The 143,578-nt window shown below is 46.2% G+C and overlaps 3 protein-coding genes and 1 pseudogene across 6 annotated transcripts; 1 reads left to right on the forward strand and 3 right to left on the reverse strand.

Annotated features, from left to right (window-relative positions):
- Window positions 1-680: 680 nt before the first annotated feature.
- CYS1 (cystin 1) lies at window positions 681-114,805 on the reverse strand. Of its 3 annotated transcripts, XR_005213281.1 has the most exons (4): window positions 114,377-114,792; window positions 82,476-82,528; window positions 75,215-75,603; window positions 48,325-49,067 (listed from the first exon to the last, which is right to left on the reverse strand). XR_005213281.1 is itself a non-coding variant. In XM_037812675.1 (3 exons), the coding sequence occupies exons 1-3, from the start codon at window positions 114,728-114,730 to the stop codon at window positions 75,498-75,500; spliced, it is 513 nt and encodes a 170-aa protein (XP_037668603.1). In that variant the 5' UTR covers window positions 114,731-114,792; the 3' UTR covers window positions 72,970-75,497. The 3 variants fall into 3 exon arrangements, 2 of the variants coding, with proteins under 2 accessions (XP_037668602.1, XP_037668603.1); XM_037812675.1 differs by lacking the exon at window positions 48,325-49,067 and having other exon boundaries at window positions 72,970-75,603; XM_037812674.1 differs by lacking the exons at window positions 48,325-49,067; window positions 75,215-75,603; window positions 82,476-82,528 and adding an exon at window positions 681-1,910 and having other exon boundaries at window positions 114,377-114,805.
- On the forward strand, window positions 25,946-39,207 carry KLF11 (Kruppel like factor 11). 2 transcript variants are annotated; one of them, XM_037812671.1, is made up of 4 exons: window positions 25,946-26,143; window positions 27,556-27,825; window positions 29,097-29,991; window positions 36,545-39,207. In XM_037812671.1, the coding sequence occupies exons 1-4, from the start codon at window positions 26,117-26,119 to the stop codon at window positions 36,820-36,822; spliced, it is 1,470 nt and encodes a 489-aa protein (XP_037668599.1). In that variant the 5' UTR covers window positions 25,946-26,116; the 3' UTR covers window positions 36,823-39,207. The 2 variants fall into 2 exon arrangements, with proteins under 2 accessions (XP_037668599.1, XP_037668601.1); XM_037812673.1 differs by lacking the exon at window positions 25,946-26,143 and adding an exon at window positions 26,632-26,753 and having other exon boundaries at window positions 36,545-39,206.
- On the reverse strand, window positions 44,963-47,767 carry LOC119516355 (glomulin-like). The gene is made up of 2 exons (XM_037812670.1): window positions 45,779-47,767; window positions 44,963-45,577 (listed from the first exon to the last, which is right to left on the reverse strand). The coding sequence occupies exons 1-2, from the start codon at window positions 46,877-46,879 to the stop codon at window positions 45,083-45,085; spliced, it is 1,596 nt and encodes a 531-aa protein (XP_037668598.1). The 5' UTR covers window positions 46,880-47,767; the 3' UTR covers window positions 44,963-45,082.
- A 25,111-nt stretch (window positions 114,806-139,916) lies between the features above and the next one.
- Window positions 139,917-141,970, reverse strand: LOC119516498 (annotated as a pseudogene).
- Window positions 141,971-143,578: the final 1,608 nt, after the last annotated feature.

A 143,578-nucleotide genomic window follows, 5' to 3' on the forward strand; every position in this document is an offset into this window, starting at 1 on the left:
AGACCACATCCTGGAATAGGCCGTCCAGGACATATCTCCCACCATGGCCTCCGTCTCTGGCCCTGCCATTGGTGGGCGCAGCTATCCTGGCCACGTGCCCACGGCAGTTGACCTCTAATTGGCCCCTGCTCCTGCCGTCATTCATTGTAGAGTCAGTAGAGTCCCAGCACCCAATTGGCTAAGCCTGGGGTCAGTGAGAAGGTGGCCTGTTCCGGTTTGCTAAAGCTGCCAGAATGCAATACACCAGAAATGGATGCGCTTTTATAACGGGGATTTATTAGGTTACAAATTTACAGTTCTAAGGCCATAAAAGTGGCCAAACTAAGGCATCAACAAGAGGACACCTTCACTGAAGAAGGTCGATGGCGTCCAGAACACCTCTGTCAGCAGGGAAGGCACATGGCTGGTGTCTGCTGGTCCTTTGCTCCCGGGTTGCATTGCTTTCAGCTTCTGATTCCAGTGACTTTCTCCTTAAGCTTCTGTGAGTTCTCACTTAGCTTCTCTGGGGCAATCTCTGGGATTCATCTCTTAGCTTAGCATCTCCAAACGTCCTTCTGTCTGCATCTCCAAGCATCTGTGTCTGTGTCAGCTCTGAGCTCTCTCTCTCTCCCTGTACTCTCTTAAAGACTCCAGTAAACTAATTGAGACCCCCCTTGAATGGGTGGGGTCACATCTCTATAGAAATAATCTAATCAAAAGATCCCTCCCACAATAAGTGTGCCCCACAAGAGTGGATTAAAAGAACATGGCTTTTCTAGGGTACTAATAGATTCAAACCAGCACATTGCCTCTCTCCAAGCCTTCATAACAGAGGATTTCCTGGAGATCGGGAGGGGTGAGAAGCAGGGAAGCCATAAATGACACGTGTCCTTAACCTGCCCTGAGGCTCTGAAAGGTGGGGGACCTGGGCAGCTAAATAGGGTCTAGAAGTCTAGAGTGGTAGGCTCTGCACTGTGGGAGGCCAGGAGGCTAAGGCTTTGGGGGAAGCCATTGCAGAGGAGGTGACAATTAAGCTGGCCAGTGAAGGCAGGGCAGGAGTTTCCTGAAAGGAGAACAATCCAAGGGCTGGTGGCTGGTTGAGCAGGTCAGCAGGGGTGGGTGAGCCTGGCCTGACTCAGTCAGGGTGGACAAAGCTTTGATATGAGGGTGTGCAGTGGTGACATGAGGTGGGGGGGGGGGGTGGTGACTCAGGCTGGGGAGCAAGATGTAAGAATGTAACTTGAGTCTGTGTCATCTCCCCTGCAAGGGTCTCCTCCCCTGGAAAGGGGGCAGGCACATGTCCGGCCCCTCGGCACCGGGGTCTCCTCCCTGCCTCTCCCAGCTGGCTGCAGGGCACCCTCCTGAATCACTTCCCGGGAGGAATAGCTGCATCACACAGCCAGAAAGTTCTGGGGCCAGGGCTCCGTCCCCCGCTGTGACCCTGAATTTCTCACTCTCCTGCAATGTGTGTCTGGAGCTGAAGTAGAAGGGCAGGTGGAACTCCTGAGGCGTCTTGAGCAGGAGAGAGTTCTAGATCCGCTCTGGGTTAGCGAGTGATGATTCTGGCTGCAGCGGGACAGGGGCTAAGGGACGGCGAGGCAGGAGGCCCCTGAGAAGGCTGCGGCGGGAAAGCAGGCACGAGACGAGATGATGGTGGTGGCGACATGGAAAGGAACTCGAGGAGAGACGTTGAAGTGGACGAATTGACCCAATTGGTGGCTGACCGGCTGTGGGGGGCAGAGGTGCGGGGGTGGGGGCGGGTTCACCAGGACAGACCTCACTGGAGGGAAGGCGGTGTGATTCCAGCTCCATCCCCAACCTGCTGTCCCTCTGTCGTATCCTGGGACCGCCGGGCATCTCCTCTCCTCAACCAGGGGCCTGGGCAGCAGGCTCAGAGCCAGGCGGCCTCCTGGGAAAGCAACTCTGATTTCCTGGAAGAAACAAAACAGCAAACAATGTCTTTGTGCACCTCCGATTGTGCAGCGCTCACACAGCGTGTAACAGGGGCCCCGGGCAGGGGGCTCTCCTTGCTTCCCCGGCAGCTGGTGGGAGCCGAGGGGAGGGAGGGGCCAGGGATGTGAGGGCACAAGGACGCGGTAGCTACGGCACAGTTTCCACTTGGGGGGACTCCCAGCTAGGGGTCTGAGCACAGCAGGGCCACAGAGCATTGCCAAGTGCGTGAGACTCCACCAATGTGCACAGTGGTCTATAAACGCATAAATCGTGTGTGTGTGTATGTGTGCACCACTTCATCCTTTGTCTGTTCCATGCATGTCTATGGAAGAGTCCCAGGCTCGAGGCAATGAATAGGATGCAGCAGGGATGCAGGCGGAGTCTGCTCTCATAGACTTCTTGGGAGGGAAACATGGTTCTCATAGCGAATAGTTCCATGAAAGTATTACAGGGGGTGCAGAGGGAGTAAGAGGGGCAACGATGGGCCCTAAGGGTGAGGGAAGACATCCTGGGAGTCTGAGCGGAAGCTGAAGGATAAGCAGAGGTGTGTGTGCACCCGTACATGCATGAATGCATGTGCAGGGAGTGGCTGGGACGAATACAGAGTTCAGAACAGGCTCTCTGAGCACGGGACATTCTGGAGATCGTTCCGTGTGGCTTGAGTGCAGAGTGCATGGAGATAGATTGGTGAGGTCTGAAACAGAAGCCCCAACTGTAAACTTAAAGAAATCCACTAGGGAATTCTGGTTCCAGCCACAAGACAGAGACAAATATGAGACTTACCGCCCACCATAAACTAACAGAAAATTGGACAAAATATTTAAAACAACTCTTTTTGAGCATTGGATGCTACCACAGGGCTGTGATCCCCGAGAGGAGGAAAACCCAGGTGGGGAGCTCCACATTCACCCTGGTTTTCTGCCTGGAGGTAGCACAGGTACTTTCTAAATCACCGCCAAGGAGGTGGAACCCAGAGAGCCACAGTCTCATGTGAGCAGAGGAAACAGAGACCGGAATTCAGAGCTGCTGAGCTGGTTGGAATTTGTGGTGTCCCAGAGAGGAGAGAGCTGAGAGGAGAAGAGGACCTAGAAGCTTGCAGAGGGGTCCCCATGAGCCTGTGACTAAACACCACCCTGCAGGGCGAGACTGTTGAAGCCCGTCAGAGAACAGTGACTGAGCAGCTGTGAGACGAAGGAAGATTCCGGAGGACATACCAGAGTTCTGACCAGCCAGAGAGAAGAGACCTGGCTGAACACACCAGACATTCAGTTGAGACCTCAGAAAAGCCACACTTTCTTAAAAGTTAGATTTAGTGAGGTATCATTTACATACAGTAAAATTCACCATTTTAGATATTGTGCTGGTTTGAATGTATTATGTCCCCCAAATGCCATTATCTTTGATGTAATCTTGTGTGGGCAGACGTTATCAGTTTTGATTAGATTTCTTGGCATGTTTCTTTGGAGATGCGCCCCACCCAGCTGTGGGTGATGACTCTGTTGGAGATTTCCATGGAGGTGTGGCCCCACCCATTCAGGGTGGGCCTTGATCAGTGGAGCCATATAAATGAGCTGATGGGCAGAGGGAACTCAGTGCAGCTGTGAGTGATGTTTTGAAGAGGAGCTACAGCCAAGAGGGACACTTTGAAGACAGCACAGGAGCTGCAGATGAGAGACAGTTTGAAGACGGCCATTGAAATCAGACTCGTGTTCCGGAGAAGCTGAGAGAGGACAGATACCCCAAGTGCAACTAAGAGTGACATTTTTGAGGAACTGCAGCCTAGAGAGAAATGTCCTGGGAGAAAACCATTTTGAAACCAGAACTTTGGAGCAGACGCCAGCCACGTGCCTTCCCAGCTAACAGAGGTTTTCCGTACACCATTGGCCATCCTCCAGTGAAGGTACCCGATTGCTGATGTGTTACCTTGGACACTTTATGGCCTTAAGACTGTAACTGTGTAACCAAATAAACTCACTTTTATAAAAGCCAGTCCATCTCTGGTGTTTTGCATTCCAGCACCATTAGCAAACCAGAACAGGTATATAGGTCTATGAATTTTGACACATGCACTTCATCATATAATCACCACCACAATTAAGATATTAAATATTTCCATCACACAAAAAAGTTCCCTGTGCCTTATGGTAGTCATTTCCTCCTTCTCCTCATCCAGCCCCTGGTTACCACTGCTTTGATTTCTGTCCCATTTGTTTTGAAAAGTCACACTGTAAATGTAGAACTTCTCTAGCCCTAGAGTAAGGGATGTCTTAGTCCTGCCTAACAAAGCCTTAAAGCAAGCCAATACAGAACAAAACTGATCCACCAATAATTCAACTGTTTGCCAAAACCAACCTAAGTACTATTTAAAGAAAGACAAGAAAATCCAGACTTTCAACAAGGAAGTAGCACAATGTCCAGCATCCAATCAAAAATTAATTGACATGTAATAAAGCAAGAAAATTTGAATCAAAACCAGGAGAAAACTGAGCCCATAAGGAGCCCTGTTGAATTCATGGGGTAAAGAGCGGCTGCTTTTTGTCATTGCATATTTTCCCTTTGATGGATGATATAGTTACCAAGAAAAAAAATTAACATTGAAAAGGGGTTCTCAAAGCAAGAGAGAGAGAGCCATAGGAGCCAACCAGAACCCAAGTGCACTTCAATCTGTCCAATAACTACACAGTGTGGACATCCCTGGGACCACGTACTGAGACAGACATGGGGGCTTCACAGCCACCTCCCCGAGGGGTTCGCTGTGGCTGAAGACAGATGTGAGCACGGCACAGATGGTGGCTGCAGTGAGAGTGGCACAACAAATGCTCACCAGGCCAGAGGTTGGGAGATCACTTCTGGCTGGGGGAATTATAAAAGGCTTCATGGAGGCACTTCCTTTTGAGCTGGGTTTTAAAAGATGGGACTGAAAAAACCATTGTGGTTGGAAAATAAAGAAAATAAAATTGTGAATCACCCATAAAGTCACCCGTTACCCACATGTAATCAATGTTGACGTTTTGGTAAATTTCTCCTTTTTTGAATTCTCTTTTTATTTTGTCATAAGGGGAGCCCAGAAACTGTCTCCTTAACTCTGTTTTGCATTTTTCAGTTAATGTCATTTCAAAAGCATTTTCCAAGAATTCTTTGAAGCATCCATTTTTAATGGCTGTGGAATATTTCAGCGCGTCAATGGCATGGTTCATTTAACCGGTTCTCTGTTGTTGGATATTCAGGTTATTTCAAAGTTCTCATTAGTGCTGGAGTGGACATCTTGTTTCCTCCCTGTTTTTGATTAGTCCCCTAAGTTAGATTCCAAGGAATCGAATGATTAGATGAAAAAATATAAACATTGTGAAGTTCCTGATATAAATTGCCAAAGATTTTTCCAAAAAGTTGTACATATTTACACCCCTATCCTACTTACTCTTTTAGGTTATAATCCATGATCACAAGCTGTCTCCCCATGAATCAGGCCCCACCTCACTTTGTGCCCCTGTGCCAGCCCAGGGCAGGAGTCCAATAACATTGCTTACAACATTTGTGACCATACTTTCACAAACGGGAGATATTATCCAGAGACAGGGGGAAAAACCCCGAGACCAACTCTGCAAATATTCATTACCCTCCTCACTATGTGGGACATGACTCCCAGGAATGAGCCTGGCCCTGGCATCGAGCGATTAAAAATGCCTTCTTGATCAAAAGAGGGAAAAGAAATGTAACAAAATAAGGTGTCAGGGGCTAAGAGATTTCAAATAGAGTCGAGAAGCTGTCCTGGAGGTTATGTCTATGCAAGCTCCAGCTAGATCCCAAATGACCACCTTATGCCAAGCCCTAACCAACAGTATTTCCAAATATCCTGAAGAATATCCATGTTCCTCTATAAAAGCTTCACTCACTAAGTTTATTTTTCAGAAACTTATAGCCTCCAGATTGTTCCTATGCCAGATAAGTCCCAAAACCCAGAGGCAACAGCCTCTTCAAGAACATCAACCAGCTGCATCCTCTTTTGCCATAATGTCGACACCCCTTTTCAATATGAACAAGTTACGGTGGTCACTGCCCAGATATCCCTGAAGACTGAGACAGTGATCAAACGGGAGAGAGGGGTAGCAACAGACAAGAGAGGATTTAACAAAGGATTATGACTACTGAATCATTAGATAGATATTTTTTTAGTCTCTAGTGTATTAGAGCAGCTAGAAGGAAATAACTGAAGTTGTGGAACTGTAACCCATATCATACTTTGAAATTTCCTCTGTAACCACTTGTTAAACCGTACTTTGAAAGTTACCACTTTTATGTATATATGTTATATTTCACAATAAAAAATGTTAAAAAAAAAAAAAAAAAAAGCCCCAAGAGACACTCCAGGAATCAAGACTTGGCGAGTGTAGGTAGAAACTGGGTCTCTGCAACCCTGGCTGCACACCCTGCGTTGGAAATGGGAAGGTTCTTGGAGACTTTGAATTTCTACTTTCTCATCTGAAGGTTGGGGAAACTGAGACCCAGGTGGGGAAGTTGGCTTTCAAAAATCACAGTGTCTGCATCAGCACAACAGCTATTTCCTTGGGGACGGCCCCGGGTGGTATGGTGGTCCAGGAGAGCATACTGGGACCCCAGACCCCAGTGGACGCACACAGCGGGGAACTCCACCAGGCTTGCGTCTGGCCCACAGCCCGTCTGGCTCCCTGGAGTCACCCCAACACCACTTGTTCTGCTGTGATGAAAATGAGAGGCGGTGGAGGCAGGAGCTAGAAGGCAAACACTTTGAGCAAACTGTTAAAAGGAAAGCAGGAAGGAAAATGGTGTTTGACTTGGGGGTGCAGAGTTTGCTTTCCCTCTCCTTGTAAGAATTTCCTTTTCTTAAAATCCAGGGGAGACCCTTAAGACGGCTTTCACCCTTCTCCCCACTTCAGAGACCCAGTGTCACAGAATCACACCCCCAAGGGGCCCCTGGTGAAGGAATCTCTTCTGCAATCTCCCAGACCAGCAGGCAGCCAGCTTCAGCCAGGAGCATGCCCTTGAGAAGCTGTGAGAGCTTGAGCAAGCCTCTTAACCTTTCTGAGCCTCTCAGCTTCTTCATCTGTAAGCTGGGACTGGTAATACCCATTTCACGGGGCTATTGTGAGCTTCCAATAAGATAATGTGGGTAAAGCCCTTGTGCCTTGCCCAGAGCACGTACTTGGTGCATAACTTCATTACAAGACAGATTCAAGGACTTGCATGGGCTGCCAAGTTTATTTTTCAGAGGCCCCAATTCCCCAACAAAGCTGAGATCTGCTTTCCTTACCTCCTGTGGCAGACTGTTACTTTGAGGGCCTCCCAGTATCCAGGCTGTCCTGCCGTCTCCTCCCACACTGATTCCGACAGGCCTTGTGACTTGTTTGACCAATGTCATGTGGTGGAAGAGATGCTGCAAGGCCAGGCCTGGACCTTAAGAGATCTGGCAGCTTCTGCCTTCCCACTCCTGACATGCCCTCTCCTGGAACCTGGCCACCATGCTGTAAGGAAGTCCAGCCTCTCCTCCTAGGGAGAAAGGCCATGGGTGCAGCCACAAGAGTGACTTTGGCCAAGACCACATGAAGCAGAAGAAACATCTGGTCAACCCACAGAACCATGGGAAATGATAAATCACTGTCATTTTAAGCCATTGAGTTTGGTGGTTTGTCACTCAGTAATAGATATCTGAACCCCCACCCCACCCACCTCCTTCCCAGCCTTGTCCTCTAGGGCTCCTACAGTGGCATGCTGGAAAATGTTCAACAAGCAGCTCTCGGGAGGGAAGGGGGGGCCTGATTTGCAGATTTTGCCAATTTCTGTGGTGTAAATGCTCCCATCACAACTGATTTCAAGCTCCTGACACTATGTTACTGAGCGTGGAATTGAGGAGAAATGCACAGAACTACACAGGGAGCTGGTGCAAGCCGGCTCCAGCAGACCACTGGTCTCTATTCTATCCAACATCGGACAGCCCTGCAGAGACTTGAGATCAGTGGCTCCAATAGGTAAGAGAGCTCAAGGCATATAAGGAATGTTTCTGGAAGGCATTCTTTTTCACAGGACACAGTTCTGGGCCCAGCCTTACCCTCAAGGCCTCTGGTGGGATGGAAAGAACTTTGGAGTCACACAGCAAGTTCTGTCTCCTCTCAACCCCTTCTCTATCCTTTTAAGTGGCAGAAGCAGCTGGAGAACTGGAGTTGTCTGTCCCTCACCTCTAGGCATGTGTAGGAACTCAGGCTCTGTGCTAAGCAGACCAAGGCAATGCTGCAACAGAGGAAAGGGGGTTCCTAGCACCCCTCAAACACTTCACCCCTGGGCCTGACCCGGAGACCTTCTCCCGAGTCCCAGGCCTTGGGAGCACAATGACCATTCCGTCTACGTGAGGCCCTGGTCTGTATGTGACCCTGCTCCCCAGCCCCAGACCCCAACACTGCAGCCCCAGGAAACCAGGAGGGCAAGGGCTCAGAGAAGTGAGGACAGAAGCAGGGACATGGCGTGGGGGAGGCTGATGGGGCTTGCAAACCAGTTACTAGAGCTGCAACCTGCTGCTAACCTCTCCCCACCAGGACGTTGGTCACTCTCGGTCACTGCATGTGACAGTAAGGTTGATGTGTGCACCTGGCTAGGCCCAGCCACAGAACCCAGTCACTCAGTGAATCCCTAATCCAGGTGAGACAGTAAAGGAGTGCTGCAGATGTGACTTAAGTCAAGGAAATTATCTTCGACACTCTGGCTAGACCCAATCCCAGTTGAAAGGTCTGAAGAGCAAAACCGAGAGTTCCCTGAGGAAGAAGAAATTCTGTCTGGGGGTTTCCAGAGCCTGCAGCCGGCCCTGCCAATTTCAGACTCGACCAACCAGACCCGCAGTGGCAAATTCCATTAGATTTCAAGGTCTGAGAGCCATGTATGGATCAATGTTTTGTCCTCCAGGCCTGTTGGAGCAGCAGCCCCACCCTTTCCAAGAGCTTGCACGGAAGACGCCATGCTCTCCCTGAATACTGGGGTGAAGTCTCCACCAGCTTCAGCATTGGGATGGCGGCCAGTCTCTCCACAAATGGGGTGGCAGCACTCTCCCTGAACAACAGGATGCAATGCCCATCCCCTCTAAGCGCTGGGGTCAGTGGTCTGCCCTTTCCACACCCATGGGGGGGCTTGCTGTCTTGGCCCTATCTTTGGTCCAGACCTCGGCTTCCATGTTTCTGCCCGTGAAGTCATTCTTCCTTCAATCTGTCCCTTCTCTGTCCCTTTCAGTCCAGGCTGGCAGTGGTTCTGCTCATACAAATTTCACAAAAAGTTTGTCAGATTTGCATGCAGTTTATGGGGTCTAAACCATCAGGCGGAACAACTTTCCACAGCTCCTTTCTGGATAACTGTACTTCCAGTCCCGACTTCCACTGAAATGGCTGGCTGGATCCACATTCAGCCACACCTTCTTTAGCAAAGGGTTGTGTAGTTAAACCCTCACATGGAGTCCGGCTCTCTGGGGGCTCACTTCTTGAAAGCTCAGACATGTCCCCGATAGGGCCGCTTCTGGCCTTTCTCTCAGAGATGCTCTCTGGATAGGTTCAGAATTTTCTAAGCCTTCCATTTCTGTTTTTTTTGTGTGTGTGCTTAACAGTTCAGTTCTCAGCTTATCCCTTTCTTCTCACTTTTCACTATAAAACTGCAAGAAGAAGGCAGGTTGCACAACTGCACTTAGCTTGGAAATCTCTTCAGCTAAATATCCAAGTTCATCACTTACAAGTTCTGCTTTCAATCTAAAATCAGAATGCAATATTGCCAAGTTCTCTTCCACTTTGTAACAAGGATCACCTGTCTTCCAACTTCCAATAACACATTCATCATTTCCTTCTCATTGGAAGTAACTTTAACATCTGTATTTCTACCAGCAGTCTCTCCAAAGTAATCTAGCTCTTTTCTATTCAGCACCTCTCAATTCTCCCGTCTCTATCCATTACCCAATTCCAAAGCTGCTTCTACATTCCGGGTGTTTGTAATAGCAGACTTTTAGGTTACTCAGTAAATGGGCCAGAGTAGCCCACCCAAATGAGGAACATATTGCCTTCAAAATCTGAAGAGGCCAATTAGGTGTGTGTCACTGTTTGGGTTGTAGGAGCGGCCAGATGCAACAGTTTACCCTTCACCTTAAAAGGGATATCTCGACATGCCCCACACCACTGGCTGCCTAGAAATTTCACTGAGATAGAAGGTCCCTGAATTTTTGTTGTATTTACCTCCCACCCTCTAACATGCAAATGTCTTACCGATGAGTCTACAGTATTTGCTACTTCTTGCTCACCTGGTACAATCAGCATGATGTCATCAATATAATGGACCAGTGTGATTCTTGTGGAAGAGAAAGGCAGTCAAGGACCCTGCAAACTAGAATATGGCATACAGCTGGAGAGTTGATATACCTATGAGGTAGGACAGTGAAGCTGTATTGCTGGCCTTGCCAGCTAAAAGCAAACTATTTCTGGTGGTCTTTATTGACAAGTATCAAGAAAAAAGCATTTGCCAGATTGATCAATAGCTGCATACCAGGTACCAGAATATGCCTTGATTTGTTCAAACAGTGATACCAATCTAGAACAGCAACTGCAATCTGAATCACCGCCTGGTTAAATTTACAACAATCCACTGCCATCCTCCAAGATCCACCTGTTAACTGAACAGGCCAAATAGAGTTGAATGGGGATGTGGTAGGAATCATCACCCTGCATCCTTCAAGTCTTTGATGGTGACAATAATCTCTGCAATCCCTCCAACAATGTGACATTGCCTTTGATTTACTATTTTGCTAGGTAGGGGCAGTTCTGGTGGCTTCCACTTGGCCTTTTCTACAGTAACAGCCCTCACTCCACAAGTCAGAGAACCATTGTGGGGATTCTGCCAATTGCTGAGTATGTTTATTCCAATAATGTATTGTGGAAATGGAAAAAGGCCACAGAATGGGTTTGGGAAACCACTGGGCCCATCATGAGACAAAACTGGGCTAAAACTCCATAGATCACCTGACCTCCTTAAGCCCCTGCTCTGACTGGTGGACTGCAGTGACACTTTGGATCTCCTGGAATTAATGTCAGCTCTGGCCAGTGTCTAATAATCCCTGAAATATCTGATCATTTCCTTATCTCCAATGCACAGTTATTCTGGTAAAACACTGTAGGTCTCCTTGGGGAAGGTTGGGAGGAAGATTAACATTTTAAATTTTGGCAGTGTAACAGGGTCCATCCCCAAGGCTACCTGGCCTTCCCCTCATTCAAGGGGCTCTGGATCCGTAAACTGTCTCAAGTCTGGGAATTGATTAAGGGGCTGTGACTCTCTGTTTTTGTAATTCAAGGTAGACGTTTGTCCACTTAACCTAGAATTCTTCTGTTTATACAGCTCAAATAAGAATTTAGTAGACTTCCCATCTATTGTACTTCTAGGTACCCCATGATCTACCAGCCAACACCATAGGTCTCTGCGAGTCAGACTATTCTGATTGCTGCTCTGACTCTGCTGTCCATTATGGTAGCCACATCCCCCTTGCTTTGGTGATTAAGCATGGCCATTTGGCTTCTGCCAACCTGGGATCCAGTCATCCCCATTGTGTTTAAGGATTCAAGTTCAATGACAGCTGTTCCTACAGTAATATCTGACCTACAGAGAAGAGCAACCACAGAGCTCTTCAGGGATGATGGAGCTACTCTTACAAGTTTAGTCCTCACAGTCCTGGTGAAAGGTGTGTCCTATGGACATTCTAGGGGTGTGTGAGCAGGTCTTCCATGATAAATCCACTCTAACATTCCAATCTCTCTATGCCTTTGGATTCCCTCATCTACCTTATACCAGGGCAATTCTGGCATTTTGACATCAGGCAATGCAGACCAACTTTTGATCCATGCTTCAGCCAACCGCCTGAACCAACAGAGCCCTTTCTAACCCCTCAAGCTACAATGTTGAATGCAGAATCTCTGCTTACTGGGCCCATATCAATAACTTCAGCCTGATCAGCTTTACATTCCTTCCACCATCATCCCCATCTTTAATATCCATTCCACACATATTCCCCCAATTTCTGTCTATATAAATTGGAAAAATCATGCAGTTCTTTGGGAGCATAGCACACCTCTTCATGGGTCACACTTTGTACCTCACCTTTTGGGGCCTATTGGGACGTCTAGTTATAGGTCTGGAAGAAAAGAGGGGTGCTGGGGGGTGGGTCTTGAGAGGAATTAGCAGTGTCTTGCAAGCCAACTACCTCAGGGCATTCAATTTTACTTTCATCGATGAAACAAGGTTAATCTCTTCAGACAGAGGTGTGGGGGTTCTTTCCTGAGGGGAGGCAATTACAAGTTTATCAGGTACAAAAAGGTTAATCTCTTCAGGTGGAGGCTGGGTGGCTGATTCCTCAGGGCCGACCACTACAGGTTTATCTGGTGAAGAAGACTCAGCAGAATCTAGGGTTTCACTGTCATCATCATTACCAGCCCATATGTCCCCATTCCAATTTTCAGGATCCCCTTCCTTTCCAACCAGTGCCCTCACTTTAATAGCAGACACCCTGCACAGTTAGGAGTTCAACTTACAGTGTAGTTCAGCCACTTGTACAGTGAGACTCTGGGTCTGGTTTTCAGAAATCTCAACTCTGTGGCTACCAAAAAAATAAGTTTCTTTCAGTGCACACATAGAAACTTTCATGTCTTTCATGCTGTGTTTGTGCTGGAAATTTGAAGCCTTGAGCTCATCCTTAGGATTCTGTTTCTCAAGAACCACTCTTAGTACCCAAACTGTATTAATCAGCCTTCTCTAGGGAAACAGAACTGATAGGATATATATGTAAAATATTATGAGTTTTAGTCTAGGAATTTGCTCAAATGACTGTGGGGATAGTCAAGTTCAAATTCTGTAGGGCAGGATGCAAGCTGGGAACACTGATGAAGATTTTCAATGAATTCCCTATAAGAAGCTGGTTGACTGAAGGAAATTCTGCTTTCTGACTGCTGAAATCATCAGTTCTCCTTTCAAGGCCTTCAGCTGATTGGATGCAACTTCTCTCACTGTTGGAGGCAGTCTCCTTTGTTGATTGTGGATGTCATCAGCCATAGATGCAATCAACTGACTGATGATTTAAATCTACAAAATATCTTCACAGTAACAATCAGGCCATTGCTTGCTCTAACAAACAACTGGACACCATCATCTGGCCAAGTAGACATGTGAACTTAACCATCACAAGGCCTATGGGCAAGATACTAAGTGCGTCACTTAAGAAGAAGAACTGTGAGGCCCTTTCCCCCAGACCCTTGGCTAGGCTTTGGGGCTGACATCTTAGTTGATCTTTGACATAGTGGCATGAGCTTCGGAATGACTCCCCGGCAAGCTCTGTGCACATGCAGAATGACTGATATGCTGGAATGGAGACGTCACACTGGCCGAAGTCACAGCTTGAGGACTTTCTGGTGCACAGCCTATGGCAGAGAGCATGGGCACTTAGGCCAGGGGTCAGGAGAGCCCTCCCTATCATGCTAGAATGGGCTGCCAAGCTGTCTGGTGGCACTGTGGTGTCCTGGCAACAATGGCCCAGGGCTCAGGAGATCCATCTTCTGTCCAGAGTCCAGAGACTGAGGCTCTGGGAGCCCTGTAGACTCTCAGGACTGGCCCTAGGGCCTCAAAGTTCATCCCACCAAGCCAGGAAACTTCTCCTCAACCCCTGATGGATTTCTGCCCAGTCTTTGCTCAGGCACAATTCCTGTCGGGGGCTCACCACCTCATGCAGCAGCCCATGCATTTATTGCCATGCTAATCCATATATTTTTTCAATGTTAAAGAAGAGGGAGAAAAGCATGGATAGTTTAAGAGCTGGCTGCAGAATTCTTCTTAGAGGAGAGAATTGTCTATGTTTATGGGTCACTGTGGTTGTGCAAAGAGAGCCCCCAGGGGCCTGACCACTATAGGGTTGGGTTGGAGGGAGATGGAGAGCATTAACTGAGTAAGGTGGGGGAACTAGGGAGGAGAGGAAAAGGATTGGAGGCCCTGCACATGGTGGAGAGCAACTCCTTGGTGCACAGAAAGTCTTGGGACTTTTTAGAATGGGGAAATTTTATATCACCTCTTAACTCATTTGTTGTATGCATTGAATTGGGGGTGGGTCTTAATTCATGTTACTGGAGGCCCCATAAAGACAGGAAATTCAGATGCAGTGAGAGAAGCCAGAAGGCAGAGAAGTCTCCTTTTTTATCCTGACCTTCAGCCAAGTGTCCACACCCTTAGCCGTAGAGGGATTGGGACACTGTCCAAGAGGATTCCGTGCATAGGAGACGAGATCCAGAAAGGGGACGAAACCAGCATGAGCACATTCTCAGAACCAGGGGTGACCTGGAGGAATGCAGCCCTCCGGGAATCCTTGCTGATACTGGGAAGTTTGTGGGGTTTCCTGCTCTACGGGGGTTGTACATGGATTGAAGCTCTTTCACTTACATCTTACGGAACAGGGCGGCCTCAGCAGGCTGGAGGACATGGGAAGATCCAGGGACAGACCTCTGGGTGGAGAAGGCTGCTGATTGAGCCATATCAGGTTGCTGATTTCTTTGAGAATGGGGGTGTCTGGTCTACCTGGGGCAAAGGACCCCCTCTCCCCAACAAATCCCCCTTCCTGGAAATCCAAGCTCCTCGACATGGTTCAACAGAGTCTTTGCATACAGCGACCTTGTCTTTCCTCCAGCCTCCCCACACCCGCTCTACTCTTGAACCCAGCCCCACTATGGTTCCCCCAAATCTCCATGCTTTCTCTTCCAGCCCCCCTTGGCACATATGTACTCCTCCCTTATTCACACACATGCATGTGTGGGCAATAAGGTACCTGGAAAACTCTAATTCGTCTCTTACAATGCATTATTTTTTAAAACCTTTTTATTTTGTATGAATTTTAGATTTTCAAAAAAGGCGCAAAGATAATACAGAGGGTTTCCACGTACACTCCACCCAGCTACCCCGAATGTTAATATCTTACATAGCCCCAGTATATTTGTCAAAACTAAGAAATTAACATTGCTCTAATACTGTATTAGTTTGCCAGAGCTGCTATGACAAACACCTCACAATGGGTTGGCTTTTAAGCCAACAAGAATTTATTGGCTCATGGTTTTAGAGGTCAGAAGTGCCAAATCGAGGCATCAGCAAGGCCAGGCCTGCTCTCAGGGCCTGTGGTTTTCCAGTGCTGGCTGCCGTCCCTGGAGTCCGTTGGCTGATGTCTCTGCCTTCCAGCACCAGGGACATCCTTGGTCTCCTCCTATGACTTTTCTGTCTTCTGGCTTCTCACACTGCACCAGAATTTCCTCTCTTTATTAAGCCTCCACTAATATAGATTAATACCCATCCCAATTCAATTTGGATCACCTGTAACTATTAACTACATCTATTTACAAATAGGTTCACACCCTCAGGAACACAAAGTAAGATTAAGATTATGTCTTTTGTTAGGGTACATGATTCAACCAACCTCAGATACTGTTAACTAATTCAGATTTCACCAGTTCTTCTACTAAATGTCCTTTTACTCTTCCAGGATCCCTTCCAGAAGAGCACACGGCATTTCATTATCACGTCTCATGAGTTTACTCCCATGTGTGACAGTTTCTCAGTCTTTCCTGTTTTTTTCTTTTGAGGAGAACTGGCCAGATATTTTGTAGAGCATTCCCCAATTTGGGTTTGTCTGATGTTCTCTCACAATTAGACTGGTGTTCTGGTTTGCTAATGCTGCCATTGTGGCAGAAATGGATTCGCTTTTTGTTATGAATTTACAGTCTGAAGGCTATGAAAATGTCCAAATCAAGGCATCAACACAAGTATACCTTCACCAAAGGAAGGTCAATGGCGTCCGGAAAACCTGTGTTAGCTGGGAAGGCACGTGCCTGGCATCTGCTGATCCCGGGTTGTGTTCCAGCTCCTCTCTCAGCTCCTGTGCATTCTTCAAAATGTTGCTCTTGAGACGTTTTGTCCTCTCTTAGCTTCTCTGGAACAAACATCTGGGCTAGCATCTCTAAAGTATCAGCGAAAGTCTGCTTTTAGGGACAGTCTCCAAAATGTCACTCTCAGCTGCTCTGAGGTCCTTCTGTTTGTGAGCTCCTTTATAGGACTTCAGTGATTAAATCATTAAATTAAAACCCTGATGAATGAGTGGGGTCCATATCTCCACGGAAATAATCTAAAGATATTACAAACAGTTGGGTGGGTCACACCCTAATCAAAAATATTAATCAATCTGCCCCCACAAGATTACATCAAAGAATATGACTTTTTCTGGGGGATGGAATACATACAAACCGGCACAGCTGGGGTTATGGGTTTTGGGAAAGAAGAACACAGAAGTGAAGTGCCCATTTCATACCATCCTATCAGGAGGTGCACTATATCCAAATGCTTTTTTTCTGGTGATACTAACCTCCATCGCTTGGTTAAATGATATCTGCCAGGTTTTTCCTTTGCAAAGTTACTGCTTTTTCCTTTCCTTACTCTATTTGTTGGAAGTGAGTCATTAAGTTCAGCCTACACCCAGGGGGAGGAGAATGAAGTTCTACCTGTTGGAGGGGATTATCTATCTCCATCTATCTGTTTATCTATCCTCTATCCATCCATCCATCCACCCATCCATTCATCTATCATCTATTTGTCTGTCTGCTATCTATCTATCCCTATATCATTTGGTATTCCTCAATAAAGGATAATTTCCCCTTCTTCCCCCTTTATTTATTGGCAAGGCATTTTCATGATCTCTTTTTTAAAAAGCTTTATGGGCTCCCCCCTCTCAATTAGCTAAGTGGCTAAGTCAGCTCAACCCTATCCCCCATGCTTTTCTCTCTTGTTGTACTTATTGAGCTGCACCAACATCATCACTTTCCTCACGAACCTCCCTATCACAGGCTAGTTTTTCAGTCATCATTTATTGAGTAGTTGTCCAGTGGCAGACAGCCAGGTTATGTATTTGGATGAGCATTATCTCACTGAATCCCCAACATGTTCCTATAAGTAGATATTCTACTACTGCCATTTCACAGATGAGGAAACCAGGGCTCAGAGAGGTTAAGCCACCTGCCCAAGGTCACACAGGTAACAGTGAACTCTGAGAGGGCAAGAGCAGTGCCACTCCCACCCCTACCCCACTGGCTGCCCAGAGGCTGCAGATAAGTTGGTTTTCACAGAGTCCATGCATAATTTTCTCTGCTTGGAAAAAGCAAAACAGCAAAACCCCAGGCTGTGGTGGTTGCCCCAGGGAGATAAGCAATGACTGATGACTTCAGTCAAACATCCCCTGCTTCCCTGCGTGGGGTCTCCACGGCTCGGGGGCTCCCAAGGCCGGGCAGCAATGCTGAGCAGAGTCAAGTGTATTCTTGCTTTGGGGGCAGGGCTCCTGCCCCTTCGGGTTCCTGCACCTGCTGATGGTCCCACAGCGAGGACCGGCAGGGGCTTCGAGAGGAAATGAGAACCACACCCTGATCGTGAGCTGTGGGCCGCTGCGCCCCTAGCAGCTGCCGGTGCCGGCCAGCCCAGAGGGTGACCCAAGGGGCCCCAGGGGGATCTGTGAGCGACACCGAGTCAGGAAGGTCCCCAAGAAGCAGCTCCAGACCAATTCAGGCACGACACACTTTTCTAAGCTCAGAAATGGTTGGCCAGTTTCTTGGCGAAAAGTGGTCATTCGCTGCACGTCTGCTTCGTGGTGGGAGCACCCTATTCTTTGGAGTTGGAGCTCCCACTTTAGGGTGGACACAGAGAGGGCTGGTGGGAACTATAATGAATGTGAGTGAGCAGAGAGGCCCTCCTGGCGGGTGGGGAGTGGTGCTGGCTTCACGAGGAGGGTGATGGGCTTCCAGGCAGAGGGGCAAGGCTGGACACACATGGCCTTGAGGAGCAGCTCAGCAGCAGGAGGTGCCAAGACAAGGCGTCCCCTGGGGCATCCACCAGGGGGTCCTACCACCTCGCCAAGCTGGGTGAATCTTCCTGGTGCTATCGTGCTCAGCTCTGAGTTGGGAGCAGGCCTGCTGTGGACTGAGCAATTCCTTCGAGTGGTTAAAATCTGGTTTTGTGCTGAGTCGGGAGACTGGCCAGTTTGAGGCTGCCCCTCCCTGGGTTGTGCAGCACATGAGAGAAGTCACGCAGACACCCAGTGACCTGGGCAGGTTCCCGGGGAAGCACCAGGGCTCAGCCTGGCACCAGAGAGTGGCACCGAGGAGCAGACATCCCTGCAGGGGCACACACAGGGTCACCCCCGGTGAGCCGTGTCTCCCTGGCCACTCTGCCGACTCCCTGAGCCTTGGCCCCGGCTGGCCCTGCTGCCTGATCTGGGCTGGTGCCAGTGCCAGGCTGGGTCACCGGGGAAGCCGGCCTGGCGGCACACCCAGCTGCAAACAGTTGGCCAGGCTGACGGTGTTGGCAGCCATGAGGACACCTGGCAGGAGGCCCTCCCAGGCTAGCGGGGAGTTCGAGCTATTGCCCAACGCCACATAGGCCTCCAAGGCTACCGTTTAGGCTTGTTTTCTGGGGCCTCTCATCTGAGGGGTGATGTGGGAAGGGAGACACCCTACTATGCCATGGGAGGCCCCTACCAGGCACTGGGGTGTGGCGGAAGGGGCCCTGGTTAGGAGTCTGGGGACATGGGTTCGAGTCATCTGTCTGCTACACTCACTGAGCGATTTGGGCAAGATGCTTCTGCTCCCTGGGCCTCAGTTTCTCCTTGTTCAAGTTGAGGAATTGGCCTCATCAGTAGGTTCTCACAATGGCGTCCCCAGACCAGCCCCACCGACACCATCTGGGAACTTGCTAGAAATGCAGATTCTCAGGTCTCATCCCAGAGCTCCGAAATCAGAAGCAATCAGTGTTTTGAGACGCCTTCCAGTATGAGAGCCGCCAGACTGGATATTCTCCTAGGTCTCTTCCCAGGCTTATTTTGAGTGACTGAGCATCCATTCTACGCGAGGGTCTTGTGCTGAGATCCGGAGAACGCGGAGATGAATGAGGCGCGCCATCGAAAGCAAAAGGTCGCCTCGTGCTGATCCCTTAGCCCCCAGCTCAGGTGACATCTCCTCCGGGAAGCCCTCCCAGCCTGGCCGTCCCCCACCCCCACGGGCAGGAGTGCTCCATCCAGCTCCTCCATCACACCCTCGGGACAGTAACTTCAGTCTCCCCTGCTCAACAGTGGGCATCTTAAGGGCAGGGATGGTCTTCCTCCTCTACAGTCCCCACTGGTGCTGAACCAATGCCTGCACTGAGGGGGGCTCTCCTTCCCCGTGCCCATCCTCCCAGAGGAGCCTCTGGGGATCACCCACCCACAGTCCCATGCTGGGGTTTTCCTTCTGCAAACATTGTGCCTGATCCATGGACACGATCTGGTTCTCTCGAGAGAGATACGTGAAGATGTACGCACAGAGAAGTTGTGCCCCAGCCCTGAGACACACAGAGAGAGGGCAGAGGACCGCAGCCCCGAGGCAGCAGAACCCCCAACTCAGGAGAAGGTGTGTGCGCTGGGGGCTGGGGGGTGACCAGCAGGGACAGAAAGCTGACCATTCCCTGAGGGCCTGGTGTGAGCTGCCACAGTCTCTACCACCCCAGGCCGACTTACAGGGACACCACATGTGCTCTTGGCTGCCCCTGCCCAGCAGGGAGATTGTCTGACTTGAGTCAGCGAGATCGAATCCTGGTTCCACCGCCAACTAGCTGGTGATGATGGGCAAGTTGCTTTGCCTCTCCATTCCTCAGTTTCTTCATCTGTAAAATGGGGCTGAAAATGGGAGGGTTAAAAGGGATGAAAAGCAAGCACCTAGCACAATACTTGATCCACTTACATATTTAATGGTTTATTGAACTGAACCTCCTTTGCAGACACAGAGATGCCAGATGAGCCACCATCATCAATTTCTCTCCCTTAGCAAAATGGCTCTGTGTGAACTTGCTAGACCTCAATTTCCCCATCTGTAAAATGACGCGGTTGAGCTGGATGACATGTGCCTCACTTACACCTATAAGCCCCTCTGCGTCCCCCTCGCCAGTCCCCCTAGGTGAAGGAGAAAGGAGCACTATGGCCACTCTGGGGTGTTGGGAGCAATGCACTCACTTCCAGGGGCTTAGAGGGTCCATTCCTTAGCAGGCCCGTGAACTGGTGGGTCAGTGATTCACTAATCCATCCATTTAGTCAATAATTTATTAAATCACTTGATCAACCAGGCTGCTGGTTTGCAGCATGCTCTGGGCCTTGCACTGCTTCCAGCTCAGTGAGATCAAACCCAGAGAGAAAGAGAAAGGCAGGAAGAGTGGGCTGAACCGGACCTGAATCAGATCTCAGCAGGCCGCCAAGCACTCCCCTCCCGAAGTCGGGGCTTCCTGGCTCTCAGGCCCAGCCTGCAGGATGGGCGGGGGCTGGGGAGGGCAGCCTCTGGCCCCTGCTTTGTGCCTGGCCAGCTCCAGAGCTGGGCTCTGGCTGAAGGATGAGATACTCAAGAGCTTCTAAGGCCTGCACCGGCCAGTCTGCAACCCAGGGTGGGGGGTGCTGGGTGACTGAGGGTGGGGTGAGGGGTGGGAGAAGGAGGGAGTCCTGTCTGTGGTGGGTTCTCACCTCTCAGCGGTGTGGAGCCTCCGGGGCTAAGCACCTGCCGGGCCTAGGGCAGGTGAAGTGGAGTCCCTGTCAACGGTCCCGAAATCAGCTCCACCAAGTCCAACATGGGAAGGAAACCAGGCCTGGTAGGACCATGGGTTTTCAGAATTGGAAGGGACCCCCGAAAACATCTAGTCCAGAAATGCCCAGATGGGGGGAGTGCATTGACCACGAGACTTCAGAACAAACTCGAGGGGCCAATGATTGGGTTTTACAAGTAAGAATATTAAAGACCATATACTGCCATCATCATTTCAGAGAAGACAGGACATTTTAACAAAGAAAAGTCAGGAAGGATAAAATCTCAGAATAAATAATAGCACTTAAATTGTACTTAACTACATGAAAAACAAATCCATTCTTTGACCTTATTTTTCTCATTCATAATAAAAGAGTGAAAGCTAACTTGATCTTAGTTCAAGATGGATTAGAATCACAGAGCTAACCCAACTCCATCTTGCAGATCAGAAAACTGAGGCTCAAGGAGGAGAAAAGGATCGGCCCACAGATACCCAGCACTTAAACCCCAGAACTAGGACAGAAACCTAATTCTTTGTCCAAGGTCATTCTAATATTCTAACCGGGGTCTCGGGGTGGGGGCAATCAATCATACGACTCCTCCTAGCTGAGGCTTGAGCACATTTCTCTCTCAGTCAGTCCCAAACCTTGCTCATCCCACCCAGTCTTGACCTTCCCACAGATGGCTTGTCCTGCCACGTCCCCGAGAAGGTGGTCACACACAAGCACCACGACCCTCTCGTCTCTTATCTCAGAATTTTCCTGTATCTCTACCCACTTTCTACTCTTTCCTCTCCTTCCCAACTGAAGTTGGTCCACCCTCCTGCCCAAAACTGGCTCCTCTGTTATGTGTCTCCCCCACCCCGAAACACACCCCCAACTCATTCCCAGCCTCATTCCATCCATCACCCCTCCTTCCCTCCCTCTGGAGTCACTACTTTTTCTCCCCTGGCTCCTTCCCTTCAGCATATAAACCTGCTTGAGTTTCTGTACGAGCCTTGAAAATTCTTTCAAAAGTTCACAGAAAAAGAAATCAAAATGGCTTTTAAATAGATGGAAAATTCTCAACTAAACTCCATCAGAGCAATACAAATTATATTACGAGTTCTTGTTTTTTTCCCACCTGGCTTGATAAAGGGAAAATCTGAGTGGGCCCAGCAGGTAGGAGGATGAGGTCTTGCAGACTCCTGTTGGTGGGAAAAATGGGCAAAACAGCGTGTTTGGGAAGGACAATTTGATGATATTCTTGCTAAATTAAAAATTCACATAACCATGTATCTGAATTTTCATAGCAGCTTTATGCAACAACAGGAAAAAGGATAAACACATTGCACCATGTTATTTTACAGCAGTGAGAATAAATGAACTCCAACTACATCCAACACACATTGAGCGAACAAAGCCAGGCACGAAAGAGAACACACCGTAGGATTCTCTTTTCAAAAGTCTCACTAAAAGTGCCAAACCAACCTCTAGCATACAAGTCACAATAAAGTTACTCTAGCCAGGGTGCCTGGAAGGAAGCGAGCGTCCATGCTAATATTCTCTTTCTTGATCTTGACACAAGCATGTTTACCCTGTGAAAATACGTTGAGCTTACGCTTAAGCATTTGTACTTTTCTACATCTCGGCTATACTTCAATAAATTGATCAAAACCCTAAAGAAAAAAACACATACAGACCATTGACCCAGAGACTTCCAATTCTAGGAACTGATCCTGTAGTTATAGTTGCCTGTGGGCCACGTGCTGCGTGGACACGGATGCTTCTGGCAAACCGGAACCACCCTAATGCCCGTTAGTAGCGGCGGCTAAATACATTCTGACACATGCATAGAATGGAATATTATTTAACCACCACAAAGAATGAGGCTGATGTAATGTACCAATACATAATAATCTCCAAGACATGACAAAGTCAACAGCCAGGTTTGGGAGAAGGTGCACGAAACACTGTCGTTGATGTAAACGTGTTTGTGTGTACACAGACTATCTCAGGAAGGATACAGGGAAAGGGTTTGCAATCGGGCCCGGAGGATTGTGCTCTGCTTTAGGCTTTAGAGAGCAGGGATCTGTGTCTGAGTCCAGTCTGTACCTTTCCAGGGGTCTGGGGGGCCTGGCGTGGTGGGCAAGGCTGCCCGTGAAGCTTCTGAGTGAATGAATGACTTGGACTGCCTTTAGTTTACAAACACTCCATAGTCATCTGACTACAGGTAGGGCCAGAATCCAGGGTTTGGCGGCAACCGCGGCCTGTTTGGCCTGTTGGAGAAAGGCTTGGTGAAGACGCTGGTTTGGGGGATGGGCCTTGGAGAACAGACAGAATTTTGCTAGGTAGAAGTGAGGGAGAAGGAAGGAGGGCTCAGCGTATGAAGACCTGCCTCTGTCTGTCTGTCTGAATGGCACAGGGGCCAGATGCGGGGAGGAAAGGAGGTTTGTCCTTGAAGAGCCTTGGGCCAGCCTGCTCTATACATTTCCAGATATTCCTGCTGGCTACGGAGCAGAAACAGGGCCTGGGGTGAGGGCCCTTAGCGTTCCCAACTCCTTAGAGCGCTGCTCCCATCTCATGGGTGTTAGACTCAGGCAGGCCACGTGACTTGGCCAAGTTCTCACTGGCAGAGCTAAGATTTGCATCCAGGGCTGACCCCAAAGCCTATAAAAGTTGATAACAGTGGAGAAAGGTTGGGGTGTTCCATGCACAGGGAACACCACCTGTAAAGCAAAAGAAAGAGTGACTCGGCCTGACATTGGGGACTGGAAAGAACTTCAGCACAGCGTTCTGTATTGGGACAGTGGGGGCAGGAAGGCAGAAGGGGAAGGGAATTAGGAAAATGGTCAGAACTGCTAGAGGAAGGACTGGCTGGGGCTTGATTATGAAGATTCGGATACTCCTGATTAAGGAGTTTGGATTCTGTCCTATAGCTATTTGGATTCCAACTAGGGGTTGGATGAGGCTTTGGTACCATCTCTGCTTCCAGATCATTCTGGCAGGGAGATGAGGGGCAGATGGCAGGTGGTGGGGAAGGAGGCAGGGACACCTGTTGGGAGACAGGTGCAATGATTCAGGTGAGAGGCGACAGTGGTCTGGACCAGGGTAAGGGGTGGGGGTTGGCAAGAGGTTAATGGTCTGAGAGCTCTTTAGGAGGAAAAGGGGCAGGATGTGATTGGTGGATGCCGGTGCACGAAAGTGAGGTGTCAAAGGTGACTTGCAGATTTCCGAGTCAAGGGACAGGCTATACGGTGGTGTCCTTCATTGAGACAAGGAATCCAGACTTGGGAGAAGATGAGGTCAACCGAGTGCATTGAATTAGAGGTGCCTACAGGATGCCCAAGTGTGGATGGCCGGGGGGTTGCATTCATTCAAAATTCAACGAATGGGTATTGGGTGTCTCCAAGGAGCCAGGCACTGGGGATTCACAGTGAATTGAACAGTCTGGGTCCCGTTCTTGGGACATTTCCTTCTGGTGGGGGAAGAAACAGATAACTAAAGAAATGATATCAATGCAGATCATGAAAAGTGCTGTGGAGAAAGTAAAGAAGATGACGAAAGGAAGAGAGAGTAATTGGAGGTCAGCTTTAGATAGGTAGGTTGGAGGAGGCCTCTTTAGAGGAGATGGTAGGTAAGACCAGAAGGACATGTTTGGGGCAAAAGCACAGAGTAGATCAAGTGCAAGGGCCTGGACACAGCAGAAGGTTTGCCATGACAAGCTATGGAGAGGACATCTCGGTTGGCAGGAGGGTGGGGGGCATAGGGCCCGGGTACTGCAGGTGAGGCCTGGGCAGGGAGCAACCAGAGACACGCAAGAGCTCACAAGCCACAGGAGGGGTAAGGATATTCTCCCAAGCACAGTGAGAGCCACCAAAAGGTTGAAAGATCACTCTGGATGATGGGTGGGAATCAGATCACGGGGTGCAAGAGCTGAAGCAGGGAGACCAGTTCGGAGGCTGGTGTTGGAGACCATGTCTGTATCTAAGACAGCCCTTTCCACAACCAGAATATCACAACCTTTTCAGAGACTTTGAGGTCTCCAAGGTTAATTTCTCTTTAACCTTTCTTCCTGTCACTCTCAGCAGATACCTCTGTTAGGCCCACTCAACGTCTCTGCCTAACCAGAGTAGCAGGTCAGCAGCAAGTGGTGGGAAAGAGCCCTGGCCCTCGCCTCTGTTTCCTGATCAGCAAAATGGGGGAAGGCTCTGCCTGTTCACGTGAGTTTGGCCAGGCCAGGCCTCGTTCCTTCAGCCCAGAGCTTCTCTTCGTTAAAGCTCTGTGTGTGGGGCTTCCAGCTACTTCTCTGCCGGTTACACCTGCTGTGAGCTTTTAGGGACAAGCATCCCCCACTGCCACCTCTGCACCTTGTGCTGTCCCAACTCGTATCAGAACTGGATCAATGGGGGCTGAGGGGATGACTAAAGGAATACCACCTTCTGCGCTGGACGCTGGGGGGGGGGGGGGGGGGGGTTTGGGAAGGCGCCTGGACAAACAAATTCAGCCTGTTCTGGTCCTCAAAGAACTTGGAGCTGTGGGATTGGGTAAAACACACGCAGAGACGCCTGTAACTTAAGTTGCCACGACGTCTGGGAAGAACGGATGGGTCTTCTCCAGGCACGCTTCAGAATATTACTGATCTCGGCTTCTCCTCCCCCATGTAATAAGGTGGCCCACTGTGGCCCGGAGACGCCCAGGGAAGGGTCGCAGTGACAGAAGCGGACCTAGAAGCTCGGGCTCTGGGTGCCCGACCCCCTTTTCCCGCCACTCTTCCAGCTCCAGAAGCAGGGGTCAGTGGATGCAGAAATGTAACCCTAGAGCCAGCTTTCAAACCTCCTTCCCGCTCAGGGATGGATGCGCTCCTAAGAGCCGAGGGTGGATTAACGAAAATCAAAAACAAACAGAAACGGGGGTGGGGCATCCAAGCGGGCCGCCTCTCCTGGGCGAACTAGCCCTAGGACGGCACGCAGCTAGCCCTCCAAGGCGCTCGGACCGGCTGCAGGCGGCCCCTTTAAGCGCGCGGGGCCCACACCCCGCCCCGCGCTTCCGGTCCCCTCCCCGGGCGCAGCCCAGCCCCGCCCGGCGCCGGGGACTTCCCCCGGCTCCCGCCGCGGCGCGCCCCTCACCGCCGCCGGGACCTTTCCCCTACTTTCCCGGGCCCCAGGCCCCGCCCCCTGCGCTCCGCCCCCAACACGTGCCGCCTCCCGCCCGGCCCGATCACGCCGCGGCCAGGCCCCGATCACGCGGCGCCCCACGGCGCCCATTGGCCGGCCGCGCACGGGCCGGCCGCGGATTGGCTGGCGGCTGCTCCACGCTGCCCGGCAGGGCGCGGGCGTATTTGGGTTGGCCTCTGCGCCCCGCCCCGCGCGCGCAGCCGCTCGCCCTCGCCCCTCGGCCCGCAGCCCCGCCCCGCCCCGGGCTTGGCGGGCTGCGCCGGGCCAGGTCCTCGCGCGCTGGCGGCGGGAATTGGCCGCCGCCCGTGGGGAGAGGCCGGGGCGCCTCCGCCCTGCGCCAGGTCCCCGCCCCGCGGCTGCTTTGTGCACCGGGACCGCCGGCACCATGCACGCGCCGGGCGCCGCGGGCTCTGTGAGTGAGCAGGAAGGGGGCGGAAGGGGGTCGCCGTCGGGGCCGGGGCTGCGAGCAGGGGCGCGGCGGCCTTTGCGGGGACCCGGGAGCGGGGCGCGCGGGGCGGGGGAGGCGCCGGGGCAGGGGCGTGCTCCCCGCGCGGGCCGCGCAGCTTTGTCTCGCGCTGCCTGACGGCGGCCCTCGGGCGCGCGGGGCTGGGGCCGCCCTGATGTCACCCGGGCCCTCCGGAGGGGGCGGGCGTTGGGCCGGGGGCGCGGCCGGCAGGAGACGCCCCTGCTGGGCGCCCCGCGGTGGGGTGGGGAGCCCGCCCCTCGTCTCGGCCCGGGTTGGGGGGACCCCTCGCGGGGCTGGGGGCTCCGGAACCCGTCCAGTGCGCCGCGGGCGGATGGGAGGCGGGGGCTGGCCCGGGGGCTGTTGTCCCCGCTTCCCTCCCCGGCCCCGGGAGACTTGGCGCGAGTCACGTCCCGCCTGGTGGCGGCCCCACCTTCTGTGACCTCACAGTTCTGGTCGCCGACTTGGAAGGAGCCTGGGGCACAGGGGCGCATGTCACGGCGGCTTCCTTCCCTGTTGGCTCTGGGGGCGATCCTGGGAGGACAGCACGTTCTGATAGGTACATTTGGTGGAAATCGGTTGAAACTTTACTTTTGGATAAGAGCAGTTGGTGCCAGTTGCTGTCCTCCCAAAGAGATGGCTTGACAGACCAAAAAAGCCATGCTTTTCCCGGGTGGCGGGAGATCTTTTTTAAAATTCTTCCTTTGCACCTGCCGGCCTTGTGGCATTAGCAAGTGCTTTGGGTGTTTCTGAGCCAGTGAGAAGACAAGGAAGGCTGGATAATCATGAGCTCTGCTCTCGTGGAGCCCCTAGAGTTCAGTGACCTGGAAATTCTGCTGGTGGCGAGGTCCTGACTCAAGAGGGTCAGGGTGGAGGGCACCACGGTTTCCAGAAATGAGCCTGGGGGTCCCTGTTCTGGTGGCCTGGCCAACTCAGAAGAGCTTTGCTCGGTTCTCACCTGTTGAGAAGACTTCTGAGATGGCGCCCGAGGTCAAGGTATCTCTCCTCACACGTCCTCCCTGTGGTGGGTTTTCATACTAGCCACTTGGGCTTCCACATACGCAATTAAAGTCTCATGAATCGTTTACTGAAGGAAAACATGAACTTAGTTACCTATTTTAGGAATCGGGGTTTTCTCTGGAAATGTCTTCCCAGCCCAGTCCAGTCATCTTACTGCCTCCTTCGGAATACTGGTTTAAAAGCCCGATGTCACAAATGGTCTGTTAGCATCTTTTGCTAGAAACCAGAGCTAGTTACCTGGTGTTGCACCTGCAGCCCCCTGATGTGCGTGTCAGCACGCCCTTCGGGTGTAGCCTGTTTCCCACCTGCACTGAGAGGTTGTTACCTTGTGTTGCCTTTAGGTTGACATCGTGGACATATGTGAATCGATCCTGGAGAGGAAGCGGCACGACAGCGAAAGGTCGACCTGTAGCATCTTGGAGCAGACAGACATCGAAGCAGTGGAGGCTCTCGTGTGCATGAGCTCCTGGGGACAGAGATCCCGGAAAGCTGATCTGTTAAGGATAAGGCCCCTCACGCCTGTCTCTGACTCCGGGGATGTCAGCAGCACCGTGCACGTGGACGCAGCCACACCCGAGCTACCAAAGGACTTCCATTCTTTATCGACCCTGGTAAGAAGAGGTTGGGGCAGAGAAGCCCCTTTTCAAAATGACCAGAGAGCCTTAAGTGTGTCGAAGCCCTCTTGGGTGGAGTCACGGGGATGCTGGCAAGAAAGCGGATACCCCGCCCCTGCGTGTCCTAGGGGACAAAAACTCTTATTCCTCAAAAATGTGGTCTTTTTCTGTTGATGGGTCTTAGCTTATCAGCCACTTGGTTAAAGTATCCACAGGATGAAATCGACAGATTGAAAAGTATAAGAAAGTAGAATAAACACTATCCCTGGGGAGGCTTCAGTGTGGGCTTAGAGTCCCCAGGGATGGCCCTGCCCGGGCAGGCTATGTGGGTGGCCGCTGGAGAAGGATGTGTTTTGGCATCAGACAGCCTGAGGTAGTTGGGTTGAAACATTGGCCTCTCTGCTGCAGACGACTTAGTTGTGTGAGTTGAGTACAGAAGGTCACTGGTTTTCTGTGTTTTGTTTCTCACTTGCTGCAGCTTTGAAATTGCTTGGAGGAGCTGGGAGCTGTAGGTTGCTAACAGAAGTGAAAAGTATAGTCTGTCTATCGTGGACTAGAAATTGCCGTGGAAGAAGAGAGTTTTTTGGACAGACTTAGAGAGGGCTGGGAAGGGAACTGTGGTTGCTGGCGGCATCATAAAAGTAGCAGCCTGACTGCTGGTAGCACCTCCAAGTTACTGGGCATTGAGCTGTCCTGCAGAGAGGCTGACAGTAAGTGGAAATTGTTGGAGGGGACGGGTGGTACGAAGGGAGGCCTAGTTCACAGTTCTGAAAGAAACCACTGATTAAATGATTGCCTTTTAAGGGATGGCTCTGATAGGTTTTACTTATCTGGTAGGCACTGTGTGTTTGTGAAGGGATTACCACTGGTTTTTGTTTGTTTGAGACTCTCAAGTTACTGTGAAAAGCTCTCATTTTGAAGTATAAAGTTTTCTCATTTGAAGTCTTAAGCTTAAATTGTTCGCTGCAGTGGCTCTGTAAGTCCCAGAGACAGCACTGAGGTTTCTTAAACAAGCAAACAGATGTGTTCTCTCAAGTGAGTTGGTTGAATGGGGAAGATGGGTCAGCAAAGTGGGGAGAAGCCTAGAAAGCAGTGTCTGGTGCAACCTTGAAATCCACCGAGAACTCCTGTGAGCAGGCTTACAGCTGGTTCCTCTAGGTGCTTCTTTTTGAAGGTATTTGGGGGTACCATAATCAAAGTTAAGTCCCTCTTAAAATTGAACCAGAACAGCCTTTTCACACAGTCCTTTTTTTTTTTTTTTTTTTAAGTGCATGACTCCTCCTCAGAGCCCCGATCTTGTGGAACCTTCAACAGGAACACCTGTTGCTTCCCAGGTGCCTGATTCCAAAGCACCCTTGGCCCCGGCCGTCCCACCACCCGCTGCCATGGCCACCGAAGCGCTGAGCCGGGAGGCCGAGATGTCCGGAGCCGTGCTGATGAGTGTGATCTGCCACACAGCGGGCCGTCCCCCTGTCCACATTCCCGCAGCCCAGCCTCGCAGCGAGAGAGACGGCGAAGCACAGTTTCTGGGACGCTTTGAAGCTGTTCAGGACACCCCCCTTGCGGACAGTTTATTCGGCACTAACTCGGTGTCCTGGCAGCCTCGCGTGCACGGCTCCGGTGGCCTCATCCCTGCTGAGAAAGGCCAGCAGGCAGGGTGGCCCATGGCAGTGCAGACCTGCTCACCAAAGAATTATGAAAACGACTTGCCAAGGAAAGCTGCTGCTCTGATTTCTGTCCCTGTCCCGAGTCCCCCTCTCCTTTGCCAAATGATCCATGTGACTGGACCAAGTGGCATGGTAACAGCCTTTTTGAAGTCCCCTCCTCCAGCAGCTGCAGGGACGGTCAAACCCATCTTACTCCAGGCAGCCCCCGTGCCCCAGCCTGTGCTCGTGGGCCCGTCTGTGCCTCAGGGAACAGTGATGCTGGTTCTCCCACAGCCAGCCCTCCCGCAGCCTGCCACCTGCGCGCCCAGCGTCATGGCCGTGGGGAGCACCAAGTTACTGCCCCTCGCCCCTGCTCCCGTCTTCATCACCTCCAGCCAAAACTGCACCCCTCAGGTAGACTTTTCCCGAAGGAGGAACTATGTTTGCAACTTCCCAGGCTGCCGGAAAACCTATTTCAAAAGCTCACATCTCAAGGCTCACCTGCGCACGCACACAGGTGAGCACTGGGGGGAAGGAGGGCAGGCAGCGCTTAACACCCGGCGATTAGGAAGCACACCTTGAGCCTCCTTGCGCCGGCAGGGAAGCACGAGAGCCTCTGGAGAGACATGGAAGGTGTGGCTGTTTCACAGAGTTTTTCCTCGTGAAAGGAGCCAGCGGTGGTGGTGTGGTGAGCATGGAGTGGGGAGTCTGCTCTCTGGCAATTTTTGTCTCCATAAATCTCAGTTTTGGATTAGGAAATAGAGTTTAAAAATGGTTTTCTTCCTCTTTGATTCTGAAAAGCCTTCCCGATCACCTAGCAACTTGGGGTTCTTAGCACGGCCATCGGGGACTCTCAGACAGTGCCAGCTGGAAAAGCGTGGACGTCTGGGCTGGGGTCCTGTGGCACCTTGCCCCTCGCTTTTCACAGTGCAGGGCCCAGCTCCTTCCCTCTGCCCTTTAGGAACTGCACATTCACATCCAGTAAAACGCCGGTGGCCGACAGTACCTCGTTATGAGGAAAGGTCTCTCCAAACCATTGCAGAGTTCAAATTGGAGAATATTTTAAAGAAATTGTACTTTTTTTGGGGGGGAACATACAATTTGTGATTCATAAGGCGGAGTCACACAAGAAACTGTAACGATGTAGTGAGCTCTCTGTTGACTTACTAGCTCTGTCCAAGAGAATTTTCTGCTGCAGTGGGAATGCTCCTTCCCTTTGCTGTCCTTCAGAGTGGCCACTAGTCACATGTGACCAAGGACCTGGATTTAAATTTTAATAAAAATAGGTACATGGGGCTGGCAGCGACCACAAGGTTCAGCAGCTGTGTGAGCACTGCCTGGTAGAGAGTCTGCGGTGGTAGATGAGGGCAGGGTTTCTCAGACTGGTGGTGTGGAGCTCCTGTTCTGTGAGTTAGTTTTTAAGTGTCCTGTGACTGAATAACCTGCTTGTTAAAACTCGCCTTTTAGAGATTCAACATAGATAGCATGTTGAGAAGTTAAAGGTTCTGCAGTAAAGAAGTGCTTCTTAAATTCTCTTCACGCAGAACACCATTTGCACCAGAACGTGTGTTAGTGGGCTGTGCGAACAGAGGAGGTGTTGGAATGCTGTGGAAGAGGCTGACTCGGAGGGAGTTACTGTTGGAGTTTATTCCAAAATGCACTTGAGCTGGAGCGGTTTCCAGTTAACACACTGCAGCTTCAGCCACGCAGCCCCTGCTGACAGCGCAGCGCGGTCTGGGATTCAGGCCTTACAAACAAGGACTGGACCAGCTCCCCATACTGCACAGCCATTTGCTTTGGGGGTCGGGCCCCACGCCTGGCACTCTGTGCTTGTAAAAATGTCCTCCTGTATTATAGAGCTTCCTTTCCAGTTCCGCAGTATTTCCACCCTCCCCCCTCTGCTTAAAGCCACTTACTGGAAACCCTTTAAGATCCTTCCCCACTTCAGTTCTGAGAATTGTCTCCTGATGGCTCCTTCCTTCTTCGACCCTCTCCTTTGTCAAATACTGTCTTATCTCGCCTGGTTATAACATCCCTGGGGGCTGAGCTTAGTAGAGGAGGATGTGTCCTCAGAGCCACAGGTAGGTGTTACCACTCTAGAAAAGTGAAATGGGCCCTGGGGGGTTTACCTGCTCTTCTCATCCAAACTCATCACTTGGTAAATGCCCCTTTTCACTGAAAAGTGAGAAGCAGTTAGCTTCAAATCCCATGAAAGTAGAGATGACAGATTCTGAATTCAGTCAGCCTCCTTTGGGAGAAGTACTGGCAGAATGGCATAAAATACAGCAATCAAAACATCCTTTTCATATTTCCCAAAATATGAATTCAATTTAAATAACTTCAATAAATAACTTCAATTTAAATAACTGTAAACGTTAGAAGAATCATCTGCTTTTGTCATCTTGTAAATACTAAATGCTCATTTGAGGAAAACAGGAGTTTTCATAATAGAAACTTTGGATAAGTTTGTCTTGGATGAGATTGTTCCTTTTTTTTCTATCAACCTAAAAGCTTAAGAATTAGAATGATGTAGGTTGAGTGAAGGCTGCATTTTGATTGTGTTGACATCAAGCCTTGCCACTGGAAAGGGCACTTTATAAATCCGTGCTGAAAGGACTGTGTGTCTCTGGCCGACACCTGGCCCCCTGGGCTGCTGCCAGCACTGGGGCTCCTGGAGCAGGTAGGGTGCACTAAGGCTGAAGTGCGGGGTCATGGGGTCCTTGAGCCCCATAAAGTTTCGGGCCCTAGTTCTTGAAATAGTTCATCAAAAACTGTTGCAAGGCTCAATTTCCTTGTTAATTCAGCTCTGAATAAGTAACATTTAGTTGGTATCTCTCAAACCCGCATTCATTCAAAACCATGTATTAGGCACCAGCTGTGCAAAGTGCTGTGCTGGGGGCTTAATGTACAAAAAAAGATAACGCGGACAATCCTAAACCCACAGGAAGGGAGACTACGTGACAGCCCACGACAGTGCTTACAGATCAGGTCCCAGGATTGCAGCAGCGCAGTGGTTGTTTAGAGCCCAGGAAAGCTGTGGGCTTCGGGATCAGAGAAGAAAGCGCCCGCTGGCTGGCCGGGCCCCGAGGGCTCTGCTAAGGAGGGGGCTGCACAGTGCTCGCCAAGGCCAAGGACGCCCTCGGTCGCCTGTGTACTTCCAGGAATGGCCCGGCTGGGGGCTCCGAAACGGAGTGAATGAGTGAAGGGCAAAGACGAGATTCCCAGTCTGTTACTAGCCTTGAAGCCTCTAAGGAGAAGGTGACATTTAGAATTCTTACCCTTCCATTTTGTGATTAACCTCTTTGTTAATGTAATAAGAAAGAGGAAGATGGAATTAATGATCTGAGAAGTCTTCAGGTCCTGGGAGGGATTTTTTGAATGTGTAGCTCATCCTGAGAGGGAAGGAATTAGTCTTTCAAGAATCTTTCCCTCAACTTAAGCTGTAACAGAAGACTTATTTTTATTTAAAAGATCTTACAGAAGATTAGATTATATAAACACATTTTGGGCCTTATATGGTATCTCAGGTGTGGTAGGAATACCTGCATTTTGGAGTATTTCTTGACTTTTGAATAACCTGATACTAGAATAATAGGAAATTTCTTTCTTAGTTCTGGGGAAACAATTTTTTTTTTTTTCCATTTGTGGTATCTTTTTTTTTTATTATTTTAAAATAAATTCAAAGTTATAGGAACAGTTGCAAAAACAATAGTAACCCCATACACAGAATTTCATCATACCCTGACACCCCTCTCCCGATAGCCCAATCCACCAACTTTAACATGCTATCACATCGCTGTTTCTTTCCCTCCCTCCCTCTCTCCCTATCTATCATCCATCATCTATTGCTCTGACTTCTGAACATATGAGAGCTAGCTGCACACATACTTGAACGTACACTATAATTCACATATACACTTCCCATGAACAAGAACATTCTTTTATGCAATCCCATTAAACGCAGCTAAGAAGTACAGGAGATTCAACATTGATACAAAGCTTACATTCTATATTTCCTTTTCCTTATGTCTCAACTGTGTCCTTTTGAGCCTCCTGTCCTCTATCCTCCAGTCCCATCCAAGTTCATCCTTGGCATTCAATTGTCATCTATTTAGGCTGTCTTTTTTTTTTTTTTTTTTTTTTCAGTTGTGGAAACATATATACAGCCTAAATCTTCCCATTCCATCCCCTCCCTAGCCTTCCATTAGTGGCATTAATCACATTTAGAATGTTGTAATGCTCTTTCCCACCATCCATTACTAGAAATTTCCATTCACCTCAAACAGCAACCCTACACTCATTTCTCAACTCCCCATTGCCCCTTCCCCCATTTCTCTTAACCCAAACTTTACTTTTCATCTCTATGGTTATATTCTCTGATAATTTCTTTGTGTTTACTGTGGGGCTTAAAATTAATCTCTTAAATCCATATCAATCTTGTTTTTCTTTGATACCACCTTCACTTCAATAGGACACATAAACTGTGTTCCTATGCTCCTCCATTCCCCCACCTTTATATAGTTGTCTAAAATTACATATTTTACATTGAGTTCAAAGCCACTGATTTGTCATTAGAGTTTGTGTATTTTATATCATGAAGGAAGTAAATAGTGGAGTTACAGTTCAAAAATTATTGACTTCTATTTGTATTCCATTGTGGTTGGAGAATGTGCTTTGAGTACATTCAATTTTTTTTTTTTTTTAATTTCTTGAGGCTTGTTTTATGTCCCAGCTTATGGTTCCTTCTGGAGAAAGATCCGTGATCACTAGGGAAAAATGAGTGTCCTGGTGATTTGGGATGTGAGGTACTTTATATGTCTGTTAAAATTCTCTATATCTCTTTCTCCTTTCTTTGTTTCTCTGTTGGTAGGGCTCCCTTTAGAATCTGAAGTAGGGCAGGTCTTTTATTGGCAAACTCTCTCAGCATTTTTTTGTCTGTGAAAAATTTAAGCTCTCCCTCAAATTTGAAAGAGAGTTTTGCTGGATAAAATATTCTTGGTTGGAAATTTTTCTCTCTCAGAATTTTAAATTTGTCATACCACTGCCTTTTCGCCTCCATGGTGGCCACTGTGTAGTCACAACTTAGTCTTATGTTGTTTCCTTTGTATGTGGTGAATTGCTTTTCTCTTGCTGCTTTCAGAACTTGCTCCTTCTCTTCAGTATTTGACAGTCTGATCAGAATATGTTCCGGAGTGGGTTTATTTGGATTTATTCTATTTGGAGTTCGCTGGGCATTTATGCTTTGTGTATTTATGTTGTGTAGAAGGTTGGGGAAGTTTACCCCAACAATTTCTTTGAATACTCTTTCTAGACCTTTACCCTTCTCTTCCCCTTCTGGGACACCAATGAGGCTTACGTTTGGACATTTTATTTTATCTATCGTATCCCTGAGATCCATTTTGATTTTTTTGATTTTTTTCTCCATTCTTTCTTTTGTTCTTTCATTTTCTGTTTTGTGGACTTCTAGGACACTGAGACGTTGTTCACCTTCCTCTAGTCTTGTATTGTGAATATCCAGAGTGTTTTTAATTTTGCCAGCAGTTTCTTTTATTTCCATAAGATCTTCTATTTTTTTAATTTACTCTTGCAATGTCTTCTTTATGCTCTTCTAGGGTCTTCTCTATGTCGCTTATATCCTGGGCCTTGGTCTTCTTGATGTCCTTTAAATCCTTTGCCATGCTTTCGTTCCTCAATTGTAGTTCTTTAATTAATTGTGCGAGGTACTGTGTCTCTTCCGATATATTGATTTGTGTGTTTGGAGTTGGATTCTCCATGTTGTCTGGTTTTATCATATGCATTAAGATTTTCTGTTGTTTTTGGCCTCTTGGCATTTTCTTTGCTTGATAGGGTTCTTTGAAGTTGTAAAAAAAAAAATACCTATCCAATTTTTCAGAAACACAGTTTGGTGGCGTACACTTTAACTAACCAGCAGATGGCGTCTGTGAGTCACCTATACCCCTCAAGTCAGTTCTCCACCTTGTCCCCACAGTGTATGGGGAAATGATTCTTGTGGGGTTCAGTTGGAGACCTCAGTTTGGGTGTGTTGCTGGAGCCGTCCACCCTGAATGTGGGGCGTGTGTACAGGTGGCCAGGGAGGAAGGGCAGCTTTAATATTCAAATCCCCCAGGTTCCCGGAGAGTCAAGGCCGCTGCAAGAGTCTAAGCCTTCATTTCAGTCCAGCCCCAGACCCTCTCTCTTGCTGACCCACAAACCACCGGACTTGGCGCAGCGTCCCTGGGTTTTCCGAGTGGGCCCCCTTTCTCAGCTGTGATCCTCCAGGAGCTCTGCTGAGAGAATGCCGTGCTACGTCACCAGTGCGTGCCGTCCCTCAAGGGAAGCCCCAGGCCGCCAGGCCATGCAGGGGCGCTCTCAGCCTGATGCAAAGATGGCCAAATGGGGGATCTCTACCCCCCCCCTCCTCGCACAGTTCCTCCTTCCCAGCTACGGGACAACTGGCGGGGCTCTGGGCTGTGGGCACGGCCCCGGGCAGGAGTTGATCCAGCCCTCCGGGGCCAGCTGTGAGCCGCAGTGTTTCTTTCTGCTTCAGGCTCTCCCCTCCGTTCCCCCGGCCCCAAGGGTATCTGCAGCGGGCTATCTTCCGGGCCAGACACTGAGAGGCTGGCCCAGCCCTCTCTGGCTGTGTTTTACTGTGTGGTTCCCACTATCACAGCTGTAGCCGCTCCTGGGTTTTTCCCTTTTTTTTTTTTTTTTAAAGAGCCAGCCAGTCTCCAAATGCCAAACCCTGGCTTCCCCAGAGCGCTGCATGGCTGCGGGTCTTCCAGCCAGCTTACTCACTCGTTTCAGAATGCCGACTCCCGGTTTCACCAAGTATACGGCCTCTGTGGAACTGGGAGACCTCGTCCAGCTGGCGCATCGCTGAAACCGGTATTCTGGGTCACTTTATGGTTTTTATCTAGTGTTTTTCACGGAGGCGTTTTTTTTCGCCCTGTCTCACCTAGCCGCCATCTTAGTTTCTCTCGGAAACAGAATTTTAAAGCTACATGAATTAACCTGTCCGATGGGTGTTGAGCGTTTATTTTTCCTTTACTATGTATTTTCTCACCTCTCAGGGGAGAAGCCCTTCAGCTGCAGCTGGGACGGCTGTGATAAGAAATTTGCTCGTTCAGACGAACTCTCTCGACACCGCAGAACCCACACGGGGGAGAAGAAGTTCGTGTGCCCAGCGTGTGAGCGGCGCTTCATGCGCAGCGACCACCTGACAAAGCACGCACGGCGCCACATTGCCGCCAGGAAGCCCCCAGGCTGGCAGGCCGAGGCCGGCGCGCTGGACGGGGTCGCCGCGGTGGAGAGACCCGGGAGCCCGCGGGCAGTGCCGGCCTCCGCCTGAGAGCACAGCCCGGGCGTCCCCGCGGGGACCTGTGAGAAGCCTGTGCTCAGAAATGGAAACAACACAGGAGATAGCTGATGGCTTCCTCTCCAAATACTCGGGGGTTGAGGGTAAGCAGGGAGCTGGCTCTGATGAAAGTGTGTTAGCTTTTCCTTTTGGTTGGGACCCTGCTCAATATCTTTTGTAATTTCAGAATTTTCTTTAAGGAAATGGAAAGAAAAATGGATAAGCTAAGTCACCAGCATCCAAACAAACATATTGGCAATAAAGTTTACAAAATCTGGGGTTTTGCAACCTTTCTATTTGTGTTTTGTAGAAATGAGACAGGGTACTAATTTTTATACCATTTTCTAAAAAATATTTATATCGTTGGTGCTCAGATCACCAATTTCTAGATAGATTTTACAACCTGCTTTTCAGTGTTTAATAACAAAGATTATTTATAATGACCCTACTTTATTAGACTTGGTGCAGTTTCCAGCCAAAAAATAAATCACAGGTTTATAATCTGGCCTTTTAGATCGAAGAATATTTTAGAATCAGAACTGGTTAAATAAGGGCCTCTTAAAGAAAAGGGAAAAGTAAGCTTTGAAGTTAGCTTCTTTGTACCAGTTTCAAGGGAAATTCCAAGCAACCATTCCTTCCAGGCTATAGCCCAGGAAACTAAGGTTTTGATTAATTGGGATCAGTCACCTGTGTTCAGGGGGTGACTTGTGAAGGATTTACCCCAGAAGACAACCTAAAGTACTCAGTAGATGCCTGGGAAGTAGGGGGCTGCTGTAGGATTTGAGTGTCTGTGTTTAGCATTTGTCTTTTGGTTTGTATCTAAAACACCAAAAGGATAATACAAACATTCTAGCAACCGGCTGCTTTGTAAATTGTAAATTAACTTCTTTTAATGTGGCCTTATCCAGGGTATATTGTGGGTAGAATTTCTTAGAGTAAAAGGGATTGTCCTTATTGGTTGAATGAACTTTTCACCAAAGTACAGCTCACCTGAAGTAAAGTGCATGTGCAGATTGTCCCGCCTCAGTGCTCTAATTTCTTTATTTATTGAATATTAAAAGCTATAGGAAATGCAGGTTAGGCTAAATGGCAGCAATAGTACTCAGCTGCCCTCTCATTCGTTTTGTTAAGAGGAGACTGTTTTGCCCAAACAGAAAATTACTTGGAATGGGGTAAGAGTGAGAAGTTTTTTGCATTCTGTCTAGAAAATAGATGGTGGCACCATGTTTAAGCTGTGTGAGTCCACGTCCCAGATACAGAAGAGACTTTCCTCCTGCATCCTGTAAGCCACCCAAGTTGTTTTTTTCTGGTAAACATTGTTGGAAATTTAGGCAACAGAATAAATATAAGGAACATATGGAATGTTGCACTACTTTGTGGGCCTGGAAATTCTGCTTTATTGTGCAGTGTGTATTTAGATTTTGTCTTTACCTTTTAGTTATTGACATTTATCTTTAAAATGATGGTAAGGTGTGAAATATTGAATAATTAAAATGTAATTAAGTTTTTGTTCAGGTCTTTTTCATCTTTGCTACAACCCCTCACCGGGTCATTCATCGTGTGCTCCTCGATAGGTTGAGCTTTGTTATCAAATGCTATTTGACGTCTGTATGTAAGTGCTATCTGTATTTTTATGAGAGTTTCACATTTTTGGATGCTTTGATTATTTTTACATTTCCTGAGACACAATTGCAAGAGAACCATAATTAAATGTATATAATATCTCATGGTTTTCTCTATGAACCCAATTCCTTTCTCCCGCTTATATATTAAATCAGCATAAACATTTTTGACGCTATGCCATAAATGGTATCAAATTGGGATTTTTTTTTTTAATTATGATCTACAAAATAATTTTGGTCCTATGCATGCTCTGGTGGGTAATACAGAGCCTTTGAGTATTTGGTTGATTCTCACATTGAATTTCATTCTCAGAGCAGTGTTGGCTCTAAAGAATAGATGTTTTAAAAATGGTTTTAATTTGCACTTCCATTTCCATTTTCACAAATAACTTATATAAACACCTTTTCTCTGTTCATTGAAAGACTGTAACCGTGAAACCATTCCCATCTGGAAAAGCAGTCGCCCCGAGAACCAGACCCCTTGCTGCTGTCTGTGGCCCCCACACCCGTGTCCCTGGCCTTGGGGGCAGCCGACGAGGCAGGGTCCCCCGTGCACTTTATATTGCCTGAGCAATTTTGCTTGATCCTTTTTTGACTTGGAGCATTTTAAGTAATTTCAGTAATAAAATTTAAAGTGTTTCATAATTATGTTCTATGTAAAAGTCTTTGATTTATTTAAATGAGTATGTGTAATGTAACTTCTTCCTTTGAATCACATAAAACCTTTGTTGATTTGCAAGCTGTACTTGTGTCCCGTGTGTTCCCAGTGACTTTTCAGAAAAGCGTCTACAAAACTTACTGTGTTTTGGCCCAACCTTTACTCTCCTCTGTGTTTCCTGGGTTTTATTCTGCTTCCAGGACACCCTTTGATTCCTTGGAGGGTTCTTTCTGAAAGGAACGTGTGGAGAAGTGGCTTCTGAGTCAGCCACTCGGACGATGAGAGGGACGGTGACAATCCCTTGGCCAGAATAGCGCGAGGGGCTGGGTGACCAGTGCTCCCCGGTCCACGTCCCCTCCCGTGCCAGTGGGTGAGCCGGGGAAGTGGAATTGGAAGAGGTGGTCCGGCCACTCTGGGAGCGGATCTGGGAAGCCTCTGCCCTGCCTTTTGGTGACGCCCCAGTCTTCACTCCTGCAGTTCGAGGTACCTTGTCTGGCCGGGGCTTTGCACCCACCTGCCCCTGAAAGTGCTCCTGTGGGGGCTGCCAGAGCCTTTCACAGGGCCCGGCCCTCAGCCCTCCTCCTCCTCCTCGCCTGTCAGCAACCTTTGATGAGCCTGCCCAGGGCACCCGGAGGCCACACGCTGGTTTCCTCCCACCTCACTTGCTGCTCCATCCCTGACAGCCCTCCTCTCCCAGCCTCTTGATGTTGGAGTGCCCCATGGCTCAGTTCGTGGACTGCTTTTCCATCCATCTTCACTCCCTTGATCTTTTCCAGTCTTGTGACTTAAAGAAATATAACATCTCCACCATAAAGACCCTCGAATTGATCCCTCTCCCTTGGACCTCTCCCCTGAACTCCAAATTCCCATGTCTAACTATCTGACATCCATCCTATCAGCATCTCAAACTTCAAAAGACTGAGCTGCTCATTTTCTCCCCCAAACTTGACTTCTTCACAGTTGACCTCATAGTGTTAACAATTTCATTCCTTCTGGTTGTTCAGGCACAAAACCCTGGAATCACCCCTTCTCGCTCCAAATCCAAGATGTCACAGGTCCTGTTGACTCCTCTCACAGGATCCAGAATCTGCTGGCCCCTCCACCATTGTCACCCTGGCCCGGCCACTGTCACGTCTCTTCTGGATTGTTGATGACCCTCCCTGCTGCTCTTGCACCCCTTCAGTCTGCTCTCAATGCCCAGAAGTTCTTAAAATGTCGGAACCTAATGCCCCTTGGCCTGAAACTTTCCCTGGGCTCCGAGTAAAGGTGGAGTTGGCACAGTGACCGGAAAGGCCCCTGCTGCCTGCTCTCCTGCTGCAGGTGCATGTTCTCTCAGTTCCCCGGAATCAGCAAGGAACCACCATCTGCAGAGAACCAGCAGCCCACTCGTTTGCTTGTTCCACCTTACTCAGTAGCTCTTCTCTCGTGGTGTCCTGATGGCAGGTGCACCTTAGGTCACGTTCCCCGGAAAGAGACCGGAGGTTTGCACGCAGAACATTTACTGGAGGAGACTCCCAGCACCCACACCCGTCAGGAAGCGAGGGAGGCAGAATCGGGCCCGGGGAGAAGGTGAACTGCAAACACAAACACAACAGACGCCTCTCCGGACCCCTGGGAGTTCTGGCACTGGGAATGGGGCCAGGAGAGGAATTTGTCGTTGGATGAGACAGTGCCAGGTGGAGTGGGTGAGGTGGCTCCATTCAGGTAGAAGGCAGTTCCTGGAGGGAACCTGCTGTGAGCCTGCAGCAGCTGAGGAAATGGGTGTCTGAGCCCTAAAGGAGGGGGTGGTCTGGGTTTGCACCACAGCACCCATGGTGCAGTGGAAGCACTGCAGGCTGCCACGTCACTCAAAAGCCAAGGACCAGGGATCACCAGCAGCCAGCCCCACAACGCCACAGTCTGGGGAGAAAGCATTGCCTTGCTGACACCTTGATTTAGACTTCTATCCTCAGAACTGTGAGCCAATAAGTATTTGTGATCGTGGCTGTTCCTCCTCAGAAACCTAGGGGTGCCAGGATTGTCCTGAGCTGGCTCTGTTGGTTCTAGAAGAGGTTCAAGAGCCTGGTCGACTTCCCGGTCCACACACTACAGGTGCCCTTCAGGCTTCCTCTCCCCAGCCCAGGTCTTGCTGGGGACAAATGAGCCAGCGAGCAAAGATGATAAGGAGGAAACAAGATGCTGTATGCCAAGTGTTGGAGGTGGAGGAGGGACGTGCACAGGCATATGAGATAACAGCAATACGAAGTGGAAGAAGCTTAAGTGCTGGTGCTTCCTCCTCAGGTTTCATTACTGGGCTTCAAGGGCTGGCTCTGCGAGGCATTCTCAGGGCTCTCTCCCCACTGCGCTCCTAAAGGACTTGGTTCCAAAGCAGAGCCTGAGTGTGGTTGAAAGAGGAAGGCCAGAGTCGTGTACGTCACCAGAAGGAAAGCTAGAGGGTAGAAACTGAGACTGTATAAATTAGCAAAGCCCAGAGCGGACAGTGATGGTGGTTAATTGTAAATAAAGGAAGTTCTTACATGAACCAGAACAAACATCACTTTTACAAGGTGTTAATAATAGGGTGTTATAGGGAATAAAAATAAAATTAATGTAAACTAAGATCTATAGTTAACAGTAACATTGTAATATTCTTTCATTAATTGTAACAAAGGCACTATACCAAAGCTAAATGTCAATAATAGAGGGTATGAGGGGTATGGGAACTTTTTCTTTGAAAGAAATGAGAATGTTCTCATATTAACTGTAGTGTGAATTATTACTATGTGATTATACCAAGAGGCCTCTGATGGTACACTTAATATGGGTTTTTTTTTGGTGTGTGAATAAAACTATTTAAAAAAAAAGGACTAGTAAGAGCATGCCATATTTTAAAGAACTTGGTTTATGGTAAGCCTAATTTCGCTGCTAAAATGTAAGCTCCTCCATGATAAAGCTCTTACAGCATCCATCCATCCAACAAACCTTCACTGAACTCCTGCTATGTTGGGCACAGAAACCAAGAGATGAACCGTCCCAGCTCCTGCCCCTCAAGAGTTCACAGTCTTGTGGGTAAGACACATGAAGACATGACACGATGAAAATTCAGAGTAACACGCAGGTAAAGGAAAAGGGACACAGGCTGCAGGAGCACTCTGCAGGGAATGGCTGATTGTGCCTGTGAAGTCAGAAAAGTCTCCTGGGAGAACATCTGCCCTGCACCTTCAAGGTTCCGGAAGAGTCTGCCCAGGCTTAGAACCAGCACAGCAGCACGTGCAGAACAACAAAGACATCAAAATACACCACCGGGCACTGGTGAGCTCAGTGAGGGGGGAGCGCCAGGACCCTGGTGAGGGCTGGAGAGGCAGTTCTGAGTCTGGTGAGGGCTGGAGAGGCAGTTCTGAGTCTCCTTCCGAAGGGGCAGGCAAGTCATGGATTTCCCTGGAGGAGGTGAGGATGCAGCTCCCACCCCAGCAGACTCACTGAATTCTAGCAGGGGATGAGTGGGGTGTAGATAGGAGCTGTTTCAAGCCTCAGGGCTTTGTTCCTCATCCCCTCTCCTGACTTCCCCCTCCACCTGAACCCCACCATCACCTCCCCAGGGTGAGTTGCCCACGTCCTCATCGTGCAGATTTCTTTCGGGGCACCTGTCACACATAATCACACCTCTCTGTGCCTGTCCATCTTCCGTAGATCACGAGTTCCCGGAGGACGGGGATGGGAGCGTACCCCTTGTGGCTCTTCTGTGTCCCCAAGCCCTCACATCCTGAGAAGCTCATGAGGTGAATCCATTACTATTTGTTAAATGAAACTCATCCTTTGGTCAGACTGCTCTGGCTGGAGGAACTGGAGGGGGTAAGGTTGCAGGTAGGACATCAGTTAGGAGACTGTAATCTAGAAGACCAAGAAGGAAGGTAGAATGGTAAGAAATGGATGGATTTGAGGGGCCAAGGCAGTGATGTCTTGACGTGAGATGTGAAAGCGGGAAGAAATGAGGTTGACAAGCTGTCTCTCCCCACGTCCAGCCCAAGGGTATAATACACGTTGAAGGAATGCATGGCAGAGGACAGAGACAGCCCAGGAAAGCGAGTGGTCTTCTGTGATGGTTAAGTTCGTGTGTCAACTTGGCCAGGCGATGGTCCCCAGCTGTCTGGTCAAGAAAGCACTGACCTAACCGTTCCTGCGAGAATGTTCGTGGCTGGTTAATAAACCAACAGGCTGGTTTATTAATTAATCAGTCAATTGGCTGCAGCTGTGATTGATGACATCAACGAAGGGCATGTCTTCCACAATGAGAGAATGCAGTTGGCTGAATTTAAACCAATCAATCAGTTGAAGACTTTTAAGCGAGACAGATAGAGGAACTTCACTTCTTCTTCGGCTGCCCAGCGAAACGTTTCCTGAGGAGTTCATCAAAGCTGCCAGTTCGTTTCCTGAGGGGTTCATCAAACATCTTCATTGGAGTTGCTAGTCTGCTGCCTGCCCTACAGAATTTGGACTCATGCATACCCACAGCTGCGTGAGACACTTCTATAAATATTATAGTCATAGACACCTCTCATTGATTCTGTTTCCCTAGAGAACCCTAACTAACACATCTTCTTTTCCACCAAGAGGTCTAATTGTCCCCCAAGCCAGTGGGACTCTGGCAGGCTGCTTTGGTAGATGGAGTGTTGATGTGGAGTGAGATAAGCCTGGGCTAGGATGCCAACTCCATCAAGCCGAGTGTTGTTGAGAAACGGAAGTCTATTCTCTAAGCTTTGGTTTCCTTGAGGATGAGATAGAGACAAAGGGAGCACGCAGTTTTATTTTGTTTGTGGAAGAAAGCCTCAGTTTCCACCAAAAGGACCAGGACTCCCTGAAGGGTGACTGTCTTTGGGGGAATAAAAATATCAGAATGGGCTTAGAATATTCTTGCCTGGCCAGAAGACTTCGAGAGTGTCAGGGGCAGCACTAAGTGTCGGAGGTCAACTCGAAGGACCCCACTGGTTCAAGTATGGACAGTTCAAACATGAAAGTAATAGCTGACTTCCACTTCTGCCAAAGATGGGGTACCCGGCACTGGACTGACCCTCGTACCTGAAATAAGGGGGGAAAGCAGACAAAATATATGAAATAACCGCTTTCAAGAACCTGGACCTTAGGTAACAAAAGAGTGATCCTGCGAGATGGGAAATAAGCAGAGTGACCCTTATGACTGCCCAAACTTACTGCCTGGAGGAAGAATCCGGCTTGTAGTGCAGGGAAGGGAGACTCAGGAGGAGCCCAGCAGACTCCCTGAGTTGGGGAGACGGTGCTGAGGGTTGGGGTGCCAAGGTGGCCAGAGTTTGTGGGACAGTATCAGAGGAGAGAGAAAGCCATGGAGATCTACAGAGTACTGATCTGTGTATGAACGTGAAATAAACTACTGTAGGCTAGGGATAAAAGCATCTGGAATGATTAAAGCGTTCAGCAGCACTCACACAGGACTGGAAAAGCTCTTAAGTCATGGAGTGTTGTGCAGAACATTCCAGAAGACCCTGCCCCAGGAGTGGGGAAAACTGCTCTTAAAGTGAGTCCTGCTCCAGATCTACCTAATAAATTTTAAAAGTCATGCCTCCAAGTAACTTTACTATATCCCAGAACAAAACTCAAGAAGATTTATAGGAATACAAGGATATCCAACACCTAACAAGGTAAAATTCACAATGTCTTGCATCCAATCCAAGATTATCAGGCCGTCAAAGAAACAGAAAAACACAACCATTAATGAGGAGAATAAGCCACCAAAACCAACCCAGTATTAACACAGATGTTAGAATTAGCAGATAAGGACATTAAACCAGTTATTGTAACCATATTCTTTTTTTTTTTTTTTTTGTCACTAAAGAAACTGATAAATGAGAAAAGCTGTATTTATTTTTCTAGCAGGAATGTTTTATAGACAATGTTTTATAAAGGTATTAAGTAAGTCATAATGGAAAATATTTTACTAGTTTTTATTTAGAAGGTAGAACCTTCACTTTATCCCAATATTTTCTTCACAGGTAGACTTTGTTTTTATCTCAGTGAGTTCTACTCGAGCCAGCACACTTTCAATCAAATCAAATGTAAGAAGAGCTGAATGCAGTACCTTAAGCTGCATTTCAGGAGGCATGTTAGGGATCTCCTCTCCACCTACTGTTAGAGAGCAAAGATCTTTACACTTCTGGACTTCTTGGCTATTTTCTTGGCTATTTTTAATTTCTGCTTCATAGTCTGCTTTTGACATATTAAGTCCTGTATGGAGTGGCTTTAAAAAATTATTCTCAATCTTTCCAAGTTCTGTCCATAATCCAGTATGACAGTCGTTTTCATTATCTTTGATAACCAAGTACCTCAATAAATTTAATGATGCCATGATCCTATCTGAGTTTTGCAGTAAATCTGTTTCAGCACCCTCTGGGAGAAAGAGTACCAAATCTAGAAGGGAAATCAGCTGTGGTCCTGTAAACCATTTGTTGTTAGGTGTTCTCTTCAATGATACATCAATTTGATTTTTGATATTTTGAATAATAAAAGCTTCCACACCTGAATGATTACTTGTATTCAATAAGTGCCTAAACAATGTATATTTGCCTTGTGAATCCAACTTGTTAATATGTAGCTGGAGCACAGCTAAACTCGTTTTCCTCAACGTCTCAATGGGGCAAAGTGTCATTACTTTCACTAAACCCTGAGGTACAGTAAGAAAACTCTTGATTTCTAAATACTGATGAAGTAGACTGTTGTCTTCCATTCTCAATAAACCATTCTCCAATAGATTCAATCCTTTGGAGAAAACAGACTCTTCTGTTCTTTGCAAAAAGACTTCAACGTGCCCCATATTAAGTTGCAAGAGGTACAATGGGCTGAACACCAGCGGAAGCTGATCAATACCCATGCCCAGTACAAATACTAGATATGCCAGAGAAGCCACAGCATCTGCTAATTGTTCGTTTTCTTCTTCCTCAAATTCAAGATAATTCCAAGTTCTCTTTTTCCTTCCATGATTAAAAATCATTTTGGGGAAAGGGTCTCCCATTGCTGACAAAAAACCTATGATTTCAGATGTAAAACACCTTAAAGGATCATTTTCAGCTGCTTCAGGCTGTTCGAGGAATTGTGCTGTCAGCAAAGGGTATTTCAAGCTTTTGAAACAAAATTTCAGCAATTCATCCTTTAACTTTTCATTTTGCAGTGAGTTTCCTTTGTCATTAACGACTTCTTCCACAAAAGGTTTAGTGAACTCCATTAAGGCCTTACAGCACTGACAAAGGCCGTAGTCATCTGTTTGTATTTGTTCGTTTGTGTACGGAACAGGAAGAAGAGACAGCTGATTCCAAAGGGTAGACAGTGCTAATCCAGCTGAACATGCCTTGTTGTTATGAAGCTTCTGAATCACTGTCTGTAATGGCTGAAGTAAAAGAAGAATAATTTGGGATATCTGCTTTCCAGAGGGTTCTTCAATCAGTTCAAGCAAACCCAACAATAATTCCTTTGGATTACATAACTTTACCAATAAATTAAGCATCAGAAAATAATGTTTTCTTTTATCATCTTCCTTATTATTCCACAAAAGACACGGAACAACAGGACCAACAAGATTCCAGCCCATATTCTTAATGATGGCCTTGTTCTTTTCATTTTGAATAATTTCTAACAGTTGATCTGTATATCCCTCATCTATACACCTTTGGCCTGCTAACTGAAACAGACCAAAATCTTCTTCTTTAAAATTTTGCTCTTCTAGGATTTGACATCTCCTTATTATGGATTGAAGTTCTTCCACAGCCATTCTTGGTTATTTTTCCTAGTTTCGATGCGGGCAGACCTCTTGCCCTTCTCAGCGCCCTCCTCAACCTTCTGTAACCATATTCTATATGTTCAAAAAGTTAAGTGGAGACATGGAAGACACAAGGAATCAAATGCCTAGGGATGAAAACTATAATCTCTGAGATGAAAAATACACTGAATGGAATTAATGGCAGGTTAGACATGGCAGAAGAAAAGATTGAACTCACAGACATAGCAATAAAACTATCCAAAATGAAACACACAGAGGGGGAACAAAAGAAGAATCTAAAGAAATGTAAAGAACATTGGTGAGCTACAAGACAACTTCAAGTGGCCTAATATATGTGTAATTGGAATCCCCAAAGGCGAGGAGAGAGAGGACGGGAGGAGACATAAAAAATATTTAAAGAAATAGGGGCCATTTTCCCCCTAAATTTGGTAAAAACTAATAAATCCACAGAACCAGGGAGCTCAGTGACCTCCCCGCAAGCACCAGAAACATGAAGAAAATTAAACCAAGGTGTATCCTAATCATATTGCACAAAACAAGTGATAAAGAGAAAATCTTGAAAGCAGCCAGAAGATAAAAGACACTATGTACACAGGAGCAAAGATAAGAATGAGGGTAAGTTTCTGACTTGAAATAATTCAAGTGAGAAGACAGTGGGGCAACATTTTTAAAAAGTGTTGGGGAAAAAAAGCTATCAACCTAGAATTATGTACTCAGTGAAAATATCTTTCAAAAACAAAGGCAAAATATTTTTTCTGATATTCAGTCCTGAAATAATCACCAGAAACCTGAAATAATTTATCACCAAAAGACATACACTCAAGGAAATGTTAAAGGAAGTCCTTCAGTCTAAAGAAAAATAAAACCAAAAGGAAATCTGGTATTATTTTTACACAAAAGAATGAACAGCCCCAGAAATGGTAATTACATGGATAAATGTCTATATATATTTCTCATTTTAAAATTTTCCTTAAAAGATAATTATTTAAACAAAAGTGTATGGGTTTTATAACCTATGCATAAGTAAAATATATGACAAAATGAAAAGGGCCAGGGGGAGAAATGGCAGTATATTATGGTAATATTCTTACTGTACATGAGTCTCCTCTGAAGTTTCAATTTGTTCCCTTAACTAAGCCATATCTCCGTGTTTCTTAGTGGCTCGTAATTTTTTGCTGATGTCTACTGATGAGTTCCCTCTGAAGGTAAGTTTCTCCCTCTTGTCTAGGTTTTATTGTTGATTGGCTTTGTGTTAAGGCTCTTCTTGGACACTTGTTCTAACTTATTCTAGACCTTTAGAGTAGCCCATGTTTAACTGATCAGATTTTCTCAGCTCTTCTTCATTGGATTCTTGCCCTGGATATGCTGTGCAGTATTTATGTTTCACCTCCAGGAGAAAGCTTCCTTTCCTTTCTTCCTCAAGGAATCTTGATCTGTTCTTTATTTTTGTGTAGACTTTCCCCCCCAGCCCCTGTGATTGTTTAAATTCTTTCCTCAATCATTGCCCCATTTTCTTTACTCTTTTCAGTCCTGGGAGCCTCCACAGCAGTTCGGTTTAACGCCCCCCCTCCTTTTTTTTTCTCTGTGGGGCTTTTCTGTCACAGGTATCCCAGCCCAGAGAGCCAGAAGGGGTCAGTCCAGAAATGGGGATCATTCCAGAAAGTCCCTTTTGCATTTTGGATGTCAGGACAACAGAAACTGGATTGAGTGAGCCGAGCAGTCTGCAGCCCAGTTTTACCATTGTCTCTTCCCTTTCCCCCGGGGGTGTCCCTTTAGCACACAGCACTCCTCAGTGGTTTGTGTTCATCCTGGGTCTCTGTGGACGTGGGTCCCTGTACCTGGATGTGTGTGGGGTTCTATCACTGCTGTCTCCAGTGGGAGGTGGGACAGACCTGAGCCAGCGCCTCTGAGAACTCCTCAAGCTCTGGGGCTGAGTGAGGGAGAAGGCATGGATTGGGGGTCCAGATGGAAGTTTCAAACCTGATATTTTCCTTTGTCTTCAATTCCACATTTGTGGAGTCCTTCAGAGTTTTAAGCAAGTGAGATTTGTCCTTTTATTTGCTGAATCTCTGGGGAGGTTTTTTCAGGGGATTTCTTACATCGCCATGTTGATGATGTCACCTTGCAATATGTTGTTCTGGTTGATGTAGATGAAGAAAATCTGGTTTCAGTGATGTCCCTGGAAAAGGAGAAATATTTTAATAGCCTTTTCAGATAACTGTGGGTATCTTCTTTGATATTATACCCAAATTTGACAGTATCAATGAACTTTTTAGTACTGTTTCATTAAAATCCACTGGCCTGGCATGCACTCTAATTGGCTCTTTTATCCATGCATGGGGGACTGTATGGTCACCAGCTGTTCAATAAGCAGGATTAGTATTGCGTTGGTCATTTGGAAACACATTGGTCATTTGGAAATAGTGGTTCACTGAGTTATACTCTTCCAAATGTTGACACATTTTTGTTATGTAATATCAAAAATCACATTCATTTATATCACTCTTGATCCTTTAGAAAAAACTTTACATATTGGGAAGATGTGGCAGATGCCAGTTTTCCGTAATTCTAATTTCTGCTTGAACTTTATCATGGCAGCAAATACTGTCAGTTGTTTTCCTTAACATGATAAGCTCACTTTGTTCATTTTTGAGAGAATGTCTATTAAATACACAAGTCTGAATGACCATATTGTCTGACAGTAAAAATGGTGTTCTAAGAATAAAGTGATTAGTTGAGTTGAACTTTGCACCAAGGTTCAGACACGAAAAGAGCTGGTACATATGGGGAACCCAAAAGAGTTCGGTTGACACACAGGGTTTGTGGAGGAGTGGCAGGAGAGGTAGATTCAAAAGCAGGTGAGGATCCAGTCATGAAGGCACTTGTGTACACGGAAGGGTTTGGCAGTGTTTTAGTTAGCGTTCTCTAGGGAAACAGAACCAACAAGAGATATCTGTAAATATAAGATTTTATTGAAGTGTCTCACGCAACTGTGAGGATGCATGAGTCCAAATTCTGGAGGGCAGACAATGAGCTGGCAACTCCGATGAAGGTATTTGATGAACTCCTCAGGAAACGCTTCACTGGCTAGCCAAAGAAGAAGTGAAGGTCCTCGAACTTTCTTGCTTAAAAGTCTTTAACTGATTGGATTAAATCCAGCTGACTGAATTCTCTCATTGTGGAAGACACGCCCCTTAGTGATTAATCAGTCACAGGTGCAGTCAATTGACTGATGATTTAATAAACCAGCCTTCTGGTTTATTAACCAGCCACAAATGTCCTTGCAGGAACGGTTAGGCCAGTGCTTGCTTGACCAGACACCTGGACACCATCACCTGGCCAAGCTGACACACGAACCCAACCATCGCAGGAAGGGACTAACCCTTATGGAGTCGCTCTGCGGGAAGAGCCCTCTGCAGGCTGTTGAGCTCCCAGGTGTTGAGGTGGTGGGTTAGGACAATGAGACAAAACTGCAAGTAACAATCAAGGCTTGATTCACTTAACTGGGATGGTGCAGTGAAAGGCAGAAGACGGCGCCGGCTCCCCCAGCATTCCGCCCTTCCCCAGGCGAGGGGCTGTTTGACAGCAGTGCAGGGGAGGGGAATCCTCTCTTGCCTCCCTATGGACTGGGAAGTCTGGGCGGGGCTGGCTGGGAGAGGGGAAGGGCTAGGAGGGGAAAAGTGTTTATTGAGTCCGAGTGGAGGAAAGTACGTCAGCTGAGGCCCCTGATAAGGAGGCTCTGAGCGGAGGCCCCTGGGCTGGGGGTGAAGCTGTGCAGTGAATGTGTCCGGCCTGGGGAGGGAGTCCAGAGTCCCCGGCTACCACTCCCCACGGAAGCCTGTAACTGGCTGGGGAGGGCGGCTTCCCCCATGAGGCCTGCCGGGCAAAGCCTTGTAATTGCTACAGCCAGGCCTGAAAGATCACCCAGGATTTTGGCTGGAGAGAAACACCTAAGGGGTTTGGGGAGCCGAGGCTGGGAGAACCCCAGGCTCTTGCTGTCCTCCTGGCGAGTGATGATGAGCCCTGGGCCAGGGGGGTGGGGAGGATGTGGCTGCAGAGAGTTTCCAAGGTCCCAGCCAGGACCAGGGAAGGCTGGGGGTGGGCTGGGTGCTGGGCCAAAATGATAAACCACCTTTGCTGAATTAAATAGAAATCCCCAAGGCATCACCTCTCTGAAAACCGAAACGACATGTTGCCTGGCTGGGAACTACTGCATTTTAGATTTGTAAAAATCACTGCATATAGGGTGGGGGGAGTGGACAAAGAGCAAAGGGTCTCCAGACAAAGTGGACACTCCCCCACCCTGCCCCTGCCCTGCGCCTTCCACCTGCGTGCACTTTGCTTCCAACGCAACACTGCTACTGCTTATAGAGCGGCTGGTGGCCGTGCAGCCCCCCATGCACCGTCTGACAGAGGAGAGCTGCCAGCAGGTTCTGTCTGAGCCTAGTAGCAGAAAGCTTGTCCCAGGACTGCAGGGGCCTTTCCCCACAGGTCCCAGAGCTCCATCTGAGGAAGATGCTCTGAAAGGCAGTATGGTGCAATGGAAAGACGACCGGCTTTGGAATCACATGGACCTGGATTTGTCTCCTGTCCAGTGGCACAGTCCCCACATCTCTAAATAGGGAAAATAATATTTGCCTTTTGAGGCCATTGTGAGGATTAAATGAGATGATGTGGCAAAGTCTCGTAGCAAAGGCTGTCTGTGCCTTGTGCGAATCCCCTCACCCTTCTCCATTCCCAGACACGCTGCTTGCCCTGGAGCCATCTTCGGCCAATGACACGTGGGACTTGGAGGAGAAACACAGCGGCTTCCTTCCTCTCTTACTAGTGGGACAGCTCTGAGGCATGTGCCACATGTCGCTCAGGGTTTCCCGATGGGATTGGGTCCCAGTTGCCCGCAGCCGTAACCCACTCGTTGACACAGCGAACGTTGGCTTCTTCCCTTTTGTGCCTTCCTTCCCTATGCTCCTACTGGTGCTTCCTGGATCACCTCCCAAATAAACCTGTGCACTCAAAAGCTTGCTTCAAGGTCTACATCTGGGGGGAGCCAGCCTAAGGCAGGCCCCTAGCCCAGTACCTGGCACTCCCTCTTCCTTTGATGGTATTTCCGGTGGCTTCGGCCTTGACGGAGGTGATGGAGGGAGAAAGGACAAGGCAGGGGCTTTGACCTGACCCAGGCGGACGAAACAATGGGGAGTGTAGTGAGCGCCTGATTATCAGCTCCCTGGGAACATCTGGGGTTACAGTAAGGGGTTCTTAGGACCCATGTTCATAAATTGTGATATTCCTTCCCCACCTTGGGCACCTTTTACTGGATTAGAAGAGAACATACCACCCAAGATGGCCCAATCAGTGACTTCCTCAAGAATTAGGAATTGCGTCCGATTAAACCCGGGAGCTGTTGGTGGCTGTGTTTCCGCCATGTGGACTGCAGTGAGAGACACAGAGAGATACCAAATGCAGAGCCCTGTCCCCAGACAGGGTGCATGATTCCAGATGGTTCCACTGGCCTGCTGTGTTTCTGTTCTGAGGTTCCATGAGATCTCTGCATCCTCCTAATACTTTTCCAGATCCAATGTTTTCCATTCTTGGCAACTAACACAGCCCTAACTCACCCACAGGTGGAAGACTAGGGGCTCTGTGGGGAGCATGGGATGGTGGCTGGATGTGGGCTGGGGATGGTGAAGAGCCACGGCCTGGTGGGATGGCCACTTCACTGGCACTTGGAGACCTGGCTCCACCCTTGCCAGCTGTGAGGACCTGGGGATGTCACTCTGAGCCTTGGTTCCTGCCTGTGTAAGATGAAGACAATATTTGACCTACAAGCCTCAAAGGGTGGCTGGACATGCAATGAGATTCTATAAGTGGAAGGAGAGAAGCTACAAGACTTAGAAAAGGCAAACAAATGGGATAATAAAGTGACTCCAAACACTGCAGCCCATGGGCCAGTCAGCCGGCCCCGCCCAGATTCCTGGGTGCCAGGGCTGGGCCAGGGCACAGATGTCCATTGTGTTGGACGCTGCAGAGAGCACCTGAGAGACGGAGGTGGAAAGGTTGTTGCTAAACTCAGAGAGGGCCAGCCCAGTACAGTGGAGGGGCTGAAACCAAGTTGTACTGGGTCAAGGAGCAATTGGGAAGTGTATTATTTTCCTAGGCTGCTCCAGCAAATACTGTAATATGGGTCGGCTTAAACAATGTGAATTTATTAGCTGACAGCTTTGAGACTGGGAAAATGTCCAAATCAAGGCACCACCAAGGCGATGCTTTCTTCGCAAAGACTGGCTGCCGGCGATCCTGGGCTCTTCTGCCTCATGGCGAGGCACGTGGTGGCATTTCCTGGTCTCTCCCTTCTCTTCTGGGTTTCCTTGATTTCAGCTTCTTGCTTTCAAGGCTTTTCTCTGTCTCTCTTTGTCTGCATTTCATTCTGTTCTAAAGGACCGCAGTATAGGATTAAGACCATCCTGGTCCATGCCTTCACTGAAGTAGCCTCATCTAAAGCTCCTACTTATAATGAGTTCACACTCACAGGAATGGACAGGTTTAAGAACATGTTTTTCTGGGGTACCTGCAGCTTCAAACCACCACAGGAACTGAGGCAGTACAGGAAGTAGTTTCAAAGAGCTGTAGGAAAGGTGGTGACATCAACATGGTGACAGAAGACATCCCCTGAAAAAGCCTCTGCAGAGATTTAGTGAAAAAAGGACAAATCCCATGTGCTTAGAACTCTGGAGGATGGTAGAGACTGGGGGACTCCACAAAAACTGAATCAAATAAACAGAAAAATCTCACGTAGGATAACTGTCCCTGAGAGGGCTGGTGCCTGTTCGCCTCCCCCTCACTCAGTCCATGCACCGTGGGGGTCGCAGAGGCAGCACGGCCAGGTCCCTCCCACTGTGGACTGAGACCATCAGGCGACTCCCAGCAGCGAGTCAGAGTCCATGCATTTCCAGGCACAGGGCCCGAAGCCCACAGAGACCCAGGGCAGAACGAGCCGCTGAGGAGTGCTGCGTGCGGGGGGAGAGACCACGACAGAGAGGCTGCTAAGAATGGTTGGCTTTCAGTCCAGATTAGCTGGACACCTAAAGGCAAAATGGACATTACTGAAGTGACCCACCTTTCAGGATTGACCACATCTGGCTCCCCAGGGCAGGATACCCTAAAGAAGAAAAACTGGAGGCAGAAAAGCTTCACAGTTAAAAAAAGGGGGGGGATTAAAGTGAACTGCTGTAAGATAGGACGAGTCCCAGAATTGAAAAGCGTAAGGGAAATCAGGATCTGAGGAGAAAATTTAAACAAATCATAGGAGCTGTGGAAAAAATTCTGCACAAAAACAAAGAGAAGAGGTCAAGATTCATGGAAGAGGAACAGAGGAAAGCAAGCTCTCTCCTGGAGGTACAACGATGCAAAAATTGCAATCTTAAAAACTGCACTGCATATCCAGGGCAAGAATCAGATAAAGAAAAGCTGAGAAAATCTGAGCTTTTAAACATGGACTATTCTAAAGGTCTAGAATAAGTTAGACCAAGTGTCTTGGTTTGCTAAAGCTGCTGGAATGCAATATACCAGAAATGGATTGGTTTTTATAAAGGGGATTTATTAGGTTACAAATCCACAGTTCTAAGGCCATAAAAGTGTCCCAACTAAGGAATCAATACAAAGATACCTTCACCGAAGAAAGGCAAATGGCATCTGGAACCCCTCTGTCAGCTGGGAAGGCATGTAGCTGGCGTCTGCTGGTCCTTTGCTCCCGGTGCCCACCAGAGTGACCTCTCGGCTCCTTTTGGAATCTCTCAGCCACTGAAACTTATTTGCTCTCGGTGCCCACCAGAGTGACTTCTCGGCTCCTTTTGGAATCTCTCAGCCACTGAAACTTACTTCATTGCTTTCAGATTCTGATTCCAGTGCTTTCTCTTTCAGTCTGGGGGTTCTCACTTAGCTTCTCCAGGGCAAACTCTTGGCTCCATCGCTTGGATTAGCATCTCCAAATGTATTTCTTTCTGCATCTCCAAGCATCAGGGTCTGTGTTGGCTCTGAGCTCTCTCTCTCTCCCTGAGCTCTTTTAAGGACTCCAGTAAAGTAATTAAGTCCACTTTGAATACATGGGGTCACATCTCCATGGAAATAATCTAATCAAAAGCCCCCATCCACAATTGGATGGGTCACATGTCCATGGAAACAACCTAATTAAAAGATCCCACCAACAATAGGTCTGCCCCCATAGTCTTGTTGCTCAGATGTGGCCCTCTCTCTCTAGCTCAGCTAACTTGAAAGGTGAAATCACTGCCCTCCCCCCATACGTGGGATCAGACACCCAAGGGAGTGAATCTCCCTGGCAACGTGGAATATGACTCCCAGGGAGGAATCTGGACCTGGCATTGTGGGATGGAGAACATCTTCTTCACCAAAACGGGGATGTGAAAGGAAATGAAATAAGTTTCAGTGGCTGAGAGATTCCAAAAGGAGCCGAGAGGTCACTCTGGTGGGCACTCTTATGCACAATATAGATAACCCTTTTTAGGTTCTAATGAATTGGAATAGCTAGCAGTAAATACCTGAAACTATCAAACTACAACCCAGAATCCTTGAATCTTGAAGACAATTGTATAAAAATGTAGCTTATGAGGGGTGACAATGTGATTGGGAAAGCCATATGGATCACACTCCCCTTTGGTGTATGGATGGATGAGTAGAAAAACAGGGGAAAAAAACAAAACACCCAGTGTTCTTTTTTACTTTAATTGTTCTTTTTTCACTTTAATTTTTATTCTTATTACTTTTGTGTGTGGTAATCAAAATGTTCAAAAATTAATTTTGGTGATGGATGCACAACTATATGGTGGTACTGTGAACAATTGAATGTAGGCTTTGTATGACTGCATGGTATATGAATATATCTCAATGAAGTTGAATTATTAAAAAAAAAAAACATAGTTTTTTTGGGGGGACATCAGATTCAAACCAGCACACTAAGCATCAAAGAAGAGCTTTAACATAAAGAAAGCCAATCAATGATAAAACCCTAGACAAGAGAGAAAAACAGACCATCAGAATTAACTCACCAAGATAATCAGATGCCTAGAAATCAGCAAAAAATTACAAGTCATACTAAGAAACAGGAAGATATGGTTCAGTCAAGGGAACAAACTAAAACATCAGAGGAGACTCAGAATTTGGAACAACTAATAAAAGATGGTAAAAACAAATATCCTAAATGAATTCAAGGAGATGAAGGAAAATATGCATAAAGAGATAAAGGATGTTAAGAAGACAATGTATGAGCATAAAGAAGAATTTGAAAATATAAAAAAATAACAGAAATTATGGGTATGAAAGGTACAACAGTAGAGATTAAAATTACACTACAGGCATTCAACAGCAGTTTTGAAAAGGCAGAAGGAAGAATCAGAAAACTGTAAGACAAGACAATAAAAATCTTACAGCCAGAAGAACAGAGAAAATTGAGCAGGGTCTCAGGGACTTCAGTAACAGCATGAAGCACACAAAAATATGCATCATGGGTGTCCCAGAAGGAGAAGAGAAGGGAAAGGGGGCAGAATGAATATTTGAGGAAATAATGTCCAAAAACTTCCCAACTCTTACAAAAGACATAAATATATGTGCTCTTTTAAGAAGCTGAACATACTCCAAACAGAGTAAATCCTAATTGAGCTACTCTGAGACACATATTAATCAGAATATCAAATGTCAAAGATAGAGAATTCAGAAAGAGCAAGAGAAAAGCAATTTGTCACATACAAGGGATCCTCAATAAAACTATGTCCTGATTTCTCATCAGCAACCATGGAGGCAGGAAGGCAGTGGTGTGATATATTTAAGGTACTGAAAGAGAAAAACTTCCAGTCAAGATTGCTTTATCTGGCAAAACTGTCCTTCAAAAATGCAGAAGATTTTCAAATATTCACAGATAAACAGAAACAGAGTTTGTTAATAAGAGACAAGCCCTGCAGGCTGAAAGGAAAAGACAGCAGAGAGTGGCTTGGTGTACTGTAAAGAAACGAAGATCAGGGGAGGCGGGGCAAGATGGCAGACTGGTGAGCTGTATGTTTTAGTTACTCCTCCAGGAAAGTAGGTAAAAAGCCAGGAACTGCGTGGACTGGACACCACAGAGCAATCTGTCTTTGGGCATACTTCATACAACACTCATGAAAACGTGGAACTGCTGAGATCAGCGAAATCTGTAAGTTTTTGCGGCCAGGGGACCCGCGCCCCTCCCTGCCAGGCTCAGTCCCGGGGGAGGAGGGGCTGTCAGCTCCGGGAAGGAGAAGGGAGAATTGCAGTGGCTGCTCTTACCGGAAACTCATTCTACTGATTCAAACTCCAACCATAGATAGACTGAGGCCAGACACCAGAGACTCTGAGAGCAGCCAGCCCAGCAGAGAGGAGACAGGCATAGAAAAAAAACAACACGAAAAACTCCAAAATAAAAGCAGAGGATTTTTGGAGTTCTGGTGAACACAGAAAGGGGAAGGGCAGAGATCAGGCCTTGAGGCGCATATGCAAATCCCGAAGCAAGGCTGATCTCTCTGCCCTGGGCACTTTTCCTTAATGGCCCTGGTTGCTTTGTCTATTAGCATTTCAATAACCCATTAGATCTCTGAGGAGGGCCGTTTTTTTTTTTTTTTTTTTTTAAATCCTTTTTGCTTTTTCTAAAACAATTACTCTAAGAAGCTCAATACAGAAAGCTTCAAAGAATTGAAATTTGGGCACGTCAAGTCAAGAGCAGAACTAAGAGAGCTCTGAGACAAAAGGCAATAATCCAGTGGCTGAGAAAATTCACTAAACAACACAACTTCCCAAGAAAAGGGGGGTGTCCGCTCACAGCCACCATCCTGGTGGACAGGAAACACTCCTGCCCATCGCCAGCCCCATAGCCCAGAGCTGCCCCAGACAACCCAGTGTGACGGAAGTGCTTCAAATAACAGGCACACACCACAAAACTGGGCGTGGACATTAGCCTTCCCTGCAACCTCAGCTGAATGTCCCAGAGCTGGGAAGGGGGAGCAGTGTGAATTAACAGAGCCCCATTCAGCCATCATTTGAGCAGACTGGGAGCCTCCCAACACAGCCCAGCAGCCCAGAACTGCCCTGGGGGGACGGCACTCACCTGCGACATAGCACAGTCATCCCTCAACAGAGGACCCGGGGTGCACAGCCTGGAAGAGGGGCCCACTTGCAAGTCTCAGGAGCCATACGCCAATACCAAAGACTTGTGGGTCAGTGGCAGAGACAAACTGTGGCAGGACTGAACTGAAGGATTAGACTATTGCAGTAGCTTTAAAACTCTAGGATCATCAGGGAGATTTGATTGTTAGGGCCACCCCCCCTCCCCGACTGCCCAGAAACACGCCCCACATACAGGGCAGGCAACACCAACTACACACGCAAGCTTGGGACACCAATTGGGCCCCACAAGACTCACTCCCCCACTCACCAAAAAGGCTAAGCAGGGGAGATCTGGCTTGTGGAGAACAGGTGGCTCGTGGACGCCACCTGCTGGTTAGTTAGAGAAAGTGTACTCCACGAAGCTGTAGATCTGATAAATTAGAGATAAGGACTTCAACTGGTCTACAAACCCTAAAAGAACCCTATCAAGGTCAGCAAATGCCACGAGGCCAAAAACAACAGAAAATTATAAAGCATATGAAAAAACCAGACGATATGGATAACCCAAGCCCAAGCACCCAAATCAAAAGACCAGAAGAGACACACCTAGAGCAGCTACTCAAAGAACTAAAGATGAACAATGAGACCCTAGTACGGGATATGAAGGAAATCAAGAAGACCCTAGAAGAGCATAAAGAAGACATTGCAAGACTAAATAAAAAAATGGATGATCTTATGGAAATTAAAGAAACTGTTGACCAAATTAAAAAGATTCTGGACACTCATAGTACAAGACTAGAGGAAGTTGAACAACGAATCAGTGACCTGGAAGATGACAGAATGGAAAATGAAAACATAAAAGAAAGAATGGGGAAAAAAATTGAAAAACTCGAAATGGACCTCAGGGATATGATAGATCATATGAAACGTCCGAATATAAGACTCATTGGTGTCCCAGAAGGGGAAGAAAAGGGTAAAGGTCTAGGAAGAGTATTCAAAGAAATTGTTGGGGAAAACTTCCCAAATCTTCTAAACAACATAAATACACAAATCATAAATGCTCAGCGAACTCCAAATAGAATAAATCCAAAAAAACCCACTCCGAGACATATACTGATCACACTGTCAAACATAGAAGAGAAGGAGCAAGTTCTGAAAGCAGCAAGAGAAAAGCAATTCACCACATACAAAGGAAACAGCATAAGACTAAGTAGTGACTACTCAGCAGCCACCATGGAGGCGAGAAGGCAGTGGCACGATATATTTAAAATTCTGAGTGAGAGGAATTTCCAGCCAAGAATACTTTATCCAGCAAAGCTCTCCTTCAAATTTGAGGGAGAGCTTAAATTTTTCACAGACAAAGAAATGCTGAGAGAATTTGCTAACAAGAGACCTGCCCTACTGGAGATACTAAAGGGAGCCCTACAGACAGACAAACAAAGACAGGACAGAGAGACTTGGAGAAAGGTTCAGTACTAAAGAGATTCGGTATGGGTACAATAAAGGATATTAATAGAGAGAGGGAAAAATATGACAAACATAAACCAAAGGATAAGATGGCTGATTCACGAAATGCCTTCACGGTTATAACGTTGAATGTAAATGGATTAAACTCCCCAATTAAAAGATATAGATTCGCAGAATGGATCAAAAAAAATGAACCATCAATATGTTGCATACAAGAGACTCATCTTAGACACAGGGACACAAAGAAACTGAAAGTGAAAGGATGGAAAAAAATATTTCATGCAAGCTACAGCCAAAAGAAAGCAGGTGTAGCAATATTAATCTCAGATAAAATAGACTTCAAATGCAGGGATGTTTTGAGAGACAAAGAAGGCCACTACATACTAATAAAAGGGGCAATTCAGCAAGAAGAAATAACAATCGTAAATGTCTATGCACCCAATCAAGGTGCCACAAAATACATGAGAGAAACTTTGGCAAAACTAAAGGAAGCAATTGATGTTTCCACAATAATTGTGGGAGACTTCAACACATCACTCTATCCTATAGATAGATCAACCAGACAGAAGACCAATAAGGAAATTGAAAACCTAAACAATCTGATAAATGAATTAGATTTAACAGACATCTACAGGACATTACATCCCAAATCAACAGGATACACATACTTTTCTAGTGCTCACGGAACTTTCTCCAGAATAGATCATATGCTGGGACATAAAACAAGCCTCAATAAATTTAAAAAGATTGAAATTATTCAAAGCACATTCTCTGACCACAATGGAATACAATTAGAAGTCAATAACCATCAGAGACTTAGAAAATTCACAAATACCTGGAGGTTAAACAACACACTCCTAAACAATCAGTGGGTTAAAGCAGAAATAGCAAGAGAAATTGCTAAATATATAGAAACGAATGAAAATGAGAACACAACATACCAAAACCTATGGGATGCAGCAAAAGCAGTGCTAAGGGGGAAATTTATAGCACTAAACGCATATATTAAAAAGGAAGAAAGAGCCAAAATCAAAGAACTAATGGATCAACTGAAGAAGCTAGAAAATGAACAGCAAACCAATCCTAAACCAAGTACAAGAAAAGAAATAACAAGGATTAAAGCAGAAATAAATGACATAGAGAACAAAAAAACAATAGAAAGGATAAATATCACCAAAAGTTGGTTCTTTGAGAAGATCAACAAGATTGACAAGCCCCTAGCTAGACTGACAAAATCAAAAAGAGAGAAGACCCATATAAACAAAATAATGAATGAAAAAGGTGACATAACTGCAGATCCTGAAGAAATTAAAAAAATTATAAGAGGATATTATGAACAACTGTATGGCAACAAACTGGATAATGTAGAAGAAATGGACAATTTCCTGGAAACATATGAACAACCTAGACTGACCAGAGAAGAAATAGAAGACCTCAACCAACCCATCACAAGCAAAGAGATCCAATCAGTCATCAAAAATCTTCCCACAAATAAATGCCCAGGGCCAGATGGCTTCACAGGGGAATTCTACCAAACTTTCCAGAAAGAACTGACACCAATCTTACTCAAACTCTTTCAAAACATTGAAAAAAATGGAACACTACCTAATTCATTTTATGAAGCTAACATCAATCTAATACCAAAACCAGGCAAAGATGCTACAAAAAAGGAAAACTACCGGCCAATCTCCCTAATGAATATAGATGCAAAAATCCTCAACAAAATACTTGCAAATCGAATCCAAAGACACATTAAAAAAATCATACACCATGACCAAGTGGGGTTCGTTCCAGGCATGCAAGGATGGTTCAACATAAGAAAAACAATCAATGTATTACAACACATTAAAAACTCGAAAGGGAAAAATCAATTAATCATCTCAATAGATGCTGAAAAAGCATTTGACAAAATCCAACATCCCTTTTTGATAAAAACACTTCAAAAGGTAGGAATTGAAGGAAACTTCCTCAACATGATAAAGAGCATATATGAAAAACCCACAGCCAGCATAGTACTCAATGGTGAGAGACTGAAAGCCTTCCCTCTAAGATCAGGAACAAGACAAGGATGCCCGCTGTCACCACTGTTATTCAACATTGTGCTGGAAGTGCTAGCCAGGGCAATCCGGCAAGACAAAGAAATAAAAGGCATCCAAATTGGAAAAGAAGAAGTAAAACTGTCATTGTTTGCAGATGATATGATCTTATATCTAGAAAACCCTGAGAAATCAACGATACACCTACTAGAGCTAATAAACAAATTTAGCAAAGTAGCGGGATACAAGATTAATGCACATAAGTCAGTAATGTTTCTATATGCTAGAAATGAACAAACTGAAGAGACACTCAAGAAAAAGATACCATTTTCAATAGCAACTAAAAAAATCAAGTACCTAGGAATAAACTTAACCAAAGATGTAAAAGACCTATACAAAGAAAACTACATAACTCTACTAAAAGAAATAGAAGGGGACCTTAAAAGATGGAAAAATATTCCATGTTCATGGATAGGAAGGCTAAATGTCATTAAGATGTCAATTCTACCCAAACTCATCTACAGATTCAATGCAATCCCAATCAAAATTCCAACAACCTACTTTGCAGACTTGGAAAAGCTAGTTATCAAATTTATTTGGAAAGGGAAGATGCCTCGAATTGCTAAAGACACTTTAAAAAAGAAAAACGAAGTGGGAGGACTTACACTCCCTGACTTTGAAGCTTATTATAAAGCCACAGTTGCCAAAACAGCATGGTACTGGCACAAAGATAGACATATAGATCAATGGAATCGAATTGAGAATTCAGAGATAGACCCTCAGATCTATGGCCGACTGATCTTTGATAAGGCCCCCAAAGTCACCGAACTGAGCCATAATGGTCTTTTCAACAAATGGGGCTGGGAGAGTTGGATATCCATATCCAAAAGAATGAAAGAGGACCCCTACCTCACCCCCTACACAAAAATTAACTCAAAATGGACCAAAGATCTCAATATAAAAGAAAGTACCATTAAACTCCTAGAAGATAATGTAGGAAAACATCTTCAAGACCTTGTATTAGGAGGCCACTTCCTAGACTTTACACCCAAAGCACAAGCAACAAAAGAGAAAATAGATAAATGGGAACTCCTCAAGCTTAGAAGTTTCTGCACCTCAAAGGAATTTCTCAAAAAGGTAAAGAGGCAGCCAACTCAATGGGAAAAAATTTTTGGAAACCATGTATCTGACAAAAGACTGATATCTTGCATATACAAAGAAATCCTACAACTCAATGACAATAGTACAGACAGCCCAATTATAAAATGGGCAAAAGATATGAAAAGACAGTTCTCTGAAGAGGAAATACAAATGGCCAAGAAACACATGAAAAAATGTTCAGCTTCACTAGCTATTAGAGAGATGCAAATTAAGACCACTATGAGATACCATCTAACACCGGTTAGAATGGCTGCCATTAAACAAACAGGAAACTACAAATGCTGGAGGGGATGTGGAGAAATTGGAACTCTTATTCATTGTTGGTGGGACTGTATAATGGTTCAGCCACTCTGGAAGTCAGTCTGGCAGTTCCTTAGAAAACTAGAGATAGAGCTACCATTCGATCCAGCGATTGCACTTCTCGGGATATACCCGGAAGATCGGAAAGCAGTGACACGAACAGATATCTGCACGCCAATGTTCATAGCAGCATTATTCACAATTGCCAAGAGATGGAAACAACCCAAATGTCCATCAACAGATGAGTGGATAAATAAAATGTGGTATATACACACGATGGAATACTACGCGGCAGTAAGAAGGAACGATCTGGTGAAACATATGACAACATGGATGAACCTTGAAGACATAATGCTGAGCGAAATAAGCCAGGCACAAAAAGAGAAATATTATATGCTACCACTAATGTGAACTTTGAAAAATGTAAAACAAATGGTTTATAATGTAGAATGTAGGGGATCTAGCAGTAGAGAGCAATTAAGGAAGGGGGAACAATAATCCAAGAAGAACAGATAAGCTATTTAACGTTCTGGGGATGCCCAGAAATGACTATGGTCTGTTAATTTCTGATGGATGTAGTAGGAACAAGTTCACTGAAATGTTGCTATAGTATGTAACTTTCTTGGGGTAAAGTAGGAACATGTTGGAAGTTAAGCAGTTATCTTAGGTTAGTTGTCTTTTTCTTACTCCCTTGCTATGGTCTCTTTGAAATGTTCTTTTATTGTGTGTTTGTTTTCTTTTTAACTTTTTTTTTCATACAGTTGATTTGAAAAAAGAAGGGAAAGTTAAAAAAAAAAAAAAAGAAAAAAGACAAACCAGGAAAAAAAAAAAAAAAAAAAAAAACGATGTAGTGCCCCCTTGAGGAGCCTGTGGAGAATGCAGGGGTATTCGCCTACCCCACCTCCATGGTTGCTAACATGACCACAGACATAGGGGACTGGTGGTTTGATGGGTTGAGCCCTCTACCATAAGTTTCACCCTTGGGAAGACGGTTGCTGCAAAGGAGAGGCTAGGCCTCCCTGTATTTGTGCCTAAGAGTCTCCTCCTGAATGCCTCTTTGTTGCTCAGATGTGGCCCTCTCTCTCTGGCTAAGCCAACTTGAAAGGTGAAATCACTGCCCTCCCCCCTACGTGGGATCAGACACCCAGGGAAGTGAATCTCCCTGGCAACGTGGAATATGACTCCCGGGGAGGAATGTAGACCCGGCATCGTGGGATGGAGAACATCTTCTTGACCAAAAGGGGGATGTGAAAGGAAATGAAATAAGCTTCAGTGGCAGAGAGATTCCAAAACGAGCCGAGAGATCACTCTGGTGGGCACTCTTACGCACACTTTAGACAACCTTTTTTAGGTTCTAAAGAATTGGGGTAGCTGGTGGTGGATACCTGAAACTATTAAACTACAACCCAGAACCCATGAATCTCGAAGACAGTTGTATAAAAATGTAGCTTATGAGGGGTGACAGTGGGATTGGGAAAGCCATAAGGACCACACTCCACTTTGTCTAGTTTATGGATGGATGTGTAGAAAAGTAGGGGAAGGAAACAAACAGACAAAGGTACCTAGTGTTCTTTTTTACTTCAATTGCTCTTTTTCACTCTAATTATTATTCTTGTTATTTTTGTGTGTGTGCTAATGAAGGTGTCAGGGATTGATTTAGGTGATGAATGTACAACTATGTAATGGTACTGTAAACAATCGAAAGTACAATTTGTTTTGTATGACTGCGTGGTATGTGAATATATCTCAATAAAATGATGATCAAAAAAAAAAAAAAAAAAAAAAAAAAAAAAAAAAGAAACGAAGATCATCAGTAAGGGTAACTAAAAAGGCAAATGCAAAAACTAACAGTACTGTGTCCTCAGTATACAACTCTACTCTTTAATTCCTAGAAGAATCAGAATACAATTGAAAAAGAAAAAAAGGCATATTTCCTGATAATGGATGTGTAAAATATAAAGTGGTAAAGTGGGCCAAAAACAACATAAAGAGGGCAGACAGAATGATATGGGAGCAGAAGTCATGTATGCTATTGAAGGTAAGTTGCTATCATTTCAAATTAGTAGGTTAAAGATGTAGGCTGGGAAAATAAACCCCAGGGTAACCATAAAGAAAGAATTTTAAAAATATACAGAAATGGAAATGAGAAAGGGATCAGTCAGATACACCAACAAAGATGAAATATACAGAAAATGAGGTTGCAATAAAAGAAAAGAGAGACAAAGAAAAGATAGGACATAAAAACCAAAGGACAAAATGGCTGAAGTAAGTTCTGCCTTTACAGTAATAACACTGAATGTTAATGGATTAAACTCCCCAATCAAAAGACACAGTTTGGCAGAATGGATAAAATAGTATGATCCAATTATATGTTGTTTACAAGAGACTCATCTAAGACTCAAAGACACAAATAGGTTGAAAGTGAAAGGCTGGAAAAAGATATTCCAAGCAAATTGTAACCAAAAAGGAGCTAAGGTAGTGATACTAACATTGGATAAAATGGACTTTAAGTCAAAAGCTGTTATAAGAAACAAAGAAGGATACCATATATTAACAAAAGGGGCAATGTATGAAGAAGAAATAACAATCATTTATTGATGCACCTAATCACGGTGTCCCAAAATACATGAAACAAACACTGGTAAAACTGAAGGGAGAAATAGACATCTCTACAATAATAGTGGGGAACTTCAATACACCACTCTCATCAATAGGTAGAACATCTAGACATAGGATCAATAAGGAACAGAGAACTTGGATAATATGATAAATGAAATAGATCTAACAGACATATACAGAACACTGTATCCCAAAACAGCAGGATATACAGTCTTCTCAAGTGCTCATGGATCATTCTCCAGGGGAGACCACATGTTGGGTCACAAAACAAGTCTCAATATATTTAGAAAGATTGAACAACTGTATGCCAACAAATTAGACAACCTAGATGAAACAAATTCCTAGAAACGTGTGAATCACCTACACTGACTCCAGAAGAAATAAAAGACCTTAACAGACAGATGACAAGAAAAGAGACTAAATTAGTCATCAAAAACCTCCCAATGAAGAAAAGTCCAGGACCTGGACAAACTCTTCCAAAAAATTGAAGAGGAGGGAACACTACCTAACTCATTCTGTGAAACCAATATTACCCTAATACCAAAGCCAGATAAAGACACTACAAGAAAAGAAAATTAAAGGCCAATTTCTCTTATGAATATAGATGGAAAAATCCTCAACAAAGTACTTGCCTATAGAATCCAACTGTGTATTAAAAGAATTATACACCATGATCAAGTAGGTTTTACCCCAGGTATGCAAGGATGGTTCAACATAAGAAAATCAATTAACGTAATACATCAAATCAACAAAACAAAGGGAGAAAAACCACATGATCATGTCAATTGATACAGAAAAGGTATCTGATAAAATTCAGCATCCTTTCTTGATAAAAGCACTTAGAAAAATAGGAATAGAAGGAAACTTCCTAAACATGATGAAGGATATATATGAAAAACCCACAGCCAACATCACACTCAATGGTCAAAGACTGAAAGCTTTCCCCCAAGACTGGAAAAAAGACAAGGATGCCCACTGTCACCATTGTTCTTCAGCATTGTACTGGAAGTTCTAGCCAGAGCAATTAGACAAGAAAAATAAATAAAAGGCATCCAAATTTGAAAGAAAGAAGTAAAATTTTCACTATTCGCAGATGACATCATCCTACATATAGAACATCCTGAAAAATCTACAACAATCTACCAGAGCTAATAAATGAATTCAGCAATGTGGCAGGGTACAAGATCAACACATGAACATCTGTAGTGTTTCAATATATTAGTAATGAGTAATCTGAGCAGGAAATAAATAAATAAATTCCATTTAAAATAGCATCTAAAAATTAAATATCTAGGACTAAATTTAAGCAAGGATGTAAAGGGCTTGTATATAGAAAACTACCAAACATTGCTAAAAGAAATCAAAGAAGACCTAAATAAATGGAAGGACATTCCATGTTCATGGATTGGAAGACTAAAAATATCAAGATGTCAGTTCTACCTGAACTGATTTACAGATTCACTGCAATCTCAATCAAAATTCCAACAGCCTATTTGCAGAAATGAAAAAGCCAATTATCAAATTTATTTGGAAGCATAGGGACCCCAAATAACCCAAAACATCTTAAAAAAGAAGAACAAAGTTGGAGGACTCACAGTTCCTGACTTTAAAGCATATACAAAGCTACAGTGGTCAAAACAGAATGGTACCAGCACAGGAACAGTTCTATTGACCAATAGAGTCAAAATGAGCATTCAGAAATAGACTCTCAAACCTATGGGCAATTGATTTCTGACAAGGTTGCCAAGGCACTCAATTGGGAAAGAATTGTTTCTTCAACAGGTGGTACTGGGAGAACTGGATATCCACACGTAAAGAATGAAAGAGGACCCCCATCTCCCATCATACACAAACATTAACTCAATGGGGATCAAAGACCTAAATATAAGAGCTGGGACTATAAAACTCCTTGAAGAAAATGTAGGGAAGCATCTTCAGGACCTTGTGTTAGGTAATGATTTCTTAGTCTTTAAACCCAAAGCACAACCAATGAAAGAAAAAATAGATAAATGGGACTGCTTCAAAATTAAAAACTTTTGAGCCTCAAAGGACTTTGTCAAGAAAGTGAAAAGACAGCCTACTCAATGGGAGAAAATATTTGGAAATCACATATCCAATCAGGATTTAATATCCAGGATATATAAAGAAATGCTACAACTCAACAATAAAGAGACAAACAACACAATTTAAAAAATGGGCAAAAGGCTTGAATGAACATTTCTCCATTGAGGATACACAAATGGCTAAAAAGCACATGACAAGATGCTCAACATTCTTAGTTATTAGGGAAATGCAAATTAAAACCACAATGAACTATCATTTCACACACACTAGGATGGCTACCATTAAAAAAAAACAAACAGAAAATTACAAGTGTTGGAGAGGATGTGGAGAAATAGGAACACTCATTCATTGCTGGTGGGAATGTAAAATGGTGGAGCTGCTGTGGAAGACAGTTTGGCAGTTCCTCAGGAAGCTAAGTATACAACTAACATATGATCTGGTGATCCCTCTACTAGGTATATACCCAGAAGAACTGAAAGCAGGAACTCGAGCAGATATCTGCACACCAATGTTCACAGCAGCATTGTTCACAATCGCCAAAAGATGAAAACAACCCAAGTGTTCATCAACTGATGAATGGATAAAAAAATGTGCTATACACATACAGTGGAATATTATTCAGCCAAAACAAGGAATGAAATCCTGAAACATGTGACAACATGGATGAACCTTGAGGACGTTGTGGTGAGTGAAACAAGCCAAACAAAAGGACAAATATTGTATGATCTCACTGACATGAAGTAATTATAATAAGCAAATTTATAGAGTTAGAATCTAGAATATAGATTATCAGTGGATAGAATGGGGGTAGAGAACGGGGAGCAACTGCTTAATTTGTACAGAATTTCTATTTAGGTTGATTGCAAAGATTTGGAAATGGACGGTGGTGATGGTAGCACATTATTGTGAGTGTAATTAACAGCACTGAAGTATGTATGTGAATGTGGTTGAAAGGGGAAGTTTAGGGCTGTGTATGTTACTAGAAGAGAAGTGCGAAGATAAAACATGGGACTATGTAACACAATGAACCCTGTTGTGAACGATGGACTCAGTTTAATATTACAAGTTTAATATTAGTAGTACAAGAGTGTTCTTTCATGAATTATAAAAATGTATTAATAATATATAATACAAAATATATTTATTGTATTTAATAATATAAAATTAACAATTTAAATATACAAAAATAATATAATAATACAAAAAAGATGTTAATAATAGGGTGGCATGTGGGAAAAGATACACTTAATGTAAATTTATGGACCATAGTTGTTAGCACTATTTTAATATTCTTTCATCAATTGTAACAAAGGTGCCACACTAATGTAAAGTGTCAACAATATAGGGATATATGGGAATGTGTTTTTTTGTTTCTGTAAACCTATAGCTTCTCTAATTAAAAATCATAAAACAAAAACATTATGCTAAGTGAAACAGGACAGAAAATACTACATACTGTATGATTCAATATATTTTAAAATGTAAATATAAATAAATCTATAGAGACAGAAATAGATTAGTGGTTATAGGGATGGGGAAGGATAGAGAGATTGAGAAGGGACTGTTAAGAGGTAGGTTTTTTTTTGGAGTAATGGAAATGTTATAAAATCGATTGTGGTGATGAATGGACAATACACTAAACTTACTAAAAGCCCTTGCTTGTACACTTTGGATGGACTGTATGGAATGTGAATGTATCTCAATAAAACTGCCTTAAAAGAAAAGAGGTGTAGGAAAGTGCAAAACGGTATGTGTTCAGTGTTATCCATGGCCTCATTGTTTATAACAGGAAAAAGTTACGAATAACTTCCATGTCCATCAATAGGGGACACGTACGACGGAATACTATGCAGACGTAAGAAGTAGGACGTGCTTTGCACAGGGAACTGGAACAATCTCCAAGATGTAGAGTTACATGTACAAAGCAAGGTGCAAAAAGTACGAGTGTGCTACTTCTGGGCCCAGAAGGGCGGCAAGTATATAACTGCATTTTCTGGCATTTGCACAAACTGTCTCCGTAAGGATATATAGAAAGCTGGTCCGGAAAGGGGAATGTGGGTGCTGAGCTTTACAAAAGAGACATTTTACTGTACACTCTTTTGAATCTTTTGAACTTTGAAAAAGGTGTTTTCTATTAAAAAAATAATAAAAAAGAACAGGGAGAAAGACCCATGTATCCTTGAAATAGAATTCCCTCTCAGTGCATTTAACGGAAAGGAGAAGGAATTGCAGGGAGAAGGCAGGATACTGACTGGAGGGGGTGCAGGGTAGAGGAAAGTTTTTTTTTTTTATTTCTAAAACGTGGCAAACCAGAGCCTTTTAACAGAGGGAGCAGAAGGAGCCAGGGGGCTGGAGGGGGTGCAGACACTGTGAAGAGGGGATCTGCAGTGCAGCAGGGTCCTGGAAATGGAGGCCGGGGCTGGGGGCGAGGAAGGTTTGCTTCAGAGTGGCAGGCAGCCCGAGAAGTGGGTCCTTTCCACTCTCAGTCTGGTCCCCACCCTTCCCTTGCGTTGGGTGGGACAGTTCCTCAAGGGAGAGCCAGGTCACCCCCAGCTGCCCACCACGTCCCCCTCGGCTCCCTCTCCGTGCCCCTCGGTGGCAGTACCCACCTTTACCACCCTCTCAACCATCCCTGCTCCCTCACTTTCCTCCAGAAGGTTGAGGCCCTCCAAGAGGAATTTCATCAACTCCTTCCCCACATCCAAACACCTGCTAGTCCAGAGCCGCCCACAGCCCAGGGGAAAACAAAACCACACCTGGCCTGACAGTCTGAGGGGCAGCGTCTCAGCGCACACACACACCCCTCGCCAGGGTGCAGTCAAGCTCGTTCCCGCCCCACAGAGGTCCCCGCGCAGGCTCCGGCAGCCCATGGCCTGGCATCGGGTGTGCAAGGAGAGGAAGCGGAGGGGAGCTCCAGTGGGTGCCAGCAGGCAGGGCTTGGCTCTCGGGGGTCCTTCTCAGGCAGGGCCCCTCACCTGGGCTTCGTAGGGCCCCCGGGGGGCACACAAAACCTGAGGGGGGTGGGGGCACCTGAGGCTGAGGGCACAGTCATAGGCTCCACTGCACATGTGTTTTTCTGGAAGCTGAGGGTTCATCATTTTTATCAGCCTCTCAAAGGGTGACCCTAAACAGTTCAGCACCATGCTCCTGAGAATAAGGATTCTCGGAGACGACACAGGGCGGGGTACACAGTGGGATGGGACATTTTGGATGGGACACAGGCTCCGTGTGCTCAGATCCTGGAACCCATCCCCACTCTGGCTCAGGCTCACGAGGGGAAAATGGCTGCTGGCGAGAACTAGAAGGGCTGACACCTCTACCAAGGTGCACTGCTCCCCCCCACCCCCCACCCCCAAAAACACCGACCTTGGGACCTTAGCTTTGGCAGCTAAGAGGCCCTTGAAGCCCTCGAGTTCCAACAGGGCCCGGAAGGCCCGAGGTTGGCCTCCAGGGGGCGCCATTGAGCTCCAGCTCCCCAAGCAGGGACGATAAATTCCTGTAAACACCCCAAGAAACCCTCAGAAATATGTCTGGAGGGGAACACCAGAAAATCCAGGAATTCCTGCTGGTAAACATAGCAGAGCCTCATCTGTGATCTCAGGGAACCTGAGAAGTTAGTGACCCACCTCCTGGTAGACCAAGGCCACCTGCACCGGCCCCCTTCTGCAGGGGGCTCGCTCCCGTGGCTGCAGAACTGACTCACCCACCTACGCCAAGGGGCCCACGGCTTCTTCCAGAACGCTCTCCCTGGCCCTGGTGGGCGCTTTGGGTGGTGCGGCCAGGCCCCTGCCTCTTACTTGCGAGACTGCAGGACACACAACACCCAGTGGGTCCTTTGCCACCTGGGCCTCACCTGATCCTGGGACATAGGCAGAGCAGGTACGTTTTACCCATTTAGCAGCCGAGGGAGCTGAAATTCATGGAGGTTTAGGATGGTGCCCAGATCACACGGTTGGTGAGTGGTGTGACGTGAAGGCTGCACTCCGGGTCTCCCCACTCCACACCCCGGGGCCGGCCCCAGCACTGCACCCACTGTCTCCAGGCTCTCGCTGCAGAGAAGCAGGGCACACCTCCTCAGAGAGCCTGGCTGCTTCCACTCCACTTTTCCAAGAACAGGTGAGAACAACCTGGGCCTCAGGTATGACTATCTGCATAAATCCGAATAATGGGGGTTTCCGGGGGGAACCCAGGCAGATCCACTTGCTCCTTCCTTGGCACCCCCCTGCTCCTTCCTTAGTCCCCTTTCGTTTATCTCAGCCACCTTATGCAGAGGCTGACACGGAGTGACCCTTCTTTAAATACCTGTGTACAAGCTAAACACACACACGCAAAAGGAAGTTTCTGTAACCTGTGCTTCACTAGCTTGAGGTGTTAATAAGGTCATATTTTAATTTTTCACTCAAATCCTCTTCTGCCACATTAGGAGGAAATTCATCATCTCCCTCCGCACCTCTTCCCCTTCCCCTTGAATTGTCTTAAGCCTCTTATTCCGAGTCGGGGGCAGTAGATGGGTGGGTGGGGGCTCTTTCAATCGCCCCAGGACAGAGCTGTGGCATCCAAGCAGACACTACTGCCGTGTTTCTTGCTGCTGCATGGTGCTGCTGGTTTCAGCACAGCCCAGGACACGCAGCCCAGAGACAATCGGAGACAACCTAAGACTTTGGGACACCAAAGGGGACTGTCTTAGAAAAGCTCCTCTCCCAGCAGTGAGGAGCCCAGGGCCACAGCTAACAGTGGGGGGTGCAGGAGGGGCCGGGAACCCTTGCAGGCCGGCAGGGAGAGGCTTGGGAATGCATGTGACAGGAGGAAGGCAATGGGGCAGCTCTGCTCCTTTCCCCCCAAAACAGGCACGACATTTCTCAAAGCTGGGAATGAATGTGCTTTTCTAAATTCCCTGAACTCTGTAGCATCTCAAAGGAACTCTCATATTTTGGAAACTAGGAGACACATTTGTGGTTACTTAAGACTTTCCAGACATCGAAATATGCCATCAATCTCTACTTTGAGATGTTTTTCTTTCTACAGGCAGTCACATTCCTGCTGAGACTGCGAGTAGATCCCACACTCAGCTCTACAGCAGAAGGCTTAGGTTCAGAAGTAGCATGGGGGAGCCAGGAAAATGCTCAAGCAATGCTTGGTACACAGCAGGTACTCAGCACATGCTCAGTGCAAGAACTTCCCTGGGCCGTGGGCACACAGCAGATGCCCCATTCCAGCCCCTTCTGGGACCAGCACACACACACTCACCCCCTGTTCCCAAAGCACCCTCCATCTCACAGGATTAAGCACCTAGAGGACTGAGCAGACGCCTTTCGGTGGCCAAGGACATGCTGCTTTATTTGGTTAGCCTCAGTTCAGAAGACACTTTACTGAATTCAGGGAATTAAAAGAAAAAAAAGACCAGAAAACAAGTATTGTGATTTTGTTACTTTAAGTGCATTCACTTTGACAATGACTGTAACTACCTTGAGAATGTTGTTTTTTTTTTAAACACATTTATCTCATTAAGGATTTTACAAGGTTTCCACCGGAAAATGCAGAGGCATCATCTTTCCCTTGGAAACTGGCTGAATGTGTTGCATTTTAACAAAATGATGATGTGCAATTGTAAACATCTTACATTGTTAAATTCCAAGCCTGATCCATCTGATAAACAAAAAAATCCACTTCTTTTTAAAGAAGTATTTGTGTTATTAAAATAGTAACGGTCTTAATCCTTGTATCAAAAGACACATTTTTTGTTTAGACGAGCAATAGCTCTCAGATCTGGGGAGGTTCTGAGTCAACCCTTTGCGAGGTTCTGCTTAAACGCTTCGCTGCTCCATCCTCTGACCTCACAGTCAAAGTTCTCCCAGCTGCTGAAACCTGGATCAGACGCCCTCCGTCAATTAATAAAATCCGTGGAAATGCCATTTGTCAACAATGGCAACAGGGCTGCGAGTCTAGAGATACTGCCAATTGGCCATTCGTTGGTTTCCGAAACACTCTTGGCTCCACGCGGCTCAGACGTATTCTGGCTTCACGAGAAGCTGCCGCCACTTCCCCGCCTCCTTCTGTGCCGAAGCCCACAGCAGCTGCTCCGGAGCAGCCTGCCTCCTCGCCGCCGTCCACGCCTCCTCCACGCCTCCTCCACGCCGTCGTCCTCGCCGCCGTCCACGCCGGCTCTGCTCTCCCAGGCTGGCTTCCCGAGAGCAAACCACACCTGCGCCCGGGCTCACCTGTGCCCGCCCACCTGCGAGGCCCTCCAGCAGGGAGGCTGGTCTTTCCGCCTGCCACCGAGTCACGGGGTGTTCTTGGCACATCAGTTTCCTCATCTGACAACTGGGGGCCTGAACCAGGAAAATTCTAAGGCTCCTGAGCACCCATTTCCTGTGATTTTCTACCTTCCACCCAGGGAGGAAGAACAAAAAAAGGCCCCATAGGATACAGGGGAAAAAGAAGTATGGGATTTTTGGGGTTTTCTTTTTATTTTTTTTTTGGAGTAATGGAAATGTTCTGAAATTGTAGCGATGAAGGCACAACTATGTGACGATACTGTGAGCCATGATTGTATACTTTGGATGGGTTATATGGTGTGGGAATATATCTCAATAAAATTGCATTTTTAAAAAAGGCCCCACAGGGCATTAGCCAGGCTGCCTGCATGGAGGGAGAATGAGAGCAGGTGGCCGTGAAGACGTTTCCAAGGTGGGGCCTGGGAGAGCGCCTCCTCAGGGGGGTGGGAAGGCAAGAGTGGAGATCAAGACCCGATCTCCTGGGTCAAGAAAGCTTGGAATTGTAAATCCCAGAGTTGTGGAGCTGGACGGGCCTCCAAGAGCATTGGGGCTCATTTTCCAGAGAGCGAAACTGAGGCCCAGAAGGGGAACATGACTAAAGTCTTAGGCCCACCCCAAGTCAAGGGAAGAGCCAAGAGTAGAACCTGAGTCTTCTGGTTCCCGGTCCAGTCGTCCCTCTCCCCACACCCCACTGCCGGAGGAACGGACCTGCTCTTTGGGGTATCCAGAGGCTGGAGGAGGCCAGTGGGGCTGTGGCCACAGAAGGAAGTGTCAGATAGAGATCTAGAGCTTAGACTAAGTCCTCGCTACCCAAAGTCTGGTTGAAGCGGCTTGGGCACCCCCTGGGAGCTTGTTAGAAAGGCAGAATCTCAGAATCTGCCATTTAACAACTTCCCGAGCGATTCATTTGCACGTTAAAACTGAGAAGCACTGAGCTGAAGCAGCCTCCCTGGGAGAGATTGCTCAAGGGAAGGCAGACCCCAGGGTGCACACTCCTTTCAGCTTAAGTCAGGGAGCAGCTCCCGGGTGCCCCGTCCACAGCAGGACAGGTCCTGAAGCGCAGTGGAGGCCGCAAGGCTTTGGGTCCCAGGACGTGCTCACCTGTGCCAGCTCAGAGCCCCCATGCCTTTGGGACCCACAGCCCTGGGTCCACATTCACCCAATGAGCCTCCCCCAGCAGGGAGAGTGGGTGATGGGAAAGGGTCCCAGAGAAGCTTATAGACTGCATCTCCCCGTGATCAAGAGGAGCAGATTATCTGAGCTCCCCTTGCTTCCTTTACCTGTCCATGCACATGTGGCCCAGCTCTGCACAGCTGACTGCCCTCTGCAGCAAGCATTTCAGCCAGGCGCCGGCCGTGTTCAGGAGTGTCTGAATAGGGATCTGAGAAGGTTACTACACCTCAGAGGTGGTTCAGTCCCAGCTAGAGCCCTGGGCAAAGTCCAGGCCTCTGAGGCCTGCTCGGGTGGGGTCAGCTCTGCGCAGGGGCCCAGGAGCTGCGGCCACGGGTCTGATGGGGGAGACTGCAAGGCCACCGTCCTCCCAGCGCTGTGGCTCGCCTGGCCTCAGCGGCAGTACTCCCGCTCGATGCTCGCCATCAGCTCCTCTTCTGAGTAGTCGTACAGGACGGCTGACTGGCTCTCAGGCCTCTTGTGGCTGCTCCTTGGGGGTCTGCAGGTGAGAAACAAGCAGTGATGTCAGGAGGCCAGCTGTCGCCTTCAAACTCACCGTCTCTCCTCAACCACCACGATGGCCCTTCATGCACCTCTGACCCATCCTAAAACCAAGATGGAAAACCTTTGCTGGTTTCCCACACCCTTGGGACACCTTCTAAGTGTCTTAGCTCAACATGTAAGACACGACGTGCCCCCTGCCTACTGCTCCGGCTTCACTTCCCATTATGTTATCCGCTGATAGGAGGCCAGTCCGCACAGTGTTTAAGAGTACAGGTTCTGGGTTTGGAGAGCCTGGACTGTGAATCCCAGCTCTGCTGCTTACGACTTGGTGACCTTGGGGCAAGTCTCACTTCTCTGAGAATCTTTTTTCTCTCTCTCTGTAAAATGGAGATAATACCACTTTGTTCATAGGTTTATTCTGAGGAGTAGATAAGATAAAGCACGGATGGCATGTGACACGGATTCTGGCACACTGTACAAGCCCTTACTGAAATGTGTACGAGCATTATGAGGTCCATTTGCTTGAAGTAATCCCTGTGCCTGGCTCACTCTGGGGAGTTGCACTGGCAGGTGCTGTGGTAGGACAGAGTTGGGTGATCTTGTCTGCTCTTCAACCAATTTGGTGGCAAAACTGGAAAGTGAAGGAGGCAGGCTTCCCATCCTGCAGCCTGAGCTCCAGAAATAGACTGCACGCCAGCCTGGGCCCTGTCTGCCCACCCTCCCCGGGTTTTCTGGACTCCGTGTGGGCCCTGGGTGGTGCCGAGTGTGCCTCCTGGGCCTCTCTGCCCTTCAAAATATGCACCAGCCTGGCCTTGCTCCCACTACAGAAACTTCGACAAGTTGGAGCCTTGGGGAGCCCCGAGCAGGGGGTGAAGACTCGGCCACGCTGGGTGCTGCCAGCCTGGGTGAGCAGCCTTTGACAAGGGCATGCAGGTCTGCAGCTGCCAAGAGGGGCAGGGGAGCTGGGCCAGGCTTGCACAGTGGACAGTGTGGGACACCAGCCAGAGACGTGCTGCTCTGGCAGGGAAGGAGCCCTGAGGCCTGCTGCTACTTATCCATCACAAAACTGGGGTGAGCTGCTCCCCTTTCCTGGGCTCCTTCCCGATCTGTGGACTCTCGGGTTGGGCCAGATGGTCTCTGAGCTGTGTCTGATCCCTGCGGCTGAACTACACAGACAGCAGCATTCCTGGGTTCTGTCTGGCTCTCCCAGAAGCCTGGGCCACAGTTGGACCCTGGGGCGTAGCCACTTGATTTTATTACCTAATGGTGTGTACAGCTTTGATAGGTACCAAGGACAAAACAGGAGAATGAGGATCCGACCAGTTGGACTCCAGTTATCCTGGGACAGACCCCACCCCAGCCCCAGGAAACGACACTTGCCCATGGCACTGGTGGCTCCGGGACCCACCTGATCAAGATTTGTGAAGCACCAACCACGTGCTCAGTAAACAGCACTCACTGTCATTTTTATTAAGATGTGCAGGACTCCTAGCATACTGCCTGTTAGCAAAGGTGCTCAATAAATGTTTCTTTCCGCCCTTGAGAGAGTGGAAAAAGCAAACACACAAGGCGGCCAGCTAGAGCCCTGGCTCTGACACTTAACAGCCGGGTGGCCTCGGACAAGTCATTTAACTTGCCTCAGTTTACCTGTCTGTAAGTGGTAGACCCCACCCTGCAAGGCTGTCCTGAGGATGAGAGGAGACAGTGTCATCCTACCTCTAGCTCAGAGCTCATCACACTGCAAGTACCCAGGAGAGACCCAACCAATATTCCTTTCTTTCCTGGACTCGTTCTCACTGAATGCTTTCAGGAAGAGAAGTAGCAGGGATGAGACACTGCAAGCGGTCCTCCTGGCCAGCGGGTCAGGCTGGAAGCAGGCTGTCTGGCAGGAAGCCCGGCTGGGGACCCCTGGGCAGGAAGCCAGTGCTGGAGCTGAGCTCTGCCTCATCCCTCCTGAGATGTGAGTAGAATTCCAGTATCCGAGATGCCCTACTAGGAGGTGAAAGCCAGAGCCCTGCGGGGGGTGGTGGCACATGGTGCCCTGGCAGCAGACTTCGCTTGTTCCACTGGGCTCAGCCACATGCAGGTCCTTTCTCGCCAGGGACCCCTGCCAATCCGTGTAGTTGGGACACAGGGGAGAAGGAAGGGGCGAGGAGAGAGGGGTTGGCCAAGGAGGGTGGCCCGGCTGCTCGTTCCCTGGTAAGGGAGAGATGCCCCAAGGGGCGTGGGGGGCTGAGGGAGGCAGGGCCCAGGGCTGGGGACCACGGCCGGAGGGCAGGGCTCAGGGCTGGGCAGCAAGCACCCCCTGGCAACGCCTCACCAGCAGCCCCTGGTGGTGCCCTGGCCTGGGAGCTCGGGAAGCCAGATGGGTGTCTCAGGCACTTTTCCCCTCCCTGGGGGTGGGGGTGGTAGTGGTAGGAACTCTCTACCAAGAGAGAGAAGGATCCTAAATGGACTTCCTGGAAAGTTCTCACTCTCCTCAGGGAGTCAAAAAGCATATTTTAAAAAGTTACAATTCACTATTAGTTTTTCTTCAGCAGGGATTCCTAAAGCCATGAATTTAAAAAAAGAGAGAGACGTCACTGTGAGAATAATTAACAGTGCTGAATGGTGTGTGAGTGTGGTGGAAAGGGGAAGTGTAGAATCACTATGTCACTGGAAGGAAAGTGGGAGTTAAAGCATGGGAATGTATAAAACAGTGAATCCTGTGGTGGACAATGTCTGTGCTTAACTACAAATATAAAAAAGTTCTTTCATGAACTACAATAAATGTATAACACTGTTACAAGGAGTTAATAATAGAAGGGTTTATGGGGAAAAATGCACCTATTGTAAACTATGGACTATAGTTAACAGTAATATTTTAATGCTCTTTCACCAACAGCAACAAATGTACCACGCTAATTCGAGGGTGGGGGTGAGTTAAGGGGTATAGGAGGATTAGGGTTTTTTCTTTTATTTTCATTTCTTTTCTGGAGTAATGAAAATGTTTTAAATTTGATCATGGGAATGTATGTATGACTATGTGATGCTACTGTGAGCCAGTGACTGCAAACTTTGGATGGTTTCTATGGTGTGTGAATATACCTCAATTTAAAAAAAAAAGTATTTAAAAAGAGAGAGAGAGAAATCACTGCAAGAAAAGAAAGCAATGATTTTCTAGAGAGAACAAATCAATTACAACCGGGCTTCAAAGCCTGCATGTTCAATGAGACAAGAAGGGGCCGGAGGCTGTGTGCCGCTCTCCTAAGTCTGGACGATACTGGTCTCTGCCTGTTGGCAAATCGCATTTTGTATCTCAGTTGACTCATAAGGGACATGGGGAGGGTGGCTCTCCCTGTGGGTGTCTGCTGTGTCCCTGGCCTGGCCCGAGCCTGCCTTATGCAGGCCTAGAAGCATGTGCGGGATGGACTGTGTGTGAATTTCAGCAGCAGGTCCACCTGTTCCTCCTGTCTAATCCCTCACCCGCCCCTGGGCCCTGCACAGGCCCCTCTGCGCCCACCATCCCATCCCATAGGCCTCGGGTCAGGCCATCCTGGCCCTGCCCTTCAAGCTCGGGGCAGTGGTGACTCCTCCCGCACGCTGGCCCCGCCTGCTGCCCCCAGGGCCTGGGTGGAAGGACGTGCACATCACCGAGGACGTCAGGCTCGGGGCCGAGGCCAGCAGGCCCCCAGCTCCCGGGAAACGGTCCTTCAACAAGCGTGTGTGCATGTGTGTGCACTGTGCATGTATGTGTGCTGTCCATGTGTGTGCTGTGCATGTGTATGCACTGTACTGTGTGTGTGCTGTCCATGTGTGTGCACTGTGCATGTGTGTGTGCTGTGCATGTGTGCCCTGTACATGTGTGTGCACTGTGTGTGTTAGGATGTGGCACTGTGCCTGGCAGAAGGCCAGGGCCGAAGCCCTTAGCTGGCCGGGGTGACCGTGTGGACTCTGAGCTGAGGGCCTGGCTCTGGTCCTATCTGTGTGCCTGGGAGCTGCAGGGGATCTGAGATGAAGCAGACACCAGCCTGGCCTCCACGGGGCCTCGTGTTAAAGGACAAGATTAAGGCCTAAGTGTCCCGTGTGGCAACTCTACTAAGAGGACATCAGCAATAAGGACAGGCAGATGGAGGAGGGAGAGAGACCAGAGTGACAAGGAGGAGAGGAGGGCGGGGCCAGCTGTTGAGGAAGAGGGGTCTGTACTGGGCTTGGTGGGCTTGCTTTCTTCCACATTTTATGATGAAAAAGTTCAAACACAGAACAGTTGAAAATTGTATGATTCAACAATTAACATTTTGCTATATTCTTTACCATGTATCTATCTACCAATTCATCTTATTATGATTATTTTTTGATGCATTTCAAAGTAAATTGCAGGCATCAGTACACTTTGCCCTGCAGTGCTGCGCTGAAGGGTTTCTGTAGGCGGAGCTGGGGTGTGGGCGAGGTGGGAGAGGAAGGGGCTTCCTGAAGGACCTGAAGGGTGGAGGGCAGCGCCCGAGACCAAGTGTGCCCAGGGAGACAGACGATCGCCTGTGGGGGGTCTGGATGCCGCACGGGGGTGCAGTGAGAAGCCATGGAGGGTTGGGGCAGCAGCGGGGGATGCTAAGGGCTGGGCTTTCCTCCTCAAGACCCGGCTGCCCATCCACTCCCCCCAGTAGGCTCTCCCCAGAAGGCCAGGGAGCCCGCGTTTGAGAGCCAGAGGTGGGGGCCTGCTGCCAGCCCTGCCCGTTGGGAAGGCCTGCTTGGCCCCAGACTGTCTACACACTCCGGCCCTGAAGCTGGAGCTTCCTCCTGGGTCAGACGGCACAGTGCTGGCTTGGTCCCTGTGACTCGCTCACTCTGTCCCCACAGCTGCAGCAGGGAGGGGCTGAGGGACGGCCCTGAGCCCCTCTCCCCATCCCGAGCTGAAGGGTCTAGTGCCATACACAGGATGGCTTCCATTAAAGTCTACTGATTGAGTGAACAAAAAATGAATGAATGAATGAATGAATGGAGTAGTCTGGCAAAGCATGAAGGGATACCTTAGCGTGTACAAAGGATGCAAAAGGGGTCTATTTATTCAAAAGAGAACAACAACAAAAAATAGCTAATTAGCTCAAGGGAAAACTTAATCCTCTTAAATTCCCTGGGTTGGTGCAAACTATAAAGTCACTGCTAATCATCATTAAAATCAAGGAGAAATATTCTGAACTCCCAGTTCTGGTCTGCAGCTCTAAGAGCAGCCCTGCCTCCTCCATGCACCCCATCTGCCCCCCACAATGACTTGCTGAGGCCCACAGAGAGGACCAGAGCAAGGCCCTCAGCTCAGAGTCCTCACAGTCACCCTGGCCAGCTGAGGGCTTCGGCCCTGGCCTCCTGCCAGGCACAGTGCCACGTCCTAACACACATATGCACAACACACAAGTACAGTGCACACATGTACAGTGCACACACATGTGCACACATGTACAGTGCACACACGCACAGCATACACACATGCACACTGCACACACATGTACAGGGCACACATGCACAGCACACACACACAGCCTCGAGCAGCCCAGTGAGGCAAGTGTGTGAAGCAGAGCAGGAGAGGTTGGGGAGGGAGGAGTGAGTGCCCCAGGCTGATGGTGCAAGGGGGGAGAGAGATCCTGTCTAAACTTTGACTCCACGTGACCCCCTGGCTGCTCTCTCCTGTTAAAATGCTCCTCCTTCCGCTGCTGCCAGCTTGTTCCCAGGGCCCAGGGCCACCACAGCTTTCTCCTGTCAAGAGCAACCGTGTTTGACACTTCAGGTGCACCCTCCACTTTCAAACGCACCCCTTTCCACTGCCCTCCACAGAGCCTGGGCTGGAACTCCAGCCCGCCTGCAGTTTCTTGAATCTGTTGAGTTGTCTCAGCCCTTCATGCCCTGCTTATGCTGTCCCTGCTCCCTGGACCCCTCCTTCCCGCCTCTTCTCAGTGAACTCCTGACCATCCTGCAAATCAGACGTGAACATCGGCTCCTCCCTGAGCCCTGAGACCCCCGTGAGTCTCTCTCTCATCTCCCTGTGAGTCCCGCCGCCTGTCTGCGGGAGGGCTGCTCCGACACCTGTGTCTCCCAAGAGGCCGAGCCCTCCCTGTCCCGTCTGCTCGTCGCACACCCTGCCTGGACCTCCGCAGAGATTCCTTAAATAAGGGAAACAAGTATGGTTCTTGCCAAGAAAGCGTTTGGAACTGATAACAGAAATAAACCTTACACCAGAAATTTCAGGCCTTCTTGCACCCATTATCCCATCACACTGACAAATCATCACAACGAGGCAAGGCAGCATCACCACCGCCACATTAGCACTGAGGAAGCTCCGGTGACGTGATGGGCCAGGGGTTGCAAATCATCTCAGCCAGCCTGGAGGCCAGGCCTTCTCCTGCCATCCCAGTGCGTCCACCTCTGGCCCAGCTGCTCCCTAGGCCACAGAACCCTGCAGAGAGCTGGGGCCCCATCCCTGATGTCACTGTGTGGGGTGTCTGATCAGAGCCAGGCAGGGCTTCACCAAGCCCCAACCACAACAGCTGCTGGGCCGACAAGGACTGTGCCTTTTATACAGAGGTAGCCACTGTGCACCATATAACACCTAAATTCTTTTAAAATTAATTAATGAGGGTGGGATGGGGAATGGAGAGGGTTAGGAATGCCCTGGTATGACCTGGGTCACTACCTTTTTTAGGAGGAAAGTCAACACTGCTGTGAAATTGAGAGCCTCCTGCAGTTTTCCCTGGCTGGGGACCTTATCTAAAGAGGGGGCAGTATCTGGAAAATGAGTTAGGAGGTGGAGAAAAACAGAAAAGCTTTGGGGATGTAGCTGGAGTCCAAAGAGAGAACCTGTGGCCTTCTGGAACAGGCGACGGGCTTCCCTGTACTTACTCAGAGACACTGCTGCTCCCTGGGTGGCCTGCAGCACTCTGCTTCACGGACACCTTGAGAAGGACGAAAGGAAGAGGCATCAGCCGTTGTTAACAGTGCAGACAGCACGATGTTCTAGCTTCATGACGGCCACTCCGTCCAAGCAAGGAAACCTCTTTCAGACTGTCTAGTTCCAGGTTATTTGTTTCACTGGTGGGGAAATTGAGGCTGGGAGAGGAGGGCGACTTTACAGAGCTCACTCAAGGAGCAAGTAGCAGGGCCAGGCCTGGCCTCCCTGCTGCCTGGGCCACTGCTCGACACAGCACCTCCCTGCCCCTCACCCTCAGAGATGACGTGGTGCTGGCCCCAGTGTGGGCACTGCCCGGGCATTCACCTCGATGAGGCTCAGTTCCCCCGCCTGTGAAATGGGCAGAATATAAAACAAAGTCGTGATGTGTGAGTGGTAAAGACGGGAAGTGTTCAAGCAAGGGGCCGGGAGGTGCTGTTAGGCCGGGGCTGTGTTTGGCCCCCACTGTGTGCCTGCACGTGGCAGGTGCTCAGTGAACACGCGCCCAGTGGAGGGGAAGAACTGCCCCCCGGAGAGGAGCGGGAAAGACTCCCCAGGGCGGGGCAGTTAAAATGCACACGTGCACGCTCACATACACACAAATAATTTCCACTACTAGAAGCAAGCTGCCGTGCACAAAGAGTGAATCTTAACACATGCAAATGAAAAAAAAATCTACCGGGGGGGTTGGGGGCGGGGACAATACTGGGATGCAGTGCAGACTGTGACAAGAGACTCTTAACTGTACTACAAACGTACAACAGCCTCGCTGGAGGTGGTGGTGAAGACAGGTGTCGATCCTGGTAACTTTGGAAGCTGTGAGGCTAAAGACACACCCACACCCCAGGCTCTGGGGGGTGAAGCTGTTCCCCAGGGGTACGACTAACAGTTCTGAAACTGCTGCACCTGTGCCCGGGGGGCTGCCCAGAGGAGTAAGTGGAGGGAGAGCACTGAAGCCAGGTCTCTCACTATTGGAGAAGGAAGTTACAACAGGTAAGCGAGAAGGCGAGAACGAACCAGGTACTAGATCAGAGTTGGAGGCTTCCGTATGAACTCCTGGTTAGCTTGATACGCAGACAGACGGATTCATACAGAAGTGGTGATCAGTATGTGCGCATGTGGGTTACGGTATACATACACTTCCTAGCTTACCGTCCTGTCCACTGAGATGGCCGAGAGGCAGTGACGCCCCAGCAGCAACCCAGGGCCTGTATGGGGGTTTCTACTACGGTTCCACAGTACAAGGAACCAGGGCTCCTTGGAGAAATGGCTGATTCCAGGGCAGAGGCAGGGAACATAAAGGATGGGCCTGGAGCACCTTCTAGTGCCAGAAGGTAAGGAAGTGCTTAAACCCCAAAAGGATGATGGCATAACAAGGAGGCACAGGGGCCAACTGAAAGGGCTCCAAAGCTGGAATCATCCTAGTGGCAAAATAAATAATATAGTACTGGATTATAACCCAGAGTATAAAGTAAATATCCTTGTGTCCAACCTTACAGAAATAAATGATGAAATAAAATGCATAAACAAATGGGAGAAGAGACAATGCGCCCTTACAGAAGAATTCTAAATAATTTACGTAGGGACTGTCCCCTCCAGGAGGTGGGGCTCAGCAACCTGTTTCCAAAGAGCACAGTGTGGGAAGGAGGTGGGTGTGACTTTACAGCAAACACCACCTCGGTAAGTCACGTTGATCGTGCAGGCTCCCGGTATGATGTGATGAAAGCGGCTCGTGGCCTCTGTGTCTTCCCCCACAAAACCCACACCCCTAGTCTAACCGTGAGAAAATCATCAGGCTAACCCACGTTTAGGGACATTCTACAAGATACCTGCCCTCAAAACTGCCAAGGTCATCAAAAACAAGGGGAGGCTGAGACTGTCAGGGAGCAGAGGGGCCTAAGGGGAGGTGATGACCGAGCAGGTCTCCTGCATGGGATCCCGGGACAGAAAAGGGCCCTGGGGGAAACTGGGAGAGAAGCGTGGACTTAACAGTAATGAACAAGTATTGGTTCCTTGGCTGACAGGAAAGAACCACAGGAATTCAAGATGCTAACAATATGGGAAAGGGGTTGAGGGGTACAGAGGGGAACTCTCTGTGCTATCTTGGTGAGTTACCTGTAAATGGAAAATCACTCATAAATAAAAAAACCTTATTTTTACCAAGGCATTCCAAATAATAAAGGCTGCTAGTTTTTCAATTACCAAAAGGAGAAAAACCAAAAAGCAAAAGGCTGTTGAGGCTACAGGTTAAAACATGGGCGCACACACAATTACATGGAACTTTGAATAGGAAGTGAGATCTGGTAGGTTTGTACAGGTTAGTGTGAAATAGCAACACATCCCAAAGTAATTTGGGCAGAGAATAAACATATATATGCAGCCCCATCCCCAACCCCCGAGGAGCTGGGGGAAAATGTGGAAATGTTGGACTTTCTCACCTGGGCTGTTGCTGATGTTCTCACAAACATTGAGGACTGACGGTTTGGTATGCTGAGCCCTCTATCTTGGGGCTTGCCCTTGTGAGGCTTGTTACTGCAAAGGAGAGGCTGCTTATAATTGTGCGTAAGAGTCTCCCCGAGTGCCTCTCTGTTGCTCAGATGTGGCCTCTCTCTCTCTAACTGAGCCACCTGGGCAGGTGATCTCACTGCCCTCCCCCCTACGTGGGATCTGACTCCCAGGGGTGCAAATCTCCCTGGCAACGTGGAATATGACTCCTGGGGATGAATCTGGACCCGACATCATGTGACTGAGAACATCTTCTTGACCAAAAAGGGGATGAAAAATGAAACGAAATAAAGCTTCAGTGGCTGAGAGATTTGAAATGGAGTAGAAGGGTCACTCTGGATCTCCCTTTTTAGATTTTAGTGTATTAGAATAGCTAGAAGGAAATACATGAAACTATCAAACTGCAACCCTGTAGCCTTGATTCTTGAAGACAACTGTATAACTATACAGCTTACAAAGGGGTGACAGCGTGACTGTGAAAACCTTGTGGATCACACTCCCTTTATTATGGATGGATAAGTAGAAAAATGGGGACAAAAACTAAATGAAAAATAGGGTGGGAAGGGGGGGATGATTTGGGTTTCTTTTTTACTTTTATTTCTTATTCTTATTCTGATACTTTCTGCTATAAGGAAAATGTTCAAAAATAGATTCAGGTGATGAATGCACAACTATACAATGGTACTGTGAACAACTGATTGTACACCATGGATGACTGCATGATATGTGAATATATCTCAGTAAAACTGAATTAATTTAAAAAAATGGGAGTGTTTAACACAGTGAAACCCGTGGTGGATGATGACTGTGATTAATAGTACAAATATAAAAAAGTTCTTTCGGGAACTAGAACAGATGTACATCACTATTACAAGGAGTTAAAATAGAGTGGTATATGGGGAAAATGAACCTATTGCAAACTACTGACTGCATTAACAGTTCATCTTAATATTTCATTAACAATAACAAAGGTACCATACCAATGCTAAGGTCAATAATAGGGAGGGATGGGGGTTTGGGATGTTTTGGGTTTTCTTTATTTCTTTTTCTGGAATGATAAAATTGTTCCAAAATTGATTTTGATGATGAAGGCACAACTTCTGTGACGATTCTATGAGCCACTGATTGAATACTCTGGATGGATTGTAGGGTATGTGAATATATCTCAAAAAAATTGTATTAAAAAAAAGAATAGATTAATAGTAAATAGAAAAAAAGAGGAAGGGAGGGAGGGAGGGAGGAAGGAAGGAAGGCAGGCTGCTGAGGCAGCAAAGCAGCACTAATTTCCATGCCAGGAGCACACGTCCTGACCCCGTGCAGCCTCTGACGACTTTCATGACCTGCCATCACCTCCGGACAGCCCTTTGCAATTCACAGAAGATTTCCTGATGCATTACACCCTTAATGCAGCCTTATGAAAGAGGTGGAGCCAAAAAGGGAAACTGCAGGTCACACAGGAGAAGAGGCTGTTCGGACTTAAATCCGAGTCTTTGACTCTAAAGCTGAGGCTCTGTCCACACTGCTTAACCCCAAGTCGCCTGTCTCTCCTCAGTGCTGTGTGCTCCATTTGACAAGTGAGGTGGATCTCTCAAAGTCACCAAATGCTTTCAATGGCATGGGGGAAGGAGTGTGCACCAGTATCTCCAGAGCAAAGGAAAGTCAGCTACTGCCACGGACTTGTCTTTTTTCTAAGTATTATGCTTCGTTGTTTTAAAAAAATTCATGCCCATTTTGCATTCTATTCTACATTTCTTTCATTTTAAAATGTTTTCCCCCAGAGAGACATTCGTAAAAAGAGGTTTCAATCTGTATGTGTTACCAGGTACATGCAAAAATGACCAAACATAGTTTTGAAGTGTACTCCTGAGGCAGTCTCGGTTGAAACTCTGCCATCAGAGACTGACTTCAGAGCTCTGAGGGCACTCCCAGGAGAGCAGCAGGCACCCTCGGGAGGAGCCTGGATTCTGTGGTTTGCACGCTCCAGGCATGTGGGGTAGTTCAGAGAGACAGGCGCCAGAGATGCGGTGACCACCCAGGGCTAAGCCAGGCTGGCCAGAGGGGCTCCAGGGAGGTGAGCCTGGCTCGCCCCAAGGCTCTGAGTCACAGCGACACACTGCCATGTGGCCCCGAAGGAAGAGCCCTATGGTTTGAGACACACAGGACATGGTCTCCGAATTCCCACCAGCTCCAAGAGTCTAGCCATCTGTCGGAGGCCTCCTGTTTTGAAAAGCACCACCCCGGCTGTACAACTGCTCTGGAGTGGATCCCAGCCATCTGCATTTTTTTAAGCCTCCCAAGTAATGTGTGGCCAGGCTTCAGAACCGTGGGACAACCTACCAGCTAGAGCTTTCCACGCCACCCACACAGGGCGGTCAGACACGACTGGTGAGTGGGTTAGCAGCAAACAGGCTGCCCTGGCATGAGTGCTTCGCCAACCCACAATCCAGGCCTGGTGAGAGTATGTACACCGTTTGGTTCTAAACAGAGTGCTCAGGGCCCTGCTGCTCCAAAGCTCACCTTAGGGGGTATGTTAGTTAATGTTCTCTTGAGAAACAGAACCAACAAGAGATACCTATAAATATAAGATTTTATAAAGGTGTCTCAGGCAACTGTGGGGATGCACGAGTCCAAATTCCATAGGGCAGGCAGCAAACTGGCAACTCTGACGAAGGTGTTTGGTGAACTACGCAGGAAATGCTTTGCCAGCTAGCCAAAGAAGAGAAGGTCCTGTCTCTCTCTTAAAAGTCTTCAACTTTTATCATGTTTCCTGTTTGGTCTTCCCTCTGCCTCCCTCCACCCCCAGCTAGAATGTAAAAGTTCTCCAAGGCAGATCTTTAATCCTATTCACTTAGAACAGTAGTTGGCACATAGCAGATGCTCATTAAATAACTTCTTAATGAATAAAGGATTTTTAAAACAAAACCAAAACAAAAAAGTCTTCAACTGATTGGATTAAATCCAGCTGATTGCATTCTCTCCTTGTGGAAGACACGCCCTTCATTGATGTAATCAGTCACAGCTGCAGCCAATTGACGGATGATTTAATAAACCAGCCACAAATGTCCTTGCAGTAATGGTTAGGCCAGTGCTTGCTTGACCAGACACCTGAGCACTACCACCTGGCCAAGTTGACAAATGAACCTATCACAGGGGGGAAAAGCTAATTATTTAATGCAGGCCTTCCATGGACCAAGTCCTAAATGAGAATTTCATAAACTACGATGATGAATGACAGAGGGTAGGGATGTACACTGTGAGCCGTCACATAGCAAGAGGGCTTAAGACTGAGGTCACAGGAAACTTCCTGATAGAGCCCGAGGCCTTCATCACAATCACCGCCACTGTTCTAGTTTGCTAAAGCTGCCATTAAGCAAAATACCAGAAACTGATTGGCTTTTATAAAGGGGTGTTATTTGGTTACACAGCTACAGTCTTAAGGCCGTAAAGTGTCCAAGGTAACGCATCAACAATCAGGTACCTTCACTGGAGGATAGCCAATGGCGTCCAGAAAACCTGTGTTAGCTGGGAAGGCACGTGGGTGATATCTGCTTGTTCTTTGCTCCTGGGTTGCATTTCAAAATGGCGTTCTCCAAAATGTCTGCATCAGCTTCCAATGGCCATCTTCAAAATGTCTGTCTCAGCTCCTGTGTGTTCTTCAAAGTGTCCCTCTTGGCTGTAGCAAGCTCACTCCTTCTGTCTGAGCTTATATAGTGCTCCAGTAAACTAATCAAGGCCCACACTGAATGGGCAGGGCCACACCTCCATGGAAACCATCCAATCAGAGTCATCACCCACAGTTGGGTGGGGCACATTTCCATGGAAACACTCCAAGAATTACATTCTAATCAACACTAATATGTCTGCCCACATGAGATTGCATCAAAGATAATGGTGTTTTGGGGGACATACTACACTCCACCCCCAGACCCCAAAATGACATGATGTTTCCATATATAAAATACATTCATCCCATCACAATATCAAAGAAACTTAAATCATTTCAGTTACAATAGTTAAGTACAAGATCCCATCAAAATCAGGTATAGGCATGGTAGATGTCCTCAGGCAAAATTCCCATCTAGCTGTGGACCTGTGAAACTCAGAACAAGTTATCTGCTTCCAATATACAAAGGAGGGACAGTCATAGGATAAACATTCCCATTGCCATAAGGAGAAACAGTAAGGAAAACAGGGTTAACAGGACCAAAACAGTTCCTAAAACCCGCAGGAGAAACTCCATTAGATTTCAAAGTCTGAGAGTCATTTACAGAATGACGTTTTATCCTTGGGGCTTGAGAGAGCAAGAGTCTAACCCTTTCTAAGGGCCTTTGTGGCAGCCTGTTTCTCTCCAAATGCTAGGGTGAGTGCTCCAACATATCCACACATTGGGGAGACCAACTTTTCGGCCCCACCCTCCTCAAACATCTGGGCAGCACCCAGATTCTCTTCCACCTCTGGGGCATACGCTCAACCCCTTCAGAACAGTGTGGTGGCAGCTAGGTCTCCCCAATTCCCCGGGAATGTGCTCCACCCTCTCTGGGGCCTGGGGTGAGAACACTCTTCCTGAACATCAAGGTGGAAGGTCCACCCTCGACCTGTGGGGCAAACTCACCCTTTCCATACGTGTGGGCCACTCCGTTCTCCCAGCCCGAGACCTCTTGACTCCAGACCTCAACCTCCATGGCTCTGTTTTTGAAGAAATTTTTCCACCAGTTTGCTCCTTGTCTGTCTCCTCCAGTCCAGACTGGCAGCACCCCCATCTATAAAGATCTCACAAAAATTCTGTTGGCTTCGCATGAAGCACACAGGGGACAAAGCTGTCAGACAACAGGACTTTCCACAAATCCTTTCTGGATAACTCCATCTCCAATCTTGGCTTGTACTGAAATGGTGGTTGGCTTCCATGTTTGGTTAAATCCTCATGTGGGACTATAGCTTCTGGGGTTCCACCCCCTGGAGGCCCAGAATTTTCCAAACCATCAGTTTCTGGTTTCTTTGAACCCAAGAGTTCAGTTCTAAGCTTATCTCTCTCTGCTTGCATTCTACTATAAGCTGCAAGGAGAAGCCATGCTATATCCACAACTTTTAGTTTCAAAATCTCATCAGCCAAGTATTCCAGCTTGTCACTCTCAAATTCTTCCTTCCATCCAACACCAGGACTCAATTTTTCCAAATTCTCTGCCATTGTAAAACAAGGATCACCTTTCTTCCAGTTTACAGCAACACATTCACCATTTCTGCTAAGGCCTCATCAGAAGTATCTTTAGAGTCTGTATTTCCACAAACAGCAAGAGAAAAGCAATCCATCACAAAAAAGGGAAGCTCGATAAGACTAGGTGCGGATCTCTCAGCAGAAATCATGGAGGTAAGAAGGCAGTGGTATGACATATTCAAGATACTGAAAGAGAAAAACTGCCAACCAAGAATCCTATACCCAGTAAAACTGTCCTTCAAATATGAGGGAGAGTTTAAAATATTTACAGATAAATAGACACTGAGAGAGTGTGTGAACAGGAGACCTCCTCTACAGGAAATACTAAAGGGAGTGCTATACACAGATAGGAAAAGACAGGAGAGACAGGTTTGGAGAAGTGTGTAGAAGCGAAGATATCAGGAGATATAAAAAGTGTAGAGATCAGGCATTTGATCTTGGAGGAGTACAGAATATTACAGAGGACTGATTGTGTAGATCTAGAAATGGATAGCACAATACTATGTGATGGTAACACAATAATGTAAGTACACCAAAAAAAGATGACTGTGAGTATGGCTTAAAGAGGAAGGCTAGGAGCATGTATGAAGGAAAGATAGAAGATAAAGGCTGGACTGTATAACTTAGTGAAACCTAGAGTGGTCAATGAGTGTGATTAAATGTACAAATATAAGAATGTTTTCGCATGAGGGAGCAGCAAGAAGGAATGAAGTTGTGAGGTACACAATGAAGTAAATGGACTGTGAGGACAGTAAGTTGAGTGAAATAAGCCAGAAATGAAAAGACAAACATTATAATGCCTCACTAATATGGACTAATAACAATAAATCTGAGAATTGAATCTGGGTACGTGGGTTACAAGGGGAAGGCTTATGTAAAGGTCCCTAGAATGTAAGCTCCTACAGCAGCCACATTTATTCATGAGTTGTGACAGCTATTTCTAAATTTTGAACTTCTGAGCTGTTTGTGTGTGACGTGGTAGGTCCCTGGAACGTCAGATGTCTGTGTGGCATCTGGGACTCCGAGCCAGAGTTCAGCAGCTGTGAGTGTTGGCATTGCCCCATGAATCAACTGATAAAGAGGCTAAAAAGGAGATCAGACTTCGATTAGAGATTTGAACGAAATGGAATTGGTTGAGATTGGGGTAGATCAGACTAAAGGGTAGAGGATGATATTAACTGTGTTTTAAACCTTTGGCTTCTGTGCGGGACCAAAGGAAGAGATGGTTATATGATGCAAAATCTATATTTTCTGTAGCACACTATTTAACTTGTATGGTCAGTTGACTCAAATGCCATAATCACATGTAACCTTGACTAGGGAGTGGGACCTTGTTGGTTTGTAGAGGTTAGCATGAAGTCCTGATACAATCAAGAATAATTTGGGCCGAAAATAAAAAGTATTTGCAAAGCCTCCTTGAGGGACTTTGGAAAAATGTGGAAATATTAAACTTCCCCAAATGGGGAATTTCTGATATTGTCATGAGCATTAGAGACCACCAGCTTGGTAGGCCGAGCCCTTGATCTTGGGGCTTGCCCTTATGAAGCTTATTACTGCAAAGGAGAAGCTAAGCCTACTCATAATTGTGCCTAAGTGTCAACCCCAGAGGGACAATTTTGTTGCTCAGACGTGGCCTCTCTCTTTCGCTAAGCCAACCCAGCAGGTAAATTCACTGCCTTCCCCCTATGTGGGACCTGACTCCCAGGGTTATAAATCTCCCTGGCAGTGTGGACCATGACTCCCAAGGATGAGTCTGGACCCAGCATCGTGTGATTGAGAAAGCCTTCTGGACCAAAAGAGGGAAGAGAATTGAAACAAAATAAAGTTTCAGTGGCTGAGAGATTTCGAATGGAGTCGAGAAGTCATTCTGGAGATAACTCTTATGCATTATATAGATATCCCTTTTTAGTTTTTAGTTTATTAGTATCGTTAGAAGGAAATATCTGAAAACGTTGAACTGCAATCCAGTATCCTCGATCTACCTTTTCTCCCTTCTTCAAGAGTTCCTGGTTCTTTGTATGTCCATATACATGTAATAGGACCAGCTTGTCATATTCATTGGGGAAATGTCGGAGATTTTTTTGGGATTGTACTAAAACTACAAATCATTTTAGGGAGAACTAATATCTTTACAATGATGAGTTTTCCTATTTATAATATGGGATACCTCTCTTTTCATTTAGGATTACTGCAGAAATATGACTGACATACATATTTATTTTGTCTTCAACAGTCTTAATAAATTATCTTCTTCATTCTAATATTTATTTGTAGATTCTTTCAGATTTTCTTTGTTTCCAATCACATTACCTGTGAATAATGACAATTTGATTTTTCCCTTTCCTGTCTTCATATTTTATTTCCTAGACTTTGTGCACTGGCTAGGGCCCCCAGTGCTCTGTTGACTAGAAGCAGTAACAGACATCTTTGTCTTGGTCCTCACTGAAAGGGAAAGATTTTGATGTATCATAGTTAAATACGATGCTTACTGTACTTTTTCTTGAGCTGTTCTTTATCAGATCCTTTTCTCTCTGTGCTATGTTCTGAATAATTTCTTCAGATCCACCCACTCTCTCTTCATTTCTGTCTAATCTTTTAAATCCATACCGTCAGTGTCTGTCATTTTATTTACTATATTCTCCATTTCTAAAAGGTCTATTTGGTTCTTCTAAACTTGCTATGGTTTCCTGTCCTTTGCAGGTATTTTCTTTAAATGTAAATGTAATAAACATAGTTGATTATAATCTGTGTCTGAAAACTCTGATGACTGAGGTCTTCGTGTGTCTGTTTTTGTTATCTGTTGTTTCTTCTGTGTTCACTTGGTTCTTGGGTAGTTGGTTATTTTTCTTGTTCACTGTTCACTGTCCTTGAGAAATTATTTGTGGGTATTCTTTGAGGCCTAAGAGGAAGTCGCCTGCCTACACAGAAGATCTGCATTTGATTTTGCCAGGCACCCAGGGGGCACTACCAGTCTGGAAGCCCTTTAATTAAATGCATGTATTGAGACGGTTGGGACCACCCAGGGAATTTGAGCTGCAAACCTAAGATGCAGCTGGCTTGTGATGAAAACTTCTCAGGCTGTTTTTTTTTTTTCCATCCTCCAGCCCTGCTCAGTGCTACAGGGCTTTTCATTACAGTCCCCTCAGGGTAGGGATGAGTGGGGCCATTCTACCTCAGCTTTACCTTATCCTAAGGGTGCAGCCCTTTGAGGTCCCAGGTCTATGAAGGAAGGATTTCCTGTTAGACTCCCTCCCTTGATTAGATTTAGGCTTTACATTCTGTTCCCAGTACTGCTGGACAGAATCAGAGCGAAAGCTCAAGGTCACTGGGGCAAACGCTCCATTTACCAACCTGGATTCTGCCTCTTCTTGGATCTGGGCTGGTAATTCCTCACTATCTTGTTAGCTACTTATTGCTTTAATGAAACTTAAAATATATCCAGCATTTTGAAATATTCAGAGCAGGGGGAGTTGTCTGCATAGCCTTGCTCGCCGCACCCCAGCCTAAGGCCCTCTGGACTCTGTGCAGGCGGGTCAAGATCCACACAGCTGTCATGAAGCCTCAGCCCAGCAGGACGTCAACCTCCTCTGAGTACCTGGCATAAGGACTTGACTTATTCTGCAGACACTGGGGAGCTTTTAAAAGTTTTTTTTTTGTTTTGTTTTGTTTTTTTAAAACAAGATAGGCTCTTCTCCTGTGCCCTCAGTACATGATCCTATACTGTCAATAAATACTGAACTTGGCTTTTGCTTCTGTGGGACGCTGCTCACATTCTCCCCCAATTCTCTTTGAAAGCCCTCATCCATCTTCCCATTCTGAGACTTAATCACACGGTTTAGTCATTTGGCAGGTATTTACTCAGCACCTCCAGTGTGTCCAGCTGCATCACTACCAGGCAGACGTGAATTCTATGCTCCGAGGAGATGGCAATCTCATCAGAAAAGTAAGCCTTAAGCACATTAAACAATTAGCAAAATATATAAGCTCTCTCTAAATAGAGAGTGCGGCAGGCTACAAAATATGTGTGCAATAGAGAGGGTGGTAGAGAATGGTAGTTAAGAGCATGGATTTTGAAAAACTGGGAGAGACACAGACCTGACTCCTACCCCTGCCAGCAGTGTGAACTGGGCAGTTTCTTCAGCCCTTCTTAACGTTGGTTTCCTCATCTGAAAAGTGAGCTTATTGTTATATAGGATTTTTAAATGGTTATCAAAGTGCCTGGCACTTGGTTAAGAACTCAACAAATATTAGCCATTATAATTTGTATTATTATCCTCAGTCCAGGACTACATACTATGTTTTTCCTAATGGGTAACCTGTTAACATTAATCCTTCCCCATGAGATTACCAATTCTCCCAATTAGCAGATTTCCAAGCTGGGGCACACAATAAGGCCTAAATAAACTAAGATGTAATCTTGGATTTAAAACCTACACGGCAGCTGGCAGAGTAGAGTAAAAGTAGCACAAGACAGAAGGAGGTTCAAACCCCTTTTTTGCCATTTAATGATGATGTACCCTCAGGGGAACTATGAGGTTCTCTGGGCCCCAGTTATTCATCTGCCTGATGGAGACTGACCCTTCAGGGTGTTGGGGGCTGAAAGAGAACATCCTTACTACATGTCTGTCATGCAGGTGACCAAAAAGCACCAGTAACAAATATCTGAAGTAATGTCTAGTCTACCATTATCATCAGACACAGCTTTGCTAGAAGATAACCCAAGTGCACAATGAGACATCCCAGGGAACTTCTTGGTCTTCAGGGCATGGGGAGAGGTTCCAGTGCAATATATCCTTCCTCAGGAAACTGGTTGCGACATGTCTTTTGGGAAACACTAGTGACGATAAACTGGAGTATGCTGAGAATAGATGTGCTGTGCCAATGCAAACCACGCGGGTAACCATCCGGGCAGCAGGAGGCCAGGCAGCTGCTTTCAGTGCTCCACCACGTAGGCTGGGGAAGCTTGTCCTCACCCACCTGGAGCCATCTCCAGGCAGAGGCGGAGAGCAGGGCAAAGGTGCACAGCACTTTTTTCCAGGGAGCCTCCTGAGAAGCCAACTGTGGCTGCCAGGGATGGGCGGCCATCCTCATTTGGGAAATCAACATTCACTAAGCATTTATTTGAACAGTGATGGTGCCTAATCCTGTGGGGGGCTATAAAGATGAAAAGCCAGCAAGGAATTTGCAGTGGGATGAGGCACAGTAGGGCAGTGAAGGATAGAGGAGAGGAAGTCTCTCTCTCACACACACACACACACACACACACACACCCCTCCCCAGGGACTGGGACCTATTACCTCCTGTAGCAGCCCATTCCATCCCTGGGCAGCTCAGACTAACTAAAAGATTTTCCTTATGCCCATGCCAATTCTGCCTGCCTACATCCTTTAGCCAGTGGTCCTAGTTTCATTCTCAGGAGCCACAAAGAAGGAAAGGAACTGTCACCCAATCAACCTTCATCTGTTTTTAGGACAGGAGTATGAGGTCATACTATATCAACCCTGTTTCCCTCTTGCCTGCTTCTACCGGATCCAGCTTTTGCTGTCATCTGCTTTGGCTTTTCCCTTCGTTTCCAGATTCTACAAGGTTTGTTTCTCTGATCAGGCAGGGCGAACGGGGGTGAGAGCACATGATTTGGAATCAAACATCTGCACGTTTGAGTCCCAGCGCAGCCTGGTCTCGGGCGAATCTCTCCACTTCTCTGCAACACAGGGTCTCTGCTGCTAATGGGGACAAGAAAGCCAACCCTTCCTGGTAGCTACAGGGATGGGAAACTGTCACGTATGCAAAGTTTAATTGCTAAAGCTGGGCGCAAAAAGGCCATGCTAGTTTACTCTTGCAACTCCTCCGATGGCTCAGCCTCGTTGTCTGTCCATTTTTTACCTGTGTTTCTTTCTGTGCCTGAAGTTTGAATGTGTGGCTCTTTCTCTCACCAATTTGTTTAAATCTGCAACTTCACATTCTCAGATGGGAAACGTGTCAGGCTTCCGCCCAGAAAACACAGCTTGCTAAAAGTGGCTAGGAGAGCTTGCCTGGAAAGCAGAGCCACAGCCTCCCCTAGTGGCTGTGTCAGGCCAGGTCAGACACACGTCCCTGTCACCCGCCACCGGGCTGCCAGCCCCCTGCACATACAGACAACCTGACCCTGGGAGGGGGCTGGCTGAGCTGGGATCACTCATTCCACCAGGAACAACGGAAACTAGCCGGCCTCAAGGGCGTGTGTGTGTGTGTGTGCGTGACTGTGTGTGTGTGAGCAGGGGTGGGTGTTTTATGTATGTCATCACTTGAGATCCTACTGAACAAGAAGCTGAAAACATTTAAGCAGACGTTGAGTAAGATCATCTCTAAAGCCTCCTATGACTCTTAGAACTGGGTTTTTTTTTGTGAAAAGTAAAGTGTCAATGGTTATTTTAAAAATTAACTTCATATTTAAATCCCAAAATGTATTCTACTCTGCCTCTTTCCAAAAATATCTAGTTCTCTTCTTAACTCTATTTTTATCAGTGATAGCTTTGTATTTCTGTATACATATCAATTATATTTATAGCTAACATAAAATAAACTGCACGTGTTTAAGGTATTCAGTAGGGTAAGTTCTGACACATACACATGTGAAGTCATTGCCACAATCAAGATAATAAATACATTTATCACCCCCAAAAGTTTATTCATGCTCCTCTATACCCCCTCCCTCTTTTCCTTCCCTGCTCCTGCCTTCTGTCACTGCAGATTCGTGGTCCCTTTCCAGAATTTTAGATAAATGGGATTATACAGTATGTACTTTATTTGGGGGTCTGGCTTATTTTACTCAACATACTTATTTGAGATTCATCTATGTTGCGGCACGTATCAATAGTTCATTCCCTTTTAATGCTGAGTAATAGTCCATGGTATGTCTATACCTCCCTCCTTTACTCTTTGTCTAAGAATTATCCTTCTTCAAAGCCCATGTCTGTTTGTTTATTTGGCCTTCTGTGCTTCATTGTGAAATTTTTAACACCAACAATATAGAAAAAGAGTATAATCAATCTCCTGATACCGAATCTCCTGGCTTCAACAATGTTCAGTATTTTGCCGATCTGATCCTATCTATTCCCTAAAAACCCTTCCATCCCCTGGAATAATTTGAAACAAACATGCTTCAAATCCCTGACATTCTGGCATTTCACTCCTAACAGTCTGCATCCCTAACTCACAGCCCAGAATTACTTCCTTAACTCACCTCACACCCAGCCAAGGCCCCGTCAAAGCCCTGCCTCCTCCGGGAACACTCCTGGCTGTGCAGCCCCCATCTCCCCCTCTGCAGCTCCATGCATGGCTCCCACTCATCTGACTGTTTGTGCAACTCATGAGAGCAGTGGCCAAGGTGACTAGTCTCTGTATCTCACAGGAGCACAGTCCTGAGAACATAAGACGCTGCTCAAAAAATGTTTGCTCTGTGAATGAGTGAGTCCAGTGACACAGTGCACAGTCTTCACATGGCAGAAGTTGCTTTAATAATAACGGAAGGAAGAACAAAATCAATCCCCATCACTCAACACACTGAAAAATTGATTTCTGCGGATGACACTAGGCCTTAGGTTACAGTAAGGCAAATAAAGGCTGGATGTGGCATTTGAACATCTTGTTTGAATCTGGGCTGTGCCCTTTGCTGGCTGTCTGACGTCAGACATACCACTCTACTTTTGGGGGCTCGATGTTCTCATGCCAACAACGGCTTACCAGTTGTGACGGTCCAGAGGCTTTATGGACCCCAGAAGAGATCGTGTTCTTAAAGCTAATGCATTCCTGTGGGTGGGACCTTTTGATAAGGCTATTTCAGTTGAGATGTGCCCCATGTTGGTCTTAATTCTCTTACTGGATTCCTTTATAAGAGGATGAAAAACAGAGAAAGACAACGAAGACAGACAAAAAAGACACAGAACTGAGAAAGAAAGCCACAGAAGGAGAAGCCAGAAGCTGGAAGCAACGAAACCAAGGAGAGAAAACAGAGACCAGCAGATGCCGCCATGTGCCTGGCCATGTGACAGAGGAGCCCAGGATCACCAGCAGCCTGTCTTCAGGAAGAAAGTACTGTCTTAATGATGCCTAGATTTGGACAGTTTCTTGGCCTCAGAACTGTAAGCTTGTAAAGTAACAAATCCCCATTGTGAAAGCCAACCCATTTTATGGTGTCTGCATTTCAGTAGCTTTAGCAAACTAAAACACCGGTCTCACAGAATTGTGGTGAGAATCAAATAAATGAATTCAAATTATAGAAAGCCAGAGCTCAAAAGGCCCTTAATGATCATCCAGTCCCACTTCACGCTTTTACAAATGAGAGGGGCTTGTATGGCCCCGAACTTGGGGTTCCTAAACCTGTCCAGGACTCGTCCCATGACCACAAGCAGTATGTGAACGTGCTCTGTAAACTGTAAAGTGCTCACATACAGGCATTGGGCTGATTTTATTTCCTTCATGGGAATTCTGCAGAAGAGACTCAGAAGGGACTTATGTTAAAATGGTCAGTAAGGGGAGGTGGTTTGAAAGCTTAGTTGCAAGCAGGCTTCAGTGGGTGGTGACTTGGTGTTCAACGCAAACATCTAGGAAAGAAAAAATGAAATCCATCCATGTGTGAAGGAAAGAAAGTTAGGAGTTTCAGGTGCCCATTTAAGACCTACGGGCTCTGAGGTCTGGGCGTGGACTCGCGGAGGCTGCCCCAGGCACGGCCCACTTGCTACTGGAGGGCACGTCTCCCTACTCAGCCCTTGGGGCCCTATTTTGAAGCCCCATTTAATAGCTTCTAAGAAAGTAGAAGCTGAAAGGTGTGCATGGCCTCTGCGTGTGAGGGTGTCCTGCATTGCTAAAAGGAAGGACTGAACTATTTTTTTCAAAAACAGGTTCTGGAGAAATACACTCCTGGATCTTGAGACTCCAGTCCTAGGGCTCCCATCTCCATTCATGAAGTCCTTTCCTTTGGGAAAATGTTTCCAAAGCCACAAAGAAAAAAAGGCAAGGGAGACCTGGAAAAACTAAAGGGGGTAGATTGGAAGAAAACAAGAATACAGTACATTTACAGAGTTTTATCCTTTTATAAAGCACTTTCACATGCATTCTCATTTCATTCTTCTATCAAACTTCCGTTCAACATTTACTGAGTACTTGTCTGGACTCAGAATTCAAGAGACTTGACAGAGCTGGCCTGGGGTGCACTGCAGCCGGCCTGATTTCCAAACCCTGTGCTTCCTCCACCTGGCCCAGCTGGCTGAATGAGATGACCGGCTGTGAGACCCCTGCAGCGGGAAGCAGACCCTCTGGTTCGAATCCTAGCCTTGCCATGGGAACTGGACAATCACCTTGCTGGGCCCCAAAGCCTCCGATGTAGAATAAGCCTCCGATGTAGAATAAGCAGATAGGATTGGAATATCTCTAAGGTCCCTTCCAGTTCTAATAATTTCTGACCATATAAATGTAAAGAAATTACAAAGGTTCTGGACATTGGCCATCAGGGGCAGAGTTCGGTGGAATTCTGAATTGGTGGCCCTGCTGGGGGCTACTTTTGTCGCTGAGAAAGGGTCTCGTGGAGAAGGGGCTTTCAGTACCAAAGAGCCTCTGTTCTGCTCAAACCACTGCACTGACCCTCCCCACCAGAGTCTACTTAGGGCCTGTCCCAGCTCCCCTGGAACTCAAAGCTCCTAGGCTCGCATGTGAACACAGGTGAACCTTGAGGACGTTATGCTGCGTGAAAGAAGTCAGACACAAAAGGACAAATACTGTATGACCTCACTAATACGAACTAAATACAACGAGCAAACTCATGGTGTCAATATCTGGAACACAGGTCAACAGAAGACAGAATGAGGACAGAGAATGGGGAGCTGATGCTTAATTTGTGCAAAATTTGTAATAAGTTTGACTGTAAACATTTGGAAACGGATAGAGGTAGCACATTATCGTGAGTGTAATTAGCGATGACATGTGGGTATGACTGTGGTGAAAGGGAAAGCTTAGGGTCATGTTTGTCACTAGAAGGAAAGCTGGAGGATGAAACATGGGACTGTATGACACAGGTCCTGTGGGTGAAAATATTCTAGAATTGATTGTGGTGATGAAAGCACAACTCTGCGAACATACTAGAAGACAATGTTTGTACACTTCAGATGGATAGTATGGCATGGGAATTTACCTCAATAAAACTGCTTTTTAAAAAAACTTTAAAAAAACAAAACAAAACAAAACTCCTGTACTAAAAATTTCTCAGTCAACATCTGTTTCAGTTTCTTAGGCTGCTCCAGCAAATACCACAAAACGGGGTTGGCTAAACAATGTGAACTTATTCGCTTCCAGTTTTGAGGCCATGAAAATGTCCAGATTAAGGCATCATCAAGGTGAATGCTTTCTTTCCAAAGGCTGATCCCTGGCTCCTCCCCCACATGGCAAAGCACATGGTGTCGTCTCCTGGTCTCTCCCTTCTCTTCTGGGTTCCCTTTTAGCTTCTTGCTTCCTGTGGCTTTCTCTCTGTCACGTCTGAATTCATTCCGATTACAAAGGACTCCAGTAATGGGATTAAGACTCACCCTGATTGAAGTGGGACGTACCCTAACTGAAGTGACCTCCTCAAAAGGTCCTACTTATACTGGGGTCGCACCCACAGGAATGGATTAGCTTTAAGAGCATGTTTTTCTGGGGTATACACATTTTTAAACCACCATAGCATCTCTCTCAGACAGCACATCTCTGGCCTTCCTCCAGCAATATTCCATCCATTTCATTTCTATACTTCCCATATCAAGCACTTAATAGTAATCCTCGAAGCCCAGCATCAGGGAGAGGCACTGTGATACTCTACTGCTAATCTGCAGAGGCTTCCCATCATTTTTATAGCAGCCAACGTCCTGGGACCACAGAGGGAGAGAAACCTCTGAGGTCACATGGTCCCACCCCCGTCTCCAGGCACTGTATGCCCACCATTTACAAATCTTATTTTAGGTAAATCTTCTGAAGATTATCCCTTTTGCTTTAGATGTTCTCCAGGGTTCCAGATCAAGCATTCTTTTCTCCCATCCACAGGCTCTCTTAACAATCTTATACTCTTGCATAGCGTCCACCACTAACTATATGCTGATGCTCACAAAATTATGGCTCTAGCTCCAACCACTTTTTACAGTTGACATGAATTTCTGACAGCCTGTGGAACATGTCCACTGCATTCCTCAAACTAAACTTGTACAAAACTGAAACTATCTTAGTTAAACGGCATCATTATCTATTTAACTACAAGAGTATGAAATCTTGGAGTCTTTCTAGACATCTCCCATCCCCTTGCTTATTACAACCAGCAGTTCAACTCACCTTTCTCCCCATCGTCTCTTCCTTGGATTACCGCAGCATTCTCCAAACCGGGGTCCCTGCTTCCTGGGCAGACTCCTCTAATACAACCTCCCTACTGCCACCACTTACCTTTACAAAACAAGGCTGGGGAGGATACGCAAGAATTGATAAGGTAAGGAGGCTGTCCCTGGAGAAGGGAACTAGGAGAGGATGGGAGACAAGGGTGGAAGGGAAACTTTTCATGTGATTTTTCTCATGTGACTATATATTACCTATTCTAATTTAAAAATAAACATTTAGAAATTATAAAACACCAAAAACGTCTACCAGCTCCCTATTGTGTACAGGATAAAGTTTAACCCTTTCGCTAGAAGACTGTGAAAATAACAACCAAATCTGTATTGTTGCCTTTTACTCGCCTTCATCTCCTTGCTTTCCAGCCACAATAAGCTAAATGCTGCTCCCCTAAAGTATTTTCAAACCATGGGTTTTTTTTAAAGGTTGCTTTCCTCTTTATGGAATGCTCCATCCTTTGTCAACTGCTGGAAAAGCTACTGATCCTTTAGTACTAACTTGGATGACTGATCCTCCAAGACTTCTGCCTCCAAATGATTCTGACAGAATTATTCAGTCCCTCCTTGTATGTATAATATACACACGGCAGTGCTTACATGTCAAATGGCAAACGCTCCTTTACACAACACTCTCCCAAACAGTTGTGAGCTTTTCAGGGCTTGGGACCATGTTCTCCTCTTCTCTGTATCCGAGACTGATAAAAACACCACTTAGTGTCATTGAGATTTGCATTCTTTAGAACAGACCTGAATACAGAGAGATGGTAACTGACTTTAAAAGAGTGACTTTTTTGCTGAAAGTCCACTATGTACTCCATCCCCTTTAACCCTCTGGTGGAGCTGCTTTCTCGTCATGTAATCATTATGATTGCTTTGTTTTCACCTTCATATTCCACAGGAGCTGTGAGCCGGGATTGCTGTAAATGCCTGGCTGGTAGTAAAAGACAAGGAAGAATTATCCAGATCCTTGTTTGCTACAGCAAAATGGAACCTCTGCAAAAATAATGGACAAAAGACTCATTCGGCCTAGGGAGGAGACACTGTTGCCTAATGGCACTGTTTGAAAAGAATGTGCTATATTTGGAACAACAGAGAAATTCCCAGATAACAAGTGCCCCTAGATCATGGGTGACCCAGGGTTACTGGGGAGAGAAGGAAAACATTTTGAATTATCACCTTGTAGTGTAAGTACTGAAATTATATCTTTTGGGTTGGATCAACATTTCCTCTTGAAGGGTGCCTTCAAATTTCACTAACATATTTAATTCTCAGAGAGTTACCTCACCCAGCCCACCCTGGGCTCTTTCAGCATTCTACAGAGCCATTCTCATGCCATCCAATACATCCACTACTGCTGCACTGCTGAAAAGAACCTTCCTGAAAGAGCTGTCTACACTCCAGTTCCTTTCTTCCCGTTTTCTCGTGCACTCAAGCCCATCCACTGAACCAGCCCTTACCAGCGGCTCCAGTGACCTCTAAGTTGCTAAATCCGATGGTCAGTTCTCAATCTTCACCTTACCCTATCAGCAGCACTTCCACCAGCTGACCACTGTGATCCTCCAATGACTGTCAAAGCCTCCCAACTGGACTCCCAGCTTCAGTGCTGGTGTCCTGCCACCCTCCCCTGGTCTATCACCAATCCAGCAGCCACAGTGGTCCTGAAAACATAAACCAGATCCAAACATTCCTCTCTTCAAAACCCCTCCGGTAGCTTTCTACCCTATTCAGGGTAAAAGCCAAAAGCTTTAGAGTGGTCTCCAGGGCCCAACACCATCTGTCCACACCCCAGGCCACCACTTCATCTCCCACGGCTCACTACCTTGCTCACCCCACGCCAGACACAAGGGCCAGTGTGCTGCTATCTGAACCCCAAGAGGCTCCCATCGCAGGGCCTTTGGCCTACCAATCCCTTTCCTTGGAATTCTCTTCCCCAGAGAGATGCACGGCTGGCTTCCTCACTCACACGTCCACCGTCACCTTCTCAGTAACAACTGCCCTGACCATCCTATTCTAAATGACAACCCCATGCCCACTCCAGCTCTCCCCATTCCTCTGTCTGCTTCATTTTTTTTTTATACTATTATTTTGTTTACCCTTGGTCTTATATTACCAGAATATAAGGAGAGGGTTTTTTTTGTTGTTGTTGTTGTTGTTGTTTTAAGCAGTTTTGAGCCATATTCACACGCCATACAATCCATCCAAAGTGTACAATCAATGGCTTACAGTATCATCACATAGTTGTGCATTCATCATCACAATTTTAGAACATTTTCATTACTCAAATAAATAAATAATAATAAGCAGAGGTATTGGCTATTATTCAGTATGCCTTTTCCACATCCAGAAGAATTTGTGAGTGATTATCAGTGGGTGGCAAAGCTCTCTGTCTGATAAAAATTAAAACTTGTGAAAAAGGAACTTCTCTCTAAGTCGTCTTCTCTTTGTTCTCTGTCTTGGCTCCCGTGCAACCAGCAACACAAAGTCTCATGAAAATGCTCAAGTAAAATGCATGCCGCTCAGAGACGTAACACACTCAGGCAATAGCTGTGAATCTGCACAACTTTTAGTAAAATTTATGACTCCTAAGCACATAAATACAGGAATAAATGAGTAGGCAGCTGAAAGTAACACTCGGGGGTGTTATGAGGACAAGAAGGGACGTACTTTTACCAGACAAAATAAAAGTTCTTGATAAGTGTGCTCAAGGTAAAAGTAACACTGCTATTGAGCATTACAGATTAATATATATTTTAAAATCATGCAATAAAGAAAAATAGGAAAGACACTGGGGCAAATATTGTGAGTATAATCATTAAAAATGTTGGCTTTGCCTTGTGATCTGACCATTCAGAAAATGAAAAGGACCTGGAACATTCTGCCGGAAGACCACAAATGCACAAAACGGCAGTGTGGTGCAAGGAAGGGAGGCGAGGCTTTGGAGCCTGGGAGCCTGCTTAAAAACTCCACCTCCCCCACAGTGTAACTCTGCGTAAGTCATTAAACTCTCTGGGATGAGAGTCCATTGGTAAAATGGAGAAAGTAATATTTACTTGAAAGAGCTGTTGGAAGGGGAAAAAGCCGAATGAATACAAAGTACCTAAAATAGTCCTTAAAAGAAATGCCCAGCAAATTTCTTTACCCCTCCCCCTTTGTTAGTACGCATATTATTTACAAAAAAAGCTGAATTATTTCACAGCATCTCTGTAGGGACACACTAAAACTTAAAAGTGCATGAAGGAGAAGAGAATTCTGCGAAGACGGTAGGGCAGGAAGCTCTGGGAATCAGTCCCTACACCAAAACAACCACTGAACTGTCTGAATCCACTATTTAGAAACTCCGGGGTCTAGTGGAACACTGCACAGCATCCAGAAGTGACCTGGAAGAAGAGGCTGGTAAACTGCAGTGAATGTCAGTGACTTTCACCCCGTCCCACAACCGCATGGCAGGCAGCAGTGGGGACTGTAGCCCGGGCTCCCGGAGCAGCTCGCTGGTGCCAGTGTGGGTGTGCCAGTTTGAATATATTGTGTCCCCCAAACGCCATTATCTTTGATGTAATCTTGTGAGGGCAGACGTCATCAGTGTTGATTAGATTGTGATTCTTTGAGTGTTTCTGCGGAGATGTGCCCCACCCAACTGTGGGTGATGACTCTAACTGGATAATTTCCATGGAGTGCTGGCCCACCCATTGGGTGGGCCTTGATAAGTGGAGCCATATAAATGAGCTGATGGGAGGAGGGAACTCGGTGTGCAGCTGTGAGTGATGTTTTGAAGAGGAGCTACAGCCAAGAGGGACGCTTTCAAGAAAGCACAGGAGCTGCAGATGAGAGACAGTTTGAAGACGGCCATTGAAAGCAGACCCTTGCTCTGGAGAAGCTAAGAGAGGACAAATACCCCAAGTGCAACTAAGAGTGACATTTTGGAGAACTGCAGCCTAGAGAGGAACGTCCTGGGAGAAAGCCATTTTGAAACCAGAACTTTGAGCAGACGCCAGCCACATGCCTTCTCAGCTAACAGGTTTTCCAGACATTATTGGCATCCTCCAGTGAAGGTACCCAATTGTTGATGTGTTACCTAGGACACTTTATGGCCTTAAGACTGTAACTGTATAACCAAATAAACCCCCTTTTATAAAAGCCAACCCATCTCTGGTGTTTTGCATTCTGGCAGCATTAGCAAACTAGAACAGTGGGCATAAGACTGAGGCCTCCAAAATCCTGGGGTGTGTGGTCAGATCACTTATCACTGCTTTTGACCACCACTTCAGATCACTGGGAAGCCAGCTCTGAGGGTAGCCACTGTTTCAACTCCCCTAAGGCAAAAGTGGCAGAATCTATTTTTCCTTTTCCACTTTCCTCTTCCAATTACCCAATTGGGAGCAGAAAAAGTCACAAGCTGATGTCTCCCACTCTTAACAAAAACAATGAAAAACCTAGCAATCCCAAAGGAGTTGGAGAACTAGATTTCCAGAGTAATAACAATATAATACTCAGAACATCCAGTTAGCAACAAAAAATTACAAAACACAAAGAGGAAAGTACAGCCCATTCACAGGAAAAAAAGAATTTGCCTGAAACCATTCCTGAGGAAGCTCATACATTGGAACAATTAATCGAAGATGTTAAATCAACTGTCTTACATATGTTCTGAGAGCTAAATCCACATACAAAGAACCAAAGGAAATTAGGAAAACATTGTCTGAACAAAATAAAGAGATGGAAATTATACAAAGGAACCAAACAGAAATTTCAGAGCACAAAGTACAGTAATTGAAATGAAAAACTCATTAGATGATTTCAACAGCAGATCTGAACAGGAAGAAGAAAGGATCAGAGAATCTGAAGACAATACAGTAGAAATTAACTAATGTAAGGAGCAGAAAGAAAATAATGAAGAAAAATGAGCAGTGCCTGAGGGACCTGTGGGACACCGTCAAGCATACCAGCATATGCATCATTGTCCCAGAAAAAAGACGAGAGAGAGAGAGAGAGAGAGACAGACAGCGAGAGAGAGAGAGAGAGACAGAGAGAGAGAGAAAGGGGTAGAAAAATATTTGAGGAAATAAGACCAGAAACCTCCCAAATCTGATGAAAGACATGACTATACACATCCAAAAGCTCAACAAACTCCAATCAGGATAGACTCCAAGAGTTCTACACGTTATAGCGAAATTGCCAAAATCCAAAGACATAGAGAGAATTTGGACAAAGAGAGAAGCGACTTGTCACATATAAGGGATCCCCAATAAGATTAACAGCAGATTACGCATAAGAAACCATCAAGGCCAGAAGAGAGTGGGCTGGAATATTTACAGTCCTTAGAGAAAAAAAATGTCAACCAAAAATTCTATATTCTAATCTGGAAAAATTATCTTTTCAAAAATGCAGGAGAATTGAAGACATTTACAGCTAAACAAAAGCAGAAAGAGTTCATTACCAGAAGACCTGTCCCACAAGAAATGCTAACAGGAGTCCTTCAGGCTGAAATAAAAGGGCATGAGTCAGTAACTCAAAGCCATTAGAAGAAACAAAGAAAACTGGTAAAAGTAATTATGTAGGTAAATATAAAATCCTGTATTACACTTTAGGTTTGTAACTGCTTTTTCTCCCTATAAACTTAACAGGCAAATGTATAAAATAATATTATAAATCTATGTGAATGGGCAGATAATGTATAAAGGTATAATCTGAGAAAATAAAATATAAAGGGGGAGGCATGGAGAGATATAAGAGTACAGAGTATGTATACTACTGAAACTAGGTTGGTGTTTCTCGAACTAGATTGTTATTAGTTTAAGCTGTTCAGTTTATTTATAAAAGTAAGCACTAAGAAAATAACCAAAAAGAATAAAGTAAAGAAGAGGATCAAAATGGTATACTACAAAAAAGCAACTAAATTTTTAAAAAAGGCAGTAATGGGGTAATTAAGGAATAAAAAATATATAAGACACACGGAAAACAACTAGCCAAATGGCAGAAGTAAATCCTTCCTTCTCAGTTGTTGCCTTAAATGTCAATGGCTTAGATTCCCCTATTAAAAGGCAGAGATTGGCAGACCGGATGAAGAAGTATTATCCAACTATATGCTGCCTATAAGAGATTCACTTTAGGTACAAAGATACAAAGGAGGACTAAAGTGAAAGGGTGGAAAAAAGATATTCTAAGCATACAGTTATCAAGAGAGAGTTCAAGTAGCTATATTATTATAATAGAAAATAGACTTCAAGTCAAAAAAAGATTACAAGAGACAAAGAAGGATATTATATAGATATAAAAGGGTCAATCTAGCAAGAAGATATAATGATTATAAACATATATGCACCTCACAATAGGGTCCCAAAATATATGAAGAAAAAATTGGCAGAATTGAAGGGAGAAATAGATAGTTCTACAGTAACTTCAATACTGAAGACTGACAGAATGTCTAAGCAGAAAATCAACAAGGAAATGAAGGACTTAACCAACACTATTAACCAGTTAGAACTATTGGACATATATAGAACACTATACTCCCAAACAGCAGAATACACATTATTCTCAAGTACCCCTGAAACATTTTCCATTTAGGCCTCAAATAAAATCTTACTAAATTTAAAAGTATTGAAATCATACAAAGTATCTTTTTGGACTACAGTGAAATAAAGGTAGAAATCAATAGCAGAAAGAATTCTGGAGAATTTACAAATACGTGAAAAATTAAACAACACACTATTAAATAACCAATGGGTCAAAGAAGACATCCCAAGGGAAATTAGAAAATATCTTTAGACAAATGAAACTAATACACAACTTACCAAAACATATGGGGTACAGTGAAGGCAGTGCTCAGACAGAAATTTATAGCTCCAAATGACTATTAAAAAAGAACAAAGGTCACACATCTATGGCCAATTGATTTTAGACAAGGGTGCCAAGTCCATTCCATGGGGAAAGAATAGTCTCTTCAACAAATGGGGTGGGACAACTGGAAATCCACATGCAAAAGAATGAATGTGAACCACTACATTTAACCATATACAAAAAAATATTTCAAAATGGATCAATGACCTAAATATAAGAGCTTATACTATAAAACTTACAAGAAAACATGGGGAAATCTCCTCAAGGACCTTGTAGTAAACAGTGGATTTTCAGATTTTTACACCAAAAGCCAAGTAATGAAAGAAAAACATAGATTAAATGGACTTCATCAAAATTAAAAATTTTTGTGCATCAAAACACATTATTAAGGAAGTGAAAAGACAACCTATAGAATGAGAGAAAATATCTGGAAACCAAATATCTGAACAGGTTAATATCCACACTATATGAAGAACTCCTACAATAAAACAAAACAAAAAGACAAATAACCCAATTCAAAAAAACAGGCCAAGGATTTGAACAGACATTTCTCCAAAGATAATATTCAAATGGCCAATAAATATTTAAAAAGATGCTCAGCATTAGCCATTAGATAAATGCAGATTAAAACTACAGTGCGATACCACTTCATACACACTAGGATGGCTATTATTAAAAACAATGAAGATAACAAGTGTTGGTGAGGATGTGGAGAAATAGATTACCCTCATACATTGTTGGTGGGAATGTAAAATGGTGTAGATGCTTGGAAACAGTTTGGCAGTTCCTCAGAAAGTTAAACATAGAATTAACATATGAACCAGAGATTGCACTACTATGTATATACCCAAAAGAATTGAAATCAGGAACCTGGACAGGTATTTGTACACCAGTGTTCACTGCCTCATTATTTACAACAGCCATAAGGCGGAAGCAACGCAAGTGTCCATCCTCAAATGAATGGAATGGGTAAACAAAACGGAGTACTGTTCAGCCATGAAGATAAGTGAAGTGCTGGTACATACTTCACATATACGAAATTTCTTACATGAACTACTTAGAATAAGCAAACTCACAGAGCCAGAAGCAGAACAGGCCTGTGGGAACAAGGAACAGCGAGTTATTGCTAAATGAGTAGGAGTTTTGGTTTGAGAAAACGAAAATAATCTGGAAACAGATCAGGATAAAATTTACACAGTATTGTCAATGTACTTAATGTCAAAGAATCTTCTATGGAAAAGGTAAAATTTTTGTTATGTATATTTACCACAATTAAAAATTAATTATAAGAAAAGAACATGAATGAAAATACTTTTTTCTACAGATTTGCATTAATACCAAAAAGATTTTATGAAACTGGACTGGAAAATAAGAATGCTATTGAAGTTCTCTTTATCTGATGAACTGTCTCAACTGTTGTATTTTAGTGAATGTAAATACCTACACAGACACACACAGAGTCACAGATTTACCAGTTGCCTTGTTCTCATTAATCCTAAATTTCCTGATCATAGATATTTTTAATATAACCCCAATAGAGGGATTACTGTATTCTTTACATTTGAACTTTACATCATATTTGTTCATAAATTTTCCTGAGCTTACAATCCAGAGTGAAAATCCTCTTATTTGCAATTTCATTACAAAGTATTATGGTTCACATACAATAAAGAGTTTAATGGAAAACTGCTTCTGCCAAAATATAAGGGAAAATTTATCTTGATTCAGGGCATATACACAATGAGAATTGAAAAACTCCATGCTTATAGTGTTTTTTTAAATTATTGCTTTAAATACCTCTTTAGAATTAAGTTTTTAAATCCCCAGTTTTTTGGAAAATAGCAAGTGTTGGTAAGGATGAGGAGAAAATGGAATCCTCATGCATTGCTGGTGGGACTGTAAAATGGTGCAGCAGCTGTTGAAGACAGTTTGACGTCTCCTCAAGAAGCTAAACATCAATTTGCCATACAATCTAGCAGCTCCATTCTTAGGGATATACCCCAAAGAAGTGAAAGCAGGTTCTCAAACAGATACTTATATACAAATGTTCAAAGCGGCATTATCCACAATAATGAAAAGGTGGAAACAACCCAAGTGTCCACCAGCAAATGAATGTATAAACAAAACGTGGTACATCCATACAATGGAATACTATTCAACCCCGAAAAGGAATGAAGTTCTGATCCATGCCACAACTTGGATGATTCTTAAAAACATTACGTTAAGTGAAACAAGCCAGTCACAAAAGGATGACTATTATATGAACCCACACATATGAACTATCTAGAATAAGCAAATTCACAGAGACTAAAAGAATAATAAAGGTTGGTGGAGGGGGAAATTTGGGAGTTATTGCCCAAAGGGTAAAGAGTTTCTGTTTTGGTTGATGAAAAAGTTTTAGTGATAGAAGGTGGTGATGGTAGCACATTGTAAATGCAATTAATACCACTAAGTCGTACACTTAAAAATGGTTACAATGGCAAATTTTATGTTATATATGTTACCACAATAAAAAATTCTCCAGTTTTAGATGGAATATGGCAATATTTTACTTATTCTGAAATTTCTTATCTAGCAACCTTAAATATATCAGGAAAACAACTAAGAATTAGAAATAAGGCAAAAAAAAAAAAAAAGGCACTTGGAGAACTAAAACAATTGCTCAAGATCACTCAAAAGAATATTACTATTCTTGAAGCTATGAAGGAGACTTCTCTCAGGCCGTGATTCAGAGGGCTTTGTCCTTCCTCTGAGCACAGTTCTAAGCAAGCTTGCCTGTCTGATTTTCCCACACACTGCAAATCAGAAAGGCATGTGCTCAGGAAACACAGAGAGAAGAGCGGCCAACTGCATGCAGACTGACAATGGTAAAAAAGTGACCACTGACAGCCTGAAGATGGACTAACAGACAGAAAGGCAATGAAGAACAGACATCACAGCTGTAAGAAGCCACTTTGATGCAGCTGCAGGAACAGTCTATATTCTAATCTCTGCTCTGCTAGAACTGTGACTCTGGTCAAGTTACTTAACCTCTCTGTGCCTGTTTCCTCTTTCTCAGCTGTAAAATGGGATGATGATAACAGTAAGGATTTAAAAAGTTAATACATGCCTAAGATACAATGAGTTACTATTATATAATTACATATTACTTAAATATATTTAATTAATATTATAACCATATAATATATAACATATATACATATTCCTTGAACATAGTCAAGTGCAATAGATAATATTCAGAATTATGATTCATGGAAATACATAATCAGTTTTAAAGATCTTCTAATCAACAGTGGTTAGGCTTTTAAAACATAGATACATAAATGGAAAATTTTCACTTAAATTTAGCATTCCCTCATGAAGAATACCTCTCTCTCCTCAAATGCTAGTTATTTATGAAATGTTTTTCTTCTTGTCTTCCTCAAGAAATAAAAACTGTGTCATTTACAGCTTCAATCAAGCCTTTTCTCTGCTCTTGAAAATCATTGTGGAAAAAGGGCCAGCTTCTACATACGGGTTTCAATACTGGTTCATCCAGCTCTGATTTTTCCTAGCTCAGTTGGTATCTTTTTGACTTACAGTCTTGTAAAATGTGTAACTGCTAAGCGAATTAACTGAAGGATGTAATCTATAAAAGCATAAAAGCATAAACTCCATATTCGAGTGTACAGTTAACCTTCTGACTGCTGAGCTTCAGGGTCAGTAAATTACGAGGTCCCAACCTTTTTACTTTGTCTCCCCAAACCTGAAAACAATGAATTGAATTCAAGTGCCCCCTTTACAGCTCTGATCAACTATGATTCTAGGATTTGTTCATTCACTCAAGAAACATTTATGGCATTAAGGAGACGCGCAGTCCATATCCAAAAGAATAATCATGCCTGTCTGAGTCTTCCTCCTAAACATCTATTGACTGCATCTCCTCTCCAACCCTCCCGCCGGACTGCGCCCACCGGGTCCTGACCACTCGACTACTGAAGCAGCCCCTAACTGAGCATCTCGCCTCTCACCTTACCCCGTCCAGTTCTTCCTCTCACAGTAGCTGGTGTCATCTTCCCAAAACACAACTCTTCAAAGACACCCACAGCTCAAGTCCAAACTGCTTCGAAAGGAATTCTCTCAGCATAATGTATCCAGAGCTGGACATATCCGTCAAGACCTCTTCAACAGCCACCTGCACCCCAGGCACACACGACCCAGCCACCATTGCCCTTGCTTCTGAAGTTCTCCAGAACGCTCTTCTTCCTCTGTTCACTTGGCTAACGTCCTCACACTCTTTTAGATTCAGGTGAAGTGTTGCCCTTCTAGAATACCTGTCTTAGCTTCTCCAGGGTTTTAGCTGCTCCCTGATAAGGACTCTTTCTACAGATCTCTTACCACACTGTATTCCACTTTGCTGTTAGTGGGTCTTTCTCCCCCATTTGACTAGAGACTTCTATTTTTACCTCTAGGACCAGGAGTGATGCCTGGCACACAATGGGTGCTCAAACAGTAACTGAGCAACGACTGGAAGAAAAGAGTAAGGCAGCCCCTGCACTCTAAAGTCACTATGCTACCCAGCAAATCAGGGAGAAAATCCAGTATTTCTATTTTCCTCTGATTTTCACCTCGAAACATTCCAAAGACGGCCTCCTTCTATGTCAGGCTTTCTTTAGGAGAGGGAATTTCCCCCAACTCTCTCAACCATTTGTCCATTTCTAGGGTTATATAACTGAATGCTGATGTAGTCTTGAAAGAATCTTGTTATATAATTCAGTCTTCCTCGTGGCAGCTCATTTTTGCTTTTAAAAACGTGTTGGGAGGGTAGCAGGGAGAGTGGGAGGCCAGAAAAGAGGAAAAGCTCTCTGCACCGTGTTAGGCAATTCCTTCCCTCTCCCCTCACCCTCACCCAGGTGTTTTCAGGGGTCCACTGTAAGGCATTTCTCTAAGCGCCCCTGCAGTTGTCCCCCAAAACCTTCCCGACCCCAGAGAGCTGCGAGCCCAGGAGCTGATGTGAAAGACCGCGTTCATTCAGCTTTGCTGCACTGAAGGCTGATGCCAAAGCAGAGCGCTGGATTTTATTATTTTTCTGGAACAGCAGGATTGTTATTACAAGTGTTCTGGAGGAGAGAATAAGGAAGCTAAAAAGAGACCCCGCAGCATCTTAAAAACAGCCAGCAATATGAAAACTACTTGACTAGCGAGGCAAAGATCCCGATGTATTTTGTCTGACACGGCGGGGCACTTTGGAACCACTGTTTGGCCGGCCGCCCACCCACTTAGCACAGCCCCCCAGGAGGATCCCTGGGGAATGGCCAAGGCGTTAGGATTTCGGGGGAAAGCCAGCGTTCCTGCCAGCTCCCCCCTTCGCCGTATGGAACGCTGAACTTGGAGGGTGGGCACACAGTTCCAAAAAGAAAGGAAGGTGAACTCTGGCCGCGAAGCAAGCCCTGGGAGGCACGTTTCTGCAAAGAGACGTCTGTCCCTCGGTCCTTTAAAGATGCTCCCGGCACTATCCAAACACTCGAGAGCGTTACCTGTCCCCCGAGAGAGGGCAGCGAAGGAGACTATCCGGGGGGTGTCAGAGAAAAGCAGACCAGGCGAGTCAGCACGAGACTCGGGCGGATTCAGAGTCTGCGAGACGGCGGGTGACGCGCGGGGTCGGACGGGGACGGGCAGACGAGGGCGACGGGGACTAGGGGCGCGAAGACGAACGCAGCAGGGGGCGCGACGGCGGGAGCTGGAGGGCGGCGGGGAAACGGGGAGACGGGCGGGCACCCCGAGGGACGACGTGCGGGGGGCTGCGGGGCGGGGATTCCCGAAGGAGAAACGGCCGCCGCGACCAGCCGGGGCGGATCCCCAGCGGCCCCAACGGCTCCGCGGCCGCCGCCGCCCGAGGCCGCCCGGGCAAGGCCAGCTCGCGGGCTCCGCCACTCACCGGGCTCCCGGCGCCGGGCGCGGGGGCAGGTCGGGCCGTCCTCCGCGGGGCCAGTTCCCCGGAGACCCAGGTCGCCGACTCGGCCAGCAGCTGGTCCAGCAGGCGCAGGGTCTCGTCCCCGCCGCCGGAGGGCGCCGGACGGGCGGGCGCCGCGGGGCCGGGGTCGGGGTCGGGGTCGGGGCCGGCCTCCCCCTCAGCCGCCACCGCCGCGGCCTTCGGGGCCTCCTCCGCGGCCTCGGTCGCCGGCGTCCCCGCTCCGCCCTCCGGGGCTGCCCCGCCGGGCCCCGCGGGCCGGCTGTTGGGACTGCGCAGCCGCCTCAGGGCCCGGCTGCTCCGGCTGCTGCCGCTGCCCATGGCGCGCCCGCCCGGCCCCGGGACCCGCGAGCAGGCCCGTGGCGCCCGGGGCGAGGCCCGGCCCTGAGGGGGTGGGGTCGGGGCCGGCGGGCGCCCCTCCCCCACCCCCAGGGCCCCCTCCCTTCCGCCTGGGTGACCCCCTCCCCTCCGCCCGCGCCTCCCCTCCGCCTGGGTGACCCCCTCCTCCGCCTGGGCCCCCTCCCCTCCGCCTGGGCCCCGCTCCCCCGTCTCCCCGCGGCCTCTTCAGCCTCCCCCCTTGGCAGCTCCGCCGCCCCCGTCTGCACCCAGACCCTCCCGTCCACCCTGTGCCCGCGGCCTGCAAGGATTGAAAACCCTCGGGGCCGCGACAGGCCTGGGGGCGAACGCGGCTGGGGTTTGGCCCATTTATGAGAAACACCCCCAAGCCAAACGCTCACACACGGGCAGACTTGAGACGGAACTGGATGGAAAAGGGGCGATCCTTCCCAGCCCCCAGGCTCCCCTCCAGCCTTTCCCCTTGGAAGCACGGCAGGAGGCTGTGGGAGGACCCTCCAGTTCTGCCCTCATGTCCCACCGGAGGTTTGCCCTGTAAAGGTCTAGCTTCCCCCAAAACCAAAAATAGCAATCACTTTTAGAAAGAAAGAAAAAAAGTGGGAGAAAATGGAAGCCGAAACAACAACAACAAACAAAAAGTTAAAGGAAATACCAATAGGTAGTGGTCGTAATCAATTCTAGCTTTTGGTCATTGGATATTTAAAAAAAAAAAGCACCATTTATTTTAAAGTAAACTAACCTTAACATAAGAGGAAGAAACACTCCAAAGATGTCTGATTTGAACCCAGTTGATCGTTATTGTTGGTTGTATTTGTATTTTATTTAGACTTGATGTCCTCCCCATTCCCCAAGTTCCTTTAAAATCCAACTGTTCCCAGGCAGAGCAATTCGAATATTCTGGGTTTAACTCACTTACCTGGACTTGATATTAACCATGATAAAGTCTGGATTGCACGATAACTGTGAAAACAAAGTTTGGCTAACCTTCCCAACCATAAAGTTGAAATATTACTTTTTTATCACTTCAGAAATAGATATCAAAAACCTTATGCCCAAGAAAATGGGAGAAACATGGGATTCAAGCCCATTTGTGTTTTATTGTGGGAAAAAAAGCCTGTAAGGTGTTGATATTTCCTCCTTTACTTTCTCCACCACCCCCCCCACGCCCACCCCCAACCCGGTCTCTTTTTCTCAGATGTGCTGTCTTCACCATCCAGATGTAGGAAATGAGGCCAAACATATTATTCAATGTGTTTGGGTGTTCTGAGTCCACAGATGTGTCTAATGTGGAAGCTATTGACGTAAGTTTTCTGTTTAAGAAAACAAATCTCATCTTGAAACTCTTTAAGCCTGAGGAAAAGAACATTAGGAGAAAAAAGGAAATTTTTCTTGAACTAAGTTCAACTAAGTTTAATCATTTAAAGGAAAACATGTTTTACTGCTGCTTAAGTAGAATCTAGTCATGTGATTCATCGTTTAAATATATCCACAGCTCCCTGTGTTCCCCTCCCAGAGCAACCAATGTTTTCTGGCCACTCCTGATTCCAATTCTACTTGTCTGATTTGCTCTACTTCAGCAAGAGTAATGTTAAAGCCAAAACAAAACAAAACAAAACACACCCAGCTGGATTTTGTTAGAAGTTTCCCACAGTAAGCAAACAACCTAAGCATTCCCCACAGACCAGTGCCCCCATATTCATCTCGAGAAGTCAATAAGAACGTTTTTGTCCCCCAAAATTAACAAGGTCCCAGGAATATTGGGAAATTGAAAATAGGGTCTAAAATCTTTGTTAAGATACTATCCTGGCAGCCACATCTCTTCAGCTAAAGGACTCCTTTATTCAGTGATTGTGACGGTGGTTGCCAGTGATGGTGAGTGGAAGGGGAAGTCTAACTTGGAAACTATCTGCTTAACACCTGGAAAATAAGTGCTTCCTCTCAATAAACAAATTAAACTTTGGAAGGGAACTGCAGTTGGTTGATACCCACAGGAGCCGTGTTCCTGAATGATGTTTTCCTTGGCAACAGGACTAGGCAGGCATCTGGAGAAGTCTTTTCCTTACCACAGTCCACCCTGTTGCAAGGGGCTGCCAAGCCCCACTACCTTTCAAAGCCCGCTCAAGTGCCCCCTTCTTCAAAGACCCTGCAAATCTACTCTCCCTCCTCAAAACCTCTAGAGTTTTCCACCCTTCATGGCATACCACTGCTGTTACATAGGAGAGAGATGTTGGGTAGGTGCTGGTTAATATTAACAGGCAAATAAATAGTATTTATATTCAAGTGACAAATGAGGCAGTATTTGAAAGACAGGTAACCCGTATTTCTATTTTTAATGATTATTCAATAATTTGAGAGAGCCATAGTTCTATTAATTAGTGCCAATATGGTGTACATCAGTATTTCATATAATTGCTATTGTCTTCTTGCGAAGTGTCCAAGATTTTGCATTTAGTTTATGGTTTTACCAGAGAGAAAAAGAAAAATGTACAGAAGAGTTAGCACTATACACTGAGGATGGTAATTGAGTTACCAAACTCCTTTGCAGTATTTGCTCAGAAATAAGATACATTAAGTCCTCAAGGTTGGTATGCCTATTCATGCTTGATTTGGCCCATTTTTAACTAGGATAAATTCCATAACACTGTATAAAATTCTGAGCACATGCAGTAAAACAAGGATGACTTCTTCCGGGTTTATACAAGAGGTAGAAACTGGAATATATCATGCAGACTTTTCTGTCTGTTTGATCGGTTCCCCTTGCTTAAAGAGCCATCCATGGGCTCCTGGTTCAAAATGGCAAGGCAGGCACAGAGTTTGAATCTCTTATTACTTGAGACCTCATGAAATTAAGATATTGAAGTTAAGAAAAAAGGAAGCTCAGAAAAGAAAAAGAGATGGGGGAAAGAGCTGTGAGAGCAAGGGAAATTCGCAAAGGAGAGATTTCAGCACGTTTCTGGGAGATGAATAGCTGATGGGAGAGAGTTGCCAGACGAAACAGGCAGAGAAATTGCACCCTACAGGATGCTATTGGGGTCTGGAGAGGAAATGGAGTCAGGCAGAAGAGGCCCTGGGACTTGGATTAATGGAAGGTCTTTATATGGGACAACTGCACCATTTCCTGCCCACCCTCACACCCTACTCCCTCCTCATTCATATTTAAGGGAAAAGGACTGGGTGGCTGGTGTGGTTTTACTCTGCTGCTGTGTTAATGAGACTGTGTCTACTGGATTTCCACTGGAGTAGGAATTTAGCCTGGGAGTTCGGATCGGGTGGGGTAGGACTTACTAATGGGCAGACTTTGGATTGGTGGAGCATGCAGGGGGCTTAGCCACCCTATAGTTGGGCCACTCTGGGGTCAGGCTTACAAGGCCCGTGGGCATGGCAATCACCATGACTGACCAGTGCAGTGCGGCAGCTGTGAGCACATAGGGCCTCCGTGAATGTACGTTCTCTTCTTGCAGAGCCACTGCACAAGGATGGGCCACCGGCTGGCTTGCCTGTCCATGAACCTGTAATTTTGAGTTGGAGATTCAGGGGTCACTCAAAACACTCAGACTGCAGGCTTTCTTAGGATTATCCTCCTGAGGAAATTGTGAAGGGTGTGTGTAGGGGAGGGAGAGTGGAGAGATTAGGGGGTGCTTTAGTTTCCTTGGCTGCTCAAGCAAACACTATGAAATGGATTGGCTTAAACAATGGGAATTTATTAGCTCAGGTTTTGTTGTTGTTTTTTTTTAATTCAGTTTTATTGAGATACATTCACATACCCTACAGTCATCCATGGTGTATGGTCAGTTGTTCACAGTACCATGATATAGTTGTGCATTCATCACCAAAATCAATTTTTGAACATTTTCATTACTCCAAAAAAAATTAAATTAAATTAAAAAATAAAAACAAGAGTAAAAATACAAGTAAAGAAGAACACCCAAAACATCCCATCCCGTCCCACCTATTATTCATTTACTTTTTTTTAAATTTATTTTCAATAAAGTTTTTTTTTATTAAATTCAGTTTTATTGAAATACATTCACACACCATACAATCATCCATGTTATGCAATCAGCTGTCCATAGTATGATAACAAAGTTATGCGTTCATCACCACAATCTATCTCTGAACATTTTCCTTACATCAGAAAGAACCAGAAAAAGAATAAAAAATAAAAGTGAAAAAAGAATCCCCAAATCATCCCCCCATCCCACCCCATTTGTCCTTTGGTTTTTATCCCCGTTTTTCTACTCATCCATACAGTAGATAAAGGGAGTGTGATCCACAAGGTCTTCACAATCACACTGTCACCCCTTGTAAGCTACATTATTATATAATTGTCTTCAGGAGTCCAGACTGCTGCTGGGTTGGAGTTTGGTAGTTTCAGGTATTTACTTCTAGCTATTCCAGTACATTAAAGCCTAAGAGGTGTTATCTATATAGTGCATAAGAATGTCCACCAGAGTGACCTCTCGACTCCATTTGGAATCTCTCAGCCACTGAAACTATTTCGTCTCATTTTGCATCCCCCTTTTGGTCAAGAAGATACTCTCAGTCCCATGATGCTGGGTCCAGATTCATCCCCGGGAGTCATATTCTGCATTGCCAGGGAGATTTACACCCCTGGGAGTCGGGTCCCATGTAGGGGGGAGGGCAGTGAGTTCACCTGTCGAGATGGCTCAGTTAGAGAGAGAGAGAGAGTGTCACATCTGAGCAACAAAGAGGTACTCAGGGGGAGACTCTTAGGCACAATTTATGCAAGTTTAGACTCTCCTTTGCAGTAACGAGCTTCATAAGGGCAAGTCCCATGATCGAGGGCTCAGCACATCAAACCACCAGTCCCAATGTTTGTGACAACATCAACACCAGTCCAGGTGAGGATGTCCAACACTTCCGCACTTTCCCCCAGGTCCTCAGGGCTGGGGAAGGGGAGGCTGTAAATACATATTTTTTTATCTGCCCAAATTACTCTGGGATGTGTCACTATTTCACTCCAGCCTATACTAACCTACTGTATCTCACTTCCAATTCAAAGTTCCATGCAATTGTGGTGTTTGAACAAATCAATTGTAGAGTTGTACCGTTTAGAAAATTTAGATCCTGTACCAAATAGATATCTCTTCCCTTGGTCTCATATGGAAGTTGAAGTTTTAAAACATAGTCAGTTTCGACCTTTACCCTTTGGCCTGGCTTGCCCTGGTCTTAACCAGACCTGCTTCATTCATATCACTAATTGAAGTCTGGGCTCTTTTTCAGCTTTTTTTTTTTTTAAAACAGTGGCTGTATGCACTAATACTGACATTCATATCTGCCGAGCTCTAGCTCTGAGTTTCAGGTGTCTCAGAGATATGCATTGTTCCAGAGACCAATCAGGCTATACGCTAAGGGATCAGCATCTCAAAGTTTAGAGATAGGCATTACAATTCAGGGATAGAGTTAACTGCTGTAAGAGCTTACAATCTAGGGACTATTACAATAATTATGTCCACGTTAGGCTATGTTCTAAGATTCAGTTCTGAGTTTACACATTGTAGTTAGTCCATATTGGTGAGGCATTAAAGTGTTTGCCTTTGTTTCTGGTGTACTTCACTCAAATACTGTGTACAGGATCCATTCACCTCGTTGTGTGTCTCACAGCTTCACTCCTTCTTGTAGTTGCTCAATGTCCCACTGTATGCGTACACCACAGTACACCATTCCATTCTTCAGTCAATGTACCCTTAGGTCATGTGCACCCTTTGCAAATCATGATTACTGCCTCCATGAACACCAGTTTGCAAATGTTCATTCATATCTCTGCTCTCAGATCTTCAAATGACATACCCCATAATGAGGTTGCAGGACCTTTTGGTCCCCACATACTTACCTTTTTGTGGAACAACCACACTGACCTTCAGAAAGGCTACACCATTCTACCTGCTCATCAGCAGTAGATAGGTACATCCCTCTCACCATGTTTTCTCCAACACTTTTACTCCTATATATATATTTTACTACATTTTTATAGAGTTATATTCACATACCATACATTTATCCACAGTGTACAATCAGTTGTTCATGGTATCATCATAAAGTTGTACATTTATCACCACAATCAGCACTTGAACATATTGATTACTACAAGAAAATTTTTTTTTTTTTTAGCAATAAGAAAAAAAATGATAAAAAGAAAAATAATACGTCATACAATACAATATAATAGTAAGGACAACAAATAATTGTTCCCATTTTTCTACTCATTTGGCCATACACTGGATAAAGGGAGTGTGAGCCACAAGGTTTTCACAATTGCACAGTCATACCACATAAGCTACATGGTTATACAATCGTCTTAAAAAATCAAGGCTATTGGGTTGCATTTCAACAGTTTCAGGTATTTCCTTCTAGGTATTCCAATACACTAAAAACTAAAAAGTGGTATCTATATAACACATAAGAATAACCTCCAGAACGACCTCTTGACTCTACTTGAAATCTCTCAGCCACTGAAACTTTACTTTGTTTCATCTCTCTTCCCCCCTTTTGGTCAAGAAGATTTTCTTAATCTCATGGTGCCAGGTCCAGGTTCATCCCCGGGAGTCATGTCCCACATTGCCAGGGAGATTTATACCCCTGGTAGTCATGTCCCACTTAGGGGAGGGCAGTGAGTCCACCTGCTGAGTTAGCTAAGAGAGAGAGGCCATATCTGAGCAACAAAAGAGGTTCTCTGGGGGTGACTCTTAGGCACAATTTTAAGTAGGCTTAGCCTTTCCTTTGCAGCTTCACAAGCTTCACAAGATCGTGGGCTTGGCGGTCTAAATTGGTAGTCCCCAATGCTTGTGAGAATATCAGTAATTCCCCAGGTGGGGGAGTTTAATATTTCCAAATTTTCCACCAGTCCCTTAGAGGAGCTTTGCAAATACATTTTTATTCTCTGCTCAAATTACTTTGGGATGTATGGGGGTTTCACATTAACCTGTACAAACCAACTAGATCTCACACCCTATACAAAGTTCCATGTATTTATGGTGTTTGAGTAAACTGACCATACAAGTTAAATTATCTGGTGTGCTACAGAAAATATAGATTTTGCACCAAATAAACATATCTTCTGTTGATCTCACACAAAATTTGAAATTTTAAAACACAGTCAATATCATCCTTTACACTTTAGTCTGACTTGCCTTAGTCCTAAGCAGATCTGCTTCATTGGTATCTCTAATTGAATTCTGAACTCCTTTTCAGCTTTTTTAACAGTTGCTGTATGGGATAAAAGTGATATTCATAGCTGCCAAACGCTAGCTCTGAGTCTCAGGTGTCACACAGATATTCAAAGTTCTAGGGACAGACCAGATTATACACAAAGTAGCTCACAGTGTTGAGGCTAGGAGAAAGTCCAAATCAAGATGACATCAAGACAATGCTTTCTCCCGGAAGACTGGCGTTCTGGGGCTGGATGTCAGTGATCCTTGGTCCTGGGCTCCTCTGTCACATGGCAAGGCACATGGCGGCCTCTCCCTTCCCTTCTGGGTTCCCTTGGTCTTCAGCTCCTTGCTTCCCATGGCTTTCTCTCTGTCTGAATTTTGTTCTGCTTTTAAAGGACTCCAGTGATAGGATTCAGACCCATCCTGAATGAATTGGGACATATCATAACTGAAGTAACCTCATAAAAGTTCCTACTTACAATGGGTTCACTCCCCTAGGAATGGATTACGTTCAAGAACATGTTTTTCTGGGCTATCTACTTCCAAACCACCACAGGGAGGAAGGGTTAAGCCTGTGTAAATTTGGCCATTAACATGAATTTTATCACAGAAAGTTAATCTTTCTAATACCACTGCTAAAAAGTGTACAACAAACATGAAATGTCCAACTTTAAGCTCAAACACACTCACCATGAATGGAAACTTTTCCAATGTGGAAACTATCCTATTTGGATGGTCTCTTCTGCACAGAATCAGCAGACGGTCTCAGAGGGCTGGAAGATGCTTCAATTCCTTCCTACTTTTCCCTAGAGACCTGAAAATCAACTAGTGAATTAATCAACTGAAAGAATTAGAGGTCTTCAGTTAAAGCTCAGGTTAAAGATTAAAAGAGTCTCTTGGCTTTTTAATTTGTAGCTCTTTAACTTGTTAAGTGGAGTTGTGTCTCACCCCCACCCCACCCCCCACTCGTGGAGATTACTGATTAATGCCTGCCTGGAAGGATCATCTGCTCTGGAATGCAGCTTTTCTTCACTAAGCCATCAACCACCCCCCAACGGGGGGTAGCTGACAATTCCCCGGAGCTTCATAGCTCAGGGCCTGCACAGGTTCCTTTACAGACCCTAGCTCATTAAATAAGCCTCACAGCCACCTCAGGAGGTTGTTATTATGTTCCTCTATTTTATGGATGGCGAAGCTGAGGCACAGCCAAGTGGGGGAATTGCCTAAGGTCACGAAGCTAAAGTAGCAGAGCTGGTATTCTAACTCAAGTCTCTCTGATCCCCATGGTCTTTTCATTATGCTACCTGTACCCAAATAAATGGGAAACCTACCAGAGTGGACCAGCTGAGCTCCGAGTATTGGGAGCTACTTCCCCGAGGCCCAGGCCCACCATGGCCGTCCAGTAGAGGGTGCACTGTTGCTGGCACATAATAGGGCTGGCGTAGGGAGGGTGACCAACTGCTTCTGTGTGCCCAGACTGAGGGGGTTCCAGGCTGTGGGACTTGCAACCAGACGAGTTGCTGGCCCTGCATGTAGGGTTGTTCATTGCACAAGGGTGCCTGGCCAAAGGGGACAAGCAGAGGCTGAAAACTGACCATGCTCCGTTCACCAAGATGTCCCCCGGGGTGCATCTTGCCCCACCCACCGAAGAAGGTGCCACATGGACTAATGAAAGTCCTGCTAGTTCCTCGGATGCTCTTAACCTAGAACATTTAATAGCTCAGCGATTAGGGTAATGACTTAATTGTAAGCCAACTTTTTCTCCTGCCTTGCCAGGTTATTTTTCCCACCCCCTTCCCCACCCTCAAGCCCCTCAAGGAGATAAAACATGTGTTCCTAATCACGTTCTTACAAACTGCTCACCCTGCAGATGGAAAATGAATCTGGAGAAATATGCCAGCTCTAGAACACCTTGTCTGATGGTCACGGCTGCTGCTTTTCGAACACTTCCTTCTGGATGTCTGGAAGGAATGTGCTCTCTGACCTCCCGGTGGTTGGGTGGTCATGGGCCAATCTCTGGCCAGTGAGTTGGGAGCGGGAGTTAGATGTGTTACTTCTAGACTAGAGTATATCATTGCTGCTGAAAGTTCCTCCCAAATTCTCTTTCTCTCTGTCACGGCGACAGTCATGTCCAAGATGGTAGCAGCTCCTTCAGCCAGGATCCCAGAGGAGTGATGCATGGATAGATCCTCTCGCCAACTCATGGTGGGCAGGGAGCCCAGGTAAGAACTAAACATTTGTTGTTGTAAGCCCTTTGCAGGTTGTTTCTTACTGTGGCCTAACCTAGCCTGTCCCCACCCACTCAGTGCAGTAAAGAAATTCACATGATTCTGTGAGCTGCCTAGGACCACTGGGGGGTAACAGTCAAATCTGCAGTTTTCAAATATCACCCTACTCTATCACTTCAGGGGGTTTAAACATAAGTGAGTTCAATAGGAAGGTACGTTTTAAATCTATTCTTAGAAACTAAGTTTTCTTTTAAGTTGTGATTGTATGTATATGAAAAGACACTTTACTGGTGGTCATATAAAATCTGAGTAGTAAAGGAGGCAAATTTATTTCCCTACATCTCTGAAAAAGTTAATATTTCTAGTCGATTGTCCTGAAGTTTTCTCTGCCACACTGAGGGCTCAAGATAATAGTTGTGTGCTCTTCCCTTCTATAAAGTAAATCAAGACAACTCCAGCCCTGAGTTACAGTGCAACTCAGTAGACATGGCTTCCTTTTATATAAACATGCTGTTTGCAAGAGAATGGGAATACTCAGCCCTGAAAATGGAGTGTTAAGTTCAGGGGTCAGCAAACTACAGTCAGCAGGCCAAGTCAAGCCTGCTGTCTATCTGTGGTTGTTTTTTTTTAAATTCTCAGAGATAATGCATTTATAAACACAGAAATGGTTACAACAAAGATGGCTGTGATGAATGGGTTATATATTTATATTTATATTTATATTTATATTTATATTTATATTTAATGTATAAATGTCCGGCAACTGACTGTGGCAACTCGGGAGCTAAGTCCAGTCCTTTTGTTTGCCCTGAACTCTCCCTTCTCTGCAGCACCCCTTGTTTTAGGGTTTCATGGAGAACACAAAGCTCCCACAGCTCTTTGGGGTTTGGGATGGAGAGACCGAGAGTTCAAGACCTTGGTTGATACAGAAGGGGAGGAGAGGCTCCAAAGAAAAACATGAACCTCACTTTTGCATCCCCTTAACCACCTTGGGGATCTCTGGCCCCTTGGGAACCATGTCTCAGCCCTTGACCCTTAGAAATAAAGGGAGGTCTGATCCCCACCTAAATCTCCTCCTTCCAGAATTGGGTAGGAAGCGAAGTGAGACTATTTAGAGAAAGAAAAGTTGTTTCTGGGGCTGGGGCGTGTGAGAAGCCCCTGTTCTTTTGCAGGTAAGACCAGAACAGGAGGTTGGTTGCATGTTGGGCTCCCTTCTCCCTGATATCTGGGAGGGCCAGTACTGTCTGCTTTTATAAATAAAGTTTTATTGGAACATAGCTGTGCTGGTTTGAATGTATTATGTCCCCCAAAATGCCATTATCTTTGATGTAATCTTGTGTGGGCAGATGTATCAGTGTTGATTAGATTGTAATTCTTTGAGTGTTTCCATGGAGATGCAACCCACCCAACTGTAGGTGATGACTCTGATTGGATAATTTCCATGGAGGTGTGACCCCGCCCATTCAGGGTGGGTCTGAATTAAATCACTGGAGCCATATAAATGATCTGACAAACAGAAGGAACTCAATGCAGCTATGAGTGACATTTTGAAGAGAAGAGACAGCCAAGGGGAACACTTTGAAGAATGCACAGAAGCTGAGAGAGTAGCTGCAGATGAGAGATAGTTTGAAGATGGCCGTTGAAAGCAGACTCTTGCTCCAGAGAAGCTAAGAGAGGACAAACACCCCAAGAGCAATAGAGAGTGACATTTTGAAGAGGAGCTGCAGCCTAGAGAGGAATGTCCTGGGAGAAAGACATTTTGATACCAGAATGTGGAGCAGCCGTGCCTTCCCAGCTAACAGAGGTTTTCCGGATGCCATTGGCCATCCTCCGGTGAATGTACCCGATTGTTGATGTGTTACCTTGGACATTTTATGGCCTTAAGACTATAAATGTGTAACCAGATAAACCCCCTTTATAAAAGCCAATCCATCTCTGGTGTTTTGCATTCCAGCAGCATTAGCAAGCTAGAATAACCATGCTCATTCTTTTACATACAGTCTCTGGCTGCTTTCGTGCTATCATGGCAGAATTGAGTAGTTGCAAAAGACGCCATTCAAGACCTAAAATATTTGCCATCTGCTCTCTACAGAAAGAGTTCATTCATGAAAGAAAAGGAAGTTAATGTTAACCACCTAACATTTTAGTAACATATTCCGTCGTACTTAAACTCATTGTTCTCCCCAGGCCCTAGGTGAGAGTGTTGGATTGTGAAATTTAAAGTAAAAAGGTTCTTATAAATAAATTAACCTTCCTTATATTTTTAAATTCCTTCTTTTGTAAGAGCCAGAAACTAGGTCTGAAAATCATGTTTATTTTTCTACTTCGATTGTTGCTTCTTTCCTTACAGTTAAAAATTTTAAAGCATTTCCCCCTCCCCCGTACTTTCTCTTATGGAGACATTCAAAATAAAAAGAGAAATCTTTTAGAGTACCACAGTTTTGCAAGTCAACACCAGAAGTATATTAAAAGTTATTTTTAATCCACTCAAGCACACTTTTCCAAATGTTTTGCTTCCTTAAACTAAAAGTCAATATATTTAACTTACTCCAAAATGAAATAATCAGAAAAGAAACTCAATCTGGTTGAACAAGTACACACCCCACATACATTCAGTTTGAGTCAACTCTACAAACATTTGTCAAGCACCCACCATGCGATAAATTTGCCGAATACAGAAATACATGATATATAACTCCTTCTCTCAAGAGGCTCAGGGACTAGTGGGAGAGACAGATGTGTTAAATAATTAAAATAGAGGGAAAAATTAAAAATAACAGAAAATACAAAAGCAGGAGATTTAAAATGAATTAGTAACTCCTGGAGGGGCCAATAAAGTGTCACAGAATAAAACACCAGAGCAGGGCTTTCAAAGGTGAGTGGAAACGGGAAAGGTCTTCTGTTCTGGTTTGCTAATGCTGCCTTATGCAAAATAGTCAGAAATGAATTGGCTTTTATAAAGGGTGTTTATTTGGTTACAAAGTTACAGTCTTAAGGCCATAAAATTTCCAAGGTAAGGCATCAACAGAGGGTACCTTCACTGGAGAAAGGCCATTGGCATCTGGAAAACATCTGTTAGCTGGGAAGGCACATGGCTGGCATCTGCTTGCTCCCAGGTTGTGTCTCAAAATGTAATTCTCCGAAATGTCAGTGTCAGCTTCCAACGGCTGGCTTCAAATTGTGTCTCTCAGCTGCAGTTCCTCTCTCAGCTCCTGTGCATTCTTCAAAGTGTCCCTCTTGGCTGTAGCAAGCTTGTTCCTTCTGTCTGAGCTTTTATACTGCTCCAGTGAACTAATCAAGGCCCATAATGAATGGACAGGGCCATGCCTCCATGGAAATTATCTAATCAGAATTATCACCTACAATTGGGTGGGTCACATCTCCATGGACACTATGTAATCAAAAGGTTCCAACTTAATCGACACTAATATGTCTGCCCCTATAAGAATGCGTTAAAGAATGTGGCTTTTTCTGGGGGACATAATATATACAAACCAGCACATCTTCCAAGCAGAGGGGAAAAACAGAAACAAAGGCATAGAGATGTGTAAAACAGGACGATTTGGGAATTATGAGTAGTTTGGTATGCAGATGGGACAAGAAATGAGAGAAAATCCTATTTTCCAAATGTTAAAAAAAAAAAAAAAAGTGTAGTTAACTTACTGCTATAGTGGGAGAAACTAGCAATCTGATTTTTTTTTTTTGATTCCTGTATTTCAAGTGAAATTGAAATCCAAAAGTAAAGAAAAACTTCTCTCACCCCTTCTCTCATTCCATCTCCTGTTCCTGACAAGGATGTTGTTCTCGTTCCTGAAGCACCGGGGCCTTGTGGGTAGTATGTGGCTTGGTGTGTGCTAGAACATGGAAAAGGGTAGGCACACAGCAAATGCACCTGCTCTGAGCAGAGTCCTGGCACAGGGCAGTGACTGATCCAACATCATGCAGCAGGTATTTCAAAGCTTACAGGGTTCTGGCCCATCTGCAAGGTTCTCAGGCTTACCCCTCAGCAGGATTATGGAGTAGATTCTGTAGTTCTCCATGTGACAGATGGGGACCCTGAGGTCCAGAGCTCCTAAGACACTTGCCCATCATCACACAGATGCTCAGTTTAGTGGAGCCTCAGGTGGTCTTTCTCCAAAATCCGTGTGCTTCTAACATCTAACATTGACTCCAGGTATCCTGGCTCCGAGCTGTGCTCCCCATCAAACCAAAAAGCCACCTGCGGCTAAAGGCAATTGCACAAGTAGCTTCAGTGGCACTTATAAAGCATGTGCCTGTTGTCTGTCCTCTGAGAAGCCTTTCTCCCAGGCCAGGGCTGTATCAGCATTTTCCACCCTCCTAAAAAAATCACAGTCCGTCTTCCAGTTTGCATAACCTGGTGCCAATGTGCCCACCTCTGGCGGACAACAGGAAAGGTTTACTTGAATTTGTGCAGAGGCTCAAGCATCATTACATCAGGCGCTCTATTATTGCATTTCTAAGCTCAGATAAGATCTGAAAACCAGCCGCCCTTAGAACATAATTTCATTGCCATAGTCGCTGGGCTCCCATTTTCTTCCTGACTTGAACAGTCCAAGGTGGCATTCTGGCACCATATGTACCCCAGAAAAACTTGTTCTTAAATTTAATCCATTCCTATGGGTGTGAACCCAGTGTAAGTAGGCTCTTCTGTAGTTGGAGTCCTTTATAAGCAGAGTGAAATTCAGACACAGAGAAAAAAAAAGCTACAGGAAGCAAGAGGCTGGATGTGACAGAACCCAGAAGAGAAGAGAGGAACAAGGAGAAGCTGCCATGCAGCAGAGGAGCCCAGGATCGCTGGCAGCCAGCCCCGGAGCACCAGTCTTCAGGGAGAAAGCATCACCTTGACCTGGACTTTCTTTTAGCCTCAAAACTGTAAGCTAATAAATTCCCATAGTTTAAGCCAGCCATTTCATGGTATCTGCTTGAGCAGGCCAGGGAACTAAAACACCAAATAGCAGCATTGAGGTTTTAACTACAAACCACAACATGCCGTGGGACCCTCTCTTGCCTCTGGCTGCAAATTTCAGAACACGGGGTTGGGTAAGAAGGGCATGAAGTCACTGTTTTTCTTGATCTGATCTTCCTCTTTGAAAGCATTAGCTCATCAGCTAGGTAACATGCACCGATTGAGCACCAACTACACATGAGGCCCAGGGATAGACTTGGGCATGGATACAGAGATGGAGTTTAAAGTCCGGATAGGAAACATCCATTCTGTCACTCTATACGTGCTTGTCGTGGTCCTACTGTGTCTTGGGCATCGCGATAAGCCCTGGGGATATGGATGAACCTGACGTAGACCCTGCTGTCAAGGAGCTTGTGCCCTGATTGGGAACGTGTGAACAAGTAATTGCAGTCCAGGGGAATACAGCTTTGATAGGGTTTTTATACAAAATCCTTGGCAAACCTTGAGGTTGGAGGGCCCAACTCTGCCTGGGGGAGTTGGGGAAGACTTTCCTGAGAAGGTAGCCTTTGAACAGGGTCGTAAAAGATAACCACAAGTTCACCAGATGGATATGATCACCAGAGAGAGTGAACAGCGTGTGCTAAATCAAGGAGTCAAGATGAGCTCATTGAGCAACCCAGCAGGTTTGGAGGGTGGGGGGTATTGAGGAAGTAGGAGGGGTGGGTAGTTCCACATACAGGTACCTTGAGTGCCACGCTTGGCAGGTGGGTCTGTATCCTGAGGACGGGAGGGAGGAGATTTTGTTGTTGAGTGAGCTTCAGCTGCCAGTATGGAAAATGGAACGGAGAGGGCAAAACCAAAAGCCGGAGGCCTAGCTGGGAGGCTGTTACAGTGGCCCCACAGGGTGAAGTGGGCTGAGATAGGGCAGAAAGTTCTCTCCTTACTAGCTGCAGCTGCAGTCAACCTCAGGGGCAAGCTGTTGTTAGCCATTGCAAGAGGGTGTGTTTTCCTGCCTCCCAGACTTAGCTCTGTTGGTAAGATGTGGCCTTGGTGACTGGGAATTTTCTTTCCCCAGGCTGCTAGCTGCAGGAGTTGGGGAACCAGGTCAGGGGTCAATGCCAGGGAGAAAGACCCGGGCTTCAGGCTGCTTTTCCCTTGCCAGGGCTCCATCCCCACCCTAGACTCAACTCTTGCCCAAATCTGGGCAGATCCTCCTGGATGGGGCCAGAGGAACGAGGAGAGAGGTGCCAGGCAGTTACCAAGAAAGGACTGAGGAGCTGTCACAGACTGGAGGAGACTACGGAGACATGATAACTCCATGCATGCTGGGATCCTGGACTAGAAAAATGACAGCAGTGGAAGAACTGGTGAAATCTGAGTCAAGTCCATAGTTAATAGTATCATACCAATGTTAATTGCTTAGTTTTGACAATTGTGCTATGGTGATGCAACATGCTAACATTAGCGGAAGCTGGTTTTATACGGAAACTCTCTGTTCTACCTTTGCAACATTTCTATGAGTCTAAAATTACTCAATATAAAAAGTTTTAAAAACCATGCATTTTTAAAGGAGAGGTGAAACCTGCTTATAATTGTGCCCAAGAGTCTCCCCCTGAATCCCTCTTTGTTGCTCAGATGTGGCCTCTCTCTCTCTCTCTAGCTAAGCCAACTCAGCAGGTGAACTCCCTGCCCTCCCCACTACATGGGACCTGACTCCCAGGGGTGTAAATCTCCCTGGCAATGTGGGATATGACTCTCCAGGATGAAGCTGGACCCAACATCATGGGATTGAGAACATCTTCTTGACCAAAAGGGGTTTGAGAAATGAAACAAAAGAAAGCTTCAGTGGCTGAGAGATTCTGAATGGAGTTGAGAGGTCACTCTGGTGGGCACTCTTATGCACTATATAGATAACATTTTTAATGTTTTAATGCACTGGAATAGCTAGAAGTAAATACCTGAAACTATCAAACTGCAACCCAGTAGCCTTGACTCTTGAAGATGATTGTGTAGCAATGTGGCTTATAAGGGGTGACGGTGTGATTGTGAAAACCTTGTGGATCACACTCCCTTTATTCAGTGTATGAATGGATGAGTAGAAAAATGGGGACAAAAAACTAAATGAAAAATAGGGTGGGGGGTATGATTTGGGTGTTCTTTTTTACTTTTATTTTTTATTCTTATTTTCACTTTTTCTGGTACAAGGAAAATGTTCAAAAAATAGATTGGGGTGATGAATGCACAACTATATGATGGCACTGTGAACAACTGATTGTACATGATGGATGATTGTATGGTATGTGAATATATCTCAATAAAACTGAATTTTAAAAATGTGCATTTTTCCTCATGAAAATAAAAGGAGGCTCTGACTCTTATATCTTGGTACTCTTTGAAACAATTTTGTCATACCTCTGTATTTCTTTGCCACTCCCACTTTTCTACTGAATGTGTGGGGTCTCTGGCACAGGTCCGTTTCCAGGCCACCAGGCAAAGATCCATGGGGGTCTAGAAAAAAAGGAGAGAACAGCACTAAACTCTTTATTATTCTGGTTGCTCAGGCTAAAACCTTGGCATCGTCTTTGACTCCTCCTCTCTCCCATACCCACATTCAAACCATTAGCAACTTCCCTTAGTTCTCTCTTCAAATTATGTATCTAGAATCTGGCCACTTCTGACCTTCTCCACTACTAACACCCTGGTCCCAGCCATTGGCATGTCTCGCCTGGTAACTCGGTTTTCCGGGGCTGCTCTAGCAGATACTGCTCACCAATGGGCTTAAACAACAGGCATTTATTATCCCACAGCTTTGGAGGAAGGTGTCGTCAGGCCATGCTTTCTCAGAAGTCTGTAGCGTCCTGGTGGCAGCTTGCTGACTGTCCACAGCTCAGTCCCTGCCTCCGTCACATGTGATCTGTCTTCTCTCTCCTACGCCGGCATCTGCTGCCCCATGTCAGAATTTCCTCTGCTTATCAGGTCTCCAGTAATACCGGATGAAGGCCCAGCCTGATTCAGTTCGACCCGCACATCTTCCAAGTTCCTATTTACAAACATGCTCCCACCCACAGGACTGGGGCTTAGGACTTGGACGTGTCTTTGTGGGTTCAGGATTCAGTCTACCACACTTGGACTGCTGCAAAGCCTCCTTGATTTTTCCCTCCTTTCCTTGCAAACAGTTGTATTCATTTTTTAAGAATCCTGCAGCTAACACAAACATTGCCTCCTCGACATCCCCACTGGAGTGTGCCCGTCAGTGTACTCCGGGGAGTGGGAGGGGACCACAGATGGCACCGACAGGACACAAGTGCACTTGTGCACACCAGGCACGTAGGCAAAGCAAAGTGAGTGAGCAGCACGCCAAGGCCAGGAAGCCAGGATGACTCCCCCCACGGTGGCACGGCTTGAAGTGCGGAGCTCTGTGCCCTGGGTGTGCCTCAGCGTGGGTGTGAAGTCTCCTGGGAGGAGCAGGGAAGGGGAAGGAAGACAAATGGCTCTGCGAGGAAGCCAGGAGCAGTTCCCGGACGCCATGGTGAGAGCACAGAGCTGAGGGTGGCAGGAAGGAGCTGCCGGCCCTGCTTCTGCACCTGTCCCAGGTGACGGGCCCACGTCGTCCTCTCTGGGTAAACTGTTTACTGCACGAAGATGGTCTCCTTCAGATGATGGATTGGAGGCCACAGGGCCAGCCGCTGACCTGTGCCTGATCAGGTGGACCGGGCACCAGGCCATTTGGATGGGATGTTTCCACTCGCCAATGTGCTGAAGGAGAACGAGGAAGTAAACAAGAGAAAACAGGACCTCACCTGAGAAACAAGGAGGAAAGGGCCATTTCTAACCCAGGTACGTCCACCTAGTTCCCAAGGATCAAGGAAGGACCACGGACCCAAGGCCAGGGTCCCCCTGGGATTCCCTTGGAATCTTCTGGAGCCCCGTGCTGGGAGAGGACGAGCAGCACATCCTGCGAGGAAGGTCACGGGTCCACAAGGAGGGGAGGACAACTGCCTCCCTTTGGGCATCGGGCCACTCTGGCTGCTGCTTAGCTTGATGGTGAGATACTGTCTGATACCACGAATGTGAGCTTTGTGAAAACCGTGAAACAAGTGTCTTATATTATGGAGTGCAGGAGACCTAGAGATGGGTCACAGCAACTAGTGAGGGGGAACGATAATCTAATAAGAACAGATAATACATTGAAGGTAATCTTAATGATATGGGAATGCTCAAGAATGACTATGGTTTGTTAATTTTCTTGGGGTATGATAGGAGCATATTGGAAGCAATGTAGTTTGTTTTTCATATTCCTTTGTTTTGTTTTGTTTGAAATATTTCTTGATATTTGATAAATAATTTTTTGATAAATAAAGCTTTATTAAAAGAAAATATCTCAGCTTCTTTGCCAAGAGTCCTCCAGGACACTGCCTGCGGGGAGAGGAGGTGGGTCGGGGTGCAAGCCCCTCGGGTGAAGGGAAGCACCCCACAGCCTGGTGCTTCTGGGGCTCACACTTCAAGGAAGTCAGGAAGCCAATGGGGTTATTGCAGAACTCATTCGGGTTTAAATCTTAAATGTGAGAGGGACTGTAAAAATGGTGGGAGAAGGAAAGGAGCTTAAACAAGGCCAGGAGTCTGCTGAGGTATTCCAGAGAGGATGGACATGGGAACTCGAGGTAGCTTAGGGACAGCAGGCCTGCCCTCCCCAGGGCCCCACGGGGGCCTTACCGTCCTCCCAACTCTGGGGCCACATCAAGGGCTACAGCAGAGCCCCTGGGCACCAGGCTTGCAAACAGCCCTGGAAAGCTCTTCTAGGGTGACAATACCAAACTCAATGTGGTATGGGCACTCGCAATGCGCGTGGCCTGAGGCTCCACTCTACTTCATCTCAACCTCACAAATAATTGTTTGTCTAACTTTGCTTCTCAGACAATCTCATGTTCCACTATACAACCATCTTTCCATCAGCCTGAAGACAAAGCACCTGGCCAAGAGCTAGGTGGGATGCTTGGAAATCTAAATGTTGAGAAAGGAACACCACCTGAGGGCTTGCTCTAGCTTTGCTCTTTAGTTGTTTTTTTTTTTAATTTTTTATTTATTGAGATTGTTCACATACCATACAATTATCCAAAGATCCAAAGTGTACAATCAGTTGTCCCCAGTACCATCATACAGCTGTGCATCCATCACCACAATTAATTTTTTGTTCAATTTTTAGAACATTTTCATTACTCCAGAAAAGAAATACAGACAAAAAAAAATGAAACGCAAATCCTTCCAAACCCCTAGCTAACCCCCTCCATTGTTGACTCATAGTATTGGTATAGTACATTTGTTACTGTTGATGAAAGAACGTTAAAATATTACTAACTGTAATTAGTTTGCAATAGGTATATTTTTTCCCTATATGCCCCTCTATTTTTTTTTAAAGTTTCAGAATAGTATTTAATTTTCAGATATTTATAGTCACCTTATTTGATATCACAATATAGTGGCCGTGTTATAAATTTTACAGATGAGGATATTGTTGCACTATTCTCACCATACATAGGTTGCAGAATAAATCTGAATACAGATCAGTACTTCCCCTTCTTCCTCCTTTGTGTATTTACAAACATGCCTACACATAGCCCTTGCTATTCAAATTATTTTTATCTGAACCAAGGAACTAAATGCATTTAGATCATTTTGTTTTGTTTATAGGAATTCTCACTGTAAACTATACAAGCTTAGGGATCAGAGAGTAAATGGATTTTTTCTTTGCCAAATCCTCTATCTGAACTCAGAAGCTGAAATGGTTCAGTATTTTCCATTAACTATGTAATAAATAGCAACTCTTGGGTCCACAATTGATGTTCTTTTGTTTCAGTGTATGAAATAGAAGTTAATAATTGCCACTTAAATTTAGTGGTTCAATGACTACAATAACAGATGTCTCTCCATATATAAATAGACATTTTCACCAGCACTGCTCCCTATATGCCTTTGCTCTATATATCCCATGCCTATCTCCAGACAACGGCATCTAATCTACACCAACCAATAAAACGCAATTGAGAATACACATTTTTCAATGCTCTCAAGATGTATAAGAGTATTCCTTTGGATTTTCAAAAGAAGTCTATATTTTCAGACTTAAATTTAATAGTTTTTAATTATTCTTAGTCTAATTCCTGTTTTATCAATTAGGAAACTAAGAGTCATCTTACAGGTTAAGTGAGATGACCATGTTTATAATCAGCAAGTCAGAAAAGTGAGGCAAGTATCTTCATCTTCTGACTTCTAGTGTTTCAGAAAGAATGCCATACCATAAACCTGAGTTATCCATTTGAAATAGAGTGAAAGAAATGGTAGCATGGAATAGGATGTGATACCAAGTATATTTTCTCCTTCGTAATGTCACCATTCTGCAATGTCTGTTTATTCCTCTCTGAGATACAGAATTAAAAATAATTTAATATAGGGTTGTGTCTTATGATGACTGTGATGATAAAAAAGCCAAACTTATATTCAGTGGTCACTATATGGCTTAAAGAATGCATCTTCATCTAATATTATGGAACCTTTCTCCATATCTCTCTCTCCTTTCTTTGTTTCTCTGTCGGTAGGGCTCCCTTTAGTATTTGAAGTAGGGCAGGTCTTTTATTAGCAAAATCTCTCAGCATTTGTTTGTCTGTGAAAAATTTAAGCTCTCCCTCAAATTTGAAGGAGAGCTTTGCTGGATGAAGAATTCTTGGTTGGAAATTTTTCTCACTCAGAATTTTAAATATGTCATGCCACTGCCTTCTCGCCTCCATGGTGGCTGCTGAGTAGTCACTGCTTAGTCTTATGTTTTTTCTTTTGTATGTGGTGAATTGCTTTTCTCTTGCTGCTTTCAGAACTTGCCCCTTCTCTTCAGTATTTGACAGTCTGATCAGAATATATCTTGGGGTGGGTTTATTTGGATTTATTCTATTTGGAGTTCACTGGGCATTTATGCTTTGTGTATTTATGTTGTATAGAAGGTTTGGGCAATTTTCCCCCAAAATTTCTTTGAATACTCTTTCTAGACCTTTACCCTTCTCTTCCCCTTCTGGGACACAGTGAGTCTTATATTTCAATGTTTTATGTTATCTGTCATATCCCTGAGGTCCATTTTGATTTTTTTTTTGTTTTTTTCCCCATTCTTTCTTTTGTTTCTTCATTTTCTGTTTTGTCATACTCCAGGTCACTGATTCATTGTTCACCTTCCTCTAGTCTTGTACTATGAGTATCCAGAATCTTTTAAATTTGGTCAACAGTTTCTTTTATTTCCATAAGATCATCTATTTTTTTATTTACTCTTGCAGTTTCTTCTTTATGCTCTTCTAGGCTCTTCTTCATGTCTTTTATATCCTTTGCCATGTTCTCATTGTTTGTCTTTAGTTCTTTGATTAATTGCTCCAAGTACTGCATTTCCTCTGATCTTTTGATTTGGGTGTTTGGGTTTGGGTTATCCATATCATCTGTTTTTTCATATGCTTTAAAATTTTCTGTTGTTTTTGGCCTCTTGGCATTTGCTTAACTTGATAGGGTTCTTTTAGGATATGCATGCTAATTCAAAGACTTCTCTCTAACTTGTCAGATCTACAGCTTCATGGAGTACACTTTCTCTAACTAACCAGCAGGTGGCGTCTGTGAGCCACCTATTCCCCTCAAGCCAGTTCTCCCAACTTTGTCTTTGTGGTGTGTGGGGGTCTGATTCTTGTGGGGTCCAATTGGTGCACCAGTATTTCATGTGTTGTTGGTGCTGTCCGCCCTGAATGTGGGGTGGGTGTCTGAGTGGTTAGAGAGGCAGGGCGGCTTTAACAATCAAACCTCCCAGGTGTTCCTGGAGATTTAAGGCTGTTCCAAGAGTCTAAACCTTCATTTCAGTCTTACCACAGATTGTCTCTGCCTCTGACCACAAGTCCTTGGTACTGGCGAATGGTTCCTGGGATTTCCGAGTGGGTCCCTCTTCCAAGCCGTGCCCTTCTAGGGCCTCTGCTGAGGGACAGCTGTGCTACATCACAAGTGCGCGCTGAACCTCAAGGGAAGTTCTGGGCTGCCGGGCGGTGCAGGGACATTCCCAGCCTGCTGAAAGGATGGCTGAATGGGGCATGTTAATTTCCCCCTTTTCGCACTGCTCTGCCTTCCCAGCTCCGGGACAGTTAGCTGCGGGTGCGCGAAAGGCTATTGTCCACACCAGATATTGTGGCATGTGCACGTGTTGCTGGAAAAACTTCCTGTCACACTGGGTTTTTTGGTGCAGCTCTGGGCTGTGGCGCTGGCACCAGGCAGGAGCGTTCCCAGCCCACCGGGAAGATGGCTGCAGGGGGCATGGTTTTTTCCCCTTTTGGCTCCCCTGTGCCTTCCTAGCTCCAAGACAATTAGCAGCAGCTGCGCAAAAGGCTATCTTCCACGCCAGGTATTGAGGTGTTCGCGCAGCCGGTTCCTGCCGTGCTTCACTGTGCGGTTCTCACTGCTGTATCTGCAGCCGCTTTTGGGTTTTTAAAAAGAACTAGTTCGACTTCAAATGCCAACCCATGGTTTCCCCACACCACAGTGTGTCTGCCGGATATTCAGCTGGCTTACTCACTCATGTCAGAATGCAGACTCTGGTTCCACCAAGTGCACGGTCCCTGTGGATTTAGCAGACCTTGTTCAGCTAGTGCGTCACTGGAACTGGTGTTCTGGGTCACTTTCTGGCTTTTATCTAGTATTTTTTAGGGAGGTGTTTTTTTGCCCTGTCTCTCCTAACTGCCTCTGGAAGATGGCGGTTAGGAGAGTTTTTGCTTACAGATTTTATGCTGTGATCTTGGGCATTCCTCCCAATTCAGGTTGGTGTATGATGAGTGGATGGTCATGTTTGTCTCCCTGCAGTTATTCTGGATTATTTACTAGTTGTTTCTGGTGTTTTTTTAGTTGTTCCAGGGGGACTACTTGGCTTCCGCTCCTCTCTATGCCATCATCTTAGATCAGGAACCCGCTCTTTAGGTTTCATTTGTGCCTTTACACTGGGAAGGGGAAGGTGGGGAGGACATATGGAACCACAGCCTCCCTATGTCTCTAAAGTAATGAGCCTGTGGAAGGCTCTGCTGGAGCCCTGGGGACTGTGCCTCTCCTTTCCCCTAACAGGCTCTGAGGATCTGGAAGGTAGGGGAGGAAAACAGGTGGGAGATTTCCTGGCACCAGCTGGGGGGCTCCCAGACACGGCTGCTGGGTCAGCTGTTACCTGGAGTTAGTTCAGTGCTCTCCACTGCCTTTGGGACTCCTGAGCATCAATTGGCAACTCACTGGGCCACACCTCTCTGAGCCCGTGTCTTCAGCTATTAACCAAAAAGGGAAGGAGACGGGGCACTGGGATAAAACTCCCACCTCGTGGGGCTGTAATGAAGATGGAATGTGCTAACATGCAAAAACTCCTAACACAGCGCCTGGCATGGAGAGGTGCCATCTTCAGATGGAGTCCCGTGTCTTTATGAATGAACCTGATCATGGGAAATCCTGGAGGATTCTCAGCTTCACGACCTTCCTAAGCACAAGGCACATGGGCAAAAGGAGACTAGTTCTACCACGAGGAGGAAGAAGTTATTTTTTCAGCCAACCTTTTGGTTGCCACTTGATGCTCTCATACTTTCAAAAGGAAAGTAAACCCACCTTTGATGCACTCCACTAGAGTGCACCATGGTGGCTCCCTTTTCACTGGAGTCGTTCCCCAACCCCACCCCAAACTGGAATTGTTAAATTGGTTATGATGGGCCACAGGCCAAAATATGCCAGATGGGTGGTCATAATGAAGCCAACAAAACTCTGACGTCTTCTTGGCCCACCCCCCAAGGAGAAAAAAGATGCACAAGAAACCAGCCAGCAGGTGGGCCTTGGCTCTGCCTGAGGATCAAGATTCACAGGAGACATCCAGAACCTTGGCAAAAGGTCCCAGGAGCCACTGTTCGAGTGGCTTCAGCCCCCCAGGATCAAGAAGGGCTTCTAGACTCTTCTGAGGGGAAGGAGCATGGTTGCAGGAGATGAGGCTGGGAGGAGGAGCAGACTGGCCTCAGTGTCCAGCTTTCCCATGAGCATAAAGTCTCCAGGTGTCTTGTTGAGGGTCCCCAGAGGCCAGCCGACTAGCAAGGACAGGAGGGGATCTCAGAATAGGAGCTGGAGCTCCTCAGACAGCCAAAGTTCCCACACCCAGGGCCAATCTTGGGGTCCTCCAGGCACTGGTTGCTCCCACAACTGACAGCTTTGTCATCAGCCTGCCAGGTACCAGGTGGGCAAACCTCAGGGCACTGCTCATCATCCAGCCCATCCACGCTTGCAATGTCATGTCAAAGTCATTGTTAATACCATGCTCCATATCTAGCAATGCACATATCCTCTAGCCATCTTCTGGTGGGTGATGCATCCTCTTCCTCTAGAATGTCATCTTTGTCTGCATCCTGCTCTTCAGTTGGGATGCTGAGAAGGTTGATATCTGGAGACTGCACTGGCATCACTGTTTCTTCTGATCAGGTCCTGGTGGCAACCTAGAGGGAAGGGAGATGCTCTACCCGTTCTCCCATGCCGGGGGCAAAGTAGGAGCCAGACCTCATGAGACCCTGTTGGTGCTGGTCTGGGGGTGCTGGCTCTGGGAGGACACCGTGGTCATGACAGACAGGGTTGGCCTACTGCTGGCAGGGTCTTCCCAGGAGGAAACTATGGAAGAGATGGGTCCCTGTGCACGACAACAGGCCAACAGGTCCTGATGATGTATACCACATTCCTCTCCGAGGTGCTGAGCAGACTGCCTCTGCGAGAGGTGCGTCTCAGACTCGTGCCAAGAACACTCACCTGCCTCTTCCTCAACTCTTCCTCAACATGGAAGAATTTGGGAAAAGACACTTGGAGAGGCTCTTTTTGCGCTTGAGTCCTTGGCTGCCACAGTCAGGCGTCCTGAGAGGGGGCAGATGGCCATGACTGCCATAGGGGACAGCATTCCTGTGAGGTGGCCATCTCCAAGCACACGAAGTGGGGAGTCCATTGAAGGCCTCCAAAAGAGGCACCTCTTCATAACCTGCTGGAATGCTCCCCTCGGAGTCAAATGCCTGGGATGAGATGGTGGGGTGAAAGCTGATGGGGGACTGGGGGCTCAATCTCTTTCTCCTGTCTCGGAGCTGAAGTGGTGCCTGGAAAGGCAGGTGGCAGATGGGACAGGTGTTGGCTGGGGAATGCAGGGCGGCTGCACAGGTGCGACAATGGCCGAGGAGGTGACAGAGCAGAATCAAGGAGTCCTGGACATCTGAGAGGCACACCACATGCTCAGCACTGTCATCACTCATTTCGTCCTCAGCCACCTTGGAATCTGGTGTATGGAACTTGCTTCCAAGTGCACGGATTCCTGAAGGAGGTAGCTGACCCATCTACTACTGTTTTCTCTTTGAGGGGCCTGACACGGAACGTTCCATCTGTGTGCTTTTCTGAAGTACCCAGCAATCCCTGGCAGGGGCCAAAATACTGACCTCCTTCCTCCACCATGGCGTGGACCAGTAAAGGGGAAACCTCCCAGTCCAGATCAGAGCTGAGCTCCTCTTAGCTCATTCTGAGGGGTCCACGGGGAGGGAGGGCAGGGAGGACTGCGGACATACCCTAGCTTGTGGTGCCTGCTCTCGGACTGCAGGCTGCTGTCTTTGGGGGTGTAGCTGGCAGCACCATTCTGGAACCCTCTGTGGCCTGAGAATAGATGGTGACAGCCTCCGGGGCACCAGCGTCCAAGGTGAACCCCACACTGTAGTGGACTTGAGCTTGGCCGGTGCCTCTTCTCCAGGGTTCCTCACACCCTCAGCACATCTCCACTTGTCTCCCTGTGTCCTTTCCAATGTTGATCAGGCTTCTCAGCGTCTTCCTTGGTTCTTGGGGAGTGTAAGGAAATGCTACCAGGCTGTTCCCCAGAAGTTCAAATTGCTGCTCTCTCCAAACAGGGAAACTTCAGGATGAATCGAGTCAAACATTTCACCTCCCATAAAGAGGCAGCTGGCAAAATAGTTTCCGGACTTGGGCCAGTACACGGGCTGTCCACCCTTGGGCAGGTCGGGATGTCCACCTCCTCCAGGTGTGCTGCCCCCCCATGCCTCTCTGGATCTGCAGCTGGGCAGCGCGGTGGCACCTCTGCCAAGGGGGTTGTTCTAGTTTGCTAATGCTGCCGGGATGCAAAACACCACAGATGGATTGGCTTTTATAAAGGGGGTTTATTTGGTTACACAGTCTCCAAAATGTTGCTCTGTAAGCTACAGCTTCTCTCTCAGCTCCTGTGCATTCTTCAGTGTCCCTCTTGGCTGCAGCAAGCTCGCTCCTTCTGTCGAGCTCATATAGGGCTCTAGTAAACTAATCAAGGTCCACACTGAATGGGTGGGGCCACACCTTCATGGAAACTATACAATCAGGGTTATCACCCACAGTTGCGTGGGGCGCATCTCCATGGAAACACTCAAAGAATTACAATCTAATCAACACTGTGTCTGCCCACACAAGATTACATCAAAGATAATGGCGTTTGGGGGACATAATACATTCAAACCGTTATGGGGGCTATGGGGCTGGGCGCAAGAGCCCCTTCACCAGTGTCCCCACTTCCACCCTTATCCTGCAACAGCTTATTCTCAACCCAGCAGCTAGACTCATAAAATAAAGGTCAGATTATGTCCCTCCTTTACTCAAAAGCCTGTAGTTGCTCCCCACAACTTTCAGGGTAAAAGCCCAAGTTCTTAGGTTTGTGGACAATTTGGCACCTTGTTCCTTCTCTGATCCAGTCTCCTCGTACTCTCCCTTCCTCTCCGTCCTCTCCAGCCCCACAGGTCTCCTTGCCTTCCTCAACCACGCCAGGCACATGGCACCCCAGGGCCTTTGCACTGACCATCATCTCCCCATAGCCACGTCCATCCACATCTCTCGCCTACTTCAAGTCTGTGCTCACATTTCGTCTTCTCACGGGGACTCCTGGTCACCCTCCAGATCCCTTTTCTTTTGCTCTATTTTCTTTCTATAGCACTTTTGCCTTCTAAATTCCAACTTATCATACTCATTGATTTTGAAATTGTTTAATTCTGTTGTCCTCCACTGCCAGCTCCCTGGGTCAGGGGTTTTTGTCCGTTTTGTTCCAACACCTAGAGCAGTGCCTGGCCCTCAATAAAGAAGAGCCGAGACGGTGAACAGTCGTCAGGAAAGGGTGTGTCAGAGTCACCCCTTCTCTCCAGGCAAACAGCCCACACAACTGTTCTTTCTTAAGTTTGAAATAGACTCGACTGATTTGGCTCCATGTGTGCCATCCAACCAGGGCCAATAGGAAATGGGTCTGTTCTCAAGTGCCAGCTTTGGGGTGCAGTGGCTGAGGGTGCTTTGGAAATGGAGACACTCGGATTCGAGTCCTATCTCTGCCAGCTGAGTAGCTTGGGATAGGCCACTTAACCGCAGCGTGCCTCAGTTTCCCCATCCGTCAAATGGGGATTAGTAAAACCTACCTCCTGGTGCTGGCATGAGAAGCAAATAAAACAAATGCATTCATGAATGTCAAGCAATTAGCTTAATGTCTAGCACATAACAAGCACTCAAAAAGAAAAATTAGCTAAAAACACATTTGTAAAAGGCAACTGTTTAAACCCAAAATGCATTTTCCAGAGAATCAATAGGAAAAACTAGAGCTCAAGAGAAAATTTGGTGATTGAACTGAGAATACATAATCAAGCTAAAGGCTAGTGTCGATGAAATGAATATTTATTGAGGACTTATTACATTCTGGCCCCCAAACCAGTAACAGGTGGGACTTACTACAGCACTGCACAGCTTTATTTTACCTTCTGGCTCTGGACACATCAGAGGGGTTAGAAAATCAGAGTTAGTGGTCAGAGCTCAAAAGACGCTTAGAGATGGCACATTCTAAACTCCATCCTTACGGGAGAGCAAACTGAGGACAGGGGAGGGTGTAACTTCTCCGTGTCATACGACTGATTTGTGTCTCAGATGATGTGCTCCCCGTGAAGGGATGCTGTGAGGACTGATAAGGTACGCAGGTGAAGGCTTTTGCAGAGGGGTAGCTAGGTGCCCAGGGTCACACAACCAGCCAGTGGAGAAGAGAGGAATTAGACACAGGTCTGCCGGGTTCCAAAATCCATCCTCTTTTTGATGCTCAACATGATGTATTGGCACTCGGTTGTTATATGAAATAAAAACATGTCCTCTGCAAGAAAACAATGTCCCGGTATCTTCTATATGACAAACTGCTTCACTGCTTTCAGTCTCCAAATGCAAAACTGAGCTGCATTCCCGAACTTCTCTTTTTCCAGTGTTCTGTTTCATATCATAGTAGCTCTCACAGTTCCTAGCAAATAATGGGAGAGGTTTTCAGTTTTGCTTCTTGCCTGGAGGAGAGGAACTCATTAATGAACGCTCCCTCTAGTGACCATTAGTGGTGTAAACTGTCCAAGACAGCACAGAGCTCAAGCCCAACCTAGCAGCAGCTCCCGGATCATTT

Source organism: Choloepus didactylus, chromosome 20 (genome assembly GCF_015220235.1).
Source record: "Choloepus didactylus isolate mChoDid1 chromosome 20, mChoDid1.pri, whole genome shotgun sequence".
In the NCBI taxonomy this organism is placed as follows: domain Eukaryota; kingdom Metazoa; phylum Chordata; class Mammalia; order Pilosa; family Megalonychidae; genus Choloepus; species Choloepus didactylus.

What these genes read in the sequence shown, in the direction of transcription:
- KLF11 (XM_037812671.1), top strand. Translation starts at nt 26,117, where the DNA reads ATGCACGCGCCGGGCGCCGCGGGCTCT. An exon ending in TCCATTCTTTATCGACCCTG is followed by an intron (nt 27,826 to 29,096) that starts GTAAGAAGAGGT and finishes TTTTTTTTTAAG; the next exon opens with TGCATGACTCCTCCTCAGAG. An exon ending in TCACCTGCGCACGCACACAG is followed by an intron (nt 29,992 to 36,544) that starts GTGAGCACTGGG and finishes CTCACCTCTCAG; the next exon opens with GGGAGAAGCCCTTCAGCTGC.
- LOC119516355 (XM_037812670.1), bottom strand. Translation starts at nt 46,879, where the DNA reads ATGGCTGTGGAAGAACTTCAATCCATAATAAGGAGATGTCAAATCCTA. An exon ending in GTTTTCTTACTGTACCTCAG is followed by an intron (nt 45,578 to 45,778) that starts GGTTTAGTGAAA and finishes GTATCATTGAAG; the next exon opens with AGAACACCTAACAACAAATG.
- CYS1 (XM_037812674.1), bottom strand. Translation starts at nt 114,730, where the DNA reads ATGGGCAGCGGCAGCAGCCGGAGCAGCCGGGCCCTGAGGCGGCTGCGC. An exon ending in CGCCCGGCGCCGGGAGCCCG is followed by an intron (nt 1,911 to 114,376) that starts GTGAGTGGCGGA and finishes TGTTTCTTCCAG; the next exon opens with GAAATCAGAGTTGCTTTCCC.